General features: G+C 38.3%; 1 protein-coding gene, 1 long non-coding RNA gene and 2 pseudogenes across 2 annotated transcripts; 2 read left to right on the top strand and 2 right to left on the bottom strand.

Moving 5' to 3' along the window:
* The first annotated feature begins 34,630 nt into the window (after positions 1-34,630).
* Positions 34,631-35,545, top strand: LOC143664770 (vomeronasal type-1 receptor 4-like). The gene has a single exon (XM_077138160.1). It carries the CDS (start codon positions 34,631-34,633, stop codon positions 35,543-35,545), a length of 915 nt encoding a protein of 304 aa, XP_076994275.1.
* Positions 35,546-52,404: 16,859 nt separating this feature from the next.
* LOC143664403 (uncharacterized) lies at positions 52,405-103,345 on the top strand. The gene is made up of 4 exons (XR_013166408.1): positions 52,405-52,513; positions 73,620-73,816; positions 78,059-78,275; positions 103,151-103,345. It is a non-coding gene; the product is annotated as an uncharacterized LOC143664403 (long non-coding RNA).
* On the bottom strand, positions 89,074-90,031 carry LOC143664689 (olfactory receptor 2M4-like; annotated as a pseudogene).
* Positions 103,346-129,544: 26,199 nt separating the features above from the next.
* Positions 129,545-130,483, bottom strand: LOC143664769 (olfactory receptor 2V1-like; annotated as a pseudogene).
* Between the last annotated feature and the right edge of the window lie 13,696 nt (positions 130,484-144,179).

Below are 144,179 nucleotides of genomic sequence, written 5' to 3'. Positions count from 1 at the left end.
ATGCAAATTCTGAGTGTAAAAAGGCAATTTGTCCTATTAAAGCTGCTGGCGACAATCTTCAAGATTATATTAGAGCTTGTCAGGATATCGATTCGCCTTCTCACCAAATTTCTCTAACTCGCAGCAGCCATGAGACTTAATAATTTACAGCAGAGAAAAGGAAATTGTTATAAATGTGGCAAAAGCAGGCACTTTCAAAATGAGTGTAGGGTTCTCCCTGTTAAAATAAAAAGTTGCAGCAATAACCAGGGCCTAGTAAAAAAATGTCCTATTTGTCAAAAAGGGTTTCATTGGGCTAATGAATGTCATTCTAAACTCCATAAAAATGGGCAGCCAATTATGTCATGAAACAGAGCTGCAGCCTTAGCTCAGGACCCTCATGAGCAGCTCTCTAGCCATGCTAGTCAGCAACAGCCAGTGGCATGCATCCCAGTCACAGAACTAAAAGCAGCTACAAAGGGAAGTGCAGCAGTTGACTTGCCTTCAGCTGAAACAATCACTTTAACTCTGAATTGGGAGTGTCTTTAATTTCTACAGGAGTTTGTGGCCCTATTCCAGAAAACACGGTTCGGTTTATTATTGGAAGAAGTAGTCTTACATTACAAGGGCTGTTAATTAAAATTGGATTGATAGACAGTGACTATAAACAAGAAATTAAAGTTATGGCTCAATCAAATAAATCTTTTTCAAGTTATAATGGACAAAGAATAGCTCAATTACTTTTACTACCATACAATAAGCCTGATGCATTATCAATACAAAGGGAAGGAGGCTTTGGATACACTGGAAACAATATTGTTGACAAACTTTTATAGGAGATGACTGCCCTGAAATTACTGTTACTATTAATGGAAAAATATTTTTTAGGATTAGTAGATACCAGAGATGATGTCACCATTTTAGCTAAAAAAATTTTGACCACAATCTTGGTCTTTACAAAAGGTGCCGATTTTATTTACAGAAGTCAGCACTATAACTGATGTATATCAGAGTACAACTGAGTTCATTGTATTAGGCCTTGAGGGCCAGAAATGAAAACTTCAACCATATGTGGCCAAAGTGGGCATTAATTTATGGGGTAAGGACTTATTAAGTCAAGGGGGAGTATATGGACATATCCCTGCCATATCTGAAAAGGCAAAGCATGTGTTTTTCAAAATGAAATATCCTACACTAGGCAAGCTAATGATAGAAGGGAATTGGGTTATCCTTCAGCATCCTCAAATTCATCTTAGGGGCCATTGATACCTTTCAGAGCATGGCAATTCCTATCACTTGGAAAACTGGAAAACCTATATGCATAGATCAATGGCCCTTAAAAAAGAAAAGCTACATGCTCTGCAAGAATTAGTAAATGAACAATTAAAAGAAGGACATATTGAGCCTTCAATAAGTCCTTGGAATTCACCTGCATTTGTTATAAAGAAAAAATCTGGTAAATGGAGAATGCTTACTGATTTAAGAGCAGTAAACAAGGTAATGCAGCCAATGGGGGCTCTACAACCAGGAATCCCTCAACCAACTATGATACCCAAAGATTGGAAATTAATAACTACTGATTTAAAAGAATGTTTTTTCACTATTCCCTTACATCCAAAAGGTAGAGAAAAATTTGCATTCTTTGTCCCATCTACTAATAATCAAAGACCTATACAAAGGTTTCAAGGGTGTGTACTTCTGCAAGGGATTATGAATAGCCCTACTGTTTGTCAAATGTATGTTCATAAGCCATTAGGACAATTACACATTAAATTTCCAACAGCCCTTGTCATACATTACATGGTTGATATTTTATTAGCCCATGCATCCCAAACTACTTCAGATCAGGTCTTCAAAGAATTATTAGTTTTATTATCACAATATGGGCTTAAAATTGCCCCTGAAAAACTTCAGACTCAATATCCTTTCTTGTACTTAGGAATGAAAATTGAAGAACAAAAAATTATCCCTCAAAAAATACTAATACAAAAAGATTGCTTGCACACATTGAATGATTTTCAGAAACAACTAGGACATATTAATTGGGTTCGACCCTATCTGGGAGTCCCTAACTACATGTTATATAATTTATTTAGTACATTACAAGAAGATTTGGATTTATGCAGTCCTAGACAATTAAGTCTTGCAGCACTACAAGAATTACAATTAGTAGGAGATCGAGTCTCTACCGGCCAATTAACCAGAATACAGTTTAATGAACCAGTATGTTTACTGATTATTTTTACCTTATATTCACCAACTGGAATATTATAGCAAGATGGGATACTAGAATGGATTTTTTTTTACCTAATTATTCTCACAAAAGACTCAAAGCATACCTCGATAAAATAATTGAAACAATTCAAAAAGGAAGATGTTGTATGCATCAACTCATAAGGCAAGATCCTGCTTCCATAATATTAAACCTCTTAAAAACAGAAATTGAACTTTTATATATGGAAAATATGCAATGGCAAATTTGTTTAAGTGATTTTCAGGGAATTATAGATAATCATTATAAATTATTTCAATTCTTAAAATGTACTAAATGGATAATTCCAAAAATTATAAAATCGGAACCCATATCTAATGCATTAACATTTTTTACAGACAGTAGTAGTAATGATAAGGCTGCATATCATTCTTCTGACAAAACAGAAAGTTGGCAAACCTTGTATACATCTGCAAGAAAAACAGAGCTTACAGGTGTGGTTAAGGTATTATCCTTATACCAACATCCTATCAATATAGTCACTGATTCAGAATATGTTCAACAATCGTTTATATTTATCAAAACAGCTGTTATTATACTCCAGGAAGAATTATCTGACTTATTTCATCAATTACAGCAACATATACAGTCTCACTCTCATTCTCTATTCATTACTCACATTAGATCACATTCCAATTTTCCTTCACAAATGATGTAATAGATAAATTAGTCTCTCCTGTCCAAGAACCCTGGCACTGGCATAATTTAACTCATGTCAATAGCAAAGGGGAGGACCTATATTCCAAGAAAACACTTCTTTACCTCCATTATGAGGTGGCAGTCCTACTTCATCCTGATAGTCAAGGTCAATCACCCCAGACAATTATGTAATCCCCTTCTTGGCTTGTTGATCCAGTGGCATAAGTAGCCCAAAGTGGCCAGGTGGCAGTCTCAACTTCTAGTTCAGTGGAATCATTATTGTTTCTCCTGGAGGAAGCACTCCCCATTTTGGAACTAAAACTTGGAGACCAGCAGAGCTCAGGATCGCAAAGACAGGAAACAAAAATCTTCCTAGTGGGTCACTAGGTATAATAGTGAGCGGTACCACACCCATTCCACCCCTTGGTTCCTGGACCCATTGGTCCTGGCTATGGGAGAAACAGCATCATACAGTGTATGCTAATTCAGAGCATATACAGTTTCCTTGAGAACATTTACCCAGCCTTTCAAGATATTGCCACCTAGTTGGCACCATAATAGAGTTTTCAAAAGGCCATTCCACCGTTCTATCAATCCAGCTGCTTCTGGATGATGGGGAACATGGTAAGACCAGAGAATTCCATGAACATGTGGCCATTCCTGCACTTCATTTGCTGTGAAGTATGTTCCTTGATCCGAAGCAATGCTATGTGGAATACATGACGATGGATAAGGCATTCTGTAAGCCCATGGATGGCAGTTTGGGCAGGAGCATTGCTTGAAGGGAAAGCAAACCAATATCCACAGTATGTGTCTGTTCCAGTTAGAACAAATCACTGCACCTTCTGTGAAGGCAGTGATCTAATGTAATAAACGTGCCACCGTGTAGCTGGCTGGTCACCTCAGGGAATGGTGCCACATTAGGGGCTGAGTGTGGGTCTCTGCTGCTGGCAGATTGGGCACTCAGCAGTGGCTGTAGCCAGGTCAGCCTTGGTGAGTGGAAGTCCATGTTGCTGAGCCCATGCATAACCTCCATCCTTACCACCATGACCACTTTGTTCATGAGCCCCCTGGGCAAGGACAGGAGTTTCTGGGGAAAGAGGCTGACTGGTATCCACAGAACAGGTCATCTTACCCACTAGATTATTAAAACCTTCCTCTGCTGAAGTCACCTTCTGGTGTGCATTCACATGGGACACAAATATCTTCATGTTTTTAGCCCACTCAGAAAGGTCTATCCACATACTCCTTCCCGTTTGTCACCAATTTTCCACTTATCGTCTTTCCAAGTCCCTGACCATCTAGCCAAACCATTAGCAACAGCCCATGAGTCAGTATACAAATGCACCTCTGGCCAGTTTTCCTTCCAACCAAAATGAGCAACCAAATCACTGTTCGAAGTTCTGCCCACTGGGAGGATTTCCCCTCACCACTGTACTTCAAGGATACCCCAGAAAATGGTTGTAGTGCTGCAGTTGTCCACTTTCAGGTGGCACCTGCATATCATGGTGAACCATCTGTAAACCAGGCCCAAGTTTTCTCTTCCTCAGTCAATTCACTGTAAGGAACTCCAAGAGGCCATAGCTCTGGTCTGGGAGAGAGAACGTAATGTGGCAGGAGTGGAGACCATGGGCATTTGGGCCACTTCTTCATGTAACTTACTTGTGCCTTCAGGACCTGCTCTGGCTCTATCTCATATATACCATTTCTATTTTACAATAGAGTGCTACTGAGCATGCCCAGCTTTATGGTTTGGTAAGTCAGACAACACCCAGCTCATGATAGGCACCTCAGGTCTCATGGGAACTGGGTGGCCCATTGTTAAGGGTTCAATCTCTACCAAGGCCCAGTAGCAGGCCAAAAGCTGTTTCTCAAAAGGAGAGAAGTTATCTGCAGCAGATGGTAAGGCTTTGCTCCAAAATCCTAAGGATCTGCATTGTGATTCTTCTATAGCATCCTGCCAAAGGCTCCAGACAGAATCTCTATTTGTCACTGACACTTCCAGCACCATTGGATCTGCTAGATCATTATGGCCCAAGAGGCAAAGCAGCTTGTACAGTAGCCTGGACCTGTTGCAGAGCCTCCTCTTGTTCAGGTCCCCACTCAAAACTAGCAGCTTTTCTGGTCACTCGATAAATGGGCTGAGTAGCACACCCAAATGAGGAATATGTTGTCACCAAAATCCAAAAAGACCAACTAAGCATTGTGCCTCTTTTTTGGTCATAGGAGGGGCCAGATGCAGCAACTTTTCCTGCATCTTGGTAGGAGTATCTTGACATGCCCCACACCACTGGATGCTTAGAAATTTCACTGAGGTGGAAGGCCCCTGTATTTGTGTTGGATTTATCTCTCATCCTCTGACATGCAAATGCCTTGGCAGTAAATCTAGAGTAGTTGCTACTTCTTTCTCACTAGGTCTAATCAACATGATATCATCAATATAATGGACCAATGTGGTTTCTTGTGAGAGGGAGAAACGATTATGGTCTCTGCAGACAAGATTATGACATAGGGCTGGAGAGTTGATATACCCCTGAGGTAGGAGAGTAAAAGTATATTGCTGATCTTGCCAGCTGAAAGCAAACTGTTTCTGGTGGTCCTTACTAACAGCTATTGAGAAAAAAGCATTTGCCAGATCAATAACTGCACACCAGGTATGAGGGGATGTATTGATTTGCTCAAGCAATGATACCACATCTGGAACAGCAGCTGCAATTGGAGTTACCACCTGGTTGAGCTTATGACAATCCACTGTCATCCTCCAAGACCCATCTGTTTTCTGCACAGGCCAAATAGGAGAGTTGAATGGGGATGTGTTGGGAATCACCACCCGTGTATCCTTCCAGTCCTTAAGAGTGGCAGTAATCTTTGCAACCCCTTCAGGAATCTGGTATTGCTTCTGATTTACTATTTTGCTTGGTAGGGGCAGTTCTAGTGGCTTCTACTGCCCTTTCCCACTATAATAGCCCTCACTGCATTGAGTTAGGGAGCCAATGTGGGGATTCTGCCAGTTGCTCAGTATGTCTATACATACATTCTGGAACTGGGGAAATAACTACAGGATGGGGCTGGGGGCCCACTGGACCCACTGTGATCAAACCTTCATTGATCAACTGGCCTCCATAAGCCCACACTCTGACTGGTGGACCAGAGTGATGTTTTAGGTCCCTTGGAATTAATGTCACTTCTGAACCAGTGTCTAATAATCCCTGAAATATCTGATCATTTCCTTTTCCCCAGTGCACAGTTACCCTGGTAAAAGGCCTTTGATCTCCTTGGCTTGGAGGAAGATTAACAGCATAAATTTGTGGCAGTGTAACAGCTTTCTCCCCCAAAAGGACCTGGCCTCCCCTTCATTCAAGGGGCTCTGCAGCTGTAAACTGTTTCAAGTCTGGAAATTGATTAAGGGGCTGTGACTCTGTGTTTTTGTAATTCAGGTTAGACTTCTGTTCACTTGACCTAGAACTCTTGTTTACACAGTTTGAACAAGAATTTAGTAGACTGCCCTTCTAGTGTATTTCTAGGTACCCCAAGTCAATGCCACAAATCTCTGTGAGTCATATAATTTTGACGCCTGCTTTGAGTTTCTTGTCTATTATAATAGCCATGTCTACCCTGTCTTTGGCAATTAAGTGCTGCCACCTGGCTTCTGCCAACTCAGGATCCTGTCATCCCCATTGTGTTTAAGGATTCCAGCTCTGTGACAACAGTTCCTGCAGTAATATCTGACATACAGAGAAGTGAAATCACAGGGCTCTTTAGGGATGGTGGTGCTAGTCTTGCAAATTTATTTCTCACTGTTCTGGTAAAAGGTGTATCCTCCGGACATTCCTGGGATGTAAGAGCAGGCTTTGCATGATAAATCCCCTCTAACATTCCAATCTCTCTAAGCCTTTGGATCCCCTCATCTACATTATACCAGGGCAGTTCTGGCATTTCAACCTCAGGTAATGTTGGCCACCTTTTGATCTATGTTTCAACCAACCATCCAAACAAACTGTTAATACCTTTTCTAACTGCTCAAGCTATAACATTGAAGGCAGAATCTCTGCTTAGTGGGCTCATATCAATAAATTCAGCCTGATCCAGCCTTATATTCCTCCCACCATTATCCCACACCCTTAAAATTCATTGCCACGCGTATTCCCCCGACTTCTGTCTATATAAATTGGAAAACTCACACAGTTCTTTTGGAATATAACGTACCTCCTCATGCGTGATAATTTGTACCTCAGCTTTAGGGGCCTGTTGGGACTTTAGTCTAGTTATAGGTCTGGAAGAAATGAGGGGTGGTCGGGGTGGGTCATAAAAAGATTTAGAAATAGCTTCCAAGCCATTTGCTTCAGGGCATTCATTTGCAGTTTCATCTGGTGAAACAGGATTAATCATTCTAGGGCTAATCCCTTCAGGAGGAGGTTGGGTGGCCAACTCCTCAAGGCAGGCTGGAGGTGGCATGGTTATGTCCTCAGGGAAAACTTTAACAGGGTTGTCTAGGGAAGACTCAGCATGATCAAGGGTTTCAACCTCATCCCTGACATCATTACCAATCCAAATGTCACCATCCCATTTTTCAGGGTCCCACTCCTTTTCAATCAATGACCTCACTTTAACAGCAGACACCATGCAAGATTGAGATTTCAGTTTAAGTTGTAAAGTTCCTACTCTAATGATAAGATTCTGGCTCTGATTTTCAGAGACCTCAAGTCTATGGCTACAGGAAATAAGATTTTCCTTCAGAATACTCATAGAAATGTTTAAATCTGTCAAACGTTGCTTAAACTTCTTGTTTGAAGCCTTAAGCTCATCTCTTTCACTCCTCAATTTAGCCAGTGTATCTAACAACAACCAGCCAATGTCTCTATACCTCTTATTTCTACAAAACTCTGTAAAGGTGTCAAAAATATTATCCCCCAGAGCCTGGCTTGGTACAAGTGAAGCATTAGGAGAGTCTAATGGTGATATTTTGACTATCTCTTTTGCCAACTCACTCCATGGATTGGGAGTGTCATTCTGATTATGGGAATCAGAGTCCTTAGTGCCTTGGAGTCAAGTCAGAGTAGAAAATCATTCATAAAAACCCATTTTTAAGGTTCTGTTTCTTAAGAACCTCTCCTGGTATCAAGATGTATTGGTTAGGGTTCTCTAGAGAAACAGAATCAACAGGGAACACTCGCAAATATAAAATTTATAAAAGTGTCTCACATGATCATGGGAACGCAGAAACAAAAATCTGCAGGACAGGCTGTGAAGCCGAGGATTCCGATGGATTGTCTGGATGAACTCCATAGGAGAGGCTCACCAGCCGAAACAGAAATAGCCTGTTTCTTCTGAATCCTCCTTAAAAGGCTTCCCATGATTAGGTTAAGCATCACTCATTACAGAAGACACTCCCCTTTGGTTGATTACAAATGGAATCAGCTGTGGATGCAGCCAACATGATCATGATCTAATTCTATTAAATGTCATCATTGCAACAGACAGGCCAGCACTTGCCCAACTGGACAAACAGGTAACACAACTTGGCCAAGTTGACACATGAACCTGACCATGACACAGCCTCAATTTCTTTGCATTTTTCACCTTCAGGGACTTTGCCCTCCATTCCACATGATTCTCAGACAGCTGTCCACAGCTGGAATCTGACAACACCCATGATGTGCTCTGTTGTCTGACCCGAGGCTCATAATCCTCTAGCTCTTTTGCCCAGTCTCATTGCTCCTACTCTTTGTACACTCTTATACACACTTTCTTATTTTGTCAACTTCACCTCTCTATGAGTATTACCCATGTATTGATTTTACCTCTGTGTTCATAAAATAAGCAACAAATATATAGTCCAGGCCCTGTTTCTCTTTTTCATTATTTACTTCTCATTCCCTTCTCTGATAAGCTATTTGAAAATGTAGGCTGTGATAGCATGTTTTCATTTTACTTCTTCACGTTCAAGTCACATTTATTTTTTTCTGGATTATTCCACCAAAAGTTTTGAGTGCATATGTAGAACGGTATGATTTCTAAAAAAAACATTTTCATGCACTATGTATTGTTCCACCATACTTACAAAACACTTTTTATACATACATTTTGGGAATAATACTCAACAGTGTTCTTTACTCTAACAGCAGTGATTCAAGGAAATAAGACTTTCGTCAGAAAATTCTCAATGAACGGAGAACGAGTTCATGAAAGATTCTGCACCAGCAATTCCAGTGACACTAAAACAGATTGTGAGAATCATGAGGAAATTATTTCATTTAAATATCAGGCAAATTCGGGGTTCAGTGGTAGAATGCACAACTTCCATGCGTGAGACCTGTATTTGATTCCTGGACCATGCACCTAAATAAAATAAATATATATATATACATATTAGGCAAATTCAACAGGTAGTTAAAGCATTGATTTAGATCAGGTACAGGATCTTAGTGAATCTAAAGATTGACATCATGTAAAATAAAATGTAATAGTAATGGTTTTTAGTATGTGCATGCAATCTATTTTTATCACTAATTAATTAAAAAATTACTGTGGAAAAATACATATATTCCAAGCAATTTTTCCCATCTGTACCACTTTCATCTGTACATCTCAAAGGCATTAATTGCATTCTAAATTTTTACTCCCATTACTATCAACCATTACCAAACATTTGCACAAACCCACTCTCACTTATCAGTTAGTTAAGCAATCACTCTTCATCCCACCCCCTCTCCAGTCCCTGGTAACCTAAATTTATTTCTGTCCCTCTGAATTTGCTTATTCTAGGTATTTCATATAAGTAAAGCATTATATTTTCCCTTCTGTGTTTTGCTTATTTTACTCCCATGATTGCAGATTCCTTCATTTGCTAACACATATGAGAATTTCATGTTGTGGCTGAATAATTCATTGTATATTTAGACTATTTGTGTATCAATTATTCTATTAACATATACATTGATTTCTTCTACAACTTGGATATTATGAATAGTGCTGCTGGGAACATTTGTCTATAATATCTGTATGAGTCACTGTGTTCAATATTTGGGGTATATTCCTAGAAGTGGAATTACGAAGTCATGGTAATTCTGTATTAATATTTTGAAGAAGTGGCAAATTGTTTTCCAAAGCAGCTGCAATGTGTTACATTCTCAGCAATTGTGCATTAGGGTTGCTGATTTCTCCACCATCTCATAATCACTTGTTATTTTTCATTAAAAAATAATCATTTCAGGGCACATGAAGTGATAATTCTTTGTGGTCTTGATTTGCATACCCTTAATGGCTAATGATGTTTTGCTTTTCATGTTTTTAATGAACTTTTATGCATTTATCATATTTCCAGAAATATCTTTTCAAATCTTTTGACTATTTTCAAAATTTGGTTCTTTTTCTTTATGTTCCTGAATTACATGAGTCTCTCTATATTGTAGATATCAAACCCATATATATATTTATATAATTTGCAACAGACTTTTTTCCCATTCTGCGTGTTGCCTTTTAAAACTTTCTTAATGTCTTATGATGCACAAAATATTTTAATTTTTGTGTGTCCAACATCGCTATTTATACTTTTTTTGCTTGTGCTTTTCTGTTGTAACAAAAAATACATTGGTTACTACAATGTTCTGTAGATTATTCCATTTTTTTCTGAGGTTTATAATTGTAGCTTCTATATTTATTTCGTTTTAATGTTTGCATATGATGTAAAGTGTGGGCCCAATTTCATTCATTGTTATATTGATATCTAGTTACCACAGCACCATTTGTTAAAGATGCTCTTCTTTGCCCACTGAGTAGACATGGCACCTGTGTTAAAAATCAAAAGCCATACAAATAAGTTTTATTTATGAACTCTAAATTCAATTTTGTTTTCCTGTGTATGTAACCTTGTGTCAGAGCCATCTGTCTTGACTGCTACACCTTTTAATAAGTTTTAAAATCAGAAAGTGTGACTCCCCCAATTTTATTATTTTTCAAGATATTTTTTTGCAATTCATGGCCCTTACTTTTCCATAGAATTTTTTTTTACTTTACATGGGCAGGCACTGGGAATCGAACCTGGGTCCTCTGGCATGGCAGGCAAGCATTCTTGCCTGCTGAGCCACTGTGGCCCACCCCCCATAGAATTTTTTATTATTGAATTTTCCATTTTGCAAAATATTTGTTGTTATTTTTATTGAAGCTGTAAATAATTTTGACAAAATTGAGATCTTAACAATATTTAGTCTTCTTATCCATGACTATGCAATATCCTGCCATTTATTTAAGTTGTCTTAGATTTTTTAGTTTTCTATACATAAGTCCTTCAATTCCTGATTAAGTTTATTACTAGATGTTTGATACAAATTGCTATTACTGCAGAAAAATAGATTTCCTGAATGCCTCTCAAGATTTTTCATTAATAGTGTGTGGAAATACTACTAATTTTTGCATATTGGTTTTGTAACCTGCCATTTTCTTGTATTTGTTTATTTTGGTCTAGCAAATTTGTTGTGCATTTTTTCTAGGATTTTCTATATATAGGGTCATGTTATTTGTTAATAAGGACTGTTTTACTTCTCCTTTCTAGTTTAGATAACTTCTATTGTTTTTCTTGCCTAAATAATCTGACTAGAAATTGCAGTACCATATTAAATAGAAATGTTGACATTGGGCTTCTTTTTCATGTTTTTGATATCAGGAGGATTGTGTTCAGTCATTCACAATTAGGTATGTCAGTGGTGAGTTTTCATATATACCCCTCGACATGAAAAATATAGTTCTTCTATTCCTAATTTTCATATTTTTCTTATCAGGAAGGTGTACTGGTTTGTGTCAAGAAGATTTTCTGCATTGAAATGATAATCTGGTATTTCCCTGAACTTTATTAATGTGGTATATTATCTTAATCACTCTGTGAAACACTCTTGCACACATAGAATAAATCACTTTCTATCATGGTGTATAATTATTTTAATGTGCTGTTGTATTTAGTTTGTTACTGTTATGCTGAGGATTTTTGCATCTGTACTGATAATGGATATTAGTCTGTTATTTTCTTGTGGTATTCTTAGTTGCCTATGGATTACCATAATTCTGCCTTCATACAATGAGTTAAAAACTGTTCCATCCTCTTCAGTTTTTTTGAAAATGTTTGCAGAAGATTCTTGTTCATTCTTCCTGGAATGTTTCATAAAATTCACCAGTAAGAACATCTGGTCCTGGAATTTTCATTGTTGGGAGCTTTTTGTCTATTGGTTCAGTCTCATTATATTTTAAATGCTTTTTTTTTTCACATGGGCAGGCACTGGGAATCGAACCCAGGTCCTCAGGCACGGCAGGCAAGCATTCTTGCCTGCTGAGCCACTGTGGCCCACCCCTCATTTTATTTAATTGGTCTGCTGATATCTTCTATTTCTTCTTTAGTCAGTATAATTAGTTTTCATGTTTCTAGGATTTTCCCATTTCATGTAGTTTATCTAATGTATTGGTGTACAATTGTGCCCACTATACTTTTAAAATCACTCATTATTTCTGAAGGGTTGGCAGTAATGCCCCCCTTTCTTTTTTTATTTTAACTATTTATGTACTCTCCTTTTTTACTGTCATTCTAGAATAAGGTTTGTCTGTTTTATTGATCTTTTTCCAAAAAGCAACTTTTGCTTACACTGATTCTTTCTATTTGTTTTAATTCTCTATTACAATTATCTTCAGTATAATTATTCCTATTTCGTTCCTTATGCTCACTTTTAGTTTTTTCTTTTCCTTGAATCCTCAGTTGTGTTGTTTTTGAATTGAGAAATTTCTTTCATTATAATTTGAGAATTGAGAGCTACAAATTTACCTGTCAGTGCTATTATTGCTGCATCCATTTGTTTTAGTATTGTGTGCTTTAAGTTTCATTTGCTTCAAGATATTTTATCATTTCCCTGTGATTACTTCTTTGACCCATTGGTATTTTTAAGTATTTCTTCTTCATTTGCACATATTTGTGAATTTTTCAGTAGTTCCTCTGTCATTGATTTGTAGCTTTTATGGTCAGAAAAGCTATATTAGATATATTACAATATTTATAAGTGTATTGATACATTTTTCCTGATCTGACATATTGTCTATTGTGGATAATGACTACCTGCACTAGAGACGAAAGTGTATTCTGCTGCTTTTGAGTGTAGTGTCTTATATTTTTCTTTTAGGTCTAGTTGGTTTATGGTATAACTCAAGTGTACTATCTCCTTTTTTTACTTTCTTACAAGATTTTCTATCCATTATTCAAAGTGGTGTATGTAAGTACCTTACTATTACTCTAGAATGCTAAATACTCCTTTCAAATATGTCAATATCTGCTACATATATTTTGGGGCATTACTCTAGGTGCATGCATGTTTTCATGGTTGTTACGCTTTTTTGAATTGTCCTCATTGAGACAATGTGTCCTTCATTTTCTTTCACAACAGTTTTTGGCCAAAGTCTATTTTATCTGATTTTTCTAAAGTTTCTCAAGCTCTCTATTAGTTATTGTTTACATGGAAAGTTGTTTCCCATCTTTCAAATTTGTCTTTGAATTTAAGGTGAGTTTTTCGTGAGCAGCATATAAATTGGTCATACTTTATTATCCATTCTGCAAATCTCTGCCTTTGATGGGAAATTAGATGCATTTTCATCTAAAGAAATTAGGATTAATACAGGGATTTCTTCTGCTATTGTGTTATGTGATCTTCATAAATTATTCCCTCCCACCTCCACTTCTTCATAATGTCTACTTTCATATTTATTTGTTTTTGTAGTGTAATTGCTCATTTCCTTACATACAAATTTTTCAGATATTTTCTTTCTGGATACAATGGGCCTTAAATTTGACTTCCCATATCTATAGCAATCACATTGGATTTGATACCAACTTAACTTCAGTAGCATACACAAACTTTGCTCCTATATTCTTTTATCCCACCACCATTTTTATGTACTTGCTGCACATATTTTTATGCATATATGTCAAAACCATAGTGTTATCATTACGTTTAATGAATTTCCATTTTATAACCTATAAGAATTAAAAGGAGAGTTACATACCAAAAAATGCAATGCAACGGTGCCAGAATTTATAATTACCCTTATGTTTACCTTTATCAGACATCTTTACTTCTTTATGCTTCTTCAATCCACTGTACAATATACTGTCATTCAGTCTGAAGGACTGCCTTTTGTTTGCTTATTGGGCAGGTCTAGTGGGGATGTACTTCCTCCTCTTTTGTTTATCAAGGATCAGTTAATCTACTCCTCCCTTTTTAAAAACATGTTTTATTGTGAGATATAACATATATGCTGAAAACCAATAAAAATTCAAATGCAGTTTAACAAGTAGTTATTACTTGTTAATTTCATAGTACAATAAGTGTTTTAATTCCACTGTATCAGGTATTTCCTTCCAGCTGATTTAATACATGGAAAGAATAAGAAGAAATATCAACATTGTGATTTGGTAGTCCCAATAATTTGTTAAAATATGTCTTCTCTGTTACAATGCCTCCCTCTCATTTGATTCTTCTCACAGTCTTCAGGGTATTTGGGAAATGACCATTCTAACATCATGTTGAAAAGTGGTGCTGACATTTTGGGGTAAGGGAATGCAATTGTTTGATACTTTGGGGGACTGGTGCCTCTGGGTTTCAGGGCTTATCTGCCATAGGAATAATCTGGAAGTTTTAAGTTTCTGAAAAATATACATAGTGAGTCAAACTTTTATAGAGTCTCAGAGCCCTGGGTATTATTTAGGGTTTCCAGGAATACTGTTGGTTGGGGTTTGGCATAATGTGGCAATTTACCATATCTAGTGAAAGCTTACATAAGAGTAACCTCTAGAATACCCTGTGGATTCTGTTTGAACTCTTTTAGCTATTGGTAGCTTAATTTGTTATATTATGTTTTGGTCAGGAAGGCATTGTTGATACCACAATGACAGAACCAGGCTCATTCTGGGAGTCATGTCCCACTTGCCAGGGAGACTTATACTCCTGGAAATCATGTCAGATATCTAGGGGAGGGCAATAAATTCACCTGCCTAGTTGGCTTAGAGAGAGAGTGGCCATATCTAAGCAACAAAAGATATCTCTGGAAGTAATTCTTAAGCATAATTATAGGTAGGCTTTGCTTCCCCATTACAGAAATAAATTTCATTAGAGCAAGACTTAAGATCCAGGCCTTAGCCTATTACCTGGGGAGACCCTAATGTTTGGGAGAGTATCAGGAATTTCTCAGGTGAGGGAGGTTTAATAGTTCCATATTTTTTCTTCAGTCCCTCAAGTAACTTTCTCAATACTTTTATCTACCCAACACACTCTGGAATGTATGAGTGTATTACATTAAGCTATATGGAATTACAAGACTGCATTCCCAATTCTAGGCTCCATTTTTTTTTAGGTTGTTTAAATGAGCAGATGGGTTAAGTTAGATTATGTGCTACAGAAAATTTAAGCTTTGGACAAAATAAAAATCTCTTTCTTTGGTCACATATGCTGGGTAGAGTTTACAAAGGCAATGTAATCCTTTAACTTGAATTCTGATTTACCTTATTCCCAACCAGATCAGCTTCATTCTTATGTATAATTGAAGTTTGATCTCTTTTTCAGCCTCTTTAACAGCTGTTGCATGGAGTAATGCCAACTTTCAGAGCTGTAGAACTCTCAGAGTCTTAGATGTCACACAGTTACCCAGAGTTCCAGAGAAATACAAATTTATACACAGCACAGCATCTGAGAATTTAGAAATAAGACTTAAGGCTCAGGAATAAATGTGACAGCTATGAGAGCTCACAACCTAGGCCTTAATATTCTTATAAGTATTTTTTAAAGAGACCATCAATATTAGTCTTTTTCTTTCTGGCTTATTTTGCTAACATTGTCCTCTAGGTGAATTCACCTCATCGGATGCCTCATGACTTTGTTCCTTTCTGTGGTCACATCATATTCCACCATATGTATAAACCATACTTTGCCATTATGCTTCTTAGTCAATGTAACTTTGGCCACCTCTATCTGTTGAGTATCAAGAATAATACCGTCATAAACATCAGTGTGCAAATTTCTATTTGAGTCCTTTCCAATTATTACAAGTATAATCCCAGTAAAGGGATTGTCTAATTATACGGTGACCCTTTGTATTGCCTCTTACAGATCTGCTACATTGTCTCCAGAGGTGCTGCCACCTTCTGTTGCACTACCAACATTGATAGGTATACATATCTCTACATTTTCTCTAGCACTTAATATTTCTATTATTTACTTTGAATCTTCAGATTTTGTTGAGATACATTCACATAGTACATATTCTATCCAAAATAAGCAATCAATGTCTTACAGTATCTTCACTTAATTGTGCAATCATCACTCTTAATTTTTAGACAATTTTCATTGTTCCATGGAGAAAAGTAATAGATAGACACACCCATACCAAAGAAACAGCCCCAAACATCCTGTAACTCTTATATCCCCCAATTAGTTACATATATTTTTGTTGTAGTACTAGTGACGTACTCCTGTCAATATTAGTCCATATTAAAAGCACCCCTGTTAAATATAGTCCATAGTATGCAATAGTTTTTTCCATATACCACCCTATTAACTTTTGTTCAAATGTCAGAACTTTAAAGTAGTTCATGCAAGAGTTTATTTATATTTGTAGTGCTAATTGGCGAGATACCTGATTTTGAACAACCTTTTTCAACACCTTTCAATCATTTTTACCTTCAATATAGCACTATTATTTATTATCCCACGAATTTACTACCAGCATCTCTATCCATTCCCATATATTTAAATTCAGCCTCACTAACAAGTCTGTACACAATAGGTAACTATTGTCTCATCTCCAGTTTCTGTCTCTAGTCCCGTATACTCTACATTTTGAGAGTCTGAGTTTCCATATTCCAAGGGTCCATAATAGAGAAGTCATACTGTATCTATTCTTTTGTGTCTAGCTTATTTCACTCAGTATTATGTCCTAAACATTCATCTATATTTTCATATGCTTCAGGACCTCATTCTTTCTTACTACTGCATAATATTCCATCGTATGCATATACAACATACGTATGTACCACATTTTGTTTATCAACTTGCCTGTTGATGGACACTCATCTCTTGATGGACACTTAGGTTGATTCCATCTTTTGGCAATCATGAATAATATTGCTATGAGCAATGATCTATTTGGGTCATTGCTCTTCCAGATCTTCTGGATATATATACTGAGTAGTGGAACTGTCACATCATAGGGTAGCTGGATATTTAATTTTTTGAGGAGCTCCCAAACTGTCTTACAGAGTGACATTATCATCATCCATCCCCATCAGCAGTTGATAAGTGCCCCAATTTCTCCACAGCCTCTCCAACATTTGTAATTTTCTGTTTGTTTAATGGCAGCCATTCTTATAGATGTGAGATGATATCTCATTTTGGTTTTGATTTACATTTACCTAATAGCTACTGAAGATGAACATCTCAACATGTGCTTTTTAGTCATTTGTGTTTCATCTTTGGAAAAATGTCTGTTTATATCTTTTGCCCATTTTATAATTTGATTCTTTGTTCTTTTGTTGTTGAATTGTAGGATTTCTTTATATAAACTAGATACTAAACCCTCATCAGATATAGGCTTTCCAAATATTTTCTACCATTGATTTGGCTGCCTCTTCACCTTTTTAACAAAGTCCTTTGAGCCACAGAACCATTTGATTTTGAGGAGCTTCTCTTTATTTTTTTCTTTCATTGCTTTTACTTTGGGTGTAAGGTCTATAAAGCTACCTCCTATTACTACACTTGCAGATGTTCCCCTATATTTTCTTCTAGGAATTACATGGCACTGGCTCTTATATTTTGGTCTTTGATCCATTTTGAGTTATTTTTTTATATAAGGAGTGAGGTAAAGGTCTTTTTTCAGTGTTTTTGAAAGAGACTATTGAAGAGACTATTCTGTTCCACTTCAAGGATTCGGGGGCCTTGTCAAAAATCAATTGACCATAGATCTGAGAATGTATTTCTGAATTCTCAGTTCAATTCCATTGAGCAAAGAGTCGATCTTTCTGCCAGCACCATGCTGTTTTTACCACTGTGACTTTTTAAATAAGCTTTAAAGTCAGGAAGTATAAATTCTCCCACTTACTGCTGAGTCTTTCTGCCAACTCCCATCATTTCATGAACCTCTGCAGGGAAATTTTAACTTTAGTTACTATATGTTTCTGTCTTTTACTTCTCTTTCACTGTTTTTAGGAATTTATTTCTCTTTATTACAATTCTCAGTTTTTCATATTTCATTATAAGGACTATGATTTTTATAGTTCTTTGTCCATGTTTTCCTTCAGTTTCATGAGCATATTTAATATATATTTTTATTAGAGAAGTTGTGGGTTTACAGAACAATCACATATGAAATACAGGTGTCTCATACACCACTCCACCCTTACGACTTCCATTCATGTGGGAATCTTGTTACAATTGATGAAGCACTTTTTTATAATTCTATTATTTTTAACAATCTTTACATTTGTTAAAATTGATAAAAGACTATTAAGATAGTACTGTAACTATTGTCCATAATTTATGTAGGGGTATTTTCCCACATATTCCCAACCTATTATTTTTTATGCATGTCTTTTATTATTACTTATTTACCCAATCCCTGGATAAAAGGAATGTCAGTCACAAAGTTTTACAATCACATAGTTAGATGATAAAAGCTTTATAGTTATACAATCATTTTCTAAGATCAAGGCTGCTGGATTACAGTTCAACAGTTTCAGTTATTTCCTTCTGACTATTCCAATACAAGAGAAATTAAAAATAATTTATATTATGAGTTAGTAGTTATAACCATTTGTTAAATCCTAATTTCTCAGTTATACTTCCTCATTCTCATCTGATCCTTTTCTCAATCATCAGGGATATCTGGGCAATGACCATTTTAACTTTCAACTCTGCAATTAAACGTACTGCTCTACCCCCTACATGGGACATGATTCCCAGGGGTGTAAGTCTCCCTGGAAACTTGGAACATGACTCCCAGTGATGAGCCTGGCTATGGCATCACAGGTCTGAGAGCAACTTCTTGATCAAAAGGTGGTAAATAAGTGCCACAAAGTTAAGTTTCAGCATTTAAGAGATTTCAAATGGAGTTGAGAGATCATTCTGGGGGTTTCTCTTACGCAAACTTCAGCCAAATATTAAAAACCACCAAAGAATGCCCAGTCCTATCCAACCATTCTTGAAATTCTACAGCCTTAGAGAATGCCCGGGGCTCTAGGACACTATAAAAGTTGTTTTTAGTAAATTTATTTCTTCAGAAATTTAAGGCTTCCAGATTTTTCCTATGACAGAGAAATTCTAAAACCTAGAGGTACCAGTCACAGCAATAAAATCAACCAATTTCATTCCTCTATCCCAAAGAGTCAACACCCCTTCCCAGCATGAAGTTAATTTCTAAAAACATATATGTCTGGAATAACCAATGGCTGGTATTCCTCATTTATTGTTTCTCTCACTTCGTTTTCTTGCTTTGAATTGGCCATTTTCTTTTGAATCTTTTATGCCTTGTCATTTGTCTATGCTAACACCTGTTTAATATTTAAATGTGTTAACTGTTGGAGTCAGATTCTCCCTCTACCAGAGTTTTCTTGTTTTCTCCCCTTCCTATTGTGGAAAGATGAAATGTTTTATTTGTTTAGTGATTTTTTTTCAAATTATTTGTGTTATGTATCACACACAACATATGTATGTAATAAAGTCTTGATTCTTTAAGCTTGTATTTGGCTAGTTTTATGACAGAGGTTTATTTATATACCAGGAGCTAATAACAAAATTGGAAGAAAATACTTTTTGAAGTTCTGTGGATTGGCTCTGTGCTGCAGCTTCCATTATGCATTCTTCTAATGAAAAAAGGATAGGGTTAATGGGGCTACTGTAGATTGCAGTGGCAGAAAATTCCACACTTGGACATAATAGTCTAATACATAATGTGCTGGTTTGAAATGATGCATGTACACTAGAAAAGCCATATTTAATCCTAATCCCATTTTGTAAAGGCAATCATTTCTTCTAATCCCTACTCAGTATTGTGTGTTTGAAACTGTAATTAGATCATTTCCCAGGAGATGTGATTTAATCAAGAGTGGTTGTTAAACAGGATTAGGTAGACGTATATCTCCACCCATTTGGGTGGGTCTTGATTAATTTCTGAAGTCCTATAAAAGAGGAAGTATTTTGGAGAATGGAGATTCAGAGAGAGCACAGCAGAAAGACATAGCCATGAGAAGCAGAGTCCACCAGCCAGCAACCTTTGGAGATGAAGAAGGAAATTGCCTCCTGGGGAGCTTCATGAAACAGGAAGCCAGGAGAAGAAGCTAGCAAGTGATGCCGTGTTTGCCATGTGCTCTTCCAGATGAGAGAGAAACCTTGACCATGTTTACCATATGCCTTTCCAGATGAGAGAGAAACTCTGTGTTTACCATGTGCCCTTCCACTTGAGAGAGAAACCCTGAACTTCATCAGTCTTCTTGAACCAAGGTATCTTTCCCTGGATGCCTTAGATTGAACATTTCTATAGACTTGTTTTAATTGGGACATTTTCTCAGCCTTAGAACTATAAACTAGCAACTTGTTAAATTTCCTTTTTAAAAGCCATTCTGTTTCTGGTATATCACAATCCAGCAGCTAGCAAACTAGAACACACAGCTATCAGATCATTTGGAAAGCTACTAATTTATAAGGCCAGAACAAGAAATTGCTCTGCAACAGGTGCACCCAGCGTTGAAAATTGCTCATCTGTCTGTTAGGCCATAGACTATATCAGATTTTATCTGTTAGAGGTATCCATGGTAGACTGAATGCAGAATTCAGTCCCAAAGGAGAGTCACAGAGAACAACCTAGGTTCTAGATTAGGGCAATGCCATTTTTGTATGAAAATGGCAGCTGTTGGGAACACTGCTCTCAGAGTGTGTTCTCTATTAAGCTTCATCAGGGACTGCAAGCCTGGCTGTTGGGCTGCCGAGTGCTTAGGTGGTCATTTAGCACAATGAAACCAACTGGAAGTAACAGTCAAGCATCAGTCACTTGCTGCAACAGGTAAGCAGGAAGAAAAACTCCTGAAGCAACTGGTGTCAGCTCACAAATGCTCCTGTTTTCTCCTCCGCAGACTGATGTAGGGTGGGGTCAGATGAAAGGCAGGGCAGGTATGAGAGTTATTCCATTCCTAAGGAGCCCCAAAGGTAAGGATTCTGATTTGTTATGGACCTTTGGGGAGGGGAGCACATGGAATAGAGGGAGAAGGGATAGGAGTGGAAAAGTGCTAAGTTAAATTGTAGAAGAGTTAGCCAAACCCCTGGGATAGAGAGGTATCAAGGAAGGTTTTGTGGGAAAGCCTCTGCTGAGGGTCCTTCCATAGGAGACCTCTGAATGCAGGTGCCAGGCCTAGAATGGAAGACCTTTACTTACCTGAAACCAGGGGCCTTGCCACTCTAGAGGGGTGTCCCTGGTGACCTCTATCCCTGGCCTTCAATTATCTTGTATTTTTTCATAATATTGAGTTTTCTAACATGTGATTTCTAGAGAATACTTATCCACTCCTTTTACTGGTTCGTCTGAGAATAGCACTCGCTCCCTTTTTCCTTCTCAGCAACAGCATGTTGTTATAGTTATATTGCAACTATAGCAATGTATCTTAAATATTATGCCCAATTTTCTTATCCAGTTGTGAGAATTGGCCTCTGGAAGATACTCTTTGGCTTGAATGGTGTCTGAGAGATTTATCCCAGAAGGAACTTGATGCAATAAGAGTTTCTCCACTCCATAGTGTTACCATAAAATGTAAACATCTAAAACAGTCATAAGAGGATGTTAATGACAACATATACATTATTTGGGCTGGCAATACAAATGGAAAATAGTATTTAATTTCTGAAGCATTTAAGATTTAGGAAAGCCATATTCTTAGTTTTCTGTGGATTGATATTATACATATATTTTTTACCATGTGGTAAAAAAATCATAAATATTTGTTGATGACTTTTCTAAAGTTTTGATAACATTTATTACATGAATTTGTTTGTTTCTAACAACTTTTACTAACTTTAGAGAAAATCTAATATTGACTTCACAAAAAGTTTACATCAGTGATTAAATTCCCTGACCATTAAAGCACTAAATGAATTTAGTGATAGATAACCATCATAGACTACCAAAATGAAGTTTCATTTCTATATGCTCAGGACCAAACTATTTTCAGAGGATGGAGTGAATTATAAAAGGGGAAAAGGTAGTTGAATTAGTTGATTTGGTAGTTACAATTTCAGTAATCTCCAAACAAAGTAGAGGAAGTACTCATCAGATGAGCTAGAAAACAGTTTATCACCACAAGGATTCCTTGTGTTGCCTTTTGAAGTTTCATAATTATTATATAAATGGAAATATATAGTATTTTACCATTTAGAATCTGCTTTCAAAATTTAAGACATCCTGAATATTAAACCAAGTGGCTGCATATGACAACAGTTCATTTATTGTCATTGTTGAATTGTATTTCCATGGAATAAATTAGCCACAGTTTGTTTAACCCTTCATCTATTAACTATATCTTAAAGAGTTATTCTAGTTTGGGGCTATTTTGAATAAAGATAGATACATTTTTGACTACACATTTTAGTCTGAACATTAGTTAAATTTTTCTGGGATAAATGCCCAAAAGTGTATTTAGTGGATTGACTTTTAATTGCATCTTTAGTTTTCTAAACTAAACTGTAAAATAGTTTCCAGAATGACTGCATAATTTTACATGCCTACCAGCAAAATGTCCCATTTTTTCTGCATCCTTGTCAGTATTTGGTTTTACTGATTTTTGTTTAAATTGTAATTGCTGTTAATCTAGAAACTACTGATGTTGAATATACTTTTATGAGCTTGTTTGCCATCTGTTTTAGTTTCCCGGGCTGCTCAAGAAAATGCCATGAAATTCTTTGGCTAAAACAGTGAGAATTTATTCTATAACAGTTATGAGGCTGGGAAAATGTCCAAATCAAGACATCATCAAAGTGATACTATCTTCCAAAAGACTGTGGCTTTCTCAGGCTGGCTGCCAGGGATCCTAGGTTCTTTTGTCAAATCACAAGGCACATGGTGGCATCTCATGATCACTTCCTTCTTTTCTGGGTCCGTTTCAGCTTCTTTCTTCCTGTGGCTTCCACTCTCTTTTGTCTGAATTTCATTTTGTTGTAAAGAACTCCAGTAATACGATTAAGACTCATCCTGATTGAGGTGGGTCACAGCTTAACTGAAGTAACCTCATCAAAAAGTCCTACTTACAATGGGTTCACAAACACAGGAATGGATTAATTGCAAGAACAAGATTTTCTGGGATACAGACTGTTCCAAACCTTCATACCATCTCTTCAGTCAAATGTAGCTCAAGTCTTTCCCCCCTTTTCTAATTGTATTGTTATCTTTTTTAATGTGGAATTTAGAGATATCTTTACATGTTCAAAGTAATGTTGAGTACACAGTTTGCAAATACTTTTCCCACTCTATAACTTGTCTTTCCATCTTCTTAGGAGAATTCTTTTGAAGAGCAAAAGCTTGTAGATTTGATAGAGTAAAATTCAAATACCTTATTTAATGATTCATGCTAGATATGCTAAACTGTCTAAGAAATGTTTACCTGGCCTTATATTATGAAGATCTTATCATATGTTTTTATTTATGTTTTATATTTTTTAAATTTAATGCTCATTCTGTGATTCATTTTCAATTAATTTTACATAAAGTATAAAGTTTAAGCTGTGATGCTTTATTTTTTTGTTTTGTTTTGCCTATTGACGTCCAATTATTCCAGCACCATACATTTAAAAGGCTGTCCTTATTTCATTAAATTGTGATTTTGGTGATTGGTATCTTTTCTTTTTACCTGAGTCTTTGTGACTAGATGTTTTATCAATTTTCTTTGCTTTGGGTTTCTTTTACTCCTATTTTTAAAAATATCTTTATGAGGTTCTCAGTTTTTTTTTTAGTTTGAAAATTCCCTCTTCTTAATATAAATATTCATTGTTAAAAATTCCCTTCCCAACACTTTTTTATTGGCTTTCCTCACAGATTGTATGCTGTATTTTCATTTTCATTCAGGTTTACTTATTTTAAAATTTTCTTTGGGGCTTCTTCTTTGTCCTATGTACAACTTCAGTATGTGATTTAGTTTCTGAACATTTTTTTTTGTGTAATTGATAGCTAATTTGATTTCCTTATGCTCTAATATCATACTACATGTGATTCCAATTATTTTAAATATCTTGACATTAGTTTTATGGCAAAGGCTGTTATCTATCTTGACTAATAGAGCATGCCTACATGAAAAAGGTGAGTACTTTGATTTTGTTGGGTGTAGGGTTCTAGATTTGTCAATTAGACCCTGTCTGTTGATTGCATAGCTGAGTTTTTCTGTCATTAAAGGTTTTATATCTATTGGTTCTACACTTGATTAGAATGGGATATTGAAGACTCAAACTATAATTGCAGATGTATGTGTTTCTCCTTTTAGTCATACAAGCTGTTGCTTCATTAATTTTGAGGCTTTATTCTTTGGTATAAACATATTTAGAGTTGTTTTGTCTTCCCTGTGAATTGACCTTTTCACCATTGAATAATATCCCTCTTTTCTGCTAGAGTCTCAGGCTTCAGCACTGCCCCAGGCAAGGGTGGAATTAAGTTTATTTAAGAGGCAATATAAGGAGACAGGTGAAAGGAGTTAATACCTTAAGGATGTTATCTTCCCCATGAGAAAGGTGGAGCCCTGCTCAAGCGAACCTCTCCTTCAAGGAATTCAGGCCCCAGGAACTGGAAAACTGAAGCAACTAAAGCTATCATATTAACTCACATCTGTCTCAACTGTACTGGCAGGGAGAGAATCTGCTAAAGTTAAAGGCATGATATCACTTTAATGTTGATGGGAAGCCACAGGCAGATGAGTGCCACATTCTGGGCAGGATAGGAAAAGCACAGAATAATTATTCCAAGATTATCATCTGCTGAAGCCCCACCAATTGATAATAAAACCTAAGTCTAATTTTAATATAAAATCCAATGCTGTTTCTAAATAACTTAATTGTTTCCCAGAACAAATATCAGGAATATTTGCAGTCACATAAATACATGCAGCAACCATCAAGATGAAATTCACCTTATATAGCATCTAATTAAAAATTACCAGCATTCCAACAAAGAGGGTAACATGACCCATAATAACATAGTCAAAATCTCTTCTCAGGATAGAGCACTTCTTAAGACGTACATATCCCATCAGTGGATCCTTTACCTAGAGTTTCCTAAAAGTTATTCATGTGTACCTCAACTACACCTTAATTTCATTATAGTTTAATATTTATTCCACATATCGACTCAGTTTCTTAAAGTATTAGCTCAAATGCAAAATACTCTTTATGCCAATTTCATTTTTATATGACTGAAGTTTATATGATTACTATAGGTGGTGTCTGTGTGTTTAACCATGGTATTATATAGAGTTTCATCATTTGCTCATGTACCAAAATTGGGGAAATGCTGATTCATTAGACATAGTTGCTCCTTAAGTCTTTCCCTTCATCCATTGGGACACAGCAACAATGTCCTTTAGACATTTGTAAGACCTGAGGAATCTGACCAGGAGATACAGGTTTTTCAGAAGAATTGGATGAGGGAAATGTTGTGGATGTAAAGCTCCACCAGCCCTTTGGCAAATGAGAAGACATTTCTGCGGGTCTGGCCTCAATCATGGCTGGATAGTCAAGGGATAGTGCATGCTTCGATGGGATTCAGGTAAAGTCTGTATTTGGAGGCCAGAAGCCATCAGGGGGCACAAGACGCATATGTCTTCCTGGTCATGTGGCTTGCCTGATTTGACCTAGTAGTAATGGGGACAGACAGGAGATTATGGGTGATTCCCAAGTCGTGTTTCTAAATGCTCTACATGTGAATCAGGAAAGGGGTAAGCTTCAGTTGCTTTGAGGGATTCTGAGAGATATGGATGGAGACATGGAAGACTTCTTGTCTGGAGCTTTGGTAATAAGACTGTTGGCTCATCCATGTTTGCCTGGTTGCAACCTTGTAGGGTTTTAAGTTTATATCAAGTCCTGTGACTGTGTGTAAGAGTTGAGAACATGGGTCAGGATATACATTTTGGAGCCAGACTGAGGGAAATCCCAAGAACAAACATTAGACCTGATAACTATAAACTATGCAATGAGGGTAAGCTCTTTTCCAAAGTGCTTGGATGCTGGTTGGGATAGTCAGGGATATGTAGGTACTATTTTTTTTTATTTTGTCCATGAGGTTAGAAGAACAACAGTTCAGGAATTTGACACATAGTATCTGTGTAGCCTTAGAAAAGCTCATCAGCATCTTCATTGGGAATATTAGAAGCAAAGAAACATTTCTAAAATAGGATTTTATTGTTGATTTTACTTTTGTTATTGTTGCAGTTTATAGGTAATAATAAACCCATTTAAAAATAAATATAGAGAGTAAACATTAGGATTGTTTTAGATGATATCCGACATGTAAAATTAAATAATACGGTATTTTGCTAACCATTGACAAAATAAGACACCAAAGGAAGTGGAAACTTGAACCTCCCTGAACCAGAGGAATGCTGTGGGGTCCCCAAAGAATGGATTTGAACATGGAAACAGCTGTGGCTGTTTCTCAGTTGTCTCTACTCACTCAACTATGGCCTAGCTTAAGATCTCCTCACTTGCTTAATTCTCACAGTTAGAGGCAGTAAGAAGCCACCTCATTCTCAATGTAGTAGTTTATCTAGACTGTGTGTTTATATATTTTTGATATCTATATCTAGCCTGTGTGTTTATATATTTTTATATCTGGCTTATTATCATAATTCTTACAGCCTCCAAAACTGTCTTTTGTTTCCTAAAATGTGTTCTATGAAGGATCTAATATCCTAAAATCCCTTATAACTAATGGTCTGCACACCAAACCAATATCGACTCCCAATTTCTGGCCCTACATTCACCACTGAAATCCGCCTCTAATTTCTTCTGACTCATTAACTGTACTACTATTCCACCTATGAGGAATTGCAAATAATTCAGGTCCATTTGGCACATGAAAACAGAGAAAAGTGTTCTGGGAGGTGCTGAGTTAAGGACCTTATCCTCTAATGCTTGATTTCAAGTAAGAAAAAGAAGGGAAATTGTAAGCCAATGAAGCTGCAGAAGCCTCAAACCCCAGGTCTTCAACAAAACAGCAAGAGAAAGGAACAAAGATGAGAAAAGTCAAAGTTTGGAATGTTAAAGTGGATTTATCATGGAAGATCTGCTCACAAAACCCATGAATGTCCAGAGGCACACCTTCTACCAGAACTGTGAAAAACAAATTTGTGAGGATACCTCTGTAGTCCCTGAAGACCTTTGTAGTCACTCTTCTCTGTAGGTCAGATATTACTGTGAGAACTGCTGTCACTGAACTGGAATCCTTTAGCACAATAGGGAGCCCAAGTTGGCAGAAATCAGGTAGCAGCACTAATTGCCAAAGACAAGGTGGAAATGGCTACCAAAATGGACAGAAGACTTAAAGCAGAAGTGAAAATACTCTGACTCTTTGCAGAGACCTATGATGTTGACTAGTAGCTCATGGGATACCTAGAACTATAATAGTTGGACAATCTACTACATTCTTATTTGAGCTGTATAAGCAGAAGTGCTCTAGGTGAAGTGAACAAAAGTCTAACTCGAATTACAAAAATTGGAAGTCACAGTCTCTTAATCCATTCCCAGACTTGAGACAGTTTACAGACCCAGAGCACATTGAATGAGGGAAAGTCCAGGTCATTTTAGGGAAATATGCTGTTACACTGACACAAATTCAGCTGGTTAATCTTCCTAGCAGCCTTCCCTAAGAAGACCTGCAGACTTTTACCAGGGTGCTTGTGCATCGGGGCAAAGAAAATGATCAGATATTTGGGGGGTTGTTAGACACAGGTTTAGAAGTGACATTAATTCCAGGGGACAAAAACTTCGCTCTGGTTCACCAGTCAGAGTAGGGGCTTATAGTAGTCAGGTTATTGATGGAGTTTTAGCTCAGATCTATTTCACTACTATATCCTGCAGTTATTTCCCAAGTTCCAGAATGCATATCTGGAAAAGACATACTTAGCAACTGGCAGAATCTCCACATTGGCTGTCTGACTGATGGAGTGAGGGATAATATGGCAGGAAAGGCCAAGTGGAAACCACTAGAGCTGCTCTGCTTAGCACAATAGTAAATGAGAAACAGATTCCTGGAGCGATTGCAGAGATTACTGCCACTCTTAAGGACCTGGAGAATGCATGGGTGGTAATTCTCACCATACTACCCCATTCAACTCTCTTATTTAGCCTGTGCAGAAAACAAATGGGTCTTGGAAGATGACAGTAGACTATTGCAATCTCAACCAGGTGTTGACTACAATTTCAAATGTTTTTTCAGGTGTGATATCATTGCTTGAACAAATCAACACATCCCCTGCTATCTGGAATGTAGATATTTATCTGGCAAATGCATTTGTCTCAATAACTTTCAGTAAGGACCACCAGAAACAGTGTGCTTTCAGCTGACAAGGCCAGCAAAATACTTTCACTGTTCTATCTCAGCAATATATCAAGTCTCCATCCGTATGTCATAATTTTGCCCCCAGGGAACTTGATTGTTTCTCACTCCCACAAGACATCACAGTGCTCCATTATATTGATGGTATCATGTTGATTCAAACCAGTGAGCAGGAAGTAGCAACTACTCTAGACTTATTTATAAGGCATTTTCATGTCAGAGGATGGGACATATATCCAGAAAAAAAAAAAAGATGAAATTTCTAGCTCTACAGTGGTGTGGGGCATGTTCCCCTTCTAAGGGGAAGGATAAGCTGATTCACCTAGCCCTTCTTACAACCAAAAAAAAGATCCAATGCCTAGTTGGTCCTTTGGATTTTAGAGCAAAATACTCCCCATTTGGGTGTGCTTCTCTGACGCATTTACCAAGTGACCAGGAAAGCACCTAGTTTTGTGTGGGGACATGGCCAAATGAAGGTTCTGTGACAGGTCCAGGCTGATGTACAAACTGCTCTGCAATTTGGCTCATATGATCCAGCAGATCCAATGGTTCTTGAAGTGTTGGTTGCAGATTGAGACACTATCCAGGGCCTTTGGCAGCCTCCTGTATGAGAGTCATAATGTGGGCACTTAGATTTTAGAGTAAGGCCTTGCCATGCTCTACAGACAACAACTCTCCTTTTGAGAAACAACTTTTGGCCTGATAGTGGGCATTACTACAGAAAGAATGCCTTAATCATGGGACACCAAATTACCATGAGACTTGAGTTGCCTATCATGAGCCCAACCAAACCATAAAGTTGGATGTATGCAACAGCACTGCATCATAAAATGGAAATGGTATAGAGGAGTTAGGGCCAAAGCAGATCTTGAAAGTACAAGTAAGTTACATGAGGAAGTGGCCCAAATGTCCATGACCCTCACTCCTGCCACATTACCTTCTCTTTTACAGACTAGAGCTATGACTTCCTAGGGAGTTCTTCACAGTCAGTTAACTGAAGAAGAGAAAACTCAGGCCTGGTTTACAAATGGTTCTGCACAATATGATGTTACCACCTGAAGGTGGATAGCTGCAGCACTGTAGCCCCTTCCAGGATATCCATGAAGGATAGTGGCAAGGGTAAATCCTCCCATGGGGTGGAACTTTGAGCAGTGCATCTGCTTGGTCATTTTGCTTGGAAGGAGAACTTGCAGGAGGTGCATTTGTACGCTGACTTATGGGCTGTTGCTAATGGTTTGGCTGGACGGTTAGGGACTTAAAAGGAGTGTGATTGAAAGATTGGTGACAAAGAGGTCTGAGGAAGAGGTATGTGAATAGGCCTTTCTGAGTGGGCTAAAAACAAGAAGATATTTGTGTCCCATGTGAATACACAAGAAGGGTGGTTTCAGCAAAGGAAGGTTTTTATATATTGGATAAGAGGACCCTTTCTGTGGATACCAGTCAGTCCCTTTCCTCAGCAACTGCTGTCATTGCCCAATGGGCTCATGAAAAAGGTCATCATGGTGGTAGGGATGGGCTGAGCTGATGCATGGGCTCAGATACATAGACTTCCACTCACCAAGGCTGACCTGGCTACAAACCAGTGATGAGTGCCCAATCTGCCAGCAACAGAGACTCCCACTCAGCCCCCAATATGGCATCATTCTCTGAGGTGATCAGCCTGCTACATGGTGGCAGGTTGATTACATTGGATCACTTCTATCATGGAAGTGGCAGTGATTTGTTCTAACTAGAATAAACACATTCTCTGGATATGGGCTTGCCTTCCCTGCACAAAGTGCTTCTGACAGAACTACCATCCATGTACTTACGGAATGCCTTATCCTCCATCATGGTATTCTACATAGCATTGCTTCTCATCAAGGAAAGTATTTCATAGGAAATGAAGGGTGAGAATGGGCACATGGTCATGGAAATCTCTGGTATTACCATGTTCCCCATCATCCTGAAGTAATTGAATTGATAGAATGGTGGAAGGGCCTTTTGAAGACCCAATTATTCTGCCAACTAAGTGGCAATACATTGCAGGGCTGGGGCAATGTTCTCCAGGAGGCTGTATATGTTCTGCATCAGCATCCAATCTATGATGCTATTTCTCCCATAGCCAGGATTCATGTGTCCATGAATCAAGGGGTGGAAATGGGAGTGACACCACTCACTATTACCAGTAGTAATATACTAAGAACATTTTTGCTTCCTATCTTGGAAACCTTGATCTCTGTTGGTTTACAGGTTTTAGTTCTGGAAGGGGGAAGTCTTCTGCCAGGAGAAGCAATGATTCCATTGAACTGGAAGCTAAGACAGCCAGCCACATTATCACTGTGGGCTACTCATGTTGCTGGATCAACAGGCCAAGAAGGGGATCTCTTTGCTGACCAGAGTGATTAACCCAGACTAATAAGGGGAAATACAGTTGCAACCACACAATGGAAATAAAGAAGAGTTTTCCTGGAATACAGGAGATCATCTAGGGAGTCTCTTAGTACCACCCTGCCCTGTGATTAAAGTAAATAGGAAGTTGCAATAGCCCAATCCAGGCAGGATTACCAATGGTCCAGAAACTTCAGAAATGAAAGTTTAAGTGACCCGACCTGGCAAATAACCACGGTCAGCTGAGGTACTACTGAGAGAAAAGGAATGGGGAATGTGTATTGGAGGCAGGTAATGATAAATATGAACTATGACCATGTAACCAGTTACAGAAACAAGGACTCTAATGGTATGTAAATATTTTCCTTGGTTTGTAATGAGTATCTATGCATTTGTCCATAAAGCAAATATCTTTGTTTTTCTCTCTACTTTATCCCCTTCATCATATGACATAAGTTGCATTGTTTATTGTTCATGTTATAGTATCTAAGTTGTAGAGTATCAACTTTAAGAGTGAATCCTATCCAAGAAATTAAACCCTGTTCTGGAGAGATTTAATGCATTTTCTGTTGAACACAACTTAGTTGAGTGTTGTTGGCGAAAAAATGTGTCTGCTATTGTTTTCTTTTTAGAGATTTTATGTGGTTTATGGTGATGTGTATAGCTGCCAAGTTGCAAGGGGTTGAATGTGATGGTCAGGTTCATGTGTCAACTTTGCCAAGTGGTGGTCAGTCATCTGGTCAAGCAAGCAGTGGCCTATCTTTTTCTGTGAGGATATTTCATGGACTTATGAACACTTTGGTTGCAGCCGTAGTTGATTACATCTGCAGTAGTTTAAGGGGAGTGTCTTCTGCAAAGAGTGGCATTCAATTTAATCATCTTCATTAATCATTTTATGAAGAATTCAGAAAAGAGAATCTCTTTTGCCACTTCAGGCAGCAAGCCTCTCCTAGGGAGTTCATTGAAGACCTTCACTGGAGCTGCCAACTTGTGGCCAGCCCTACAGATTTTGGACTCCGATATCCCCATTGTTGCATGAGAAACTTTTATAAATCTCATATTTACAGATATCTCTTGTTGGTCCTGCTTCTGTAGAGAATCCTTACTAATGCAGTGTGTGTGTGTGTGTGTGTGTGTGTGTGTGTGTGTGATAGTCATAGTAGTAGTAGTGGTTGTTCACTATTATAGCTCTAACTCCTGACTTACAAACTGAGGGTATTGGATACTGCACTTGGATCAAATGTGTATTTGTTGTTAGGGAAAGACAAAGGATTGCTATGAACTTCTATTTTTTCTTATAATTACAGAAGCAAAGAAGATTCATTCCCGAAGAGCCAGCTAAAAATTAAGTGTTGATGACTGTGGTAATGATTCTGTGCTCTTGAATTGAGTGGGAGGCATGGATATTCCTTATCAGAATTACTCTTTTAAATTATTTTAAATTAACAACTCTCTAGCTCTTCCTTTTGTTCTCTTTAAACTTATTTTCCCTTTCTTGGTGTTCAATATTGGTAAAATGTAGTTTTCTACAAGATTACCATATCATCTAGACTTCTAAATCAACTGGCATTGAGATCTTGGCATCATATTCTTCCTTTTACTTAAATATTTTAAAAAATACTCCTCAGGTGCTTTTCCTGATTCCATCACTTTGTGACTCAGTTTTTCTGAAGATTTAGGGAACAGCTCAGTTTTGCTTGTAACACCTTCTTGGGGACAATGAGAATCCACTGAGTCACAGGTGCTTCACTACCAGTCATTTATGGGCCATTCCTGTTCCCTGTATGTGAGACCATTTCTGCCCCCAGAGTCATACAGAAGGAGGAAATTATCTCATGCACTCCCAGGGTCTCTTTGGAGATATTAACTAGAAACTTTGTAATTGGTTTTGGTAATTAGCAACTGAGCAAACACGTTTTTCCAAAATATCTTAAACTCCCCAGTGCTTACTGTCATAATCATTACTGACAAAATAACTGCAATTCTATCAAGGGGGTGAGGATGCAGAAACACAGATCTTTATCTGAGTGTTTGGCTGTCTCCCTTCCAACTCTCATGACATCGCACTGGGCTCACCATCCAGACAACAGAATGAAGTCTGGAGAGAATGTTCTATTTCAGTTTGAGAGGCATAGGGTGTAAAGGACATAGGCATATCAGGAATCTGAGTAAGTGATGTTATAATTTTTTTAATAAAATCATGGATTTTTCTGGGCTTTTAGCTGGTCAAGTGCCAAAGCCAAGCAAGAAGGAGGAATAATACCTAAGGCATAAGCTGAGCTGGTAAAGGAAGACTGGAGTCCTGGATCCTAACCACATTCCAAGGCCTCCTAAGGTGATTTAATGAAACCTTCACTGTTAATGATTGTTGATGTCTAATCCGAGTGATTAAGAAAGCTAAATTTAATTGCTTCAGGGCTAAAATCCTGAAACCAATAGATTTTCAGCATCCATTACAGGACTGTTACAGTGAGATATGTGCCTATATCATCTCCTTGCTAATAATAAAAAGCAGGTTGACTATACAAGAATCATCTAATCCTGTGCAGAAACAGTGCATTTGGATTCCACTTTCACAAATGAAATGCTTTCTCTAACTCTGGGAGGATGAAGTGATTAATGGAGACATTAATTGTTTCTCTCCTAAAACCATCCACGGTTTTCTTAATGTAGCAAAGAAAGCAGCACTTAAGGAAAAGATAACTTATGAGCTTCAGACCACAATGGTCAGAATTAAATGTATCTTGAGACCTATCTTCCGCTTTAAAATGATTCTAATATTAGAAAATTATTTTCAGTAGATTAAATCATAAGAATGTAGCCATACATAATTTATTTTGCTTGCCTAATATTTAAACATTTAATATATTTCAAAAATCTTACCTTATTGATAACAGTTTTATTTAAGTCAGGCATTATTATATAGATAAGTATAGGATCTGAAATTAGTAATAATTTATATCCTACCTTACACTATTTTATCATACACTAATGTTTCATGTACCATGAGTACAAGACGAGAGAGTACTATCATTCCTGATAGGTGTCATTTTACTTAAAAGCAAGTGCATTTCTGTTGATAAGCTAATATCAAAACATTCTTGCTTTCACTAAATCCATCTTTTCATGGAGCTGGCTCCCATAATATTATACTACAATCAGTGCATATATTTTTTATTAAGGTCGCTAAGTCTTTATTCATCATTCACATCAGTCTATGGAATACATATTTACACAAAACTGGTAACTTTTACAACAAAAATTATAGGATGAAATACCACTAAACTAAACTGAAAGGGAAAGAGATAAAAATCAACCTAATATAAATATAGATTATTTGAGGAAGATAGCTAACTAGCTTACTTAGTATAATACAGTAGTATATAGTATAATTCACTACCTTTGCAAACAGTCCAGCCAGGTTCCAGTACCCACTTTGTCCTGAGCAGGAGCAACTTTAGAGAAGCTACTTAACCTTCTGTGTTTATGTTCTCTCCTTTACAATGAAAGTGAGAGTTATGCCCATCACAGAAATATGTGAAAAAAGAAGTCACCACATGTCTTGACCTCATAGCAGAGATTCAAACAATATAAGTGCTCTTTAAAGCAACTATTGAAAACATTTTCACAGGGGACCAACTTTGAAAATTTCTAAGAGGAACTAATGATAAGTGCAGAATATTGGATTTCAGTTGACATCATAAATGTAGCCATCACCTCCTAATTCCATGCCGGTTTATCTGGCTCTGAAGACAAATAGTCATTGGGACTGACAGAATGGCCTCCAGAGATTTGACAATGGGCATTATTCACTTATCACAGACTCTATTTGGAATCCTGGGGAATTTCCTACTTCTATACCACTACAGCGTACTTTATTTTTCTGGCTGTCAGCCAAGAGCCACTGATTTGATTCTCAAGCACCTGCTGATAGCTAATTCTTTAGCTCTCCTCTGCAAAGGAGTCCCGCAGACAATGGCAGCATTTGGGTTGAAAGATTTCTTCAACGACTTTGCATGCAAACTTGTTTTCTATCTTCACAGAGTGGGCAGGGGTGTGTCCTTTGGCAGTACCTGCCTTTTGAATCTCATTCAGCTCATCATCATCAGCCCCAAGAATTCCAGGTGGGCAGAGCTTAAAACGAAATCCCCCAAGTCCATCAGCTCTTCTATTTTGGTCTGCTGGATTTTGCACATGTTGGTAAATATCATTGTCCCTTTATATTTGACTGGCCTAAGGTGGAATGTAAACATCACAGGGAACAAAGAATATGGATACTGTTCTTCTGTAGTTCATGATGAAATCACTACCTCACTGTATGTAGCATTGCTAGTCACACCCGATGTTTTGTGTTTGGGGCTCACAATCTGGGCCAGCAGCTCCATAGTTTTTATCCTGTACAGGCACAAGAAGCGGGTCCAACATCTTCATAGAACCAACATCACCCCAAAATGCTCTCCTGAGTCCAGAGCTACCCAGAGCATCCTCACCCTGATGAGCACTGTTGTATTCTTTTACACCCTCTCTTCAATCTTTCAAGTTTGTATTGTTCTTTTGAATAATCCCAGCTTGTTGATGGTGAACATCTCTGCCTTATGCAATACATGTTTCCCAGCTACCTGTCCCTTTATTCTCATGAGCCATGATTCTAGTTTATACAGACGCTGCTTTGTCTGCTTAAGGTATGCATGATCCTCTAATGTTATTAGAAATAAATAAGGTACTTTCTTTTTCACAAAATTCAGTTGATTATTCAGTGATTCCAAAAAAAACTGGTAAGCATATGATGAATGAATTACATTTAAAAAAAATAGTCAACTTGAGAAACTGGATCTGGTCAATTCTAAAGAATACACAGCAATATCAATTGTAACAAATAGTATATATGTATATTGTAAATAATGATGTAATTTAAGTTTTATTAATACTTTTAGTAGTTCAAATTCTATACAATAATACAGTGGTAGATACTGAAACAATCTGGAGGTAATGAGAAAGTCTTTAAATGCATTACTTTAAATGTGACCTATTAAATTTTTCCAGAAATCAACTAAGCCTGGAATTGTTGAAAATATTCCGTAAGAATGGCACAGCCTGTAAAACGACAGTTAAAATAACTGAAGAAAATAATGTCCCCAAGGAATGATGGTGAATCATGGGGCAAAGTTGGAGTACAAATTCAGTTTAAGTAAGTAGGTATACTGGGGTCAAGTTATAAAATCTGTATGTTGCATCCTTTGAGAAATGATAATCATTCAAAACGTGATTATGTGGAAAGTGATAACTATATCTAAAACATATACATGAATAGATGGCCAAATTAAAATGAATGGAACAATAGAGAGCACAAACACATATTTTGTTAGATATTTTAAAAATCACGAGTCAACTATTTCCAATCACAGTAATCATGAATTCTTGGATAAAAGTGCATGGACTTTGGAACCTGTAGAAAATTCACATTTCTGTATAATCTGAAGATACCAACGAGCCATGTAGACAGAAAGATATCTGGTAGGGCACTCTGTGTCTGTAAGCTGAGGCACTCAAGTGGAGCCATATATTAAACTGAGAGCACAGTAGGAATAGTCATTCGGAGGGGGGAGAATTATGAATCTGTTTTGTTTATGTAGAGATGGTGGCATATGGATTTCCATATGGAAAGGAGCAAAATAATTATTGCTCAGGTAGAGAAAATATTTTAATGTACTTATTTCTGCCTTTACATTGTAAAGCTAATACAACGTATTATAATTTGATAATTTGTGGAGGAAAATAATTAGCTTTCCTTAATAAATATGTACATATACTAAAACTTTTGTCACAAAAATATGGAATTATATTGTAGCTCACATGAGACACATGGAAATGTTTTTCACGTATTACATCACAAAGTACGATGCAGTAGATAATTAAACAGACTGACAGATACATAATATCTACATACATACATGCATACATAGACACACACATACACATATATTTATATATGTGTACATTTACATATGCATATATGTATTATAGATATGTTTCATGTGTATATACTTTACATAAAAATATTTGTATTCATATATGCATATGTGTGTATATATATGAATGTCTCACTGTGGTTACATCTTATATAATTATAGTGCAGTAATGATAAACAACATTATGCTAATAAATTTAAAATAAAAGTATAATATCTATAAAATATTGATTGCCAAACTGAATTAGGGCCAATTGGAACTTGTGAAAACATAACTACTTATTTGGAACCTCAACTAAAATGTCATAGGTTTGTAGAAAAGTTTTACAAATTTTCTAAATATAGCTTAATCTCCTCCTTTACAAACTATTTTATAAAACAGAAGAAAATAAGAGAATCTAGGAAAATTTTATAGTCATGAGTTTTTCATAACGTCACTTTGAAAAGAATATATCTTCTAATTACATTTCAAAATGAATAATTAATATGAATTTAAAAACTGGCTGTTTTGAGCTTATTCCAGCAATGTAGAATATCTAAATATGCTTATGTAATAAACCATAGTGAAAAATAAATGAGAAGATTATATTCATTGTGTTGTTTGAGAAAACCCCTTCCACCTTTCAACATATGTTTTATATTAAGAAATATACCTTCATCACTTGAGGATTAAAGGACACATTCTGATGTCCTGCAACCATCAAAACCTATACAGAGCTTCATATGATTGATAAGCAGTTAGAAGCTTTTCCATTAAAGTCAGGAGTAAGTCAAGAATTAATCCTCGAATGGCCCTTGAACTCAGGGACGTGGCAGAATTTCTGTCAATGGACGTGACGATGAATGTTAATGATGAAAAGAGCGAGAGGGCTCTCTGCACCTGAGGCTCGCATGGCTCTATGAGTTTGTTGTCCTCATTGGGCATTTTAGATTGTAAGACCCTGGCCTCCTCCTGAGCGTTCACGTCAGCCCCCAGGTGCCTCCAGATGCGCCAGTTAGAGAGCCAAGGTTTAAACAGGGAACCAGGTGAGCGCAGCGCGCAGCTCTGTCAGCACAGCCAGCAACACCTAAACAGTGCATCACTGCAGTCAGTGAGAATCTGCAGCCCTGGAGAAAGGCGATATAGTCCTGGGTCAGAATCCAGTGTAAAAACCACAGGAAGATGTCATGGGAAACACATGCACACACCTACCTCACAAGTAGTATGTATATCTTTAACCATAAAAATAATCCAATTTTGAAGGACATAATTATAAAATATTAGTAAAGGATGGTAAAAATGATTGATAAAAATATTCACAGATAGAAAGACAAAAGAGCATATACATAAAAATTCTGAATTGATCTATAATTTTAAAATATATATTTTTTAAACTCCACACAATTTTATGTGCATGGCATGCGTGTGTATGGAACTTTACAAGCTATCCGTGGACTATCAGTGCTTTAATGAGAGTGTGAATATTAGCAAACATATATGAGACTAGAAAAAAGGAAATGCTTTCCTTCATATATCAGCACTTTCTAAAATTAAAATAATTAAGTCCAGTGATGTTCGCATTGAGAATAGAAAAATAAACCAGTGCGACGAAATTCCGAGCTTAGAGCACAACCTGTGCAGATATAGATCATTCACCCCCACCCCATGAAGATACAGATATTTCTATTTTAAATTACTTTCAAATAGTTCAGGAAAAAAGGAAAAGAAAAATTTGAAATTATGAAATACCTAGAATAATGTCAAGCAAAAGACTATTCCCATCTGAATTTTCCTGAGATGAATTTTAATTTGAATGTGTAATTAAATTTATTATTTATTTCAGGAAATAAGAAATAGAAAAACAAACTAAAGTAGCGTATAGGAATTTATATCTGGAAAAAAAATTATTGTTCAAGTACAGCATAATCTGAGCCTCTAACTGTACATGCCAGGGCTGAGCCCACCAAGTTGTGAAACTGTCTGCTGGGAGATAATGTGAAATCGCACAAAGGCAGAGGCAGAGTTTGGCATTTAACATTCTAGTTTCTGTCTCCTACAAAGATAACCTCAGTCTTTCCTTATTCAAATGTGCTGTTCTAATTGCCTGATCCTCAGATATTTCTGAATCCAACTAGCCCCATACATTGACCCTCCACCAAGGCCCCAGCACCCAGGGGAGGATGTTTCTGGACCTAATTTCATGATATGGTTTGAGGTTATTCTCGTTTCTTAGACATAATAGATAAGTCGTCAAGCTGTGAACGGAAAGTTGGTCACAATGATCAAGTTTAATATGGGGCAGGGACATGAAATAGAACCTGAGTCATCTTCCTGAGAGCTGCCACAACTTCCTTCATTCAGAGAAGTAATTTCTGAAAATGGTAGAGGGTTGAAATGGAAGGGGGCAGTATACATTGTTATTAAGATTAAACTAAGATATGGGGAACAGATTCCAGCATTCTACATTCCCTTGGGAAGACAGCAGTCCATGGAGACAGGTGGCAGCGATTCATGGTGAAGAGATTCAGGAACACAGGCCTCACCACTCTGAAGCTAGAATCTGTCCATTCCCAAACTTCTAGTCCCAAAGTTGCCACTTTTTGACATAGGAAGCTACTGTTATCCTTTCTGGGGGGTTACTGGAGAAAATCTGTGAAATCACATATTTACGTTTAAGACAGCGAGAGAACAAGGGCATGGGCAATTGATTCTGATCCCAGATAGCATTTTTTAGTTAGATATTCTTATTTATACAAGACCAAGCTGTTTTTACAGACACTTTTGTGATATTATACTGCTGATGGCATTATTATAAAAAATAATTTATTTTTAAAATGGTATATCTAAATGGAAACAATTGAAAGCTCCCAGGATGGAGGTGGGTTCTCTCAGTCTTCTTCTATGTGTCCAAGCAACTTTTATAAGAAAGACAAGATCTCAATAAAAGTTGAACCTGACAAGTGCTTCCACAAAGCCTATGTTTGTGGGGTACCCTTCACCTATACCCCAAACCCAGTACAGTAAAAGATTCCACTCTCCATTACAAAAGGCAAAGATGGTTTCCATGCACTAGGATAATTTTCCTGAAACCTACAACCTGAAGATGGGTCCCTGGACCAGAGAAGTCCTGAAAGCTAGAGGGCTCAGCCTGTCCAGAACATCAGATAGTTCCATCTCCCTAGCCCATATTAGCAGACAGACCCTTCCCATATGGAAAATTTAGAATGGCCATAGCCCAAAAAACACCCCTAAAGAGAGGGATAGGAAGATCAAAGGTGATGGTGGAGTTATACAGAGAAGGCCGGGTTTAACAAATGAATGTGATTGCTGAATCATTACATTGATACTGCTTTTAGTCTCCAATATCTTAGAGCTGCTAGAAGCAAAAACTCTGAAATCTGCTCTACAACTAATTACAGTGCTGTACTTTGAAAATTTTATTGCCTTTTTGTATATATGTTATTTTTCATAAAAATTTTTTTTAAAAAGTCAATCATGAAGATAAAAAAAAATGTTTATTCCTTCTAGCCTCCTATATTCTGGAGCAGTTAGAAGAAAAAATCTGAGATGATGGTATGGTATATGGTAATCTATGACAAATTCTGGGATCTGTCCTGTAACTGCTTGTTGAAGAGTGCTTTGAAAACTATTGCTTTTTTTTCTTTGCTTTGTATATAGGTTATATTATACAATAAAAAAGCTATAAAGAAAGCAAAATATATTGGGAAAGAATAAATATCCTTGGTTATAAGGAATAAAGAACCTCTTATTACAAGATGTGTTTTAGTGAGATTTAATGAATCTATTAAATTTCACTAAATTGCTCCCTGAACCAAAAATGTCTCTCTGAGAAATCACTCCGAGGACAATATGAAGAATGGCTTTCTGGCTGAACACTAGAGGCACATGGCACATTCCCCAAGTCAGAAACAGGCGCTGGGCTGAGGAAGGTAAAAGTCACCCGCATCCTTCCCATCAGGTGAATGTCTTAGCTAGGATCACATGTATCCTGGGGGGAATGGAATGGAATCCCCCAAACACAGTTTCCTGTCCTTGAATCAATTTTCCTAGGAGGTTTCTTTCTTTCTGTGACTGTCCTGTCACCGACCAGACAACTTGCCCTACAAAGACAATCTTACAGCTCTGGGCATGGAACCATCACTATCCCTTGCCCTCACTGTCCGGTTGTGGGAAGCTTTAGTCACACACAGTTCTGTCCATCTATAGACTCTGCCTGAGCCAGGGACTGCATTTTTCAGGCTTTCCTGCCATACAGGAGGCCCTTGCCTAAGGGAAATTTTCTTCTCTAGGCCAATGACTCCCTTGTTCACCTGAGTCTGGGTCCCCCTACTGTGCATGAAGACACCTCCGGTGTAAGTAGATTTGGACTCTGTCAGACGCTGACACTCACATGGGTTTTACAAGAAACAGCTCAGGTCTTTGAGTTTTCATTTCCTGGCATGAAGCCACTGATATATTTGCTTTTACTTATCAGCACACCCTATTGCTTCTGTGGCAGGAAGTTGGTCATTTGCTTACCACTGTTTCTGTTAATTCTCTGCCCTGATCAGGATGACACTTCTGGTATGGGAGGTCCCCAATCCTGCATCCTTTTCTCTATGTGCTGTTGATTTGGGTACCCTAGTGTTCACTCTCTATTTGGATTAAATTCTTCTCCTGGATATTTGGATCATAAAGCCTCAAGGCTCTGTGGTTCAGCTGCTACCCACTGCTCCCCCAGCTACCACCCACTGCTCCACCCACTTTCTCCCTTGCAGAAAATTTGCAAGACCTTAGAAGCCATGATATGTGAAATCTCTTGTAGAACAACACCCACTGTCATTCCTGGGATCATTTCCATTCATTTATTAGTATTAAGCCCGGGCTGTGTTGTCCCTCATTTCCTCCAAAGCAGTTCCACTTTATCAACTTTTGACCACAATGCTTGGAGTAAATGTCTAAAATTCTCTGTTCTCCTTCCTAGAATGAGGGTCTCTGAGGCATGAGGAACATTATCAGATGCGGTCATTTCGAGATGTCCTTGCCTTCCTCACCACCAGAGGGAGGAGAGGGATAGTACTATCCAGGGGGATAAATCAGATGCTTGTGATCACCTATCTTCCTGAGATGCCAAAGAGATTCTTCCCAGGAAAAAGGCAACATTAGCCATGAAGTCAGTCTTAAAACATGAATGGTTCAGGAGAAATACACGTGGTAGAAAGGGACAGAATTGTGTTTTGCTTACTTTAAGCTACTCACACATTAAAGCACTTTTAAGGATGCATTTCACCTCAGTGACATTGACTTCTAGCATCCGTCCAGGGCCTATAGTGCAGGGAAGAATTCTTACAAGGCAAGGCAATGAGGTTCCTCACCCAACTGAGGAAGACAAATTTCAGGCTTACAAAGAAGAATAGATCTTCCTAGAGAGGGAAAACACAGTTTCAACTATCCCTGAGCTATGAAGAGCTGTACCAATTACCACCCTGAACAATCTGCATATCCTTGTGCATGAGTGCACCTTCTCGGCATTCTTTAGTTGCTGTTCATCTAGTTCTTCTTCGGTCCCTTGATAAACCATTCCCTGACTCCTTTCCTGAGTGACCAATAATATAATCTCTATCTTTCTGAGTCAGCCCCCAACCTGTCACTGATTAGGTTTGATAGTTTATCTAAGGCTATGCTAAAACCCCTACCCAACTACTTACCCAGCTGAAAGTTTGCAAAGTCTTCGCAGGGAAGGTTCTTGGGAAACCTCAATTTTCCTTAAATCCCTTCTGTTTTGACCCTTAAAAACAGACAGTCAAAGGAGTCCACGTTTGCATTTTGCATGAATTGTTCCTCATGATTTTCACTGAGACTGGGTCAGGGCCAAAGACTCTTGGATTCTTCTGAACTGGCCCAATTGGGCTTTAACTAATGATATTCTTATGCAATGCTATCATTTCTCAGGAGCCATTTGTGGATAGGAAAATTTTGAGAGCTGGTGTAAGGCACATAACCCCATGAGCCTGGACTGGCTGGGGTGAAATTGAGAGATAGAAAACTAAAGGCTTCCTAAAGTTTTTGACATTCAAAGACCTGTTGCAAGATTTCTTCCCATGTTTAGGGATCTAGAAGCTGATGAACACTGCATTTCTCCAGGTGTACTACAGTGCTCCAGAGGAGCTGGGGCACTTGAGTCTAAATTACTTCCAGAATCCAATTATCTTCACTTGCTTTGAAAATAATCCTTCAATTTTTTTTATTTATGCTGCTGAACCTGGAAATCCATTAAATTTATAAGAGAAGGAAGGTTTTTCAAAAAAACATTGTGTGAAGTTGGAGTGGGGCAACATTGGCAGATGTCTGCACCCAGGAGAGACTTAAATGTGGAGGCATTGTAGGGACAGAAAAGGCAAACTAAAAGAACTCTATGGAAATGAGCTTCCAGGGCCTATTTCTTTATTCTAACCAAGAAACATAGGGCTAGAATTAAAGAGAGTCTGCCAGTGTTAGAGTAGAGAACACCACTAGTGGAAAGTGAAAGGCAAGTGAGAGTGAGTCAATGTGACGAATTTAAATAGGGAGAATTTGATGTCTTCAGAAAGTATGAGGTGAGGGGTGTAAATGAAACCAGATATAGTGAGATTGGTTTGGGTAATAACTATTTACTATGAGTGTAAAATCTGGGGGTGGGAAAAGTTAAGTAGGAATATGAAATCTTATTTCAACACGGGCATTGGTGATAGTGAGTTGTGCTATGATGTTATAAATAAAAGGAAATTGAAGAAATCAAAGTAGACCTAAATAAGTGGAAAGACATTCTCTGTTCATGGATAGGATAGCTAAATATTATTCAGATGTCAATTCTACCTAAACTGATCTACAAATTCAATGCAATACCAATCAAAATTCCAACAACCTACTTTGCAGTTGGAAACATTAGTTATTATTTTAGTTTGCTAAAGCTGCCAAAAGGCAATATATCAGAAATGAATCGGCTTTTATAAAAGGATGGAAAAACTGGCAAACAAGAAGTCACAGCCCCTCATTCCTGAATTCACATTCCTCCATTCATCCATCACCTCAAGGCTTTCGTTCACATCCACTTCTCCAGTATCAATACCAGATGGCACCGGAACCATGGAATAGCATAGCCCAAGCAAGGGAAAGAGATACAAATGAGAAAAGAGGATATCAGTCACAGTTTCAGAAAAGAAAACAGGTCCTGTACTAACTAAGCTTTTCTTTCAGCAAGATCTCAAGAAGGTATATACAAGCTGTACATAATTGTAGGGCAGTTAGGAGTCAAAGAATTGTATATGATACTGAGCTGAATGGTCCTTTAGGAGTTGACGTTAGAAGTTCAAACATTGTGAGCCACAGGAATTAGGATGTAAGGTAAAATGAACTAAAACTATAATAGGGAGGCACACACATGTGCTTTATATTTGATTTATATCTGCCAAGTGCTTTCAAATGCAGAATCACCTTTGAGCCTCCCATCATCCCTGTGATGATGGTTCAGGTTTTATATGCTGCCTTATTGCTATGCTGTTAAGCTAAAGCTAGGTGTGGAAAATTCCAAATCCCCATTATGTTGAACCCCAATTTTCTTCTTCGTTCTGTTTTGATTGTTTCTGAGAACTAAGACAAAAACCCTCCACTCTTGTTGCACTTTGCCTTTCAGTTAAGTGGCTTCCTTCCAAGCTTTACTTTTCTTCAGGCATGCAGTCTTAGATTTGATTTAACCCTTTTCCTCCTGTACAGGACTGACTGGTGTCCCTGACCTAATCTAAACTGCCTCAACTCTCCCCTGAAAGAATTTAGCATGCTTATTCTTAAGGGAAGGCTGAGAGGTACTGGATCTGCTTCCAGCTAGTCAGGGTGGTAGTCCCTCCCTGCCAGGGTATAAAACTCATTTTCTATTCTATTAGAAGCTGAGAGGGGTTGATCCAGGTCTGGGACAGTGGTACATTCATGTGTGACCATTAGTTTAGATTGAAATGCTTGAAAATTGCAGGAGACAAATTTAACAAGAAGGTTAAACAAGCATTGGTCAAACATTGAGATCACAATTAGAGGTATAAGGTCACTAAGTAGTGAAAAGATCTAAGAGGTTAAGCTGACAAATGTCAGGTTTGCCCACCACTGTGATCCAGCATTTTCTGAGATATTTGGAGAAAGATTAAGATCATGAATGCTTTCTTGTGTTTTTTTCAGAGTGATTGACATAAAAGAAGCATTCTTCTTGCAGGAAGAGGCATGTTTCTCCTTGAGCTACAGCGAGCATGTCTAGAACTCACCTATTTTGGAGGGCTGCTGCAGCTAGAGATGAACATTTACATGAGCACATAAATGTTCTGTGAATTGAGCAATGTGGATGAAGCTGAGTTAATTGAACTGAGAGGTTGTGGCTAAAGTGATCACCGGCTATTATGCCTTCCACTTCCAGGCCTAATACCCAGTAAGAGGTATTAGGTTGAATATTGCTTATTTAGTGTGAGAGAAAGTGGAAAACAGAGACTTTTATAGGTTTACAGAAATTCAGGTAAGAGAGAGGGGACTGATGAAAGTCGGGTGCACAGACCATTCCACAAAAGGGAAGAATAGGTAAGTATTATTCCCACAGAGGGAGGAAACACCATCTTCAGGGCTGAGAGATATGCTGAAGGTCACTAGTCAACGGTCCATCCTTCCAGGATTTTTCTTCTATAGGTACAAAGTGGCCTGGAATGATGTTTATCCTGGGGGCGGTGAGTGGCTTTTTAAACAAGAGTTTCAGCCCTTCCAGAGGTTGGCTTTCACCGGCTTCTTTTTGATCAGGGTGCTCAGCTGATTCCTGGGAAGGTAGCTTCATTCTGGGCAGGTGGATCCAACTGTAAATTCTGCTGGCCTTGATTGCTGTTGGTGTAACAGGAACCACAGAATAAGTTTCCTTTGATTCTTGGCTCCACCTGAGAGCTTGGCCTGCTTTTTATTTTGCCAGGTGTTGATCAAGCCTGAATCTCGAGGTTTTACCTTAAGAGGAGGTAAATTTGACTCTGGGGGCAGGAAGAAAATGGGTCCCTAGGTTTTGTACAAGTTTTTGTGTGACTCTAGGGAATTGTTTTTTTGTTATATTGTTTTTCTTTGTTTTGTTTGTTTTTTTTAACTAAAGTTAATGAAAAGATGTAGCTCTTTTAAAAATGAGAAGACTTGATATCTCTATATAACCAAGAGCAGTGGAAAGTACAAGAAGCTGTTCTGATAAGCCACAGATTTCCTGTCTTTCACGCTGATTAATCAGTCAAGAAAACACATTTATGCCCTCTTTACTAAAAGGAGACCTATAATCCAAGGAAACGTTACTTTAAGGGGGAGAAAACTCAACTGACATTTACATAAATATTTATCAGTTGATACTAATGCTTTACAAGTTTTTTTAGACTCGCTAAATCTTACCGAACTCTCATCACAAGAAATAAATTTCCCTTTTCTGTGAACTTTCTGCAACGTTTTATATTTATTTAGGGTCTTGTCCAACATTTTTTCCTTCTTATTCTGTACACCTAGTCATATAGGAAAAAATTACTGTCTTTTTCTTTCTAATAAGAACTCACTTTTTGTATCTTTCACACTTAACTTATAAAAATACTTTTGGAAACAGGCTTCAAGCCAACATGCAATTACCATCAAAATTAAACTTATCAGAATAATGCTAAATACATAAAACATTTCGGCCAATGCATTTTGAAACAGAAATATATAATCCCTAGAAGAATCTATGGCATATGTGGGTGTTAAAATCTTCCCTAAAAAATACAGTGGTTTAATCCATGAAGTACTTTGCCTTTAGGATTTTGTTAAAAACATTTCAGGGTACAGTAGATTTATGCAGATGTCCACTATGACAGGATACTGAATGAGGGTGAAGCTGGCACACAAGTTGTGTATAACAGTCATTAAATGAGGGTGTTTGGAGGGATCCCCAGTGCTCTTGCCATTTGCCATGTTGTGGCTGCCCCTTTACCCACTCCTCTTTCATATCCTGGTCTGGGGTTACATCACAGGGGCTGGCACTGAGAGTGGGGCTTAGGTTCTCTGTGGTCATAAGGAGTACACCCTGGGGACAAGGACAAACCCAAGGTAAAGAACTTGTCAGACAAAGCTTGGAACCCCTGTTCAGCTAAAAAATTTACAAAAGACAATTATGTCCATGAGGGAGGTTTCACAAGTGAGACGGCAGACTGAAAAATCATCCACATACTGAGGAAGGGCACTAATTTCTAACTGTAGGGAGATGAGGTTCTGTGCTAGTGCTTTTCTAAGGAGACAAGGACTGTTTCTAAATCCTTGGGGCAGAGCTGTCCCAATGATCTGGGTGGGGATAGTGTCTCCCCTCCCCTTCCACTCACAGACGAATAGAAACTGTGAATCCGATGTAAAGGTATGTAGATTCCTTCCTAGAAGCGGAATGGAACACTTTGACTTAGAGATGACTTAGAAGAACACTACCAGGGAACTGAAGACTAGAAGAATGTCAACAACTTGGTGGGAGAAACGTGTGGTGAAGGCTGGAGACAAGATTCCCATCTACCGCTACTGTGGGATGGGCCCTTGTGGAGAAGAATCCGGAGTGAGACATTCAATACAGAATATGTGGCTCCTGTATCAAATAAAAATTAATGGTCTTACCTTCAATGTCAAGAGTCACCTTGGGCTTTTCAAGATTGATGCTCTTTGGTGTGGTCCAGGGAGCCACTGGCCATAGACCCCTTCAGCCCAGGTCAGGGGCAGTCAGTAGGACCCGTAGAGACGCCTCACTTTGCCTTGGGGGCTTGATGCACTCTCAGGCCAGTGTCCAGCATTCCAGCATCTTGGACAGGGTCCAGGGGGTTCTCTCATCCCCAGGGCTTCTTTCATCCTTGGAGGCATTTCTCCTCCAGTGTCCTGACTCCACACTGATGGCAGTTTCCAAGTGGCTTTTGCCCAAAGTAGCCCAATGGTGGCTGCTTACTGTTTATATTCAGAGTTATAATCCCTGCCTTATTCTGGTCTACCCTTGCCCCATCTCTCTGTTGTCCCATCCCAATTATTGAAGAAGAGTGGTATACCTTTTCATAGCTTCCATTAGTTTCCCCTGAAACAAAGAAGAATTCTGCTTATTTTCCTTTGTTATGCTCTGTGCAGTATTATGACTTTCATTAAGATCTCACTGTCCCCTTAAGGTAGTATACTTTATAAGCCCTGCTCATAGCCCTGTCCTGATAAGACCACTCTCCTTCCCCTTTAGGGAATATCAAAGCCAAGTGTGCTGTTTTGAGGCTATTGCTCTCCATACTACAACCTATCCTGGGGCCAAGGAGCATTACAATAAGAATTAGCTTTTTAATTTGGAGGTTGATAGGCCATTCTGCTGGGAGTGGGGGGCTATGAATCAGGATATCGGATGCCCTACCCATACTGCTGAAAGGAGAGACTGATAGGGACGTTCACTCACTGAGGCCCAGTGTCCCACGTACCCATGAACTGGGGGGCTTTCTGTAGACACCCTCTGCCCCCACCATCCTCATGGGAGAGAAAACCAGGGACTGAGAGATGGGTGGTCTGGGTGCACCTCGCTAACTCACAAACCAGACTCAGGGGCTTGTAAGCCAAAATTCTTACCCAGATGACTCCGAGCCAATCCTCTGTTCCTTTTTAGTCCTTGGAATAGGAGTTTAAGGAAATTCTTCGCTCATAACTTAATCTAAGAACCACCATAAAGAAAGAGTTTGGAGGGACGGGGGTCCCTTGTTGCTTGGACCTTTTGTGGACTAGGGAGAAGCATTTAGATGGTCAGTAGCTAACAAGGGGCTGCCTATGGGGGTGGCCTCTATGCCTCCTTCAAAGTAGGAGGTGTGAAAGAAGGTCCGTGGGAGAATGTCTTCTGGGGAGGGTTGTGAGAAAAGAAGGGAATCGGGCCAAAGACAAATTACCTCAGTGGTTATTTAGGGGTTAGGTGATGAACTTAGCTACTTTATAGGAGGTCTTTAGATTTAGAGTTCTCCAACATACCCAGCAGGGGATGTAGGACACAAAAGGAGAAAATTCAAGCAAGACTAGGAAGATGTGACAGGAAAGATAATCTGTTGGAATGGAAGGAGGGGAGAACTGAAAATATAGAAATCTTTAAGGCAGGCTGGGGGACCAGGAATCATAGTACCTAGACCCATCTTGAAATCCCCTTGAACAGACCTGAGAGAGGCTCCAGGGACATTCTGTGAAGCCTGTCCTTCAGAGCTGCAGTAAGGAACCAACACAGGCAAAAGGTTTGCAGAGGTAGAGACCTCATTTGGCTAAGGCCCAACTTTTCCTCCAAGAAGTAGGAAATGATTGAGGTTTAGGGTAAACAGAGGAGGTTGTCTAGTGTGGCCGAGGGGCCAATCGCAAAGAAGGTATGAGAGGAGTTCTTGAAGAATGGTAGCAGGGGAAAAGTGAGCAAACAAGAGGGAGTAGTGCCAGCTATGACTATCCCCAGCCAGCTGATAAGAAAGTAACATGAAAGAAGCTGATGAGGGAGGAAACTGAACAGTGACTAAGTCACAGAAGAAGACACTGGGAGTCAGGAGTAGGGAGGATTGGGTGAAGAGAAGGATGAGCAGTAAGGAAGAGAGCATAGAGTGAGCCAAACACTGATTATAAACAAAAGGCAATGATGATGAATATAACAGAGGCAAGAAAGAGAAAAGAATCAGCCAAGAAGACTGACAGGACTCAGTGTCCTGTTAAAATCTGCACTTACGGAGTGCAGATTTTAAGGGTAGGTGCAAACGGAAAATCCTGTCCTCCTGGCTGCTTAGCCAAAATCTTGTTAATGGAGCTCCGCTGACACCTGTCTCTGGTATTGGTGTGGATTTTAGTCAATTGAAAGAATTCAAAGATGAACAAAGCAGATAGCAGCAAACAGCAAATGTGTTGAGCTGTTAGTACAGTGGAGGTAGATCACCGCAGATATGCTCAAGGTAGAGATAGGCTGCAAGTAAGCTAGGTTGGGGTTTTAAATGCTGGCTTCTTGCTGTGGTGTTAAGCTAAAGCTACATGTGGAAAATTACAAATCCCCCTTCATGCTTGTTCTAGTTTGCTAGCTACCAGAATGCAGCCCACCAGAGATGAATTGGGTTTCCATTTCAAAAGAGGATTTATTTAGTTAACATAAAGTTCTTCAGAGGAAAGGCAGCTAACTTCAACTGAGGTTCTTTCTTATGTGGGAAGGCACAGGGCAATCTCTGCTGGCCTTCTCTCCAGGCCTCTGGTTCCAACAACTTTCTGCATTTCCAAAGGCCTGGGTTGAGCAAGTGCTGAGAGGAGCCATGCTGAGCTGCTCTGACTGTGCTATGTTGTGTTCTCTCATTTAAGCACCAGCCAATTAAACAAAACATCATTCATTGCAGGAGACACACCTCCTACCTGACTGCAGATGTAATCAGCAACAGATGAGGTTCACATGCCATTGTCTCAGGTCCACAGCATAGAACTGGGCACTCACCTGGCCAAGTTGACACCTGAATCTAACTAACATATGTCCACCCCTTGTCAGCTTGGCAACTGCATACATCACCTTAAACAATATTATAGTGCAAAAACAATTCTCTTCCAGCTGTGGACCTATGAATCTCAAAACAAATTATCTGCTGTCAATATGCAAAGGAGTATATTCACAGAATACAGGTTTTCATTTCCATAGGGAGAACTTGGAAGAAGCACAGGAGTCACAAGGCCCAAACCATTCTGAAAACCTGCAGGGTAAATACCACTGGATTTCAGAGTCTGAAAGTCATTTATCCTTCAGCTTTAGAAAGTAGCAGACCCACCCTTTCCACAGGCCTATGCAGTGGCCCACCTCTTTCCAATCAACCTCGGAGGACAATGAGGAGACCACCTTTTTCTCGGTTCTAACCTTTTCAAGGCAGCAGGGCCGTACCTTGGCTCTCTGCCATTTCTGGGGCACAAGCTCAACCCCTCCATGTGGTGGCAGCCAGGATCTCCCCAGTCCTCAAGGAGCATGCTGTACCTTTTCCAAGGCCTGAGGTGGCACAACTCTTCCATGGCAATGAGGTGGGAGACTCATCCTCTCCATGTATATGAGTGAGTACACTCTCCTGGCTGAAGTTTCTTGGCTTCAGATCTGAGCTTCTATGGTTCTCACTTTGCAAACTCCAATTTGTCCCTTTTGTGTCCCACTTTGTCTAGATTGGCAGTGGTTTCATTTACATCGACAGTCTCTTCAAGCACTCCAGGACTTCTCCATCATTCTCTTCACAGTTCCTCCAAATTGTTCCCCTTATCCATCCAAAAAACTGGCCCAACATGTCTGGTGTTTGCAAACTGCTGCAGCACCCCACTTCTCCAGTACCAAATCTGTTCTAGTTTGCTAGCTGCCTGAATGCAACACACCAGCGACGGATTGGCTTTCAATAAAAGGGGATCTATTTAGTTAGCATATAGCTCTTCAGAGGAAAGGCAGCTAACTTTCAACTGAGGTTCTTTCTTTTGTGGGAAGGCACAGGGCAATCTCTGCTGGCTTTCTCTCCAGGCTTCTGGGTTCCAACAATTTTCCCTGGGTTGATTCTTTTCTGCATCTCTGAAGGCCTGGGTTGAGCTGTGAGTGCTAAGCTGTGAGTGCTAAGCTGCAATATGCTGAGCTTCTTGGGCTGTGCTATGTTGAGCTCTCTCATTTAAGCAACAGCCAATTATACAAAACATCATTCATTGCAGCAGGCACACCTCCTAGCTGACTGCACATGTGATCAGCAACAGATGAGGTTCACATGCCATTGGCTCATATCCACAGCAACAGAACTAGGCACCTTCACCTGGCCAAATTGACACCTAAATCTAACCACCACAATGCTCAAACCCTCCTTTCTCCTCTTTCTGTTTGTTTCGACTGTTTAAGAGAACTAGGAAAAAAATCACTCAGGCTTGGTGTACTTTCCTCCTAATTAAGCAGTTTTCTCACTTGCCTTACTTTTCGTTAGTATGCAGTCTTACATTTGATTTAACCCTTTTGCACTCTTAAAGGACTGACTAGTGTCACTGGCCTCTGGTGACCTGTACTAATCTGCCTCACCAGCTTATGATTCCTTTCTGTTAAAGTCTCTCTGATATCTATATGTGATGTCTATAGACATTGTAGACATGGTGTCTCGTGAGGCGGGATTACTATTGAATAGTCAGTCACTTATATTTCAGTGTTCTTTCTTTGTCTTTCTTTTTCTTTTCATTGATTATGAAACACAAGACAAGACAAGTTTTGGGGCCCCAACTCTCACTATCCTCTGTATGGGTAAATTTCATATATTTTTCATGAATATTCTTACTTGTCGCATTGAATTACTCCTAAATATAGCAGCTGAAAAAAGAAACATCATTTTCTCACATAGTTTCTGAGCATCCAGAATATAGTTAGTTTAGCTTTCTGGTTGTGTCTCAGACTCTCTCATAAAGATGCAGGTAATATAGTGGCTATGTTCATATGAAGCTCAACTGTAGTTAAAGGTCCTAATTCAACCTCAGTCATGTGTTGTTGGCACACTATAATTCCCTACCTATGCTGCTTAGAGCTGATTATGACATCATAGCTCACTTCTCCCAGAGCAAGTAATGACAGGGGGAGAGAAAAAAAGTCAGTTTATTTATAACCTAACTCAGAAGTGACACACCATCATTTCTGCTGTATTTTTGGTCACTCCAGTATAATGTGCAGGTGACTACAAAAAGTGTAAATGTCATGAGTTATAGATCATTGGAGTTCATCTTGGAGGCTGGCCATAAACTACTGAAATTTGGTGGGAATTGATTCTGAAGTATAACTTAGCCTAAAATGAGTTATATAAAGTTTTTTAATTTCTTCCAAATTACATAATCTGAAATCACAGTGATCAATCATCAGAATAATTTTTACTAATTGTCATGGTTAAGGACAGGTGTCAACTTGGCCAAGTTGTGGTACCTGTTCATCTGATTGGGCAAGCGCTGGCCTGTCTGTTGCAATGAGGACATTTCATAGGATTAGGTCATGATCACGTCAGCTACATCCACAGCTGATTCCATTTGTAATCAGACAAAGGGGAGTGTCTTCTGCAATTAGTGATGCTAAATGCAATCATGGGAAGCCTTTTAAGGAGGACTCAGAGGAGACAGGTTCCATTCCTGCTTTGGCTGGTGAGCCTCTCCTGTGGAGTTCATCCAGGCCATCCATTGGAGTCATCGGCTTCACATCCTGCCCTGTGGATTTTGGACTTTGCGTTCCTACGGTCACGTGAGACACTTTCATAAATTTTATACTTGCAAGTGTTCCCTGTTGATTCTGTTTCTCTAGAGAACCCTAACTAATACATCTTGGCACCAGGAGTGGGGTCTTAAGGAACAGAATCTTAAAAATGGGTTTTTATGAATGGTTTTCTACTCTGACTGGACTCAGAGACACTAAGGACTCTGATTCCTGTAATCAGAATGACACTCCCAATCCATGGAGTGAGTTGGCAAAGGAGATAGTCAAAATATCATCATTCGATTCTCCTAATGCTTCGCTTGTACGAAGCCAGACTCTGGGGGATAATGTTTTTGACACCTTAACAGAGTTTTGTAGAAATAAGAGTTATAGAGATGTTGGTTGGTTGTTGTTAGATACACTGTCTACATTAAAGGGTGAAAGGGATGGGCTTAAGACTTCAAACGAGAAGCTTAAGCACCGTCTGAAAGATGTAGAGGTTTCTATGAGTATCCTGAAGGAAAATCTTATTTCCTGTAGCCGTAGACTTGAGATCTCTGAAAATCAGACTCAGAATTTATTGTTAGAGTAGCAAATTTACAACGTAAATTCTTGTTGGAGCTGTATAAACAAAAGAGTTCTAGGTCAAGGGAACAGAAGTCTAACCTGAATTACAAAAACACAGAGTCACGGCCCCTTAATCAATTTCTAGACTTGAAACAGTTTACAGACCCTGAGCCCGTTGAATGAAAGGGAGGCCAGGTCCCTATGGGAGAGAAACCTGTTACACTGCCACAAATTTATACTGTTAATCTTCCTCTAAGTCTTCCCCAAGGAGACCGACGGCCTATTACCAGGGTAACTGTGCATTGGGGAAAAGGAAATGATCAGATATTTCGGGGATTATTAGACACTGGTTCAGAAGTGACATTAATTCCAGGGGACCCAAAACATCACTCTGGACCACCAGTCAGAGTGGGGGCTTATGGAGGCCAGGTGATCAATGGAGTTTTAGCTCAGGTCCATCTCACAGTGGGTCCGGTGGGCCCCTGGACCCATCCTGTAGTTATTTCCCCAGTTTCGGAATGTATAATTGGCATAGACATACTGAGCAACTGGCAGAATCCCCACGTTTGTTCTCTAACTCGTGCAGTGAGGGCTATTATGGTGGGAAAGGCCAAGTGGAAGCCACTAGAACTGCCCCTACCAAGCAAAATAGTAAATCAGAAGCAATACCGTATTCCTGGAGGGATTGCAGAGATTACTGCCACTCTTAAGGACTTGAAAGATGCAGGGGTGGTGATTCCCACCACATCCCTGTTCAACTCTCCTATTTGGCCTGTGCAGAAAACAGATGGGTCCTGGAGAATGACAGTGGATTATTGTAAACTCAACCAGGTGGTAACTCCAATTGCAGCTGCTGTTCCAGATGTAGTATCATTGCTTGAGCAAATCAATACATCCCCTGGTACCTGGTATGCAGCTATTGATCTGGTAAATGCTTTTTTTTCAATAGCTATTAGTAAGGACCACCAGAAACAGTTTGCATTCAGCTGGCAAGGTCACCAATATACTTTCACTGTCCTACCTCAGGGGTATATCAACTCTCAAGCCCTATGTCATAATCTTGTTCGCAGAGACCTTAATCATTTCTGCCTCCCACAAGACATCACACTGGTCCATTATATTGATGATATCATATTGATTGGACCTAGTAAGCAAGAAGTAGCAACTACTCTAGATTTACTGGTAAGGCATTTGCGTGTCAGAGGATGGGAGATAAATCCAACAAAAATACAGGGGCCTTCCACCTCAGTAACATTTCTAGGTGTCCAGTGGTGTGGGGCATGTCGAGATATCCCTTCTAAGGTGAAGGATAAATTGCTGCATCTGGCCCCTCCCACAACCAAAAAAGAGGCACAACGCCTAGTTGGTCTTTTTGGATTTTGGCAACGACATATTCCTCATTTGGGTGTGCTACTCCGGCCCATTTATCGAGTGAACAGAAAAGCTGCTAATTTTGAGTGGGGACCTGAACAAGAGGAGGCTCTGCGACAGGTCCAGGCTGCTGTGCAAGCTGCTCTGCCACTTGGGCCATATGATCCAGCAGATCCAATGGTGCTGAAAGTGTCAGTTGCAAATAGAGATGCTGTCTGGAGCCTTTGGCAGGCTCCTATAGGAGAATCACAATGCAGATCCTTAGGATTTTGGAGCAAAGCCTTACCATCTGCTGCAGATAACTACTCTCCTTTTGAGAAACAGCTTTTGGCCTGCTACTGGGCCTTAGTAGAGACTGAACGCTTAACCATGGGCCACCAAGTTACCATGAGACCTGAGTTGCCTATCATGAGTTGGGTGTTGTCTGACCCACCAAGCCATAAAGTTGGGCATGCACAGCAGCACTCTATTGTAAAATGGAAATGGTATATATAAGATAAAGCCAGAGCAGGTCCTGAAGGCACAAGTAAGTTACATGAAGAAGTGGCACAAATGCCCATGGTTTCCACTCCTGCTGCCGCATTACCTTCACTTTCCCAGACCAGAGCTATGGCCTCTTGGGGAGTTTCTTACATTGAATTGACTGAGGAAGAGAAAACTCGGGCCTGGTTTACAGATGGTTCAGCACGATATGCAGGTACCACCCGAAGGTGGACAGCTGCAGCATTACAACCCCTTTCTGGGATGTCCTTGAAGGACAGTGGTGAGGGGAAATCCTCCCAGTGGGCAGAACTTCGAACAGTGATCTTGGTTGCTCATTTTGGTTGGAAGGAAAACTGGCCAGAGGTGCGTTTGTATACTGACGTATGGGCGGTTGCTAATGGTTTGGCTGGATGGTCAGGGACTTGGAAAGACCATAATTGGAAAATTGGTGACAAAGAGATCTGGGGAAGGAGTATGTGGATAGACCTTTCTGAGTGGGCTAAAAACATGAAGATATTTGTGTCCCATGTGAATGCACACCAGAGGGTGACTTCAGCAGAGGAAGATTTTAATAATCAAGTGGATAAGATGACCCGTTCTGTGGATACCAGTCAGCCTCTTTCCCCAGCAACTCCTGTTATTGCCCAATGGACTCATGAGCAAAGTGGTCATGGTGGTAGGGATGGAGGTTATGCATGGGCTCAGCAACATGGACTTCCACTCACCAAGGCTGACCTGGCTACAGCCACTGCTGAGTGCCCAATCTGCCAGCAGCAGAGACCCACACTCAGCCCCCGATATGGCACCATTCCCCGAGGTGACCAGCCAGCTACATGGTGGCAGGTTGATTACATTGGACCACTCCCTTCATGGAAGGGGCAGCGATTTGTTCTAACTGGAATAGACACATACTCTGGATATGGGTTTGCTTTCCCTGCATGCAATGCTTCTGCCAAAACTACCATCCGTGGACTTACAGAATGCTTTATCCATCATCATGGTATTCCACATAGCATTGCTTCGGATCAAGGAACACACTTCACAGCAAATGAAGTGTGGGAATGGGCACATGTTCATGGAATTCTCTGGTCTTACCATGTTCCCCATCATCCAGAAGCAGCTGGATTGATAGAACGGTGGAATGGCCTTTTGAAAACTCAATTATGGTGCCAACTAGGTGGTAAAAACTTGAAAGGCTGGGGTAATATTCTCCAGGAAGCTGTGTATGCTCTGAATCAGTGTCCACTGTATGGTGCTGTTTCTCCCATAGCCAGGATCCATGGGTCCAGGAACCAAGGGGTGGAAATGGGTGTGGTGCCACTCACTATTACCCCTAGTGATCCACTAGGAAAATTTTTGCTTCCTGTCCCTGCTACCCTGAGTTCTGCTGGTCTACAGGTTTTAGTTCCAAAATGGGGTGTGCTTCCTCCAGGAGAAACAACAATGATACCACTGAACTGAAAGTTAAGATTGCTACCTGGTCACTTTGGGCTACTTATGCCTCTGGATCAACACACCAAGAAGGGGATTACATTATTGTCTGGGGTAATTGACCCTGACTATCAGAAGGAAGTAGGACTGCAACTACATAATGGAGGTAAAGAAGAGTTTTCTTGGAATATAGGAGATCCCCTGGGGCGTCTATTAGTACTACCATGCCCTGTGATTAAAATCAATGGAAAACTGCAATAACACAATCCAGGCAGGACTACTAATGGCTCTGAAACTTCAGAAATGAAGGTTTGGGTCACCCCACCAGGCAAAGAACCACGGCCAGCTGAAGTGCTTGCTGAGGGGAAAGGGAACATGGAATGGGTAGTGGAAGAAGGTAGTGATAAATATGAACTTCGACCATGTGATCAGTTACAGAAATGAGGACTGTAATGCTGTTTTGTTAATGTTATACTATTTAAGTTGTAAGATATCAAGTTTAAGAATGAATGTTGCCCAAGGATTTGCACGCTATTCTGGAGAGATTTAATGTGTTTCCAGTTATATGCAGGACAGTTGAGTATTGTCAGGTAAAAGAAAAAAATGTGTGCTTATTTGTTTTCATTTGGAAATTAAGTATGGTCTAAGGTGAGATATATATATGTGCCAAGTTGACAAGGGGTGGACTGTCATGGTTAGGGACAGGTGTCAACTTGGCCAAGTTGTGGTACCTGTTCATCTGATTGGGCAAGCGCTGGCCTGTCTGTTACAATGAGGACATTTCTTAGGATTTGGTCATGATCATGTCAGCTACATCCACAGCTGATTCCATTTGTAATCAGACAAAGGGGAGTGTCTTCTGCAATTAGTGATGCTAAATGCAATCATGGGAAGCCTTTTAAGGAGGACTCAGAGGAGACAGGCTCCATTCCTGCTTTGGCTGGTGAGCCTCTCCTGTGGAGTTCATCCAGGCCCTCCATTGGAGTCATTGGCTTCACAGCCTGCCCTGTGGATTTTGGAGTCTGCGTTCCTACGGTCACGTGAGACACTTTCATAAATTTTATATTTGCAAGTGTTCCCTGTTGATTCTGTTTCTCTAGAGAACCCTAACTAATACACTAATATTTTAGAAAATTAACTTGATTAGAATATTTTTCAAAATTACTAAAAATCAAAAATTGAAAACCACCCGACTTGCAAAAAGCATTGATTTTCATGATCACTGCTTTGCAGAACTCCAACTTGTGTGATATAGCGGCTGTTTTCCATCATTACAGTAAATCATTTTTGAATTTTTTGGAAACAATGTCAAAAAAGCTGTTCAAGTGGGTATTAATTATTCCAGAATCTTAAATTTTTTAGCTGCTATAACAAACACCAATAGATGGCTTAACAACTGGAATTTATTGGCTCACAGTTTGGAAGACTAGGAGACCAAATCAAGGCATAGACGTGGCTTGTTTTCTTCCCGAAGTCTGTAGCACCGAGGTGCTGACTTGTGTATCTGCCTCCTTTCACTTGGTAATCTTTCTTCTTCTGTCTGCTCTTCTAGTTTCTGTTGATTTCTGGCTTTTCTTTGTGGCCTTCTTTGTCAAACCATTGCCTAAATTTCTTCTCTTCATGAGGGACTCCAAAATTACAGATTAAGGTCTGCCCTGATTCAGTTGTGACAAAGTGTTAGAATAACATCTTCGGGAGATCCTATTTACACGTTAATTCACACCCAAAGGAAGGTGGGATAAAATTAGGAATATGTCTTTCATTTGGGTACAAAATTCAATCTATCCAAATCAATTCATTTTTCATTTAGAGACACATTGTTTAATCCAATGTACTCAGAAAGTATTAATAAGAAAAAAATATTAATTGAACCAATTTTTGTCAATTATTATTTTTGATCATTTTTTTTCATTTTATCGTGTTTTAAGTACATTTTTGATAAAAATCCCAGTGTTGCGTATGTAGCTCATTCAGTTAATGAACATCTTTACAACACTATCTAATTAGTAAAGCTAATAGTCATTGTCAAATCAGTTAGCCCAATTACACTTCATTTTGTCAGAAGAAATCTGACTTTACTTTTCAATTTAGATACATGTTTTCTTCCTGTCCCTGGGAGGGGCACTTTCAACTTCTGAATTTTAATTCTTTGAGGGAAACTATGAGACCGGTAGCTGGCCTGGATGAAGGAAGTACAGCTGCCTTTGATATTTCTCATCAAAGTTCTTTGCTTTCCTTTCACAGGATTCCTACATTCAGTGGTAATGTGTGTGTGTGAGCACACATGTGCTTATGATGAGATGAGATGATATTAGTTGAGATGATGTCTTCACTGCTTAACATCATGACAGCTCACTTGCTATTGCTGAATTCAAAATATCCTAATATGGCCCCAAACTGCCCTCTTTCTAATCCTACTCTTTTCCCTTAACATGAAATCCTATAGCATTCAAAGAAGAATTGAGTAAAGTTGCATTGACTGATGCTAATGTTTCACAGCATCCCTATTTTTTGGCAGAAAGGGTTAGCAATGAGGTATTTCCCTCTGGACCAGTGGTCATGGTCCTTCACAGGCAAATCCCAGGTATGTGCTATCAGGTGAGGTTGTGGAAAACTAATGGAACTCAGTGTGTCACTGAGTGTCTCCATTGCTAAAGAGGGTGATCTCATCACACTCCTGCCTCTCAACAATGTTTTAAAAGCTTAAATCAATTCCTCCTTAAAAATGGCACTATTTTTAAGACTTGGTTGATGAGAAACTGTGGAATGGTGCATTTAATAGCTAATTATTGTTATGAAAATAAAAAGTCACCCTTGCTCTTGGTGCTTGCTGAATTTCTGTCACTTGTGAAAGCCAATGATTTTCCTTCCCTTTAATCCCTTTTGGTTTATGCAAACAAGTAGATTATTTTATATTGTGGGGTTCATGGAAAAACTTAGAGGAAAGGCTCAGGGCTTTGAAATTTATAACCCACCTGAGGCCAGCTGAACATGTTCCTGGTCTTCTCTTCTACAGAGTTTTCCCATGTGAGTACAAGTAATTTAAAAACAAAGTAATTTGAAACAAAGATATAAGGAACAGAATAAAAAAAAATCTCACATTCTTCACTTTAGATATTGAAATGTTGAATCTTATTATCTCTCTCCTAAAAACTGCTAATAACTGTCTCTCACTTTACATTCATTACCACTTCCCTATTTCCACCCTGAACTTCACCAGCAATCTCTTTGTCAGTATTCCTTGACTTCTCACAAACTCTTGATACTTCTGTGAAAGTGAGTCCTCTGGTTTCTGGTAATATCAGCTATGCCAGTTTGAAGCTATTATGTACCCAGAAAAGCCATGTCCTTTAATATTCATTCAACATTGCTGAGAGGAATCTTTCTTGTTGTTTCAGTTGATACATGACTCACCCATTTGTGAGTGGTAACTTTTGATTAGATGGTTTTCATGGTGATGTGTCTCTACCCATGCAAGGTGGGGTTGCTTACTGGAGTCCTTTAAGAGGGAGGCATTTTGGAAAAAGCTTTAGAGCCACCATAACCAACAGAGGCCATGCAGCCAGAGACCTTTGGAGCAGAAGGAAAATATTCCCAGGGAAGCCTTATGAAATGAGGAGAGAAAGTTAGCAGACATCTCCATGTGTCCTCTCAGCTGAGAAAGAAACCTCGATTTTCATTGGCTCTTTCTTTGGAGTTAGAGTATCTTTCCCTTGACACCTTAATTTTGACATTCTCATGGCCTTAGAACTGTAAACTTGCAACTTAATAAATTCCCTTTTTAAAAGTCATTCTGTTTCTGGTATATTGCATTCTGGAAGCTTCAACAAACTAAACCTCAGTGAATACCACCCTGATCAGGTATTCATAACTATTCAATGCTTTCCCATGGCACACAGGATAAATGAAATATCCCTGGCCTGGCTTGCAAAGCCCAGCCAACTTTATGCTCTCCTCTATCTGCCACCAATTCCCCATTGGCTTTTACCACCAATGAAGATGAGCAATTTGTGTTGTCCCTACAGTGTCACGTTCTCTCCCAGTTTTGTATCTTTGCATAGATGGTTCCTCCTGCCTGGAAAGTCTTTCTCCACCCTACTACCTCATCTCCATTTTATGCCTGTACATCCTCCCTACCCACCAACATATTCTTCAAGTCCCTATTCAAGGATTTTGTCCCCTGTGAATTCTCTCCTCACTCCCAGTCAGGAATGGGTGATTCTGTGTCTCCAATAGGACTCAAGCTCCTTAGGAGCAGATTTCTGTTCTGTAGCCCTGTGTCTAGGAAATAGGCAGCACCCAAAAAGTCTTATGTGAAAGAACTTTTGATGGGAATGATAAGCAGAGATGTACATCCTACTGAATTGTATAACCCTTTATATCATGAGCCTGGAAGAAATAGAAGCCTTTCCAAGACACCCTTCTGGAGCAATGATACTGAATTGAGACCTAGAATACTCCCGAGTAATCAGCTGTAATATGGCTGATTTTGCAGATGAAGAAACAGAGGCCTAGAGTGGGTAAATGATGTACTCAAATTCAGGGGCTAATAATCAATAGACTAAAGACTGGGAACTAAGTCATCTGATCTTGAGTGCAAGCTGGGATTATTTACCCCAAGTTAATGTCAGTGAGTTAAACCAAAATAGAGATTGTTCATTGTAGAAAAAGGTTGTAGGGTGAATTCTATCAGGTTTTTAGTTGTTTGGCCTTTGATCAGCTGGGGACCTCAGTATTCTCATCTAGACAATAGGAAAAATAATGTCTATCTTTAAAAATTGTTCCAGGAATTAGAAATGGCTAATTTAAAGTGCTTTAAAGTACATGGATTACAGTAAGCATTCAAAATTAATTATTTTTATCATACTGTATCTTACTGAAGAAAACACTTAACATAATGAAAATATAAATCAAACCACATCTTTGAATTGTTGTTTATTTTTATTGTTTTGCCAGAATCATGGAGATGAAACTTTTATTCTCATGTGATTAATATAATGAATCAAAATATTCCATTAATTATTATATGGACAGGACACTATTAATAAACGACCCTATTGTGACTAATGTAGATGTTTTATATATGGTGATATGACATTTAAAAACCCCATATTAACTAATTGATATCATAGCTGAAAATTAAAGAAAACCTTGAGTTCCAACAAACAGATAAAATGTTTGTATTTCACCTTTTCACCCTCATCATCCATCTAGGAATATGCACTGAACTCTCCAAAAATTTTGTTCTCAGTATATATATGAGATCGCTCTTCAATTTTGCTAGCCTTTGACTTAGAGTCTCTGTGGTAGTCAGAATTTGAAGATGACCAATGTGTTAGTCTGTGTTATCTAGAGAAATAGAGCCAACAGAAGATATCTGTAAATAGTAGATTTATAAAAGTGTCATATGCAACCATGGGAATGGAAGAGTCCATAATCCATAGGGCAGGCTGTGAAGCTGGAAGCCCCAATGAAGGGTCTGGACAAACTCAACTGGAGAGGCTTGCTGGCTGAAGACACAGTGAAGGAGAACCTCTTATTCCTTAAAAGCCTTCAGTATTGTGGGAGACATGCCTTAGTTGATTACAGATGTAATCAGCCACAGATGCAATCAAATAACTCATTTAATACACCAGCCTTCTTGTTTATGAACCAGCCATGAAATACCCTTGCACCAATGGTCAGGCCAGTACTTGCCTGCTCAGGTAACTGGGTATAATCACTTGGGCAAGTTGACACCAGGACCTCACCATCACAATCCAACTTCTGTCAACTTTGAAGCTATACACGTCACCTTGAAACACACTTAATTCCCAAATAGAGTACAATAACAGACATATAGTTCACCAAAAAATATTACTTTGTTCTGCATACAGTCAGAAATAAACTACATGCACTCCAGAATAAGGTGCAAGTCCTTACTACCAGTCATTCTTAAACTTCATATACTATGACTTAAATATTATAGCATGGGACGGGCCACGGTGGCTCAGCAGGTAAGAATGCTTGCCTGCCAAGCCCAAGGACCCGGGTTCGATTCCTGGTGCCTGCCCATGTGAAAAAATAAAAATAAAAAAAATATTATAGCATGTACCACACAACTTACATCATATGATAAGAGCAAAACAAGATATCTGCTTATGTACAAATGCCAATCTATTCATAACAAAGCAAGGAGGAAATATTTACACAATCACAGTTCATTCTGAGACTGATCATGTCATCATAGTTCATATTTATCACTACCTTCTTTTACTACCGATTCTGTGTTCCCTTTACCCTCAGCACTTCAGGTGGCTGTGGTTCTTTGCCAGGTGGGGTGAGCCAAACCCTCATTCCTGAAGTTTCCAGTGTTCCTTACTGACAGCTATTGAGAAAAATGCATTTGCCAGATCAATAGCTGCATTCCAGGTACCAGATGCTGTGTCGATTTGTTCAGACAATGATACTACACCTAGAATGGCAGCTACAATTGGGGTCACCACCTGATTAAATTTATGATAATCCCCAGTCATCCTCCAAGTCCCATCTGTTTTCTGCACAGGCCAAATAGAAGAGTTGAATGGGGATATGGTGGGAACCATCACATTTGCATCCTTCAAGTCCTTATGAGCGACGCGAATCTCTGCAATCCCTCCAGGAATCCAGTATTGTTTCTGATTCACTATTTTGCTAGGTATGGGCAGTTCTAGTGGCTTCCATTTGGCCCTTCCTACCATAATAGCCCTCACTCCATAAGTCTGAAAACTAATGTGGAAATTCTGTTAGTTGCTGAGTATGTCAATTCCAATTATGAAATTTGAAACTGGGGAAATGATCACAGAATGGATTAAGGGGCCCAATGGACCCAGTGTGAGATGGACCTAAGCTAAAACTCTATTGATCACCTGACCACCATAAGACTACTCTGACTGTGCTCAGAGTTATGTTTTGGGTCTCCTGGAATTAAGGGTCACTTCTGAGCAAGAGTCTATTAATCCCTGAAATATGTGCTGATTTTCTTTTCCCCAGCACACAGTCACCCTGGAAAAAGGACATATGTCTCCTTGGGGAAGGCTGGGAGAAAGTATAAATTTGGGGCAGAGTAAAAGGGTCCTTCCCCAAGTGTACCTGGCCCTCCCCTCATTCATGGGGCTTTTAGTCTGTAAAGTGTCTCAAATCTGGTAAATGATTAATTCCCCATTTTTGTAATTCAAGTTAAACTTCTGTTCCCTTGACCTAGAAATTTTCTGCTTATACAGCTCACATAAGGATTTAGTAGACCACCATCTATTTGAACTCTAGGTACCCCATGATCTACTAGCCAATGCCACAAGTCTCTGCAAGTCAGATTATTTTGACTGCTGCTTTGAGTCTGCTGTCCATTATGGTGGCCACGTCCACCTTGTCTATGGTGATTAACTGTCACCACATGACTTCTGCCAATTCGGGATCTGATCATCCCCATTGTGTTTAAGGATTCCAGCTCAGTGTCTACAGTTCTCACAGTAACATCTGGCCTTAAGGGTGACTACAGAGCTCTTCAATGATGATGAAGCTGGCCTCATGAATTTATTTCTCAAGGTTCTGGTGAAAGATGTGTCCTCTGGACATTCCTGGGCTGGGGTGTGTGGGCAGGTCTTCCATGATAAACCCACTCTAACATTCCAATCTCTCTAAGCCTCTGGATTCCCTCATCTACATTATACTAGAAAGGTTCTGTCATTTCAACCTTTGGTAATGTCCACGTTTCAGCCAACCATCCAAACAAACCATAAATACCCTTTCTAACACCTTGAGCTACAACATTGAATGCAGAATCTTTGATTAGTGGGCCCATATTAATAAATTCAGCTCAATCTAAATTTATATTCCTTCCACCATTATCCCACACCCTTAATATCCATTACCACATATATTCCTTTGATTTCTGTCTATATATTGGAAAGCTCATACATTTCTTTTGGAGTATAGCACACCTCCTGAAGGGTCACAATTTGTACCTCAATTTTCAGGGCTTCTTGGGACTTTAGTCTAAGTATAGGTCTTGAAGAGGAGTGGTGGGGGTGATGCATGAAAAAGAACAGAAGTGTCTTTCAAGCCAATATTCCATTGCAGTTTCATCTGTTGAGATAGAATTAATTGCTCAAGAGAGGAATGAATGCTGTTTCTTCAGGGGTGGTGGTTACATGGCTAGCAGATACTAAAGGGTTAATCTAGTTAGGTGGAGTTTAGATGGCAGACTCCTCTGGGCAGACTGGAGCCTGGGCCACTGTTTCCTCAGTGCAGTCTTTTACAGGTCTATCCAATAAAGGCACAGTAGATTTCAGGTATTCCATTTCCCATCACCGTCATTATCAAGTTGTATCTCTCCATCCCATGTTTCAGTTTCCCATTCTTTTTCAATCAAAGTGGTTACTTTAAGAGCATACACCTTGCAAGATTGAGATTTTAGTCTAAGTTGAAAATCAACTTCTCACTAATGAGGCTCTGTGTTTGGTTTTCAGAGATCTCAAGTCTGTGATCACAGGAAGTAAGATTTTTCTTTCTGGAAAAACATGGAGATTTTTACACTAATCATATAGCACTAAAGTTGCAAATTTGATGCCTTTAATTCAGCCCTTTCCTTCATCACTGTATACAGCATATCTAACAATAATCAGGCAGTATCACTATACTTCCTGAGTCCACAAAACTTCATAAAGGTGTCAAAGATGGTTTCACCCAAATCCTTGCTTAGTGTAAGTGTATAATTAGTAGAATCTAATGGTGATATTTTGATCATCTCTTTTGCAAACTTATCCCATGGACTGTCAGTGCCATCATGATTATTGGAAACAGGGTCATTAGTGTCTCTAAATCTAGTCAGAATAGATAACCAATTGTAAACCCCCCCCTTTTTTTTTTGCATAGACGGGCACCAGGAATCGAACCCGGGTCTCCCGTATGGCAGGCAAGAGTTCTGCCACTGAGCCACTACTAAACTGCCCCCACTTTTTTTTATAATAATGCAGAAGTTGACTGCTCTAAGCCTATGAAAATGTCCAGATTAATTCACCAAAAGAAGATTACCTTCACTCAAGAAAGGCCAATGTGTCTGGAACAGCTGTGTCAACTGGGAAGCCACACGGCTGGAATCTGTTGATCCCTTGCTCCTAGGCTCTGTTACTTTCAGCCTGTTACTATGGGGGTCCCTCACTTTGATTTTCTGGGGCTGGCCTTCATCCCTTGGCTTCCATTGGCTCTCTCCAGGTTCTGACTTACTTAACATCTTAAGGTGATGTCTTTTGGGCTTCAAGCATCTCCAAGCATCCATGTCCCTGTTCTCTGAAGCAACTGTTCTCCAAGCATCTACATCTGCTCTCTCTTGTAGGCTCTGAGGCTTCTGTCATTTCTGCCTCTATCCAAAATGTGTTCTCTTTTAAAAGATTCCAATAAGCTAATCAACACCTACCTGGAAGGAGTGGAATCACATCTCTGTCTAATCAAAAGGTCATACCCACAATTGGGCATGCCACATCACCATGAAAATAATCTAATCAAAAGTTTGCCAAGCTGCAGTACTGAATCAGGATTAAAAGAAATGATTGCTCCCAAAGATTGTATCAGGATTGAAACACGGCCTTTCTAGGGTATATGATACTTTCAAACCAGCAAATCCTACCTTCTGGACCCTAAAAAGGTGTGTGTAAAAACCCATTTTTAAGGTTCTGTTTCTCAAGACCCACTCCTGATACCAATCTGTACTAATCACGGTTTCCTAGAGAAACAGAATCAACAGAATAAATCATCCAGTAGCAGCTGGGTTTATAGAATGGTGAAATGACCTTTAGAAGACCCAATTACAATGCCAAAATGTGGCAATACCTTGTACAGCTGGAGTAATGTTTTCCAGGAGGCTGTGTATGCTCTGCCTCAGCATCCACTCTATGGTAATATTTCTCTCATAGCCAAGATTCACAAGTCCAGGAATCAAGGGGTGGAAATGTGAGTGGCACCACCCACCATAACCCCTAGTGATCTCCTAGGAAAGTTTTTCATCCTCTCCCTGAAACCTTAACTCTGATGGTCTGAAGGTCTTAGTTCCAAATGGATGAATCACGTAATGATTCCATTGAACTGGAAGTTAAGACTGCCACCTGGCCTCTTTGGGCCACAGTAACAGGCTCAAAAGGAGATTACTGTTCTGTCTGGAGTGATTTATCCTGACTATCAAAGAGAAATGATTCCAATTGCACAAAGGAGGTAAAAAAAAAAAAAAGAGTTTTCCTGAAATGCAGATCTCCTAGGGCATTTCTTAGTACTACCGTGTCCTCCAATTAAAGTCAATGGAAAGCTGCAATAACCCAATCCAGACAGGACTTTCAATGGCCTAGAATTTCAGGAATGAAGGTTTGGTTCACCCCCCCTGACAAAAATCCACAGCCACCTGAAGTACTTGTTGAAGGTAAAGGGAACATGAAAGAGGTAGTAGGAGAGTATAGTGATAAATATGAACTACAACCACATGACCAGTTACAGAAATAAGGACAGTAATTATATGAATATTTCTTCCCTGCTTTGTTATTAATATATTTGCCTTTTCACATAAGCAAATATCTTATTTTCCTCTTCTCATATGACATAGTTATATTGTTCATGTTATTGTACTGAAGTCATGGGATATGAAATTTAAGAGTGAATGTTACCTAAGGACTTGCACCCTATTCTGGAGAGATGTAATGCCTTTCCAGTTATACCCAGTTGTCTAATCAGGCAAGCTCTGACCTGACCATTGCTCAAAGGATATTTCCTGGCTGGTTGCTAAACCAGAAGGCTGGCATATTACATCATCAGTCAATTGATTGCATATGTAGCTGATTATGTCTAGGATGCAAGCCTCTCACTGACAAAATAACCCAATCAGTTGAAGTCTTTTAAGGAAAAGGAATTTGTCACTGCTTCTTCAGCCAGTGATGTTTTCCTGGTTTGAAGCTATTATGTACCCCAGAAAAGCCATGTTCTTTCATCTTAATTCAATATTGCTGGGTGGAATCATTTTTATTGTTTCTATGGAGAGATGGCCCACTCAATTATGGGTAGTAACTTTTGATTAGATGGTTTCCATGGAGATGTGTATCTATCCATTCAAGTTGGGGTTGCTTACTGGAGCCCTTTAAGAGGGAACCATTTTGGAAAAAAAGCTTTAGATCCATAGGAAATGACACAGCCAACAGAAACTTAATAGCAGAGTTGACACAGACACATGGAGAACAGAGAAACGAATGTTTGGAGATGTTTGAAGCCTAGCAGATGTTACCATGTGCCTTCCCAGCTGAGAGAGGTGTCCTCAACACAAAGATCTCTGCGAACACCAGCCACATAACTTCCAAAATGGCAGAGCTGTTCCAGACAGCATCAGCCTTTGTTGAGTAAAAGTAACCTCTTGTTGGTGCCTTAATTTGGATATTTTCATGGGCTTTGAACCATAAACTTCTAACTTATTAAATTCCCCTTTTAAAAAACCATCCCAGTTCTCATATATTGCACTCTCACCACTTGCAAACTAACACAGAGCCTCTCCTGTGGAATTCCTCCAGATACTTCATTGGAGCTGCCAGCTTCATAGCCTGCCTTGTGGATTTTGGACTCTTCCATTCCCACAGTTGTGTGAGATATCTTTATAGATCTCATATTTACAGATGTCTCCTGTTGATTCTGTTTCCCTAGAGAACACTGACTAATACACACACTCTTGTTTTGAGTGGATGTGAATAACAATCAGGGAAATTTGCTCAGTGGATATATAAGTATGGGAAATGCTGGGTTAGAAATTAATTAGTTTTAAGAAGCAGGATCTCTCAGATTGTTCAATATGTTAATGTGCACATCAAAAGGGGAAATTAGACATTTGTTTTACCCACTCCCTGCTAAGATCTATGTTCTGAAAGCCATCCACTGAAAACCTAATTCCCCTTGCAAGAGAAGTAGAAACACTACAGCAAAATATTTTCAGATTTCTGATGCTTTACCTTCCTAATGCCTCAAATCTGAATGGTTTCACATACACAGTGTTGGAGTACATGTTCAAAAACATCCAAAAAACTGAATACATTTTTTTCTCAGAATTTACAGGATTTCCTCTTACCTGTGTATATGAATGGGCCAAGTTAAAAAATCACTCAATTACCAAAATAATAAGCATTTCAGTTGAGGTTCACCCACCCATATTATTATTATCTTTCAATTTCTTACTCAAAATTCTTATTTGCATTCAATTTTCTTTGCTTCAGCTTAATTCAGACAATGGTGGCACTATGAGGTAAGAGTTGCAAAACCAACATTTTAGAGGAGTATGCATGGAATATTTTGTAAGTATTTCCTTAAAAAAAGATGTTGAATGCAAACATAGGACAGAAGGACAGAAAACAGTGCAGCAGGGAGAGAACTCTGAGCAGACTGACTGGACCAGTCATATCAGTTGATGTAACCTGAGGGTCGTGAGTGACAGTCTAGGCTATTCACAAGCAGTCTTGGCTGTTTCCAGAATGAGCCATATAATCCCCCTTAGGTGGGCCTTCACTCCATTTGTACAGAGAGCCATGACTCTAGGAATGACTCTAGGTACAGAATCCCAAAGCGGCACCCATGCAGGGATTCTAGACCATGGCAATTGTTGCTCATGAGAAATCACATATCCTTATGGAGCCATGGATGCATCAAGTTTGGTAACCACACCACCAGAGATAGATCACGGTTTGCACATTAACTGAAAGTTACAGCTGTAATCCATGTGGAAATATTCATGTTATAGCAAATAATGAAGTCCAGAGATGATGTAAGTGGAACTCTTGGTTTCTTTGGAACACCATTGCAGGTGGATAATTCATAGGGAATAACAATAATGAATAGTCATTCATTCAAACTCTCTTGCCCCATGTATGGATTCAATCAATAAACCCTCTAAATTTCAGATATAGGTTCATTTTAGTGAGGCATTTAAATGGAAAGTTCAGTGATCTCACTGTGTGTCTTCTCCCTCACCAACCTTCAGATCACGCCAATAGACTAAGAAATGGGGCAAGGAAATGGATCTCCTCCTGCATATTTCACTATCCTGGGCCTCTTCTTGGACACCCAGCATAATTGCATGCTCATTTCCATTGCCCCCTTGATTCTTTTGATGGCTATCACAGGAAACTCCACTCTGGCCCTGCTGTTTTGGAGTGATACCTGCTTCCACATTCCCACGTAATTCCTGTTCAGTCACCTCTCACTCATGGACTAGGCACTTATCTCCACCACTATCCTCAAATGGCCACTGACATCTACTCAGGACTCAGAGGCATTGCTCATATTGGCTGTGGTGTCCAAATATTTCTTAATGCTAGGAGTGGCTGAGTGTGTTTTCCTAACACTCATGGCCTTTGATCACTACTTGGTCATCTGTAGCTCCTTCACATACCAGACCTTCATTAGCACCAGAGTCTGTTTGCAAAGAGCTTCTGGATTATGGCCTGGAGGTGTTCTCCTTTCCCTAATGTACACATTTTATGTCATGCATTTCTCTACGTGTGGCTTCAGGAAAATTCACCATTTCTACTGTGAGGTCATGACTCTTCTTGTGAGGACTCCTCACTTGTGTGGACAACTCAACCTATGAGATGGTGGTCTTGGCATCAGGCCTTTTTCCTTCTCATCCCATATGTACTCATCTTTACCTCCTACATCCTCATTGTCCTTGCTGACTTCCGCATGATCTATCTTGAAGGCAAGAACAAAACTCTGGCCACCCGCTTTTCCCACCTTTGTTTGGTATTCCTTTACCTTTGTCAAGCCCTGACTATCTACATGACCCCAGGTTCCCTTCTCCCCCCAGACATGTGTCAGTATCTCTTTGTTTTGTCATTGTTATTGTTGTTGTTGTTTTGGCATAGGCAGGCTCCGGGAATCAAACCAGGTCTCTGACATGGCAGGTAAGAATTCCGCTTCTGAGCCACCATTGCACCACCCAACTCTTTGTTTTTGATGCTGTCATCACTGCCATGCTAAACCCCTCATCTACAGGCTGAGAAACAAGGAAGGTGCTGGCTGCTTTGAGGAAGGTTCTGGGGATGGAGCTGATGTTTAAACAGGAAAAGAGACAGCTTTTAAAATTGAGTATAGTAATAATAGATATTACTATGTAAGCAACTTCCTTCCTTAGATGGACCCATTTAATCCTCACAATGATCCATGTGGTAGGTAATATCTCAATTTTACAAATGTAAAAACTGAGGCCAATCATCACACAAACAGCAAGTGTGGATCTAAGTTATAACAATGCCAACTTACTCCCTAATTAATCCACTGTAAATATTCTATATTCTTTTTCCAAAAACTGACAAGTCGTAGGTGAAAATTTGCCTTACTCCTTTAAATTTCACCTTATCACCAACAGGAGGTGATAAAATTCTTGTGTTTCAGTGTCTAATAATGCTAACTGGGTATATTTGGGAAAAATACATGCTTTACTAGATATTCACGGGTAAAGCCCTTGTAAGTCTTTTTAAAGCAAGCCTGATCAATACACTTATACCAGAGATTCTCTAAAAAATCCATAGTCCTTGTCCCCACACTAGATCTATTGAATCAGAACTTCCAGAGAAAAGTACAGGGAGACTGTTTTTTATTAGAGAATTGATGAGTTTACAAACCAATCAGACATATAATGCAGGATTCTTGTACAATACCCCACCAACAACACCTTAGATTGATGGGGAACATTTGTTATTATTGATGATAGCACTTTAGGAAAATGCACAATTTTTAATAGTAGTAACATTTGTTAAAATTAATAAATGATTATTAAAATAATCCTATCATCCATTATTTACAATATATATATTATCCCCATATATCACCCTATTATTATCACCTTGTATAATTATCATACATTTGCTAAAATTCATGAAAGAACATCCTCTATATTCCATTGTCTACAAAAGTGTCCACTGTGCTGTACAGTTTTATGCTTTATCTTCCTGTATACATATATATTAGAGTTTCCTTTTTTAATCACATTTACCTATGTAGTTCAGTGCTGTTGTTTACCCTCACAATAGTGTGTTGCTGCCATCATGATCTATTTTGGAACTTTTACCACCAGCCTAAATAGGAAATCTTTTTATGCATGTTAAGGATCACTTCCATTCTGTAGCCCCTGTATCTATTGGTAACCTATCTTCTAGATTCTAACCCTATGAGTTTTTTTTTTAATTATTTCATAACAGTGAAATTATAAATATGTTTCCTTTCATGTCTGGCTTATTTCACTCAACACAGTATTTTCAATGTTCATCCACATTTTTGCATGCATAAGAACTTTATTCTTTTTCACAGCTGAATAATACTCCATAGTATGTATATGCCACATTTCCATTATTCATTCATTAGTTGATGGACATTGATTCCATCTTTTGGCAATTGTGAATAATGCAGTTATGAACATCAGTGTGCAAATATCTGTCCAATCCCTGCTTTGGGTTATTCTGGGTATATATCTAGTGGCAGGATTATCAGGTGATAGAGAAATTTTGTACTTAGCTTCCTGAGGAACCGCCAAACTGTGTTCCATAGTGCTGCACCATTTTATATTCCCACTACCAATGAATGAGTGTTCCTATTTCTCCACATTGTCTCCAACATTCACTGTTTCCTGTTTTGTTTTGTTTTAATTCTGGGTACTTTAGTAGGTGTGAAATAATATATCATTATGATTTTGAGTTGCACTCCCCTAATGGCTTGTTATGTTGAACATCTTTTCATATGCTTTTTAGCCATTTCCAATTCCACTTGGGAAAAATGTCTATTCAAGTCTTTTGCCCATTTCTAAATTAGATTGTTTATATTTTACTGTTATCTTTTGCCCATTTCTAAATTAGATTTATATTTTTACTGTTAAATTATAGGATTTCTTTCTGTATTATGGATAGTAAACACTTTTAGGTATGTGGTTTCAAAATGTGTTCTCCTATTGAGTATGTTGTTATTTCACTTTCTTAACAAAGTCCTTTGACGCACAAAACATTTTGATTTTGAGGAGGTGCCATTTATCTATTTTTTTCTTCCATTGCTTGTATTCTGTGTGTAAAATCCAAGAAGACATTGTCCAACACAAGATCCTGAAGACGCATTTTCTTCTTGGAGTTTTATATCTTCCGGTTCTTTTATTTAGGGTCTTTGAACAATGTTGAGTTAATTTCTGTTTATGATCTGGGATGGGGTCCTCATTCATTTTTTGCATATGGATATCCAGTTCTCCCAACACCATTTGTTGAAAAGACAATTTTTTTTCCCAATTGAGTGCACTTGGCAGTCTTCTGAAAATCTATTGACCATACAAAGGAGGTTCTATTTCTGAACTCTCAATTATATTCCTTTGGTCAGTATATCACCAAAACCAACACAGATAAAGCTGTATAAAGATGTAAAGTCAAAATGACCAGTTAAGGAAAATGCACAATCAATGGCTTGATGTTACATATACTTACAATGTAGATGTACTGTAGACTGCAAATTAGTGTTAATACTGTCAACTAATCAGAGACTTAAGGAAATCACCAGACCTAAAATATACCTTATGTTTTAAGTCTCTCAGTTTCAGTTTAGTTATAGAACATTTGTGATAGCATTATTGTGAGGACTTCCTGAATTTAAAGATTAAAGTTTAAGGTATGCTGGTATACTGTCACCATATGATAGATACTTCTGTTGTTGTTATTATTTGCTCTTTTCTCCTAAATGACAGATCCTTGGAATTCAGAGATGCATAACATTTCCAGTCACGAGAAGGTCACAGCAGGAGTGGTTCATACAGAAAAGTACCATGGAGCTCAAGAGTGAGGATGGTGAGAAGCCCAGAGTGTGAGGGGTGACATAAAACATGCTGGGTGTTGGATATGCCTCCTGGAGAGGAGGATGCCTGATCTGAATCTTGGAAGTCAGGTAAGAATTAGGCAAAGAAGGTGAGGGTGGGAGATTGCTATTCCAGGCAGAGGGGCAAGTGCAAAAGCCCTGTGGCATGCAGCAACCTGGCATGTCTGGCATTAGGTCAGCAAGACAGAGTGACAGGTGCTGAGAGGTGAAATTTGGCCCAAAATAGAACTGATGACTGCAGTCATGCCCTTCTGTGATAGTGACTTCCCTCCTCTCTGGTACCAATTCTTTCCCCTTCATGTTTAACCCTTCCTAGGGAATATTTAGTGCAAACCAAACACATGGCTATGGTGAATAACCCATCCAGAGGTGAATAATCCACGGTTTCAAGCAGCTCACATTGTAATTGGCCAGTTGAGCATGCTGGTTATTTCCGCAGTGTTGAAGAGCAATAGTGGTGGTGTTTGTAGGACTGACTGACAATGAAAAAGGTCACGTATCTTGAACTGGGGTTTTTCGTCAGACTTCCTGGAGCAGCAGGTCTTCAAAATGATTAAAGCTAGTCTTAGGAAGAAGGAGGGAGAGGTGTGGAAGCCACAGGGAGCAGGTCAACCCAGGTCCTAGAAATGGAAAGTCCCAGCAGGACTTCGAGCACCAAGCTATTACAGGGGGTTGTGCCCTGTGGGGCAGGGCCCCAGGATCACAGCTGCTGCCAATCTTGTCCAGACCAGAGGACAAGTATGTGCACAAGGGTCTGCAGGCCAATTCATTATTATTATTATTGTTAGTAGTAGTAGTAGTACTATTATTATCATTATTTTGCTGAGTAAAATTCAGTTCTGGTCTGGAGATGCAGGTTGATAAAAATTTGGAGATTTCACTGAGCCAGGTCACTCCCACAAGTCCCAGCATCTCTAACTTTTATGGTGCCCTGTATTTACTTCTTATTATATTTGGAATCACAGACCACAGAATAATCAAGGCAGAAACATGTTCATTTTTAGCAGCATCTGGCCAGCATTTTAGGTTGCCCTCCGACATCAGCAAAATCCTCAGTGCTCAGAGCAACAGTGACAGGCAGAGGGAAATGGTGAGTCCCTCCATCTTTCAAAGAAGAACCCCCAGAAGGGCTCCCATTCAGCTAGTACCTCAGTTTATTGGAGAAACCATCATCCATATCATGTGCCAATACTCTTGTCTCACCCTGGGTACAGCTGCTTCTGGCCAAGGGTGAGCTGATGAATTAAGGGAGGTAGTAATTGTTCCTGAAGGAGTAAGTCCTGCTGAAATCTATGCCAGCTTCATCTTGCTAAACTCCAGGCATGCCATTCTCTTATTTGAAAATCTTTCCAGCCTATGCTCCCAGCTCACTGAAAAGCTCTAAACCCTTCAGCACTGGGCCACTTTCTGATCTTGCACAGCATTGGCAAATTTTTGTACCACACTGCCCTCAGCAAATGGACCCTGATACACTGTGCTCAAATATGGTTGGATAAAGCTCTGTAATAAAGTCAAACCCCAAACCCTTAGCTCTGAATAATTAGATGTCATGGGGTAATCTTGGAGAAAGAACCCTTTTAAGAAGGGGTGAGGGAACCAAGGTGGCAGGAAAGTTGTCATGGTTTTCTCTTTAATATCTCAGATTTTTAGAAAAAGATGGAAATATTTTAGAGAAATATGGAAATATAATTTCAAACACCTCATTTATTAGGGCTTAAAGATTCTTTGAGCAAGAGTTGCCAAAATTTCTGGAGTTGTGCAGGTAGATGACATCTGGAGGAAGGTGATTGCACTATCTGATGTGCTGAATTGAAACAAAATTTAATAGAGTATATTGATATAATCTCCTTATATTGATAAAGAATAATGCAGATATTAGCTTTTTTTTGGGGAGGGGGATGCATGGTCTGAGAATTAAACCTGGGTCTCCTACATGAAAGGTGAGCATTCTACCACTGAACAACCCATGTACCCTAGCTTATTTTTTGAGTGCTTACAAATCATCAAGTCCTGTGCTAGGTGTATTTATTATATGGCTTACCTCATTTAGTCCTTGAACTAGACGTGACAGCCAGGCATTTGGGGAGTGGTTATGTGCATGGGCTTGAGACAGACTATATAGGTTCAAATCCTAGTCCTGCAATTAGGAGTAGTAGGTCATTGGGGAAGCATTTAAATCATGTAATTCTTAATGTTTTCCAATGGGGTTGCTTGTGAAGAATAAATAAACAGTTAAGTGTCAAACATTCAGAACCACACTGCATGTGGGATAAGAGTCCAGTTTTATTAGCTATTATTACTTTTGTTATTTCTACTTGCACGTGAGGGAACTGAATCTTACAAAAGTCCAGCACTTTCATCAAAATGCTTTTGGACAGTGAACAAAAAACCCAGTGATGGCCCATTCCTCTCTTACTTGGTTCCTAAGCACCAGTCATGAGGCCCTTGACCAGGGTCATTGTGCTAGTTTTGCCCTTTGCCTGATTTATAGGAGACCCAAATAGCACAGTGACTGGCAACTTCTCCTTCTCTGTGTCCTAGCTCAGAGACTTCCTAAGAAAGACCTTCCCTGGTCATCTCATCTAGACCAAGTGCATTTCTTGATCAAAGAACTCCAACTATTTCCTTCATAAAGCATACCACAGCAGTTTTAATAATTTATTTCTTTCCTTATTTGCTATTATAGAAAATAATCTTCCCAAAAAAGTAATCTTTCTGAAGATGGTGCCCAAGCTTCTCTTTCTCATTGTGGTGTCCTCATATCCAGTCAATGTCGACCTCTACAAGGCACTCCATAAACATTCACTTGCATACATCTAATGAAGAGTCCAGGGGAATGGGAAGTGTTCTAGATCCCTTGCTCAAAATGTTCTCATTATAAATCCTCATAGTATTATAATCATGTTGACCCTACCTACTTTTCCCCTGACTTATCTTTTCTAAGAGGCACTTGAAGTGTATTTACCCTGCAGAGTGATTGCCCAGTGACACACCAAAACAGAGTTTGGTAGGACAGTGGAGTGAGCAGGGCTCACAAGAATCCAAATAAGACAATCAGAGAGAATACATGGGGTAGGGGAAATGAAAGTACTAAAGGGAAATATGCTTTATGTAAAGAAAGAAGAATCAGATATAATGAGAATGTGAACAGTCCAATAAATTTGGTTAAAAGTGCTATCTTCTTAGCTACATAAACTAGACATTTGAGCTTTATTTTTTTGCTATTTTTGCTATACCTAGTTGGTTATTGTGAATTAAGGCAAAACTATGCCTTGTCATTTGTTACTTGCCAGACCCGTCTTTCCAAACCACTGTTTGTTAGACCAACACAGTATTTAATAAAATTCCATCACATTACAAGAGTAGCCTGGCCTCTACTACATCTACTTGTCTGGCAACCAAACTAGAATTCTCAAGGGTTCTGACATCTACAAAATCCCAGCAAATATCTGGGTGCCTTGTGCAGTGTCTATGCACAATCATACCTTTTGCTTAAAATGAAAAATGGGCCATATTAATGATGGTATGATCCACAGCAACCCTGGTTTATATGTCTCCGTTGGTAACATAGAGACATAAAATCTGTTGCAATGCTTAATCTATGGTAGCCATGCAATAATCACTGAATATGTAAACAAATTAATGAACATGAAATATTTCTTTAATTCTAGACCATTGGCCTCCTTTGAAGGTCCATAGTAATCAACTAGAGAATAGAGAGAAAGAAGAGGTGAGGTGTTTATCTTATAAAAATTCATTCATTTACATACTCTCACAATTTTAGCCAAGTAAATAAGACCCAGACATGGGAAAGGACAATGAGACTGCAACCATTGGTTTCATTCTCCTGGACCTCTTCTCTGACTCTAAGAATCCTGAAATTCTCATCTCCATACTCCTGACTTGTGTGATTCCTGTCATTGGGAACACCTCCTGGATCTTCCTCCTCTCTCTGTACCCCACCTCCACACCCCATGTATGTCCTGCTCAGTCAATGTCACTCACAGATTTGACTTTAACTTTCTCTACTTCCATAAAGATGGCCACCAACTTCTTCTCAGGGGAGAGAAACATTTCACGAATTGGCTGTGGGACACAGATGTTCTACTTGACAGTAGGAATAGCAGAAAGTGTTCTCCTCACACTCATTGCCTTTGACCACTATGTGGTCACCTGCAACCCAGATGAGATACTTGGTTCTTATGAGCCCCAGGTCTATCTGGTAATGGTTATCACATCCTGGATGGGGAGTTCTCTTATTTCCTTACCCCATACTATCTGTATGATGCATTTCTCTACCTGTGGCTCCAGGGTGATTCACCAGTTCTTCTGTAAAGTCATGGTGTTCTTAAAGCTCTCCCCTGAGGATGCATAGATTTATGAAGAAATGGTGTTGGTTACAGAGACAATAATGATACTCATCACATTTGACCTCATCTTGGCTTCCTACGCCCTCATTTTCTTCACTGTCGAAATCCAAATGCAGGAGGAAAAAGTCCCGGCGACCTGCTCTTCCCACCTGACTGTGGTAAGTTTCTGTTTTGGTCCAGCTATGATTATCTATGCAACCCTAGAATCCTCTCTCCCTCTGGAACTAGAGAAACATCTCCTTGTATTTGACACCATAATTACCCTTCTGCTGAATTGCCTTATCTATAGCATCCAAAACAAGTATGTAGTGAAAGCTCTAAAGATGGCCTTGTGCTAATCACCCATGTCAAAATAATGTGAGAGCATTTTTCAGCTGACAAATACAAATATCCTTATACCAAAAGGCAAGTCTATATACTGAGAAACCTACCTAAGTTTTGCTGTTGGTTTCCATTGAATTATGTGCTGTGTTGACCATGTGTATTTCCATTATACTTACTTAATCCAGTTTCTCTATTTGAAAGTTAAATTCACTTTAGTTTTTATCCCATGCCTTCTATCATGAATCAAATCCTGCTATGAGCACTTTATGTTGTAAGAATACCCCAACCCATAGAGGAAGGAAAAATTTCCAGAATTATTTCTGGAGTTGGGAGGTAAGAGGAGTCAAATGCTCCTAAAGTATGATAAAATTTGGAGGGGGTGTCCTAAAGAAGGAGTTGATGGCCCTAAGCATAATGAACAGAGAAATGATTATGAAATGACCAGTTTTGCTTGGAAATAATATACACCACACCCAGAATCTTCGCGTTACATCTGTATGTACTTTTGTACTGTATGTATTATTTCACCTTCATTTATAAGTGTGTAAATTTATTTGTTGATGTTTTTGTTGTCATTCTACCTCTACTAGACTGGTAACATCTTTGAGGGCAGGGAGTTAGTCTGATTGGTTGATCCTTCCCAAGAATCTAGGGAAATATCTGGATTATTCTAAGAGGTCAACGATTTTGGTGGCTAAATGAACATTGAATAAGTGCCCACTTGTTTTATGGGTCATTTTACTGAGTTTCTCAATCTAGTGATAGCCTCTGAACTGGTGCTGACCTTAGGAGCATATCCATAACTGCCTCTGTAGGCCTGGTGTCTCAACAATTTTGCTATCACACTGATCCAGTTTTAGTGACCTTGATCAGTCATGGAGAATGTTGATATCAACTCTAAACTGTGCACAGCAGGGCCATAATGCTGTTACTCTCAATAGAATGTTTATATTTTGAAAGGCATGATAGCTTCAAACTTAGATGAATACATTCGTTCTTTTCACTTTAATAGTGTAGTTGCATAAAAAAGTTTCTAAATAAAAATTTTGAAAACTAGCCTGTTATTTTTGGCCTGAAACCAAATGGCAAATGTGGTTTTAAAAAGAAAGTATTGGTAAACTTTTTTAAAAATGAGCTAGTTAGAATTTAATCCCCAGTGTGCATGCTTAAGGCAATGATTAATAATTTGAATGAAACTTTTAGCCTCCTGACTGAGAAATAAATAGAATCTTAATTAGTACATTGAATTATTTCACTTTTGAAAAGATTTGCTGGTGAATTCAGCATGATAGAACATTAAACATAAAATACAATCAAATTTTTTCTACTTGGCAATATTCTGAGGGGTAGTTTCAGGACACATCCCTACATAATCTGGTCTTGTGAAACTTAAGTTTTGAGTCAGTATGTCATTGATTAATACAATGACGTTTGGTAACAGAGTTGACTGTTTGCCCAACTTTGCTAAGTAGCTCCTACATTAATTAATACCAGAAGGTTCATGTGATTTATTTCAACATTTTCCCATTGAAAACCTAACATGTGGCCATTCAAGATGCTGAGACAAGTAAACATTTTTTAAAACATGCCCAGCCTCCACAAGATTAGTGGAAAGACCCCACACTTTAAGGCTGGATGATTTTAGCCCCAACTGACTAGTTCGAAATGGAATTTGTTCATCATGGGGGAGCACTTACCTAGTAGTTTCCACCTACAGCCAAAACTCTTCGGGTCTTTTCTGTGGTGCTCTTTCTAAGAAGAACAATAGCCCAGACATTCCACATGTTACATTCCACATGTATCAGAAATGATAAATTCAGAGAATGGCACGGCAGTCACAGTTATTCTGCAGCCAGGCTCAATCAATCCCTGCCTAAAATCCCTAGACAAATGGAACCCATAATAATGCAGACACCAGGCTCAGAGACCATAATCTTATGCCTGGAGCTGGAGCTTGTCTGATTCATCTACTAAGGTTCTTAGCAAATTCACATAGTTGAATAGATGGAAATTTGGTTGCATTTTCCTATTTACTGATATGTACTATGTCAACACAAAACTCAGCATTCCTATAATTTGTCTTCATCATGGGAAGGACAATAGTCAGCTGGCACCTGAACATGATGAAAGCCATTCCAGGGACTTATTAAGGTTTTAAAATCTCTTAGGAAATGTTTTAGGGAAATATATCTTTAGGATTTCAATAGGTCATCAGATAGACATGAGCTTTCAGGTTGGATTAAGAGCTCTAAAACAGTGGCCTCTACCATTTCAGGATGAGACACCATGGAGGAGATGAAAGGTTATGCACCTTTCTCCTTTTCTTCCTTTCCAAATATGCATTCATATAAATGCAGAGTTTTGCCCCAAAATTCAGGAATTTTAAATTCAGGAATTTTGTCCAAATCCAGAGATTAATTCCTGGGCTCCAGTTTGAGAATTCTTTTGTTTAGAAACTCCAACCATCTGTTTATCCCATGCTTCTATGAAGTACCAGCACAATTTCCCATATATTAGTTAATCTGACTTCCTGTACTCTCTCTCATCTGCAAGTGAAACAAAAATTTACTCTTTGTTCTCAACAACTTCCTTGGGATCTAGTGATAGGCTCAAAATTGCTGAATAAGTAGAGAAAAAGTACTGATTCCTTTTCTACATAGAGAAAGGATGAAGGGAAGGCCTCATATTCAAAAGTGGAAAAGTCATGCAAAAGGACCCATCTTCCTGTAACACTTCACTCTCCCTGTCAAAAATATTGCTGAATAAATTGAATTGTATTTTTGGTTTTATGACTCAAAAATCACAACATCTTTCTTACAGTAAAACTAGAATGACTTGTCCTGGGTTTCTAAAGACTTCCTTGGTTTCAGCACCAAAAATCTTGTGCCCTGGAAACCATCAGTCTCAGGTATACTGGGATAGTTGGCAACCCTCACAAAACAACACTTACTTAACATGTGCAATTTGATGATCTTTGACACAAGTATATACCCATAGAGCCAACACCACAATCAGCATAATAAGTATATCTACCAATGAGTTGCTTTTTCACCTTGGTCAAAAATGAGCTGAGCATACTTGTGTGAGTTTTTATTTCTGGATCCTGCTTTGTTCCACTGACATTGGTGTCTCTCATTTTGCCAATACAACAGTGTCATCTTTTTTCTCAATGCTTTTTTAATTAAGATATAGTCATCCAAAGCGTGCAATCAGTGGTTCACAGTATCATCATAAATCTGTGTATTCATCATTACAATAAATTTTTTAATATTTTCATTATTCAAAAAAATCATCATTACAGTAATTTTTTAAATATTTTCATTATTCAAAAAAATGAAAAAGAATAAAAATAAAGTAGAAAAGAAGATGCCAAACATCCCATATCCCTATATTGTTTATTTATTTATTTTTCCCCTTTCATTTTGTACTCATCTGTGCATACACTGGATAAAGAGAGTGTTAGTCACAAGGTTTTCACACTCACATGTTCACACCATAAAATATCTACAGTTATTCAATCATCTTTGAGAATTAAGGCTATTAGAAAACAGTTCAAAAGTTTCAGATGATTCACTCCAGCTACTCTAATACAAAAAAAAGCTAAAGAGAAATATTGATACACTGCATAAGAATAACCTCCATGAAAACCTCATGACGCTATTTGAAATCTTTCAGCCACTACAATTTTACTTTGCTTCATTTCTCTTTCACCTTTTGGTCAAGAAAGCTTTCCCATTCTCACAATGTCAGAGCCAGGCTCATCCTGGTAAGTCAAGTCCCCCACTGCCAGGGAGATGTGCATGGCTAGGAGACATGCCCATGAAAGGGAAGGGCAGCGAGTTCACCTGTGGAGGTGGCCTAGAGAGAGAGGCCACAAGTAAGCCACAAAATTGATTCCCTGGGGTGACTTAGGCATACTCTTACACAAGTTTAGCTTCCCCTTTGCAGAGGTAAGTTTCATAAGGGCAAACTCCCAGGATTAGGGCCTGTCCCATCAAATTGGTAGTCCACTATGCTTGAGAGATTATCAGGTCGCACCCAGATAGGGAACTGCAATATTTATTCCTTTTTCCCCAGTACCTCAGGAAAATTTGCAAGTAGCTTTTAATTTTCTGACAAGCTTACTCTCGGATGTTTTGGGGCATCACACCAACATGGACAAACCAACAAGTTCTCACTACTATTCACAATTCAATGTTGTTATGTTGTTTGAATAAAGCTGGCCATAAAAGTTAAGTTAGATAGTGTGCTACTGAAAATATATATTTTGTACCAAATAAACATCCTTTCTGTTGGCCTAACACAGAAGTTGAAGTCTTAAAATACAATTAATATCATCCTTTGTCCTTGAGTCCGATTTACCTTAAGCCTACCCAGATCACCTTCATTCATAGCTCTAGTTGAAACAGATCACTTTTTCAGTATTTTAAACAGTTGCTATGTTGTGTAATGCTGACTTTCACAGCTGCAGAATCCTAGTTCTGAGTCTCAGGTATCATACAAATACTCAAAATTCCATGGAATTGTGAGGACATGTACAAAGAGCTCAGCATCTCAGAATTTAGAAGTAACATTAAAATGCTGGAATAAATGTGACTTCTCTAAGAGCTTGCAATCTATGAAATCTTGCAATAGGCCTTCACCTGATAACCTATGCTATCAAATTCAATTTTCAGAGTTTGCACATTATAGTTAGTTGATATTAGTGAGGCATTATAATATATGTGCAATAGTTTATTCAAGCTGTGGAACCATAATATACCAGAAATGAAGCAGCTTGCAAAAAGGGAATTTATTAAACTAGAAGTTTGCAATTATAAGGCTATAAAAATGTCCAAACTAAGGCATCCAGGAAAAGATACCTGAAGAAAGGCCGATGGGTCCCGAACACCTCTGCCAGCTGGAAAGGCACATGACTGGCATCTGCTGGGGTCCTTGTTTTAGGTTCAAACCCTTTCCCAGGGGAGTTTTCTTTCTTCATCTCCAAATGCCTGTGTCTTGTGTTGGCTCTGCTGGCTCTTTACAAAACGGGTTCCTCTTAAAGGACTCCAGTAAGCAATCCCTCCTTGAATGGGTGGAGACACATCTCCAAGAAAACCACTTAATCAAAAGGTTCCACCCACAATTAGGTGGCTAATATCTCCATGGGAACAACTTAATCAAAATGATCCCACCCAATCATATTGTCCAGAATTAAAGAACATGGATTTTGGGGGTTGCCGAACAGCTTCAAAACAGCACATTTCATCCTCTGGACCCCAGAAAAGCATGTTCTTTCCATATACAAAATACATTCATTCCATTACAATATCAGAAACCTTAAACCATTTCAGTAACAATATAAATACAGAGTACAATGCTAGAAACAGTATGAAATCTCTTCAAAGCCAGCTACAGGCATGGTCTGCGCTAAGGAGGAATCCTTCTCTTTATCTCATCATGTAAAACTCAGAACAACATATCTGCTACCAATATGCGAAGAAGGGACAGTCATAGGATTAATGTTTCCATTTCCATAGGGAGAAATTGGACAAAACACAGCGGTCACTGGACCCAAACTATTCCAATAACCTGCAAGGCAAACGCCATTGGATTTCAAAACCTGAGAGTCATTTATTCTCTGGGCTTTAGAAAATGGCAGTCACACTCTTTCCAAGGGCTGACATAGGGACCTTGCTCTTTGCAAATGCTGGGTTGAGGGTTGCAAGGCTGGGGTATGTTGGGAGGATAACCTTCACCTCTGCTTCACTCTCTGCAAACATTGGGGTAACACCCGGATCTCTGCCACCTCTGGGACATATATTCAACCCCTCCAGAAAAATGGGGTGGCAGCCAGGCTTCCTTTAACCCCTGATTTATGCGCTCCACACTCTCTGAGGCCTTGTGTGTCACAACTTTTCCTAAGCAGTGAAGCAGAAGGCTCACTCTCTGCATCTGGGGCAAACTCACCCTCTCCAAGTATGTGGATGGCTCTGCTCACCTGACTTGAGATTTCCTGACTCCAGACCTTAGCTACTATGGTTCTGTCTCTGAAGTCAATTTTCCCTTCAATTAATCCCTTTTCTTTCCATTTTAATCAACAATTTCCAGGGGTCCATTCATATGGATCTCACAAAAAAATATGTTGACTCTTCATGCAGTACACAAGAATCAAAGTCATCTGACAACAGGACTTTCCACAGACCCTTCCTTGATAGCTCCGTCTCCAATCCTTGCTTGTCCTGTCATGGCTGGGTGCTTCCATGTTTGGTTTAATCTTTACATGGGGCCCTAGTCACTGGACTCCCACTTTCTGGGAGCCTAGAATTTTCCAGGTTATCGATTTCTGTTTTCTTTGTACCCAAGAGTTCCATTCTCAACTTATCTCATCCCTCTCATATTTTCTATAAGTTTCAAGGAACAGCCAGGCTGCATTTTTCAGATTTAGTTTGGGAATTTTCTCAGCTGAGTATACTAGGTTGTCACTTTTAAATTCTAACTTCCATCCAACAGAATTACACAAGTTTGCAAGATGATTTGCCACTTATAAACAGTGTATTTTTAGAAATAAAAATGGACAGTTGTTTTATATTAACAAACCGTAGCAGAGCTTTTGTTCTATTTCACTTTTACACATTTACCAGTTATATTAATTAACATATAATATAGCATAATATAACATAATGTAATATGATATATAAATAACATGATATAATGTAATATGTATATTTGACCTGCCTTTCTTTTAAAGTTTTTCTTTTTCAAAGATGGAGCTTTGAGTTATAGCTGACTGCATACACTTTTAGAGAAGTTTTATAGCGAAGCAGTGTAACTGATAATCTGTCTGCTTCTATGATCTGTAGCTTTTTAAAAATCATTAAAGCTATGACTGACAGCATCATACCATTGCATAAACTAAGGTTTCTGAATTTTGCCTTTAAGAGGGTTTTTCTCTTTTTTATTCTTTTTAATTTCATTCTCATTCACTATTACAATTAAGAGATAGAGAATATACGTTGAACAGGTAGACAGACACAAACAGAAACTTAGTTATACAAGAAACAGAAACACAGAAATACTTTTGAGAGGGACAACTAAAAATTTTTTGGAGAACAATTTTAACTGTAATAGTAACATTTACATTTTAAATCATTTTGAAGCCAGATTATGTTACAGAAAGAAACACATTCCTTATACACTCATAACTAAAATCTTTCTAATTTTTAATATAGCTTAAAGGTCTCCTTTTTAAAGAATGTCCATAATCAGTAACCAATTAGGAACATTTGACCAGTTCAGATTCAGGAATGTAACAACTAATAATTTCAATTGGACATTGAACATATTATATTTAAGTAACACTCTAATTAATAACCAGACAGAACACACCAATGAACAAACAGGCATTAAACACTTAGATGTCACTAGGAGACGTGAATAGGACACAGTAAGATACTGGAACTCTTTCATAAATTAGGTGGGGTTAGTAGAGTAGAATCCAAGATGCAGTTCAACTTGAAAAAGTTTAGAAAGGAAAAAGGGAACATGGCAGTGCTTCAGGCTCAGCTAGGAAGGACTGTTACGGAAGAGGAGGAGGAGGAGAAGGGTGAGAGGAGGCCTGAGATTCTGGGGTGGACTCCGGAGATGGCAAGGGAGGAGGGGAAGGGAAAGTGTTATCTTCTGGCTGTGTCTTACCTGCAGCTGCAGCTCAGCTGGGAGGGGCTGCACAGGAAGTAGGGAGAGGAGTCAAGGGAAGTTTTTGGCAGGATTAAAGGAAGAGTTGGGGGGAGCGAGGAGAAGGATTTAGTAAATGGAATGAGTTTGGAAGAGAGGGAGGGGGCTCCTGCCCAAGCTAAAGAAGGTCCCTAAGGTGCTGAGGGGGCATAAGGAGAGGGGAGGGCACAGGGCCAGCAGGGACAAAGTCATTAGAGGACTCCTAGAGGACGTTTCTACAGAGGATTTTTCTGATTTGCTGGGAATAGGAGGTGAGAGGAGGGTGTTCACAGAGGAGAAAAACTTGATAGGGGTACAAGATTAGCAGAAGAATCATGGTTATGGAGGGAAATGAAGACCTGAATGTGAGGGACCTCAGACCGCTTCTTATCGTGCTGTGTAAAGTCCTCAAGACCCTGGAGAACCTGAGTGTCATGTACCATGTTTAGACCACTGGCTGTTATTGTTTAGTTTATATTGTGGCCAAAATGATGTGGAGTAAAAAATGAGTTTTGTTTTTTTTTTTTTAATCAATGTCACCCCCAAGATACAGAGTTTTAAGATTATGGAGGAGATACCCCAAAGGGGTTCTAGAGAACAGAATGAGCACTGCCCATGGGGTAACAGGGGACCCCATGTTCCTCCTCCTCAACTGAAGGAAAACAGGTGACCAATCTCAGGACCAGGTGTCCACAGAGCTAGGGGTCAAGGCTAGGAGGCAATTCACTGCTGCCAGAGAGGATCACAGACCTAGTGCTAGGATTTTCAGAAATGGAATGGCTAGGGGACAGTTCCCCTTCAGAAATAGAATGGCTCGGGGACAGTTCCCCTTCAGAAATGGAATGGCTAGAAGACAGTTTCCCTTCAGAAATGGAATGGCTAGGGGGTGGTTCCCCCTCAGAAAAAGAATGACTAGGGGACAGTTCCCCTTCAGAAATGGAATGGCCATTGGACAGTTCCCCACTGAACAGGCCTCCAGAGAGTTCCCAAGGTTCACCCAGTCATGGCATAAGTGTCCAATATTGCTTTCTTGACCTTATGTGTCTTCTTTTGCTGTGACTATGAAATCCTTATAGTAGAAAGAAAATGAAGTCATTCTAGGGGTGACTCCTTTTCACATGACTGTAATGCCAATTATCCTAGAAGAGGATTTATGTCACTCTCTTTGGGTCCTATTCAAGGTGTAACAATTGAACACTGTGTTTACATGATAACTGTGATGATGTTTTAATGAAGAAGCATTGGCTATGTTGTGAGATATGCTGAATTAAATCTCTGAGGATTAGGCCATAAGATTTATAGAGTAAACAAGTTTTCCCAAGTTATTTTTATGCATGGAAGGATTTTTGTTCTAATTTATTTTTAATAAAGTAGTAAATTTTAAAATTAATACATTTAGTGTCTCTCTGCAGAACACAAAATCTGTCTCCTATTCATTGAGATCTCTTTTTCTTACAAATGGAAAATAACCAGGCATTCAAATAGGAGGCTAGAAACATTTTCCTTCACATAAATGAATGGAGAACAGAAAACACACACTTGAGTAAGTAAACCAGAAGGGTCATGTAGAGTAGGATGAGAAGAAAGATTTACCATTTGAGTTACTCTGTAATATGGACACTAGTGAATGCCAAGTTAAGACATTTGGAACTGATCTATCCTTAGCATAAGAAGGTAAGGTCGAATGCATAACTGAGATCTCGCAAGTTGTGCTGAGGATGTTAATATTAATTTATATGTATTGTTTTTCTCATGGGAATTTCTTATTTCTTGATTCTGTTCCAAACTTTGACTGTTTTGTCTCCAAAATTCTGCAGTTTCTATTTATGTATACAGCAGAGTAAAATCATAGGCAGATTATTGAATGCAATTTAATAAATGCTTTAAATCTATCAGATATTAAAATTGAAATAATTAATCAAATGCATATATAGTTGGGAATATGGGATAGATGTACAAGTGTATTTTATCTTGTGCTATAAATGCTAGCATACACAAATATATGCTCAGTTTACTTCCATAGTTTTTCCAGGTTTGAGTCTTACACTACCCTAAGAACTTGGTTCTGTTCTAGTGAGTCTTGAGTTAAACATTTAGATACAGAAAATAGCAGATCAAGTTTCTGTTCTCAAATAATATAATATGAGCACAACTGAAATCACTTAAGTTCAATAAATGGCATTGAGATAGTAAATGAAAAAAAAATCTATAGAATATTTGGAGCTGACTAAGACTCAAGCCTTTCTGCCCAAAGAGATTATGAATTGCTCTGGATGCAAATCTGTGAAAAAACAATAATCCAAGACAGAACAAAAAACGCCCTAAGCCAGAGGCAAAGGAAATCTAGTAGAAGCAATAGATGAAGAAACTTGAAAAACTAGGGAAAAGTCTGGAGATAGCTTTATGGAAGACTAGCATTTTAGTAGATGCACACTGACAGCAGAGATATTTCTGAGCCAAAGAGCAAAAATAGTAACTTATGACATCATCTGAAATGTTCGGGCTGAATAAGTCAGAAAGGCTGCATGACCCACTGTATTGAAGACGAGTGTCAGATACAGTGATAAAGAGGCAGATTGGGACTATGTTATTCAGCAGGGTATCTCAAAACATGTAAAGGTTGTTAAAATACATATTCTCAGGCCTCTTTCCTAAAGAGATTAATTCATGATATATAGGGTGGTACCCAAGAATCTGGATTTTAAACTTATGATCTGTAAATTTGGGTAATACTGTCAAATAGAAATTTCTGCATGGACATCAAGTGGCTGATTATCTGTCACCCTCTTTCCCCATTGAATCAAAGTTCACCTTATTAGAAAGTTGTAAAGAAAGCAGTAACACCATTTCTGTATTGTGGTAGAAAAATTGATGCCCAGATTTCAGTGTTTCATAATAGCACTAACAACTAGTGGGAGAACAATACAGAATCTGGGTATTTTAAGGCAAAGCAGCATCTCCTAACTGTTTAAACTTCAGCCATTTCCCCAGAATTTTCTTCAAAGCAGACAGCACCTCCTTGCTCCTTAGGCTATAGATTAGGGGGTTCAGCATGGGAGTGATAATAGAATTAAACACAAAGAGATACTGGCCCATCTCTGGGGGGAGAGAGGACGCTGGGTTCATGTAGATAATCATGGCTGGACCAAAGTAGAGGCTCACCACACAAAGGTGGGAAGAGCAGGCGGCCAGAGCTTTGTTCTTGCCCTCAGGGGATTTCATGTGAAGGACAGCATGGAAGATGAGGGTGTAGGAGGTCAGGATGAGTCCAAAAGGAATGAGAAGGAAAACAATGCCTGACATCAACACCACCTTCTCATAGGTGGAGGTGTTCTCACAAGAGAGCTTCAGAAGAGCCATGAATTCACAGAAGAAATGGTGAATTTTTCTGGAGCCACATGTAGAGAAATGCATGGCATACGTTGTGTGCATTAGGGCGATGAGAACACCCCCAGTCCATGACCCAGCAGCCATTTGCACACAGAATCTGGGGGTCATGATGATCTGGTATCTGAGGGGGCTACAGATGGCCAAGTAGCGGTCAAAGGTCATGAGTGTCAGGAGAACACACTCAGCCACTCTTAGCATCAAGCAAAGAAAGGTTTGGTCCACAGGCAATGCGAGAGATGCCTCTGTGTCCTGAGAAGAAGTTGGTGACCATCTTGGGGACAGTAGTGGAGATAAGGGTCAGGTCCATGAGTGAGAGCTGGCTGAGCAGGAAGTACATGGGGGTGTGTAAGTGGACATCACTCCAGATCAGCATGGCCAGGATAGAGTTTCCAGTGGCCACCAAGAGAATCAGGAGGACAATGACAACAAGTAATGCAGGATGCCGGGAGTCAGAGAAGAGGCCCAGGAGAATGAAGTATGTGGTAGTGGATCCATTTCCTTGTCCCATGTCTTAGTCTACTCACATGGTCTGGAGGATCATTGGAGAAAAACACAGTGTGGTTTCCTCCATTATCACTGACTTGAACTCATTAGTTTGAAACTTTAATATATACTGAGAATATCCAAATACATTCCAATTCATATGGAATGTGAGATTCATGGTTTAGTATCTATTGTTATTTAACAATAGTATTTAACAATCAATCTGGAAGCATAATCAACAGAAATGAATAATATCAGTTTTGGTCACCATTAAACTGCACTGATTTGAAAAATGTTGCTATCATTTCTTCCGAATTACCAGTGTAAATTTTAGTCACTGAAAATCTCACACATTCTGCAGGTGCAACATCCAGAGATCCTCCAGACTTGTGTCCACATAGACATGTTTACTAATGCATAATCACTGATGGAACCTAAAATTGTTGCCTATTTCTTGCTTCTACATTCATCATCTACATCTAGTTTGATCCTTAGGTGACTCACAGATTACTAAGAGGGTGATATGATCAGCCACAGGTGGGAGATTTTTTTGACTATTGACACTGGTCAAGAATGTCCTGAAAGAAATTTGAGCTGGGTTTTGTGCTTTACCTGATACATCCGTGTAGACAGATTGGAGGTATAATAGACTTTGGAGATTTCAGTATTGGTTTTTGAGAAATTAGACAAGTTGCTATTGTTTCTGTAAAAGTTGCTTGTTTTTTCTTTATTTCTCTCTGTTTCATGTTACTTTCTCCAATGCAAGAAATAATCCTGGATTTTTCAAATCCTTCTATAATATTCAGTTACATCTCATGAAACATTTGACTCTGTTCTTCTGTTATTGTCATTTTCTGTCCTCTCATTATGGATTAGTTTTAAACAAGCAAAAACTAGGTTAAAAGAGTCATAGTTAGAGCAGGGTTTTGATGTAAAATCAGAAGGAATGATATCACCTAACTTCAGTGGGAATTTCTCTTTCTCTCATTTTTCTTTGTTATCATATCTTTTAAAAAATAAGCCTCACTATCATTTTTTTTACTAACAAGAAAATTGTACATACCAGAAATAGAAAATCACCATGTAAATAGAGAAAGAGGTCCTTAAATTTTCTGGATATTTTATTAACATGATGTCACATTTATATAAAATTGTGTTCATACCATCTTCAGGTATATCAGAGATGCATTATTAGAGATTCTGATGCATTGCTTGGCAGAATATTATCATCCCATGTGGTTTACAGTACAATTTTTAGTCAATATGAAAATCTGATGATATTGGAAAGGAATAATGGAAGAAATTTAGTCAGATAGGAATATTCCAGAAGGCATTCTGCAAAGTAGTTTGTAAAATGAATTTATGAAATATTACTTACTTACCTCACCCTCTGGACATAATTATTAACATGGAAAATTTTTCTATTAAAAATAAATTTCTCCAACATTTTAACTCAGAATCTGTAACAGTTTTACATTGATCTTGTTTTCTCCATCACATTCATTAACATTCTCTGATCTCTTATCCTTTATGCAGCATTATTATTTGAGTTTAACTTAAGACTTTCTATAATTTACAATATGTGGTTGAAAGTGTTCATTTTATTCTAGAAATTCTAAGTAAAATATTTTTTCTTTTCATATAATTTTATTTGATTGTATAATTATGTTCCTGCTAATTGACATGGAGCTGGATCATACTGGAGGAGAAAACGTGTTCTTCTAAAAAAAAAGCTCTGTATTGAGAGAATAATGACAAACAAGGAACATAATGAGCATCTTTGCAATTTATTTCCTTTGGTTAGTGTAAAAATATAAGATTCACTTTGTCTTTAAAATATAAATGAATAAAATCTATTATAATTACCTTGCTTTTGAAATAAATAGAAGTACAACAATCATTTAAGAAATAAAAATGAATTATTTAATATCCTATGGCTGCTGATTAATGTGGAAAGAAGAGTAAGTGGGATAAATGAAAGTGTTTCCTAGGGCTGCTGTAACAAAGCATTATAAACTAGGTGGCTTAAAACAACAGAAATTTATTGTCTCACAGTTCTGGAGGCTAGATGTCTGAAATAACGATATCAATGGAGCCATGTTTCCTCCAAAACCTGCAGGTAAGAGCCCCTCCTTGCCTCTTCCTGGCTTCCGGTGTTTCTTGAAACTCTAGGCATTCCTTGACTTGCACATCTGTCATTTCAATCTTTGCTTCTTTCTCTTTACAGGAGGCCCTCTCCTCTTTGCCTGTGTGTCTCTTCTCCCCATCTTAAAAGGACACCAGTCATACTAGATTAAAGGCCACCTACTCTACTAAGACCTCATCTTACCTTTTCTAACTCCATCTCCAAAGCCCCTGTATCCAAATAAGGTCACATTCTGAGGTACTGGGGGTTGAGAATTCTACATATCTTTTGGGGTACACAGTTCAACCCTTAACAGAAGGGTAAGAGGGAAATCATTTGGAAAGAGAAGAGAGAATATCAAGCAAAGAGGCATGAGAGAAGTGTTATTTCTTTCCACTCTCTTGAATGCTATTTCTTTAGAGAAATTGCTTTACCATTCCATCTAAAGCATACCACAGGCTGGCTTTATCTACTCTCCTCTTCTTTATATTCTTTTGTACTCCTCATTATTACCTGAAATCACATAAAACATTTATTTGCATGTTTGTTTGTTTATTGTCTTTCTCACTGATCAAAATATAGGTTCCTTGAGGGCAATGAATTAGTTCAGCATTGAATCTTCCCTGGGCCGATATAGAACAGGCTTTCCATCAGCACTTACGGAACAACTGAATGGAAAGGTAGATGGAAAGAAGGAAATAGGAGGGCAAAAATCTTTTATGTATTTGAAGAGAATGAGAGAAATGGGAACAGAGACCAGCAGGTTCTAAGCTGAGTGTTGTGTTACGGAAACTGCTTTGAACATATGCATCTTCCTCTTATTTGGATGTTTGGTTCCCAATAAACACTTCACCTGCTGGCACAGCCCAACCAAAATTTCAAGGGAACCTGATAGCCCCTGCTTCCACCCTTCAACCCCCATGCACTATAAAAATCCATTTCTAAAAATCTAAGATGCTGTATGGTTACATTTTGTAACTTGGCGGCCTAGAGCTGATCAGTGTAATATCAACATAAATGGTATGTGTTTAAATAAACACAATCAATGTGATTATTAAATATAATCTGCCCCTGCAATCTGAATTCTGTTGCACCTTCTAAACTCTCTATGATGTTCTATTAGAGATCTGGGAGCTTGTTTCTAAAGCACATGGAAGATGTAACTGACCATAGAATATTGCAAATTGTTGCATACTCTCATGACACTGCACACAAACCTAGGAACAATGATCCCTTATGTGTCCATGCTTGTCACCTCCTGGGGATTCTGCATTCTTCTATATCTTCAATTTTATTCTGATACTCAGTGAGGCATTAGGCACTTTATTTGGAGAATGAATTTTTACAGTCAGGAATCTTGGTGGAATTAACACTGCAGTCTCACCTCAAACCCAGGGGGAATGTGATAGCTTCAAGAAACAGAGTTTAAATGCAGGACTGTTGGTTAGGAGAAATGCCATGGGTTCTGCAGGGATTGTGTCAGCTCAGTTGGGGTAATAAGCTCAGGTTTCAGAGAGCAGAGCTGAAATTCACCAGGGAAAAAGTCACTGCTCAGCCCTTGGTTTACCAGTGTGGTAGGGTGAATTATGTACCACAACAAACAAATGTTCTTAACTTAATCTACATCATGAAGGGTGTGAACCCACGTAAGCAGAACCTTTTGAACAAATTATTTTAAATGAATGTAACAATCAAGTGAGGGTGAGTCTTAATCCGTGTTACTGGAGAAGAAGTGAGAAGCCAGGAGTCCATGCTCCCAGCCCCTGCCCCTGCTCCCAAACCTTGACAAAACTCAGTCTCCCTTCCATGCTCCCACTTGCAAGGCCATCCTCCAGCAACTTATCATTCTCCCAGCCCCTGACCATTCTCCCAGCCCCTGACCATTCTCCCAGCCTCTGACCATTCTCCCAGCCCCTGACCATTCTCCCAGCCCCTGACCATTCTCCCAGCCCCTGACCATTCTCCCAGCCCCTGACCGTTCTCCCAGCCCCTGACCATTCTCCCAGCCCCTGACCGTTCTCCCAGCCCCTGACCATTCTCCCAGCCCCTGACCATTCTCCCAGCCCCTGACCATTCTCCCAGCCCCTGACCATTCTCCCATGCCTCTGGCCATGCTTCTTACTCAGGACTGGATAAGTAAGAGTCTTCTTTCCCAGTGAGAAAATTCAATGTATTGAAAAATTGGTCATTTGGGCTCACTGGAAACACAAAAATCAAATTAGATTTATTGCTTGTTTGCATTTTATGTGCCAGCACGCTTGTGGACCCTTTCTTGCAGCTCCTCCTCTCTGCTATTCACAATCAGGTTTAAGGTTTATGTTCCTTCTGGGCAGCCACATCAGAACCCCTCAGGACTGGGGCCATATCTTTACACTTTTCAGTATCCAGCTTGGGGGAGAATCAGGGAAATTCCAGTTAATTTACATGCAATGAAATGAGAGTGGATTTGTAGAAAGCAGTTTCATGGTTTCTGTTAGTTACAACACCAAAATGGCCGATCTTTTCTTCCGTGTAGACACTGACAGAGAGGCTCTGCCCATGAGGCGGGAAAGCAGGAGCAGCCTTCCTCTGTAAGATGCATTTTGCAGGTGGATTTTTATGCAGGAAGAGGCTTCCTTACTGCTTGCAGGGTAACATTGGGTCTCAGTTCCACTTCCTGATACTATGATATCTACTTTTAAATGAACCCAAGTGCTCAAAACATGCAAGAGAAACAAAATGTAATTTTATTATTTTTATGTATACAGTCCAATTGATGAGGAACTGAATTAAATACTTAAAATCTGGAAGCTTTTTGGATGTATCCTTTTATTTGCTTTGTTCAACCACTTAGTCTCATCAAACCTCATACATTCTTATGGGTAATATTCTCATTTGGGTTAGGAGACTAAATTGAGTTTGTTACAGTTATGTAAATTTTAAGGTTCTATATGCATGATAAGTATAGAGGACATTCTAAATATCACAATGTTTCAATTAGTAAGAATTGCCAGGACCAATATTTGTGGCCAGTTGTGTATTTTCTCCGTTTATAGTGTTTATGATAATTAAAGAAGGTACACATGCTTAAAACAGCTGCTGCATGTAAAAACAATACACAATGCCATTAATTTGGTTTATTACACCATGAGTGATGTGTCTATTTATTTATTACAAAATGCAATTGTTAAAATATAGGCAATCATATAAGCTCTAACATGTTTCTGGAGACTGCTGTGAAACAGTGTATTAGGCCATAACTGTGTTTCTTCATTTCCCACGTTTGCTTTACCTTATGACTATAAAATGGTGCTATGTTAATTCATTTGGGTGTTTCCAGGTATCTAGCACTGTGTAGGAAACAGGTGAATAAATCATGGTATTCTTTAATCTGTAATGTCATAAAGAGGTTAAGAGGTTAGTTAAGAAATGGAATTACGCATGTATAAATCTGACATTCTGTACCCATATTAACTAATGTTATTCTATTGATTCCAATTTGTCAATTAACAATACGAATAAATGTAACATAATAATTTAGTTATTTTGACTAAATAAACACAAAATGTGTACATGTCTGTATAATACTAGTACAGAACTCCATATCACCAAGTTTGTTCAGAGTTTCAACATAAGGCAAAGCTTAAATTCCATGTCTCCAACAAAAGAGGTGAAAAAGGACACACTTTTTAAACTTTATGCATACATTTACTGCATTTCGAAGTCTACATAAGTAGAAATTATTTTCTTTTATGGTAAAAGAAATGAGTAATTTCCCTCAAAGGTTTCCTGGATTCCACCTTGTTGCCTTTGCACAAAAATCCTGCCAGCCACATCCAACTATAAAACGAATCTCAAATATCTTAGACAAGCATGTACCTACTGGGAGAATTTCATGCAATTGAAGTGTTTTATCAAGCCCTTGAGAGTTCCGTGGTATCTGCTCTGGAGTTAGCAGAGACTCAACCAGCAGGTTTGCGTGACTGATCTTTCTATTTAGCTGCTTGAACCTCTTCAGAGTCTTGACTCTGGGCCCTCAGTCTTTACTGTGCTCTGGAAACACATGGAATTCATGTTAAAGTGCCCATTTCAGGCCCTACTCTCAGAGGTCTGGATGATTAGGTCCAGAACACACCCCAGAATCATGCATTTGCAGGGAGAACCCACATTTTTCTGATGCTGGTGATGAGTGCCCGTGAGAAAGATGGCTCAGGCCCAAGCTGTGGGTCCCACTAAGCAGTAGTGACATCTGTGGGTCCTCATACATTCCTCTCTTAGCTGCACAAGTACAGGCATTAATTGGATTTCAAGCTTTCTCTTAATTGTATTGACTGGTACCTTTTAAGAATGTAGAACTCTGAACCTGTGACTGGTTAGAATAAATTCATTTGTTCAAACTGTGCCATTTGTTCAAGTTAATGAGTTGGCCTATACCTGATGGAATAATGTTACACAACCAGATGTACATACATCATGGAAGCCCAGGTTGCAAAAATGATTTGCATTTTCAAATTTCAAATTAAGATTATCTGTTGTTCTGAATAAATACTGCTCCTCATAGTTAAATAAATTTTAGCCATAGAAATGAACTGAGAGATCTGAGCTTGCAGGAACCAGTGGACAAGAAAGCTGCAGACCCTCCCAAGAAACAGATGGCAGAAATTGTGAGAGTCAAGCAGGAGCACTTTGAGTGTCTGGAACTGCTTGAGTGTCCATGCAGGTGGGGGCTCCGAGGAGAAGGAAGAGGACGCAGAGCTGGTGGCCAAGGCTGAGGCCCTGGTTGCAGGGTGGGAGCTTGATTTCTTTTGCCTGTTTCTTTGCTCGGCCTTCTGTGTTGGCCACTCCAAGGATTTCACTAGACTTCTTAGAGTGCAAGGCTTTCATGGATTGTCCAGTCTAGCAGCTCATCAATGAAGAAATCTATAAATAGGTAAGTTTCAATAAGAATTGCAGCAGGAACTACTACTGATACACAGTGTGAAAGTGATGAATGAAATGTGTCCTTGGATTCAGCCCTGGTGATTTCTGCCTCAACTGAAAAAGCACATAACTAAGTTCACGAAGAAATACAGAATTTAACTCAAATCCATGCTATAGATCATTATAAGAAAAAAAGTAAAATGTTTAAAAATTAATAAGGCATTTAAGAAATATATAGTGACCCAAATTACACAATGCTTTAAAAATAAATCATTTTATGATAATCTCTCAGAAAGATATATTCCACTCTATTTTTCAAGGCTTCTATTATACCTACATATTGGAGAAAATCAAGAGATGCAAATTATATGGTAAAAAAAACCTCTTCAACCTTTCTAATGAAGGCAGCAGCAAATGTAGTGGAAAATAAAAGAATAAAAACAATAATTTCTTCATGATACTGAAATGAAACTGCATCAAATTTGCATATATGAGAATGTGTTCAGGATGGTTAGAGGTAGTCAAATCCTCTGACAGGATAGAGAACAGTGATGTCTCACAAGACCTTCTTCTTATCTAAGTTAGAGATGGAAACCCCATTAAGGATTTGATAGGAAAAAGGAAAGAGAAAAGAGTGGCAACTCTTCAAAGTGGAAGAAAGAAAGAAGAAAACAGAAGAGGAGCCACTGAAAGCAAGCGTATATGTATTTTAAACAATTAGCAGTAACTTCTGAAGCAAAGTGATCTAGAAAAAAAGTAGTCATGACTTTGAGAAGAAGACAAGAATCTGTGATTTGGTGCATGAAACTATGGAGAGAGAAACCGGCCTAAAATACCAAATTCAAAATATTACAAATTCAACAAACAAGTTTCATGTTAAGATAGATGGAGGACTATAAAGATACTGTGTTGGTTTGAAAAGAAATCTGCCCCCTAGAAAAACCATGTTTTAATCAAAATCCCATTTCATAAAGGTAGAATAATCCCTCTTCAAAAGAGAAAACATTTTGGAGAATGAACGATTCAGAGAGAGCAGAGAAGAACGACATAGCCATGAGAGCAGACAGCCCACAAGCCAGTGACCTTTGGAGATGGAGAAAGAAAATGCCTCCCATGGAGCTTCATAAAACAGGAAGCCAGGAGAGAAAGTGGCAGATGATGCCTTGCTCACCATGTACCCTTCCAGCCAAGAGAGAAACTGTGACTGTGTTCACCATGTGCCTTTCCAGATAAGAAAGAAACCCTGAATATCATCGGCCTTCTTGAACCAAGGGACCTTCCCTGAATGCCTTTGATTGGACATTTCTATAGACTTGTTTTAATTGAACATTTTCTCAGCCTTAGACCAGCAAACTAGCAACTTATTAAATTCCCTTTTTCAAAAGCCATTCTGATTCTGGTATATTGCATTCCAGCAGCTAGCAAACTAGAACAAACACTAAAACCAATTTCTCAGACCATAAAGATTGTATTTGTAAAATCTTGATTAAAGAAGGGCAGTTAAATATTTTGTTCACTGCATTTGTTTTAATTTTGCTTGTCTTTGATGTATTTTAATAATTTAGTTTAAAATATTATAGTATGAGTAAAACAGCATCATTTAATTCATTTGAAGATTTGTCCTATAAGAGTAACATTATATGCCATGAATTTATTCTTTAGAATCTTTTTACTTTGATAAAATAAAATTGTTAAACCCTGCTGCATTCAATACCCCCAACCCCAAGTCTTGCTCCAACTGAAAAAGAATAAAAACCTGACAGAAAAAGGTATTTACATTAACATACACTGATGCTGCAGGCTGACCTCGTCCCTGCAACACACACATAAAAATGAAGTTGCCCCATAATTGAATAATAATAGGCTTTTTACATATAAGATAATGACTTGATTTACGGTTTTAACATTGAAAAACAGTTTACCAATAGATTGTTAATAAAATAACAAATATGTTAGGTCATTATCAGATGGTCTAGTTTGCTAGTTGCCTGAATGCAATATAACAGAAATGGGATGGCTTTTAAAAAGGGGAATTTAATAAGTGGCAAATTTACAGTTCTAAGGTTGAGAAAATGTCCCAATTAAAGAAAGTCTGTAAAAACATCCAATTTAAGAAATCCAGGGAAAATACCTTGGTTCAAGAAAGCCGATGACATTCAACATTTCTCTCAGCTAGAAGGGAATATAGTGAACATGCAGCATCTACTGGCTTCCTTGTAGCTCTACAAAAGGGGTTCACTCCAAAATGTTTCCTCTTTTATAGGATTCCAGTAAGAAACCCCACTTTCAATGGGTAGAGACACACGTCCATGGAGATAATCTAATTAAAAGTTACCACCCATAGGGCGGGCCACGGTGGCTCAGCAGGCAAGAATGCTTGCCTGCCATGCCAGAGGACCCACGTTTGATTCCCAGTGCCTGCCCATGTACAAAAAAAAAGGAAAAAAAAGTTACCACCCACAATTGGGGGGGTCATATCTCCATGGGAACAATCAAAAAGCTCCCACCCAGCAATAATGAATGAGGATTAAAGGGCTTTTATGGGGTCCACTATAAATTCAAACCAGCACACCAGACATGACATATTTAAGTTTTAATAAAAAGGGAAAAAAATTAAAGATAGTAATACTCATAGGATAAAATTTATACTATTAACATGAATAGCATCATGTTTCACTTATTTTACTAGAATAAAAATCAAAAGAAAAAAGCACTAGACTGTAAAGCACAATGAAACCTCTTCTGTATGATACTCTATAGTTATTTGAATAATTATAAATATGTTCCTTTATGAATCATAACAAACAAATAAACATCATTAATGGAAGGTGTTAATAATAGGATGGTACGTGGGAACTTTGTATTTTGTATATTTTATGCATATGTCTGTAAGCATACAAATTCTCTAACAAAAAACTAGCAATAAAGCATAAATAAGTAATAAAAGAACATAACCCCTGGGGTATGTAACAGCTTCAAATTGCCACAATATATTTTTATGTTCATGGAGAAAGCCCCATGTGTCCACATTGTGAATTTGAATGAAGGGGACATGAATAATAGGAGTAAGTTGTGGATTTGTGATGTTTCCAGTCTTTCCTTATACCATGTAGTGTTGCATCCTCAGTGTAGATTTCCAAAAGTGGAGCTGTGGTATTAAATGTCCAGCAAATGTAACTGTCCAAATATTGCCAAATCCCCTCCATAAGAATTTTACTATTTTGCACTCCCCTCAGCAAGTTGTAAAAGGGTCTGTTTCCCCATAGCTTCACTAATGACATATATAGTCCAATGTCTGGATTTTTACCAGTCTTGTAGGCGAGGCATGATTTTATAATGTATTAGTTAGGGTTCTCTAGGGAAAAAGAATCAACAGGAAACACTCGCAAATATAAAATTTATATTAGGTGTCCCTTGTAACCACTGGAATGCAGAGTCCAAAATCCACAGGGCAGGCAGTGAAGCCAACGATTCTGATGGAGAGTCTGGATGAACTCCACAGGAGAAGCTCACTGGCCGAAGCAGGAAGAGAGCCTGTCTTTTCTGAATCCTCCTTAAAAGGCTTCCAGCATTGAGATTAATCATCACTCACTGTAGAAGACACACCCCTTGGCTGATTGCAAATGGAATCAGCTGTGGATACAGCTGACATGATCATGATTTAATTCTATGAAATGTCTTCATTGCAACAGACAGACCAGCACTTGCCCAACCAGACAAACAGGTACCACCACTTGGCCAAGTTGACACATGAAACTGACCCTGACAATCCACCCCTTGTCAACTTGGCAGCTATACATATCACTTTAAACCATACTTTATTTCTAAATAAAAAACAATAAAACACACATTTTTTCTTTCACCTAACAATACTCAACTGTCCTGAAAATAACTGGAAACACATTAAATCTCTCCAGAATAGGGTGTAAATTCTTGGGCAATATAGATTCTTAAACTTGATATCTTACAACTTAAATAGTATAACATGAACAAAACAGCATTACAGTCCTCGTTTCTGTAACTGATCACGTGATTGAAGTTCATATTTATCACTACCTTCTTCCACTACCCATTCCATGTTCCCTTTACCCTCAGCAAGCACTTCAGCTGGCCATGGTTCTTTGCTTGGTGGGGTGACTCAAACCTTCATTCCTGAAGTTTCAGAGCCATTTGTAGTCCTGTCTGGATTGGGTTGATGCAGATTTTAATCACAGGGCATGGTAGTACTAAAAAATGCCCTAGGGGGTCTCCTACATTCCAAGAAAACTCTTCTTTACCTCCATTGTGTAGCTGCAGTCCTATTTCCTACTGATAGTCAGGGTCAATCACCCCAGACAATAATGTAATCCCCTTCTTGACTTCTTGATCCAATGGCATAAGTAGACCAAATTGAACAGGTGGCAGTCTTAGATTCAAGTTCAATGAATCATGCTGTTTCTCCTGGTGGAAGCACTCTCCCTTATGGAATGAAAACCTGTTGACAGGCAGAGTGCAGGGTCACAGGGACAGGAAAAAAATTTTTTCCTATTGGATCACTAGGGGTAATAGTGAGTGGTACCACACCCATTTCCACCCCTTAGTTCCTGGACCATGAACCCTGGTTATGGGAGAAACAGCACCATACAGCGGATGCTGATTCAGAGCATATACAGCTTCCTGGAGAACATTACCCCTTCAAGATATTTCCATCTAGCTGGCATCATAATTGAGTTTTCCAAAGGTGATTCCACCATTCTATCAATCCAGTTGCTTCTGGATGATGGGAACATGGTAAGACCGGAGAATTCCATGAGCATGGGCCCATTCTTGCACTTGCACTTCACTTGCTGTGAAGTGTGTTCCTTGATCAGAAGCAATGCTGTGTGGCATACCATGATGATGGATAAGGCATTCTGTGAGCCCACAGATGGTAGTTTTGGCAGAAGCATTGCGTGAAAGGAAAGCAAACCCATATCCAGAGAATGTGTCTATTTCAGTGGGAACAAATCCCTGCCCTTTCCATGAAGGGAGTGGTCCAATGTAATCAACCTGCTACCCTGTAGCTGACTGGTCACCTCGGGGAATAGTGCCATATTGGGTTCTGAGTGTGGAACTCTGCTGCTGGCAGATTGGGCACTCAGCAGTGGTTGTAGCCAGGTCAGCCTTGATGAGTGGAAGTCCATGTTGCTGAGCCCATGTGTAACCTCCATCCCTACCACCATGACCACTTTGTTCATGAGCCCCCTGGGCAAGGACAGGAGTTGTTGGGGAAAGAGGCTGACTGGTATCCACAGAACGGGTCATCTTATCCACCTGATTATTAAAACCTTCCTCTGCTGAAGTCACCCTCTGATGTGCATTCATATCGGACACAAATAAGTTCATATTTTTAGCCTACTCAGAAAGGTCTATCTACATACTTCTTCCCCAGACCTCTTTGTCACCAATTTTCCAATTATGGTCTTTCCAAGTCCGTGACCATCCAGCCAAACCATTAGCAACAGCCCATGAGTCAGTGTACAACCGCACCTCTAGCCAGTTTTTCTTCCAAGCAAATTGAACAACCAGGTGCACTGCTCGAAGTTCTGCCCACTGGCAGGATTTCCCCTCACCACTGTCCTTCAAGACATCCAGAAAGGGATTGTAATGCTGCAGTTGTCCACTTTTGGGTGGTACCTGCATATCAGGCTGAACTATCTGTAAACTAGGCCAGACTTTTCACTTCCTCAGTCAATTCATGTAAGGAATTCCCCCAAGAGGCTACATCTCTGGTCTGGGAAAGAGAAGATAATGTGGCAGGAGTGGAGACCATGAGCATTTGGACCACTTCTTCATGTAACTTACTTGTGCCTTCAGGATCTGCTCTGGCCCTATCTCGTATATACCATTTCTCGTATATACCATACAAGAGTGCTGCTGCACACACTCAACTTTATGGCTTGGTGTGCTAAACGATACCCAGCTCATGATAGGCAACTCAGGTCTCATGGTAAATTGGTGGCCCATGGTTAAGTGTTCAGGCTCTACTAAGGCCCAGTAATAGGCCAAAAGCTGTTTCTCAAAAGGAGAGTAGTTATCTGCAGTGGATAGTAAGGTTTTCCTCCAAAATCCTAAAGGGACTGCATTATGATTCTCTTATAGGGGCCTGCCAAAGACACCAAACAGCGTCTCTATTTGCCATTGACATTTCCAGCACCATTGGATCTCCTGGATCATACAACTCCATGTGGCAGAGCAGCTTGGACAGCAGCCTGGACTTGTTGCAGAGCCTCCTCTTATTCAGGTCCCCACTCAAACTTAGCAGCTTTTCTGGTCACTCAATAAATGGGCCTGAGTAGCATGCCCAAATGAGGACTATGTTGTCACCAAAATCCAAAGAGACCAACTAGGCATTGTGCCTCTTTTTTTTGTCATAGGAGGGACCGGATGCAGCAACTTATCCTTCACCTTAGAAAGGATATCTCAATATGCTCCACCCTACTGGACACCTAGAAATTTCACTGAAGTAGAAGGCACCTGTATTTTTGTTGGATTTATCTCCCATCTTCTGACATGCAAATGCCTTACCACTAAGTCCAGAGTAGTTGCTACTTCTTGCTCATTAGGTCCAATCAACATGATATCAACAATATAATGAACCAGTATGATGTCTTGTGGGAGGGAGAAATGATCAAGCTCCCTGTGGACAAGATTTTGACATAGGGCTGGAGAGTTGATATACCCCTGAGGTAGAACAGTGAAAATATATTGCTGACCTTGCCAGCTGAAAACAAGCTGTTTCTGGTGGTCCTTACTAACAGCTATTGAGAAAAAAGCATTTGTGAGATTAATAACTGCATACCAGGTACCAGAGGATGTATTGATTTGCTCAAGCAATGATATCACATCTGGAACAGCAGCTGCAATTAGAGTTGCCACTGGTTGAGCTTACAAAAACCCACCGTCATCCTCCAAGACCCATCTGTTTTCTGCACAAGCCAAATAGGAGAGTTGAATGGAAATATGGTGGGAATCACTACCCCTGTATACTTCAAGTTCTTAAGACTGGCAGTAATCTCGGCAATCCCTCCAGGAATCTGGTATTGCTTCTGATTTGCTATGCTGCTTGTTAGGGGCAGTTCTAGTGGCTTCCACCTGGTCATTCCCACCATAATAGTCCTCACTTATGAGTTGGAGAGCAATCTGGGGATTCTGCCAGTTGCTCAGTATGTCTATTCCATTTATACATTCTGGAACTGGGGAAATAATGACAGAATGGGTATGGGGCCAACTGGACCCACTGTGAGATGGACCTGAGCTAAAACCCCACTGATTGCTTGGCCTCCATAAGCCCCCACTCTGACTGGTGGACCAGAGTGATGTTTTGAGCCCCCTGGAATTAATCACTTCTGAACCAGTGTCTAATAATCCTCCAAATATCTGATCATTTCCTTTTCCCCAATGCACAGTTACCCCAATCTTTGGTGATTAAGTGCTGCCACCTGGCTTCTGTCAACTTGGGATCCTATCATCTCCATTGTGTTTAAGATTTCCAGCTCAGTGACAGCAGTGCCTACAGTAATATCTGACCTACAGAGAAATTCAACTACAGAAAGCTTCAGGGATGATGGCACTAGTCTCACAAATTTATTTCTCGCTGTTCTGGTAAAAGGTGCATCCTCCAGACATTCCTGGGGTGTAAAAGCAGGCTTTGCATGATAAATCGACTCTAAAATTCCAATCTCTCTAAGCTTCTGGATGCCCTGATCTACATCAGACTAGGGCAGTTCTGGCATTTCAACTTCAGGTAATGTCAGCCACCTTTTGATCCATGTTTCAACCAACCGTCCAAACACTGTTAACACCTTTTCTAACCACTCGAGCTATAACATGGAATGCAGAATCTCTGCTTAGTGTGCCTATATCAGTACATTCAGCCTTATCCAGCCTTATATTCCTCCAATCATTATTCCACACACTTAAAATCCATTGCCACACATATTCCCCTGATTTCTGTCTATATAAATTGGAAAACTCACACAGTTCTTTCGGAGTATAATGTACCTCCTCATGTGTGATACTCTGTATGTCACCTTTAGGGGCCTGTTGGGACTTTAGTCTAGTTATAGGTCTGGAAAAAATGAGGGGTGGTAGGGGTGAGTCATGAAAAGAATTAGAAGTATCTTCAGAAACAGCTTTTATATTAATTAAAGAATAAAAAGAAATTAACACAACATTTAGAAATCATTCCATTCTACATATGCAATCAGTAATTCTTAACATCATCACATAGATGCATGATCATCATTTCTTAGTACATTTGTATCGATTAGGAAAAGAACTAGCAATACAACAGAAAAAGATATAGAATGTTAATATAGAGAAAAAATAAAGATAATAATAATAGTAAAAAAAAAGAAAAGGAAAAAGAAAAAAAAAGACAAACAAACAAACAGACAGACAAAAAAGAAACCTATAGCTCAGATGCAGCTTCATTCAGTGTTTTAACATGATTACTTTACAATTAGGTATTATTGTGCTGTCCATTTTTGAGTTTTTGTATCTAGTCCTGTTGCACAGTCTGTATCCCTTCAGCTCCAATTACCCATTTTCTTACCCTGTTTCTAACTCCTGCTGGACTCTGTTACCAATGACATATTCCAAGTTTATTCTCTAATGTCAGTTCACATCAGTGGGACCATACAGTATTTGTCTTTTAGTTTTTAGCTAGACTCACTCAGCATAATGTTCTCTAGGTCCATCCATGTTATTACATGCTTCATAAGTTTATCCTGCCTTAAAGCTGCATAATATTCCATCGTATGTATATACCACAGTTTGTTTAGCCACGCGTCTGTTGATGGACATTTTGGCTGTTTCCATCTCTTTGCAATTATAAATAACGCTGCTATAAACATTGGTGTGCAAATGTCCATTTGTGTTTTTGCCCTTAAGTCCTTTGAGTAGATACCTAGCAATGGTATTGCTGGGTTGTATGGCAATTCTATATTCAGCTTTTTGAGGAACCACCAAACTGCCTTCCACAGTGGTTGCATTGTTTGACATTCCCACCAACAGTGGATAAGTGTGCCTCTTTCTCCACATCCTCTCCAGCACTTGTCATTTTCTGTTTTGTTGATAATGGCCATTCTGGTGGGTGTGAGATGATATCTCATTGTGGTTTAGATTTGCATTTCTCTAATGGCCAGGGACATTGAGCATGTCTTCATGTGCCTTTTGGCCATTTGTATTTCCTCTTCTGAGAGGTGTCTGTTCAAGTCTTTTTCCCATTATGTAATTGGGTTGGCTGTCTTTTTGTTGATGAGTTGGACAATCTCTTTATAAATTCTGGATACTAGACCTTTATCTGATATGTCATTTCCAAATATTGTCTCCCATTGTGTAGGCTGTCTTTCTACTTTCTTGATGAAGTTCTTTGATGCACAAAAGTGTTTAATTTTGAGGAGCTCCCATTTATTTATTTCCTTCTTCAGTGCTCTTGCTTTAGGTTTAAGGTCCATAAAACCGCCTCCAGTTGTAAGATCCATAAGATATCTCCTTACATTTTTCTCTAACGGTTTTATCATCTTAGACCTAATGTTTAGATCTTTGATCCATTTTTAGTTAACTTTTGTATAGGGTGTGAGATATGGGTCTTCTTTCATTCTTTTGCATATGGATATCCAGTTCCCTAGGCACCATTTATTGAAGAGACTGTTCTGTCCCAGGTGAGATGGCTTGACTGCCTTATCAAAGATCAAATGTCCATAGATGAGAGGGTCTATATCTGAGCACTCTATTTGATTCCATTGGTTGATATATCTATCTTTATGCCAATACCATGCTGTTTTGACCACTGTGGCTTCATAATATGCCTTAAAGTCTGGCAGCGTGAGACCTCCAGCTTCGTTTTTTTTCCTCAAGATGTTTTTACCAATTCGGGGCACCCTGCCCTTCCAGACAAATTTGCTTATTGGTTTTTCTATTTCTGAAAAATAAGTTGTTGGGATTTTGGTTGGTATTGCATTGAATCTGTAAATCAATTTAGGTAGGATTGATATCTTAACTATATTTAGTCTTCCAATCCATGAACACAGTATGACCTTCCATCTATTTAGGTCTTCTGTGATTTCTTTTAACAGTTTTTTGTAGTTTTCTTTATATAGGTTTTTTGTCTCTTTAGTTAAATTTATTCCTAGGTATTTTATTCTTTTAGTTACAATTGTAAATGGGATTCGTTTCTTGATTTCCCCTCAGCTTGTTCATTACTAGTGTATAGAAATACTACAGATTTTTGAATGTTGATCTTGTAACCTGCTACTTTGCTGTACTCATTTATTAGCTCTAGTAGTTTTGTTGTGGATTTTTCCGGGTTTTCGACGTATAGAATCATATCATCTGCAAGCAGTAATAGTTTTACTTCTTCCTTTCCAATTTTGATGCCTTGTATTTCTTTTTCTTGTCTAATTGCTCTGGCTAGAACCTCCAACACAATGTTGAATAATAGTGGTGATAATGGACATCCTTGTTTTGTTCCTGATCTTAGGGGGAAAGTTTTCAATTTTTCCCCATTGAGGATGATATTAGCTGTGGGTTTTTCATATATTCCCTCTGTCATTTCAAGGAAATTCCCTTGTATTCCTATCTTTTGAAGTGTTTTCAATATGAAAGGATGTTGAATCTTGTCAAATGCCTTCTCTGCATCAATTGAGATGATCATGTGATTTTTCTGCTTTGATTTGTTGATATGGTGTATTACATTAATTGATTTTCTTATGTTGAACCATCCTTGCATACCTGGGATGAATCCTACTTGGTCATGATGTATAATTCTTTTAATGTGTTGTTGGATACGATTTGCTAGAATTTTATTGAGGATTTTTGCATCTATATTCATTAGAGAGATTGGTCTGTAGTTTTCTTTTTTTGTAATATCTTTGCCTGGTTTTGGTATGAGGGTGATGTTGGCTTCATAGAATGAATTAGGTACTTTTCCCTCCGCTTCGATTTTTTTGAAGAGTTTGAGGAGAGTTGGTACTAATTCTTTCTGGAATGTTTGATAGAATTCACATGTGAAGCCGTCTGGTCCTGGACTTTTCTTTTCAGGAAGCTTTTGAATGACTGATTCAATTTCTTTACTTGTGATTGGTTTGTTGAGGTCATCTATGTCTTCTTGAGTCAAAGTTGGTTGTTCATGTCTTTCCAGGAACCCATCCATTTCATCTAAATTTTTGTATTTATTAGCGTAAAGTTGTTCATAGTATCCTGTTATTACCTCCTTTATTTTTGTGAGGTCAGTAGTTATGTCTCTTCCATTTCTGATCTTATTTATTTACATCCTCCTCTTCTTCTTTTTGTCAATCTTGCTAAGGGCCCATCAATCTTATTGATTTTCTCATAAAACTAACTTCTGGTCTTATTGATTTTCTCTATTGTTTTCAATTTCATTTATTTCTGCTCTGATCTTTGCTATTTCTTTCCTTTTGCTTGCTTTGGGATTAGTTTGCTGTTCTTTCTCCAGTTCTTCCAAGTGGACAGTTAATTCCTGCATTTTTGCCTTTTCTTCTTTTCTGATATAGGCCTTTAGGGCAATAAATTTCCCTCTTAGCACTGCCTTTGCTGCGTCCCATAGGTTTTGATATGTTGTGTTTTCATTTTCATTCGCCTTGAGGTATTTAATAATTTCTCTTGCAGTTTCTTCTTTGACCCACTCGGTGTTTAAGAGTGTGTTGTTGAGCCTCCACGTATTTGTGAATTTTCTGGCACTCCGCCTATTATTTATTTCCAACTTCATTCCCTTATGATCCGAGAAAGTGTTGTGTATGATTTCAATCTTTTAAAATTTGTTAAGACTTGCTTTGTGACCCAGCATATGGTCTATCTTTGAGAATGATCCATGAGCACTTGAGAAAAAGCTGTATCCTGCTATTGTGGGATGTAATGTCCTGTAAATGTCTGTTAAGTCTAGCTCATTTGTAGTAATATTCAGATTCTCTATTTCTTTATTGATCCTCTGTCTAGATGTTCTGTCCATTGATGAGAGTAGTGAATTGAATTCTCCAACTATTATGGTATATGTGTCTATTTCCCTTTTCAGTGTTTGCAGTGTATTCCTCATGTATTTGGGGGCATTCCAGTTTGGTGCGTAAATATTTATGATTGTTATGTCTTCTTGTTTAATTGTTTCTTTTATTAGTAGATAGTGTCCTTCTTTGTCTCTTTTAACTGTTTTACATTTGAAGTCTAATTTGTTGGTATTTGTATAGCTACTCCTGCTCTTTTCTGGTTGTTATTTGCATGAAATATCTTTTCCCAACCTTTCACTTTCAACCTATGTTTATCTTTGGGTCTAAGATGTGTTTCCTGTAGACAGCATATAGAAGGATCCTGTTTTTTAATCTATTCTGGCAGTCTATGTCTTTTGATTGGGGAATTCAGTCCATTAACATTTAATGTTATTACTGTTTGGATATTATTTTCCTCTAACATTTTGTCTTTTATATTATGTACATCATATCTGATTTTCCTTCTTTCTACACTCTTCTCCATACCTCTCTCTTCTGTCTTTTCGTATCTGACTCTAGTGCTCCCTTTAGTATTTCTTGCAGAGCTGGTCTCTTGGTCACAAATTCTCTCAGTGACTTTTTGTCTGAGAATGTTTTAATTTCTCCCTCATTTTTGAAGAACAATTTTGCTGGATATAGAAGTCTTGGTTGGCAGTTTTTCTCTTTTAGTAATTTAAACATATCATCCCACTGTCTTCTAGCTTCCATGGTTTCTGCTGAGAAATCTACACACAGTCTTATTGGGTTTCCCTTGTATGTGATGGATTGTTTTTCTCTTGCTGCTTTCAAGATCCTCTCTTTCTCTTTGACCTCTGACATTCTAACTAATAAGTGTCTTGGAGAACGCCTATTTGGATCTATTCTCTTTGGGGTGTGCTGCACTTCTTGGATCTGTAATTTTAGGTCTTTCATAAGAGTTGGGAAATTTTCAGTGGTAATTTCTTCCATTAGTTTTTTCCCCTCCTTTTCCCTTCTCTTCTCCTTCTGGGACACCCACAACAAGTGTATTTGTGCGCTTTATATTGTCCTTCAGTTCCCTGATCCCCTGCTCAAGTTTTTCCATTCTTTTCCCTATAGTTTCTGTTTCTTTTTGGAATTCAGATGTTCCATCCTACAAATCACTAATTCTATCTTCTGTCTCTTTAAATCTATCATTGTAGCTATCCATTGTTTTTTCCATCTTTTCTACTTTGTCCTTCACTTCCATAAGTTCTGTGATTTGTTTTTTCAGTTTTTCTATTTCTTCTTTTTGTTCAGAAAATGTCTTCTTCATGTCCTCCCTCAATTTATTGATTTCATTTTTGAAGAGGTTTTCCATTTCTGTTCGTATATTCAGCATTAGTTGTCTCAGCTCCTGTATCTCATTTGAACTATTGATTTGTTCCTTTGACTGGGCCATATTTTCAATTTTCTGAGCGTGATCCGTTATCTTCTGCTGGTGTCTGGGCATTTAATCAGATTTCCCTGGGTGTTGGACCCAACAGGTTGAAAGATTTTTCTGTGAAATCTCTGGGTTCTGTTTTTCTTATCTGGCCCAGTAGGTGGCGCTCGTGGCACTCGTTTGTCTGCGGGTCCCACCAGTAAAAGGTGCTGTGGGTCCTTTAACTTTGGAAAACTCTCATCATGGGGGAGGTTCACCAGCCGAAGCGGCTTGGAGGAGTGCCAATCCGAATCTCTCAGCCGGCCTGGGGATCTGAACGCCGGGAGGGTCACCGGCCGCCGCAGCCTGGGAGAGTGCCCGTCCAAATCTCCCAGCCGGGCCTGGGGCGCCAAGCGTGGCAGGAGGGCACCAGCTGCCACAACCCGGGGGACTGCACCATTCCCAGCCTGACCGGGAAGCCATGTGTTTGGAAGGGACCCCGGTCACCATTCTCCATGGCCTGGGGATCTCCAATCCAATTCTCCCAGCTGGTCCGGGGGGCTGCGCGTCAGGGGGCACCAGCCGCCGTGGCTTGAGGGGACCGCCTGTCCAATTCTCCCAGCTGGCCCGGGAAGGAGGGAGGGATGGACTCCAACCGCCTGCTGCCCTGGCCTGGGGAAGCCCACGCCCCTTGGCGATCTCACCGGAGCAGTTTCTCCCATCCAGTCAGCCATTCCAGAATGGGGTACGCTGTCTTCTTGATCTCTGTCGTGGCTCCAGGAGCTGTTCTGTATCATTTCTACTCCCCTAGTAGCTGTTCTGGAGGAGGAACTAAGACCCGTGCGGCTTACTAAGCCGCCATCTTCTCCGGTAATCTCTTCAGAACCATTTGTTTCAGGGCATTCATTTCCAGTTTCATTCAGTGAAACAGGATTAATCACTCTAAGGCTAATCCCTTCAGGAGGAGGTTGGGTGGTCAACTCCTCAAAGTAAGCTGGAGGTGGGGCAGTTATGTCCTCAGGGAAGAGTATTACAGGGTTATCTAGAGAAGAGTCAGCATGACCTAGGGTTTCAACCTCACCCCCAACATCATTATCAATCCATATGTCACCATCCCCTTTTTCAGGGGCCCACTCCTTTCCAATCAATGCCCTCACTTTAATGGCAGACACCATGCAAGATTGAGATTTCATTTTATATTGTAAAGTTGCTACTCTAACAATAAGATTCTGAGTCTGATTTTCAGAGATCTCAAGTCTATGGCTACAAGAAACAAGATTTTCCTTCAGGACACTCATAGAAACTTCTATATCTTTCAGATGGCACTTACGCTTCTCGTTTGAAGACTTAAGCCCATCCCTTTCACTCCTTAATGTAGCCAGTGTATCTAACAACAACCAGTCAACATCTTTATACCTGTTATTTCCACAAAACTCTGTAAAGGTGTCAAAAACATTATCCCCCAGAACCTTCATACAAGCGAAGCAGTAGGAGAATCGAATGGTGATACTTTGACTACCTCTTTTGCCAACTCACTCCATGGACTGGGAGTGTCATTCTGATTATGGAATGTCCTTAGTGCCTTTGAGTCCAGTCAGAGTAGGAAACCATTCAGAGAAACCCATTTTTAAGATTCTGTTTCTTAAGAACCACTCCTGGTACCAAGTTGTATTATTTAGGGTTCTCTAGAGAAACAGAAACAACAGGGAACACTCACAAATATAAAATTTATATTAAGTGTCCCATGTAACCATGGGGATACAGAGTCCAAAATCTGCAGGGCAGGTTTTGAAGCTGACAATTCTGATGGAGGGTCTGGATGAACTCCAAAGGAGAGGCTCACTGGTCGAAGCGGGATAAGAACCTCTTCTGAATCTTCCTTTAAAGGTTTCCAGTGATTAGAGTACTCATCACTCATTGAAGAAGACACTCCCCTTGGCTGATTACAAATGCAATCACCTGTGGATGCAGCTGACAAGATCATGATTTAATTCTATGAGTTGCCCTCATCACAACAGACAGGTCAGCACTTGCCTAACCAGACAAACAGTTTCCACCACTTGGCCAAGTTGACACATGAACCTGACCATGACATACAGTATTATTTCTCATTTCTCTTATGAACAGGTTAAATGTGGTTTCATGTTAAGAGCCATTTGTTTTCCCATATCTGTGAACTGTCTTTAAAGTTTTCACCATATTTCCCATAGGGTTGTGATCTTTGTATTCTCATTTTTAAAGGTCTTTAAATGTCTGAACCATTAATTCTTTGTCTAAGATATTAGTTGTAAATATTTATTTCTAAGGTTTTTCTTTGTCATTTGACTTTGCTTGGGTGATGTTTTGCTTTTACAATGCAAAGTTATTAAAATAATTCCTACATAGCACATTTATCAATTTTTTTTGCATGGTCAGGCACCGGGAAACATTTATCGATTTTCTATCTTAGTTCTTTGTAATAACAGATGAGGTGAATTATGTTGTGTTGAGTTCCATTAGTTTTCCTCCTATTCCATAGGGGAATCAGTGACCCCACTCAGCAACCCTTGTGGGCAGTGCTTGCTTCCCTGTATAGTTTATGAATCCTGGATATTTGGAAGGTTTTAGCCAGGTGTGTGTGAGTACATGTGATGAATGTCATGTCCACATGACATTTCTTTTCCATTCTCTGGAGTTTCTCCTCTGTCATGAGAATGTTAGCTTTTTAGTCTGGGTCCCATAATGAGAAAACTCGTGGGGTGGAACCACCACTGAGCCCAACTTGTGAACTAACCAAGAAATGAACGTTTTTAGTTTTAAGCTAATGAGAAGTTGGAGCTGTTTGTTGCTGTAATAAATCTGATAGAAATTGTTTTAAAATCCTTATTCAAAAAGACATTTACTCGTAGCTTTCTTCTGGCATTGGTATGGCTCTATTTTTCACTTTGAAAACTATTATAATAAATGCAATTTTATCTTTTCCTTATCACATTTCCTTTCCATTTGTCCCAATAACATTTATTAAAAGACATCTTTCCCCATTGCTTTCAGACATCACCTTTATTTTGGACTACTTCTCCATATTTGCATCTATGTCTGTATATTCTATCTTTGTTTGCTATGTTATACTATTCATGTGTCAATATCTCACCCATTTAATCAAAAAATGTTTTGATATTTGACATGTCAAGACCCACCTTCCCCCTTCTAGCCTTTCCCCACTGGATTTCTTGCCTAATCTTGCCTGTTCTTATTTTTCAATTTTTGCTTTTTTTTTAACTATCATAATCTTCAAATCAATTTGCTCACCTCCATCTTCATTCTGGTCCCAACCATCCCAACACACAACCAAAAAAGAATGTCTGATCCAGGTTTGTTTTCGCTTGAATCATATTACATTTATAAATTTAAGAAAAACTGCTATATTTATAATAATGGGTCTTCATATTATATACACATTTGTTTCATTCTTCTTTGTGAATTCAGGAGGGCTTTATAATTTTCCTCAAAGAGGTTTAGGGGTTTGAATAAGTTTTAGTTGTATATATAGGCACTTTATTTTAGCTGTAGGAAATGGAATCTTCTTTTCCATTATGTATTCTAATTGGTGATTATCTACATGTGTAGAGGCTATCCCTGCAAATTAATTTTATATTTGCTCATTTATTAAATTGTTCATTCTCAGCAATTGTTTTTCCATTCATTCTCTCCTCCCTGACTCCTGAATTCAAAATCATGCTCTCTGAAAATAGCAATAATTTTGATTTTTTTCTTTCCAATTCTTATATCTCTAACAGGTTTTTTTTTTCAACTGCTTTGGCTATTATCTTCCTCTCAATGTTAAATAGTAATGCAGTGTTGTTTTATTTTTGCCTTTTTCTGACATTATCATGGAACATTCTGGCTTCTGCACTAAGGTGCAAGTTGTATTTTGTTAAGGAGTTGCTTCTCAATTCCACTTTTATTCAGTATTTTCAGAATACATGGTTCTAAGTTTAATCAAATTACTTTTGTTTGACCACAAAGATGATGACATATTTTTATCACCTTTAACTGATTCAGACAGTGACTTATGTTAATAGACTTCATAATACTGGACCACCATTGCTTTCAATTTATCCCTAATACCTACCAAACTACCTATCTACCTATCAACTTACCTACCTACCTTCCTTCCTCCCTACCAACTTACCTACTTCCTCCCTACCAACTAACCTACCTACCTACCTACTCCCTACCAACTTACCTAGTGTTGTTGGATTCTATGCTGTTCTAGTTAGGATTTTGTCATGTACATGCTTAAGTAAATTTGGTTTATTGTTTGTTTTTTATGTGTGTGTGTTATCTTTCTCAGGCTTAAAATCAATTTTGTATTTATTTCATTAAGCTTTTCATCCCTTGAAATAATCTGAAATAGCTCAAATTGTATTGGAATGATCTTATTTTTAAATGTCTGCTAGAATTCCCTTCCTTTCATCTATGGTGCCTTTTTGTAGGGTAATTTTTACACCTTTGCCTATTTCTTGTGTGTATTTAAACCCATTAGTGACTCTATTGGCTGACTCCCTTTTTCTAGAGATTCATCAACATAATTCATGGTTTTAAATGTTTAACAGTTTATATATTTTCTGTTTTTCAGTGAATTTTTTTACCTGTCATTTCTCACACACCTCCATTTTTTTTATTGTTGTCTATTTTGCTGGTTTTTCAGTACAACTTGGGTTTTGTTAATTCTACTGTTTTTTGAATATCTAAGTGTAATCAGCTTTGTTAATTTCTTCCTTCAGGTTTTTCTCAATTTATTTCAATGTTATTTTAACCAATCTTTGAATCAGATGCTTAGTTCACTTAACTTTATTTGTACACGTTTATTGAATTAAGCAGTTACTCTAAGAATTTTTCCTTACGCACAGTATTGGTTTATTTATGCCCATTTATTAAGTACATATAGCATTTTTATTTTGGTAACTTTCTAAAAACTCTGGTACTTTATAATCAATTTTATTGAGGTATAATTTATGTACAATAAAAGATACCCAGCAATCACTGAACATTTTCTGGAAAGGGATGGATAGTTAATACATAGCTGTGTTCCAGTGAAACTTTATTTACAAAACCAGATGAAGGTTCTCATTTGCAAGTCTGAAATAAATGACTTCCATAATTCCAGAAAGTGTGTTCTTGTGAGTTGTTGGTCAATCACTTCTGCTCATGGCCTGAGACAACCACTGATCTCTTCCTGACATTTTAAGTTAATTTTGGCTGTTCTAAAAGCTGATATAAATGGAGTGGCACAAAACATGCTCTTTTCTGCCTAGCCTTGCTCACTCAACATGGTATTTTGGATATCCACACATTTTGTAGTGTTAGCAGTTACTTATTCTTATAATTACATTTTATTATTACTCCTGCTTTATTAAAGTTTATTTTTAATTAGAAATATAAACATAGAAATTACAGTTTTACAGAAAACATGTATAACATACAGTTTTTCCATGAAACCCCTTTTATGATTAACACTGCATTAGTTGGTACATTTGTTACAATTGATGAAAGAATATTATAATTGTAATATTAACTATAATCCATATTTTATATTAGGATTTATTTTTCCAATATGCCATCCTATTATTAACATGTTGTATTAATGTGATGTAGTGCTATAATTCATGAAAGAACATTTGTATCATTGTACTATTACCTATAGCACATCATGTACAATAGAGTTCACTAAACTGTACTGCCCTATGTTTTATTTTTCAATTTTTATTTTACTATCATATGTACTCCCTGAAATTTCCCCTTTTAAATACATTCATATATATGATACAGTGCAACTAATTATATTCATAATGCTGTGCTAACATTACTGCCATTCATTTCCAAAACTTTACAGTCTACTTCAATAAAAACTCTGTAAAAATTAAGCATTAATTCCTATTTGATACCCAAACCCAGCATCTGGTAAACAATACATTAATTCTATGTCTACGAATTTGCTTATTATAATTAGATTACATCAGTGAGATCATATAATATTTGTCCTTTTATGTCAGGTTTATTTCACTCAACAAAACATCTTCAAGGTTCAGGACATCATTCCTTTTTACAGCTGCATAATATACACATATATATTATGTATATATATGTGTATATATATATTACATTTTAAATAATAATTATGAATACATATATATATCACATTTTGTTTATCCTTTCTTCAATTAATTGATATTTGAGTTGCTTGCACTTTTCGGCAGTTGTGAATAATATCACTGTGAACATCATTGTGCAAATATCTATTTGAATCTTTACTTTTCATTTCCTCTGGCTAAATATCTAGTAGCAGGATTGCTAGGTCACATCGTAATTCTATATTTAGCTTCCTGATGAAACGTCTCTTTGCCACAATGGCTGCACAAATTTTACATTCCCAACAACAATGAATAAATGTTTCTATTTCTCCATATCCTCACTGATGCTCGTAGTTTCTGTTATTTATTTATTTATTTATTTTTTATGTGCATGGTCCAGAAATTGAACCTGGGTCTCCCGCACAGAAAGTGAGCATTCTCCCATGGAACCACCCATGCACCCTGTCATTTTTAGTTTTAATCATAGGTATTCTAGTGGATCTCAGATGATTTATCATTGTGGTTTTGTTTTACCGTTCCCTAATAGTTAATGATGTTGAAAATCGTTTATTGTGCTTGTAAGCCATATGTTATCATTCTTTGGAGAACTGTCTATTCGAATATTTTGCTTGCTTTTTAATTTAATTGTTTGTCATTTTGCTGTTGAGTTGTAGGATTTTTTTATATAGTCTGGATTAAATCCTTATTGGATTGTGGCTTCTAAATATTTTCTCACATTCAGTAGGCTTCCTTTGCACCTTTTGACAAAGTCCTTTGAAGCACAAAAGTATTCTATTTTTTCTATTTCTATTTTTTATTTTGTTGCTAGTGCTTTGGATGTAAAGCTTAAGAAGTTAAGAAGCCACCTCCTATTACAAAATCTTGAAGATGCCTCCTTACATTTTCATTTAGGACTTGTATGGTCCTGGCTTTTATTTTCAGGTATTTGATCCACTTTGGGTTAATTTATATATATGTTATGAGAGATAGTGCTTCTCTTTCATTCTTTTGCTTAAAAATATCAGTTCTCCTGGCAACATTTGCTGAAATCTCTATTCTTTCCCAATTTAGTGGACTTGGCAGCCTTGACAAAAATCAGTTGGCCATAGACATGAGGGTCTATTTCTCATATCCGCCCTGGGTCTTTGTGGGTTTGGGCCCCTGTTACTGGTTATGCATGCAAAGTTGTGTATAGACTGCATTTGCAGTGGAAAGGACCCAGACTAAACTCCCAGCTCAATTCCATTGTTCATGTGCATTTAGAGCTACACATTTCCCTGTCAACACCATCTTCCCTGTATTCCATAAATTTTATATATTGTGCTCTCGTTTTCATTTGTTTCCTGATATGTACTGATTCTTCTTGCAGTTCCTTCTTTGATCCACTGATTATGTAAAAATATGCTGGTTGGCCTCTATATATTTGTAAATTTTACACTTCTCCAGCTGTTAATGATTCCTAACATCATTCCATGATGGTCAGAAAAAGTGCTTTGTATAATTTCAATCTTTCTAATTTATTGAAACTTGTTTTGGGACTCTATTGTGGTCTTCCTTGGCATGTATATTTATGTCTTCCATAAGAATTGATAATCTTTTTTTTCCATTATTTCCTCATATGTTCTCTCTGATCCTTCCCTTCTCCTCTCCTTCTAGGACACCCATCATGCAAATGTTTTCATGGTTCATTCTGTCCTGCAGATTCCTGAGGTTCTGCTCATTATTAGTTTTCCAACCTCCACCTGTTCGTCTGAGTGTATAATTTTGATTGTCCTGTCCTGTAGTTCACTGATTCTTTCCTCCCCCTGTTGTATGCCTCTAGTATATAGTCATTCTCCATTGTTGTGCCTTTCATCTCCATAATTTCTAATATGTTTCCTTGTAAACTTTTAAAATCCTTTTTATTTGCACACGTTTTCTTGATATTCTTTACCTCCATGATTTTCTTTCAACTCATTGTGCTGATTTAAGAGATTCTTAATCTTTTTTGATTAGTTGTTCCAAGTTATGTCTTCTTTGAGCTTTTCATTTCTCCCTTGGTTAAACCATATCTTCCTTTTTCTTAGTGTGGTTTGCAATTTTTTGCTGATATGTGGGCATCTAATTATTTTGATGTGCAATCTATGAATGTCAGTTTCTTCCTCTTGTCCAGAATTTAATCTTTGTTTGGCTTTGTGATAACCTTTTCTATGATGCTTGGTAAAGCATATCCTGAACTTTTAGAGTAGCCCTTGTTTGCTCTAAACAATCGTTGCCCTGAACATAAGGTACAATTTTTAAGGTTGTACACTTTATGCAATTGTATCACTTCCAGTGGAAAGTTTTTATTTTTTCTTTCTCCCTAAATCTTGCTCTGTTCTGTATTTTTGCATTTGCAAAATCTTCTCCCCAAATCAAATAGTTTGTTTAATTCTCTTCCTCATTCTTTGCTTTTTTTTCCATACTGTTCAGTTCTAGGATCCATCCTAAATTGTCTTAGCAGATAAATCCCCCCCAATTCATTCTGTTAGGCTTCTTAACCTCCAATTTCTTCTCTGCTAGGTTATCCCATCCCAGATACCCAGACACAATCTAGAAAGGTATATTTTGTGTTTAGGTTGTCCAGAAAACAGAAACTGGATTGTGTGAGTGAACTTTTTGCATACACATGTACTGCAGTCTCTTATGCACTCTCTTTTCCTCCCAGAAGGCCTTTTTGCATGTAACACTCTGCATGTTGTGCTCCATCCTGAGCCTTTGCAGACTTGGGTCCCTGCGACTGCGATTGCATGGGGTTGTGCCTCACTGCTTCGGGGTCTCCTCTGTGGTGAGAGGGACCCACACTGTGCAGGGCCAAGTGAGTGGGAGGAGTCCAGCCTGGGGTCTAGGAAGAAAATCTCCTAACTGATTTTATAGATTATTTCTCTTTTTCTTTGATTCAGTGTCGGTGTTCCTTTTATAAGTTGAATCTGAGAGGTCACTTTTCCTGGGGATATCTTAGGTTGCAAGGTTAATGACATCACCTTTTTTATATACTCAGTAGTGAGGTAATTGCTAAAATATTTTGCCCCCTTTTGTTTGGGTTACCTGTCTTCTTATAATCAATTTGTAAGAGTATTTTATATTCATGTTGGGTATGTATGCCTTTAGTTTTGTTTTTGTTTTTGTTTTTTTATAATGTCTCTCTGACTTTGTTCCGTAGCTGTGGCAAGCTGTTAGTATGTATCTTTATACCATCAGAATGAATGAGATATATCTGTATAAATTATTGATTCACTTGAGCCTACCTCACTAATTCAGAGCTGAAAACTCTGGCAGCTTATCTAATAGAATGATATAACTAGCAGACTGAAGTTACCTACCACAGCAACAATTGCCTGCTGGGGGGTCAAATGCCCTTTTACCTTTATACCTGAACACCTGCAAATTGAGCTGTATCCCATTCAGAATTTTAAGAACAGGACCATTGTTGCGGGAAGTAGAGTTTGTTTCTTGAATAAAATTATTCCACTTCTAGTTCTGAATGAAATGCAAGACTTTTATTACTCAAGGGATATTAAGGCTGACTACTTTTTTAGAAAAAAAATTTGCTGTAACTTTACCTGTAATTTAGTCCTGAATGGGTGCAAATAGACTGCACATTGTATGGAGCAAGAAGAAGAAAATAGGGATTTGTTACAGCCATGCAAGGGCTGTGTAACCATTATATTTCCGAGGGAAGTCTTATCAGAGTTGCAAGTTATAAGGGGGAACATTTTTGTTACAGCCTTAGTATCAAACACCTGTTTTGAAATTTTAGTTTAGAATGACATTGGAAAAGAATGGGTTTGGGGTTTGTTTTATTTTTTTCATCTAAAACTATGAATGATGAAACACCTGTCTCCTGAAAGTTTTCACATAGGCTGTCATTGACTTAGACAGTGGCCCCATACAGAAAATTAAGAAATTATTATAATAACCCTTTCATGAGATTGAATGCTAGGCTTGGACCTAGTCAGATTATTTTGATTTATTTCATTTTTTTAAGGAAATTAGATTCATAGCTTTACCTACCTTTTCCAATTAAAAATGCATCCTATACAATACTATTCTCATAAGAGTCTGCTTTAACCTTTGCCAACGCTGAGAACAAGATGTATATTTTGAGTCAGACACGATAGAAACATATGTCAGCTAATGAGGCTCCAGTTCCCACAGGATGGGGATGAATGGATCATATATTGTTTGGAGAAACTCGTCCTTCAAGTTGGTCACCCACTCCTTAGTCAGCAAGCTCAGTAGTTGTCATAGAAATGTTCATTTTTACAGTGTTATAGTTGATCACTGACATGGAACCAGACTAGGTAATCACACATCTTAGCCATATTCTGGTTCTGAGATCCAATCTAGTCAATTAGCACATTTTCTATTAAAAACTTAAGTTTTAATACATATTCATTAGCTAGCAGTTGCCATAATTGAGTAGCTACTCAATTATGTCCATCCCCCAACCTCATTTTCACTTCCTTCAGAGCCCTAGTAGAAATGTATCCAAGAATATTTATGAGCCCTACCTCAAACAAAAGTCATGGCCCCTACCTCAAACAGGCTGTTAGAGGTTGCTCCAGACTTTAATACCTAATTTTTCTTACTACTTTTTTTTTTTTTTTTTTTACAAACAAACAAACAAAAAAACTATATTTCAGGTGCAGCTTCATTCAGTGTTCCAACATAGTTACATTACACTTAGGTATTATTGCACTGTCCATTTTTAAGTTTTTGTATCTAGTCCTGTTGCACAGTCTGTATCCCTTCAGCTCCAATTACCCATTACCTTACCCTGTTTCTAACTCCTGCTGGTCTCTGTTACCAATGATATATTCCAAGCTGATTCTCGAATGTCGGTTCACATCAGTGGGACCATACAGTATTTGTCCTTTAGTTTTTGGCTAGACTCACTCAGCATAATGTTCTCTAGGTCCATCCATGTTATTACATGCTTCATAAGTTTAGTCTGTCTTAACGCTGCATAATATTCCATCGTAGGTATACGCCACAGTTTGTTTAGCCACTCGTCTGTTGATGGACATTTTGGCTGTTTCCATCTCTTTGCAATTGTAGACAATTCTGCTATAAACACTGGTGTGCAAATGTCCGTCTGTGTCTTTGCCCTTAAGTCCTTTGAGTAGATACCTAGCAGTGGTATTGCTGGGTCGTAATCCATTCTGCCATTCTATGTCTTTTGATTGGGAAATTCAGTCCATTAACTTCTGGTGTTATTACTGTTTGGATAATATTTTCCTCTAACATTTTGCCTTTTGTATTATATATATCATATCTGATTTTCCTTCTTTCTACACTTTACTCCATACCTCTCTCTTCTGTCTTTTCGTATCTGACTCTAGTGCTCCCTTTAGTATTTCTTGCAGAGCTGGTCTCTTGGTCACAAATTCTCTCAGTGACTTTTTGTCTATAAATGTTTTAATTTCTCCTTCATTTTTGAAGGACAATTTTGCTGGATATAGGAGTCTTGGTTGGCAGTATTTCTCTTTTAGTAATTTAAATATATCATCCCACTGTCTTCTAGCTTCCATGGTACCTGCTGAGAAATCTACACATAGTCTTATTGGGTTTCCCTTGTATGTGATGGATTGTTTTTCTCTTGCTGCTTTCAAGATCCTCTCTTTCTCTTTGATCTCTGACATTCTAACTAGTAAGTGTCTTGGAGAACACCTATTTGGGTCTAATCTCTTTGGGGTGCGCTGCACTTCTTGGATCTGCAAATTTAGGTCTTTCATAAGAGTTGGGAAATTTTCAGTGATAATTTCTTCCATTAGTTTTTCTCCTCCTTTTCCCTTCTCTTCTCCTTCTGGGACACCCACAACACGTATATTTGTGCGCTTCATATTGTCATTCAGTTCCCTGATCCCCTGCTCAAGTTTTTCCATTCTTTTCCCTATAGTTTCTGTTTCTTTTTGGAATTCAGATGTTCCATCCTCCAGTTCACTAATTGTAGCTTCTGTCTCTTTAGATCTACCATTGTAGGTATCCATTGTTTTTTCCATTTTTTCTTCTTTGTCCTTCACTCCCATAAGTTCTGTGATTTGTTTTTTCAGATTTTCTATTTCTTCTTTTTGTTCAGCCCATGTCTTCTTCATGTCCTCCCTCAATTTATTGATTTGGTTTTTGAAGAGTTTTTCCATTTCTGTTCGTATATTCAGCATTAGTTGTCTCAGCTCCTGTATCTCATTTGAATTATTGGTTTGTTCCTTTGACTGGGCCATATCTTCAATTTTCCGAGCGTCATCCATTATTTTCTGCTGTTGTCTGGGCATTTGATCAGATTTCCCTGGGTGTGGGACCCGGCTGGTTTAAAGGTTTTTCTGTGAAATCTTTGGGCTCTGTTTTTCTTTTCCTGCCCAGTAGGTGGCGCTTGTGCCGCTCGTCTGTCTGTGGGTCCCACCAGTAAAAAGTGCTGTGGCTCCTTTAACTTGCCAATCCGAATCTCGCAGTCGGCCCGGGAAACCGCGCGTGGGGGGGGGTCGCCGGCCACCGCGGCTTGGGGGAGTGCCGGTCCAAATTGCCCAGCTGGCCCGAGACACCCAGCGTGGCGGGAGGGCCCCGCTATCCAACGTTCCCAGTCAGACCGGGGAGCCACGTGCATGGAGGGGACCCTAGTCGCCAGCCGCTGGGCCGGAAAACGCGCGCCCCTCGGGTATCTCACCGCTGCGGATTCTCCCTGCCTGTTCAGCCGTTCCAGAATGGGGTACATTGTCTTTTTGGTCTCTGTCGAGGCTCCAGGAGCTGTTTTGTATTGTTTCTGTTTCTTTAGTTGCTTTTCTGGAGGAGGAACTAAGACCCGCGCGTCTTACTAAGCCGCCATCTTGTATGCCTTTAGTTTTATATATATATATATTTATCTATAATGATATGTACCCAGTTTTTGACATGGCTTTGCATGGACTGAATAAGGTTCTCTTGAGGTAGAAGTGTTTCATTTCGAAAGCTTTTTAATTTTTTTTTCTTTTATAAGTTGTGCTTTCTGTTTTCTGCTAAGCTTACTCCAAAATTGTGAAAGCTTTCTTTTATGTTTTATTTTAGGATGTTTGTGGTTTAGCTTTTTATGTTTATGTCTATGCTTCATTTATAGTTGATTTCAGTTCTGATGTGAGGTATAGATGGAGGTTTACTTTTTTTCAAGTAAACATAAAATTTTTGGAAAAGATGTTCCTTTCTCCATAGAATTACTTTGACACCTTTGCCAAAACTCAAATGGCTAATATGTGGGACTATTTTTTTGTGTTCATTTTTGTGTTTCCTTTATTTAAATGTCCATCTCTGTGCCAAACTTACATCATAAATCAGGTAGTATAAGTTCCATCTACTTTTTCATTCTAAAATTGTTCTGTCTATTTTGTATCTTTGTTTTTCCCTCATTTCATTTGCTTGTGCATTTTCACAAAATGCTTCTTGAGATTCAATGTGGTAGAATTAAGGACTAAGCAATTTTGAATTTTCCAACACATGTACAGTGATATAATTTTCCAGTATAACAGACCTTGCACATGTATAGTTAAAATCACACAAATATTCTGTGTTATTATTGTAAGTAACATTTAAAATTATGTTTCTAGTTGTCCATTGCCTTTATGTAGAAATACAATTATTTTTATATACTGATTTTGTATCATATTGAACTTGATAAATTCACTGATTGACGGCCATATGATTAATTATTTGCACACCTTTGTATTTTCTACATATGTAATCATGATGTCTACAAATACAGAGTGTATTGCTTTTTCATTTCCAATCCAGTTACTTTCACTTCTTTTCTGTTGCCTGATTACAGTGGTTAGGACCTCTACGACATTGCTGAACAAGTGGCAAGAGTGAAATTGTATGATCTGAAAAGAAAGGCATTCAGTATTCCACCGTTAATTCATAGCTAGATGTTTTAAATAGATGCCCTGAGAAAGTCTTCTATTCCTTCTTTGCTAACTTTTTTTAAAGCCATGAATGAGTCTTAAATTTGGTCAAAGTTTTTTCAACACATAGATGATCCAATATAAGGTTTCTCTTTTTAAGTCTGTTGATATGATTAATTAAATGTATTAATTTTTCAGTGTTAAGCCTACTTTGCATTAATGAAATAAACCACCTTGGTCATGATGTATTATCTTTTTGTATATTGCTGTGTTTCATTTGTTAATATTTTGTTAAAATTTTCCCATCTATGTTCATAAGGAATATTTGTCTGTAGTTCTTTTATCATTTTTGTAATATCTTTGTCCTGCTGTTGATAGTAGATGTCCTGATACCACGATAGTAGAACATGTTGGGAAGTGGTCTCCCATCCTCTTTTTTGAGTTTGTGTAAGATTGCAGTTATTTCCTCATCATATGGTTGCTTGAAATCTCAAGCTAATCCTCATCGGTCTGTCGCTTTCTCAGTTTAAATATTGTCAATTTAATTTTGTAGTAAATATAGATTTATCATATTTCCTATTTATTTTGTGCATTTTTGTAACTTTTGTCTTTCAAGGAATTTGTCCAGTTCATCTAATTCAAGGATTAGCAAACTATGATCAGCAAAAAAAAAATCCAGCCTACTTTGTTTTCATGTCATCCTTAAGCTAAGAATGTTTTTTAGATTTTTCAAGGGAAATTTCTCTCTCTCTCACTATGGGATATACCCATCTATCCTTTTTCTTTCTTTTTTCTTTTTCTATTTTTCTTTGTAATCTATCTGTCATATGTCATCTATCTATCACTACCATCTTTCTATGATAGACTTTATATATGACAATTCATGTAACCCACAAAGACTAAAATATTTACTATCTGTTCTTCTAAAAGAAACACTCTGACAACTATGATCTAAATTGTCATATTTATTGTCATAAAGCTGTTCATAAGATTTACTTTCATTTTCTTTAATTCTTGTTATTGTTCTCTCTCTTTCATTGTTCCAATTAGAAGTTTTTAATTTTTATTAAATTTTCCTAAGAATTAGCTTTTGTTTTCCTCATTCTCTGCCACTTCATTGATTTCTGCTATGATCAGTAGTTTTTTCTTTCCATTTAGTTTTGGTTTAAATACTCTTATTTTTCTCTAATTCAAAGTCACTATTTCCTCCTTAAGCAATACTGTAGTTTCAACTCACAAATTATGATTCAGGTAGACATGTTTTCTAATTTTACTTGTAATTTCTTCTTTGAGCCACAGGCCATTTAGGAGTGTTTTATTTAACTTTAAAATACTTGAAAGATTTTTCCAATATAGCACTGTTACTGATTTTTCAATTTGATTCCCTTGAGGTCTTATACTATAGCATTATTTCAGTTCTTTCACATTTGAGACTTGTATCACTCAGCATACAGTCTGCATTAGCAAGTGTACCTTGTACAGTTAAAAAATAACTATCAACTAGGTCAAGGTGATTGATAAGGTTGCTCAAGATTTTTATGGCCTCACTGATTTTCTGAGTACTCCTAAGAATGACAAGAAGAAGAATATAAATTTGTCTTTTTCTTCTTTCCTTTATTTCAGTTTTTTGTTCATATATTTTGAAATTTAAGCTGAATGTATACACATTTAGGATTATGATCTCTTTCATGAATATCATCATTGTACATCATTTATACCATTGTAAAATTCCCTCTTTATCTCTGAGAATATTCCTTGTCATCTTTATCCCGATCATGATGCAATTTCTTGAGTTATTGTATGCTTAAAAGAAGGCATTATGCCAGAGCTTCTCCTAGGATTTCTTGATTGCCTGAAGTTCTTATCTAGTAAGCTCATAAAATCAGAAAGTTCTCATGGAAAAGGATTCACTGAGTTCAGCTGGAAACCTAATTCAAGAAATGGAATGCCAACATCTTTAGTTTTCAAAGCTGTGAGTGAATTGCTGTTATTGAAAACAAAAAGCATGCAAAGAGGAAGGTGATGAAAACTTTTGCTAAAAAAATCAAGGGTAGGATCAAGTTATTTAAATAAAGTGGACTCATTGTTTATATCATATGTAACTTTGAAACTCTACAATTATGATCTGGGGTATCTCAACGTATGAAAAATTCATGGTAGAGTTCCTGCTTTTAGTAGACACAAGCATGTTTGTAATGAAGTGGAATGAAATTGAGAAAGCAAAAGTTAATTTTTCAGCGTCTTAGTGTGGCAAAACATTAAAAATTGTCATTGATAGAGACAACATATTTGATGTTTTATTTGGAAAATTATTGATGAACAAGGTGTCTGGAAAGAAGTCAAAGGACAGTATTTGTAAGAATATATGTGCTAAATTATTTCAGTTTCAATTGCAAAATAAGTGAAGAAAAATATACTCTATTTATCAGAATTTATTCTGAATGTATCATGTTCTTCTGAGAAGATCATTCGAAGATATGAAAAATTTCAAATTCATTAATTATGACATGCAGTCTTGAAAGACTGAAATTCTATGAAAGATAAAGATAATAAGACCACATTAAGGTAGTAAATCTTCAGAAAATGTCAATATCATGGTATTACAGACAGATATAGCTAATAAACTGACTAAAAATGTCATATGAACAATGAATATTGATTTTGCTTATATGTTTCTTTTTTAAGTTCAGGTTTTCAATATAAAGAAGCATTTCCATTTTGCTTGAATTTATGTTAATACATTATTATTTCTAGAGAGTTTTTAATTTTGAAAATATTTTTATATAGAACAGTAGTATATGTTTTACAATATAAAAATAAGATTCTTGTCAATAAATAAATATTTCAGAAATTTTATTTTAGTTTTTTAGTGCATTGTTTATTCTCAAATATGTCCAAATTTGAATGAAAATGTTTGTGATCACTGCACATGTATAGGTCTGGATTTCAGTGGTCTGGAAGAGTTTTTCAGTTACCTGTTGCCCTATGCCTGTTTCCTTCGATGTCCCTTTCTCATTTGGATCTTCTTAACTTCCTAGAATAATGAAGTGGTCATTTACTGGCATTTCCTTTCAGAAAAGTTTAATTCTCCTACATCCTATCACTACATTGCAAGTATGATTTATTCACTTACACAATTTTCTGCTTACAATTTATTAATCTGTTTTTATATCATAACTATCTACAGAAGAGATTTGAGTTGTCTGACAACAAAAGATATGTACACAGTAGAATTGGTATGGTAGAAAAATAAAATTAAAATCAAGAAAATGGAATACAGAATCAAGAAAGATTTCATAAGATTGGAATCATGATTCTTCAGAAAGACTACATAATACATTTTATAATTTAATGCTTTCCCCTTGAAGGGATTTATTCATTTTATGAAAAGATGTTCCTCCAAAAATAGTGGATAACTAACACATGATCCAGTCCAAAGTCCAAGGACAGTGCCTTCCCTAGGACTCACCTGGATAACTTTTTGCTGAGACCTTCACAGGCTTAAAATGTCCACAGAATTTCATATAAAATATAACTCTATTGAAACTATCAAACTTAACATGCTTATAGACACATGTTTAAGACTGAAACTCTTCATTCATCTTTCCTGCTTTCTTTTCTGGTGGCATCTCCTAAATCCATTCTTATCTTTTGACTCTTTGTAGGGAGCAATATTGTGGTTCAATAAAGTGGGTACAAATTTAATACCCCTCCCTTACTCTACTTATTGGTTCAGATGGCTAAGAGATAATTTCCATCCTCAATAAAGTTGTATGCTGACACAGCTTAGGAGGGGTTTCCAGGGATCCACCTTGTACCAGATTCCCTAAACATAAGCTATTCCTGCAGAAATTCTGAAGTGGCTGTTTTTAATATGGTCACCAAGGTTGAAACTTGAGGTCAAGACCTAAACTTTTCCAAATCTTAAGCTTTTGTTTCTCTATAAAATTTTCCAATTGACAGCTTTTGTGACATTTAAGGAGGAAGATGTTAGCCCTTTTGAGTGTCTCCTTTTTAGTGAAAAACTGATTTCATTTTATGTTATTTCACAGTCATTTAAAAAAGACTCATTTTTAATTAGGCCTTCCTGTATCTATATAAAAATATTCATTTTGAACTTACATCAACATTTTGAAAACATCTATAATGTACCCTGCCTAAAATGTTATTCTATGTTATAAATATTTTAAATCATTCATATTTTTTCTCATAAATATTGTCTTCATTTATTAGTTTATTTACTCTTTCTTGTGTACTCAAACATGTTAAATAATGGAATATTCAAAACATAGAGAAAAGTTTGTTCATTCTCTTTTGAAAATTTTCAACATTAGTATTTGTCAACCATGTTAAACCATCCTTCATTATTAAAAAATTCAAGAAACTTGAAGCTTTGTAAATAGTTTTGGGGAGCCAAGTCTAGACAGATAACTAAGGTAATAAAGAGATCAATGGCCCCCATACTTTGGTACACATGAGAGTCACTGGGTGGTGCTGGTCAGATTTTTGAGCTCCACGTCCACAGAGTCAGATTCTGACTCTGAATAAACTATATGAGCACAGAACTGGTATGTTTACCAAACACTGCACATGACTCTAATGCAAGTGATCAGAGAGCCAGTCATTGGAATCACTGACATAGACTGAAATCTTTGCAATTTATGGGATTAAAATACTTACAACAGCCCTCTTAGGTAGAATAAAATAACAGTGGAAAACTTACTAACAATTTTCATCATCCCTATTCATTTAAATAATGGGCTTTTCTAGAGCACCTCCATTGTGCTAGCTGATGTCCTGCCCACTAACAGTACAAACACTGTCTCTTCTCTCATGGAACCAATCTAAATAATGTTAAATGTTACACTTTACGTAATGATCATTGAAAGATGTTAAGACAGATGGGTGTAGTTCCTGCCTTTGAACAGCTGATCCTCCATGAGAATTTGAATAAAATTCAAGGATTTGTAGAGCAAGTATGTTTAAACAGTTTTCCTACACATAAAAGAAAAAGGCAACTCAGACTAATGACTTGAACTTCCCCTTGTCCCACAGATAGTTTAGTAACTGATAAAAAGTCCCTTCGCTGGTGGACCTTTGTCTTGTGTAACTGACTGTGAGAATTCTGCCCTCTACTTGGATGACTGACACCTTCTCATCAACCTTTTCAGTGCACCTAGGACCTACTTGTTCCTGAGACTATAGGCAACAGGGTTCAGGAGAGGGGTGAGGACAGTTCCAAACAGAAACAGACCCTGATTCAGCTTTGGAGTCTTGGCAGAGCCAGGTCTCATGTAGATGCACATACCTGGACCAAAGTAGAGACCAACCACACAGAGGTGAGAGGAGCAGGTGGCCATAGCTTTGTTCCTGCCCTCTAGAGAGTTCATTCAGAGGACAGCAAGGAAGATGATAGCATAGGAGGACATGATGAGTGATAAGGGCAGCAGGAGAACAAGGATGCTTGTCACCACCACTGCCTTCTCATAGGCTGAAATATACTCACAGACAATCCTAAGGACAGCCATGACTTCACAGAAGAAGTGAGGGATCTCTCTGGGGCTGCAGATCTTGAAATGCAAGGTGAAAGCAGTGTGGCCCAGAGAAGTAATGGCCCCTCCAGCCCAAGACACAGCTGCCATCTGCAAGCAAACTCTAGGACTCATGATGACCTGGTAAGGGAGGGGGCAACAGATGGCAACACAGCGATCAATGCACATGAGAGTTATGAGGATGCATTCTGCAATGGCCACAGTCAGGGAGAAGAAAATCTGAGTTCCACAAGCTGGGAATGAGATGCTCTGACATCCTGAGAAGAAGTTGGCTGCCATCTTGGGGACGATGCTGGAGGTTAGAGTTAAATCCATTAAGGAGAGCTGACTGAGCAGGAAGTACATGGAAGTGTGGAGCTGGGCATCCAACCAGATAAGGAGGAGCAGGAGCATGTTTCCAGTGCAGGCAGCCATGAAGATGAGGAGGATGGTGGAAACCATGGCTGTGACATGTCTGAACTCAGGGAAGAAGCCAAGGAGGGTGAAATCTGTGAGACTTGTCTCATTCCCTCTACCCATGGCTTCCTGTGATGACAACAGAAAGGAAACTGATTTGTCAAAATATCATAGATGTGAAGTAGTTTGTTATTAAATTTTGTTTAAGAACAACATTATAACAACTTGAAAATATTAAAAATATTCACTTATGACCCACTTAATTAATTCTTAGTTTTGGATATGTTCATTGACAATCCTTGTCCATTCACTAATGCACTATAAAAAACACAATGTATATACATTGCATTTATTTTGCAGTGTGAGGTATTTTCATATATTGCCACAAGATTTTAATAGTTACAACATTTTTTGAAACTGTAAGATTTGCCATTGGTTTGTTTTAACAATTCATAATCTCCAATTACATATATTCCAGTTTATCAGTGATTTAGAAAATGATGTCATTTCTGTTTCCATGCAGCTAGTTATTTTCATCTTTTCTATGATTTGCTTGGTAAAATTTTGAGCAACAATTGATACATATTTCCAGATCAGATATTACAGACTCTACTCGACCATCAAAAAACATTGCCCATTTAATTTACAGAAGGATTTTTCTATTATTTTATTAATTTTAAAATTTTTCTGTTGCATCTGTTCTGCTGGCTGGCGGTATCACAACTTAAGGAAAACTTGATCATTATGGCTGGGCATTGTTATTCACTATATTTCAGTTTTTAATTTAATTGGGCCTAAGTTCTATCCAGAAAAAATATTCATTCTTTTCACACGGTCTATAGAAAATTCAGATTAATTATCAATAAGGGATTCTCTTTCTACGTCGTCTCTGTTGAAAAATTCATACTATGCTTAAGCACTGATTAACACTGGTTACAGTAGTTATGTGCATGTCAGTTACAGAAAAAAACTTTAGAGATCATTTTTCCCAGGCTTACTTACTTTTTACTTTCTTAGGCTTTCTTAGCTGTGTATAATCTTCTTCTCTAATACCTGTACAATCCTTTAAATCTTGTATAGTTTATAAAAAGAAGGAACGGGCCCTCTTGCTGATATGAAGCTGATATTTATTTGTTACAAAAACTTGACAAGAAGAATACAAGAAAAGGTAACTGTGAGCAAATCATGCTCATGAAAATAAATTCCAAAAGACAGTGAAAGAGAGAAAGATCCAAATTGACTCTAACATTTGTAAAACACACCACAATTACTTCCATTTATTACAAGGCAAGATTGACATTATAATATTTATAAACTTGGCTCACCATATTAAAACAGATTAAAGAGAAAATTAGACACACTTTCCATTGGATAAAAAATGATTTGATAAAATTTATCACTTTTTCATGAGTTTAAAACACTCCTTGTGAACTATTAATAGACTAGACTACTCCAATATCTTGATAGTCTATGACACTTGCCTATTCAGCATCTCAATGAAAATATAATTTCTAAATTGTCAGATTGGTCTGCCTTTTTCTGAAATGTGTGTGTATACGTGAGTGTAGAACACTAACCATAAGATCCAATTTTACTTTTTAATTATGGGAAGATTTGAAAGACCCTGTCTGTCTTCCATCCTCATCCTTCTTCTACCACACAATCACAAACAAAACTAAAATGTAAGGTCACTGCTTACTTTCCTAACTCTTGTGCAATTTGGTTTTAATACATTGCTTCTATTCAGACATGAGATTTTAAATCTATTCATCAAACGTGGTGATCAGTTTTGACCTGGGAAATTGTAATAAGTAAAAACATCTGTCTGTTCTTCCTCTGTACAGCCACTAAATACTCCACGGTGTTCCCAAATAACTAGACGTCTGTTGGCTGGCACTGCTAGAAAGATGTCTATCACTGCAAATCTGGCTTTGATTTGATCAAGCTAACTTGATTTACTTCAAACCAGGTGATTACATACTAACCAGGATTTATCATGCAGCATTGAGTACATGATTGATTTGATAGTTTACCTGATTTTAGATGTAGTGATAAATTTAAGATTACAATAATTGTAGTGATAAAAATGGCCAATGTGTTTCTTATTCTCTAGTGACTTAAAATTAGTCTTGATACATGCCAGTCAGTGGATTTTCTGTCCATGCATAGAAGTGGTTAGAAACTGAGACTTCAGAATGGTTAGAACTTTGAAAACTTATCTACCTTTCAGAGAAAAAAAAGCATTTCTCTGCAATTTAAGCACCAAGTACACAGCATTGCAACTATGCTTCATTTATAGTTCAAGTGCCACTTCCTGATGGAAGGGTCTTTGATATCCCCAGATTTGCTTAGTTTCCATTATGGAAAACTCTCATTCTGAACTCAACTCAAGACAGCATGGTTTAAAAATTAAACTATATTATAGTATCCATAATTACATGTATTATCAATTGTCTCACCTCTTAAACTATAAGATTCACCATGGAATACCCTGCAGGCCCCATTCCACTTTTTCTCTCCAGGACCTGGCAGGAAACCTAACAGTTTTCCTTCAAATGGGCCAAATACACAAATCTGCTCCTAAATAAAATGTATCCCTTCAATCTCTGGGTTTAGTGACTAGAGATTTTTGCCACACACACAAAAATACATTTTTCTACCCAAATATGTTACTTTATTTTGCCTTACTGTCCCTTATTGCTTCAAAGGACATTCCAGCTTTTTCTCATTGGAATGTATCAAAGGAGGTTCAGCTTATGACTATTTGAGAAATGATACACAGAGTGCATGTAAATTTTGTCTGTTCACACTGCTAATTATCAGTTTTTCTACTCCTGGTCAATTATCTGTTTACCACCCATGTTTGAATCACTTAAATGCTATTACAATTGAGTATAGATCTGGCCTTATGAAAGGATTTTTCACAAACCAGAAAAATTGGATTACTTTCCTATCAAGGGGCTTACCTTATAATTTCGGTCCAGCCTTTACAATTTCTTACAAACAGTAGAATGTTTGAAATTCCTTAGGTCCATTAAACCTGACTATACAGTTAAAAAGAAGTAAATGAGTTTTGTAGAAAATTACAGAAGATAAAACTGGACTTGATAAAAGCCAAACCCTACTCTCCCCTTGGCCCGGTGGGCTGTGAGGGGGACTTGGGTACCTTGATGCTCACACCATGGAGTTCAAGGCCAAGTGGTGGGTCAGTCCCATCATGCCACTGCTTCATGACTCAACCATGCCAGGTCCTCATTAGAGCACTGGAGCTCCCTTGTGCAGTGTCCTAAAGGAATCTTCTCCCCTGGATATAATTAATATTAGATTTTCAAAACTAGCTACTACCAGCTACATATTCTAAATTATTATTATATGCACTTTTTTGTCAGTGCCACTATCATTACCCCAGAGGTCTAACATAAACTCTTCATTGATTTTCCTATCATTAGTCTCACAAATCTTTAAATAACATTAAGTTTTTTCCTTCCAACATGTCTTATTGCTCCCTCCATTTCAATTTCTAGGACCTAACTTCTGGTGCTTGGCTCCCTCCATGTTCTGACTTGCTTAACATCTCATGGTAACATCTGCTGGGCTCCAAGCATCTCCAAACATCTGTGCCTCTAAGCTCCAAGCTTTGGCATCTGTTTTAGCTCTACTCTGAAGTTTCTGTTGGCTCTGTTGTTTCTGTCAGCTTGGAGGCTTCTGTTATTTTTGGCTCTCTCCAAAATAGTTCCTCTCTTAAAGGATCCCAATAAAGTAATCAAGGCCCACCTGGAAAGGGAGAATCATCTCTCCATCTAATCAAAAGGCCACACCCACAATTGGGCATGCCACATATCCTTGGAGATAATCTAATTAAATGTTTCTAACCTATAGTTTTCTATCAGGATTAAAGAAATGGCTGCCCTCACAAGATTCAGTAAGGATTAAAACATGGCTTTTGGGGGGTAGATTCAAGACAGCACACCAAGAGATGGGATCTCTCAGCCGCTGTGAAGTGCGGCATGTTTATGTCTCCTCTTCCCAGGCCTTTGACCTCGGTGGGTTGAAACAGTGGCTGCCCTCAGAGCCAGGACCCAATGATCCAAAGTTGCTGATCAAAAGCCATGATCAGTGATCAGCAGCAGTAACCATCCCTGATCTTGGGGAAGAGGATATTTACATCCCTTTCTGTCACTAGGGAGTGATTGAGGGGCTGCCCCCATGGCTGTCTCTCATGAGAGTGGAGGTGGGTAAGCCTCTGAGATTTGAGAGGTTCTTTGTTAGTTTATCATAACTTAGCCCATTTTCAATGACAGAGGTGGCATAATACCTAATGCTGATAGAGATGACTGGAGGATGTGAGCGTATGCATTGGTGGTGGAATTTTAATTTACATAGCATTCTTAACAAGGACATAATATTATATTTTCTAACTGTGCTAGCCCATCACCAACAGATATACCATGGTCAAGAACTATTTGTGAATTTAGAAAATAAATAAAAGCATCTAGCTAAAATTTTAAAATAAATATATGCTGTGAGTCAGCAATTTAACTCCATTACCTCTTCCCTCAAAAGGCATTTTATGGCAACAATGTTTTTAACAGAGAAAAATTGGAAATAAGACGAATGCCCTTTAAAAGAAAAATGATTGATATCCACAGAAATTTTATTGCCACAAGAAATATCCCTACACCATTTAAAATAAACACCCAGTAGAGCCCTCAGTGGGCAAGATTTCCATGAGTTTTATTGAGTTAGAAAATAAATATAATATTTATAATGTCATCCATTTTTTCACAGCAAAATAGACAAAAAAAAGTGCACAATTAATTGTGCTGAGATAATTTCATAGAGGCAATCAATGGTTATTGGCATAAGAATATCCAGAATTGAAAATCTTCTCTGCAGAAAAATCCACGTACATCATCAATTTATGCTCCACTAAACTGTAATATCACAATTCTAGTTCAGCAAATGTGCAAAAAAGTGCCACATTATGACTGAGAACCAGAGAAGGTCAGCAAATTTAGACCCCGAGGACTGTATATGTTTATATTCTCAGATATAAATCACAAAATACTTGAATATGTGCAATGCTAAAGCTAGAAAAGTGGGTAACCCATACCCTCCATAGCTACCACTTCCATGTATGCCAAGCAAGTACCTGGTAATGAGCCTGGGACTTCTGTTAGTCACAAGGACAGCAATCAAGAAGAACTGGACAAAGTCAGAGAAGATGCATGACAAGCTGGAATGCACTGGAATCTTTCTGTGTCTGTTGCTGCAGGAAGAACCTATGAGAAGAAGGGAATAATCTCAATCAGTCTTCTAAATCTTGTGTAAATTACTCATTTAATCCCCTAAATCTGTATACAAAGCATCTATGATTCCCATGAAGATATACCACTCATATTTCCTGCATTGGAGAAGGTAATTAAACATAGTCCCATCTCTAATTCCATCATGCATTCTTCAGAGGCCATGCTTTTGTGACAGACATGCAACTACTGAATGTGGCAGGTATATTAAGGTAGGCCTGTTTCATAGGTATACTTCTATGACACTCAGTACTCTTTGACAATTGAATTTGGCTCTGAAATCCCCATTGACCTGGCCAAAAAATTCCAAGTACTTCGCTGCATTCTGAGATACTGTCAACCCTCCTCCCCATTTTCATTAACTGGTGATTCCCCTCACCTCTTCCAGAGCCCTCCCATTTTCCCCTTACACGAACTTCCCCAAATAAATCTTATGCATATATACTCCCATCTTCACATCTGCTTCTTCGAAAACTTGAATTATAAAACAAATGTTATGTCTGAAATAGCAAGTTATGACTGGGAATCTGGTACTAGCTCACTCATCAGCCAGTGGATGAAAAGGACACCAGATGATGGGCAGGTGGGATGCAGATAATCCTTATGATAATGTACTTTCCTAATTGTCAATGTTTTCATTAGTGGTGCCTGGGAGAATGTTCCAACAGAAAGGAAACACCATGCACTTGTAATGATTCAGATTCATGAATTATATGGGGAGACCAATGTTTATATAGAACAACAGAATATTCATCTGGTTTCTGCTAAGTTGTACTGATGTGCTGCATAAGGATAATAAGAGACAGGGGGTTGTTGATAAGTTGTTAATGGATAACAGCAAAACAGCAGGTCTCTTTGATAACTTACAAAGTGTTTATCTCCTCTAATGGAAGAGGAAAATGGCTATATTATGTAAAGCAAGACCCCAGCAAATGATCATTTTCTAGGGGAGGATGCTGAATACACTTCTTTCATGAGGACAACTAGGGAAGCATTGGTGACAGAGGCACCAACACCACGCAGAAGTTCATGGTGGCCTCCTCTGCACAAAAGAGCAGATGGTAGGAGATGTGGACTCAGAGTTAATCTCTTTAATATCCAAGAGGATGCCAGATCCTTAAAGAAGCCAGAAGACAGCATTTGGCTTCAGGAGCCAGAGGGTGTAACCACCCTAATAATCATCAAGGGCAAAGAAACAGCCAAGAGGACTTGATCCGTACACAGTTGTGGAAATAGTTAATGCAGCTTGACACCCTAGGAGCAAAACAGGCTTGATGCTAATCACTGAACAGCTACAATCACAAAAGGGCAAATGGAGGAGGTGAAACTAGAATTGTTGCCACTAAGGAAAGGCATTATCCCTTGCTCTGTTATCAGACATGAAGCAAATTTTAGATCCAGAACAGACTGCTTGTAGAAGCACAAGCAGTCTTAGGATTAAGGATCCTGCAGCAGTATAGCAAGCACATACTGTGGTCACCTCCCTAGACCTTCCCCAAATGAACATTTCGCCCTGTCCTGGGGTAACTGCTCTGGTGAAAGAGGGATAGCCAAACATTTCAAGGAATAATAAAGTCAGGGCTTGAGATGACACTGATATCCAGATCGTGTTATCCTGTTAGAGTGAGGACTTAGAGAAGTGAAGGCTGACTAAAGTTAAACTTAATGCAGGCCACTGTGCCCACACAGTGTTCAATTTCCCTGTTCCCTAGCATGTGGACTGACTTCCAAACTGGATCCTTATGCTGTGCTGTATGGACTCTCATAGTGGAAAAGGCCAAGTGGAAACATCTGGAACTATTCCCCTGGGACAAGACAAATAAACAAAACCAATATTGCATCTGAGGATGGGAAGAGATTATTGACACTAAGAATGACCTCAGGATGGAGGACTTGTAGTTCCTGTCATATGTCCATTTATTTTGCCAGTTTAGATCTTACAGAAATTGGATGTGTCCTTGAAATTGATTGTAGGGCATCTAAGTCTTAACCAACTAGCAGCTGTTTCCACAGCTTCTGTACCAAGCATGGCCTTCACTGCCATAGCAGATAAACAAAGCCTCTGCTTCGTGGTATGTGGCCATCAACTGTGCATTTGTATTCCTTTTCATTCTGATTAAAATCATCATCATAAACACTTTGTTTTCATGTGAGAAAGACAATAATGTTCACTTGCATTTTTATCTAAGGGCTATGTTAATTCACTTACGCTTTTTCATTATACAGACTTAAGAAAGGTATATGGCTTGGACACCCCCACAGAATGTTACACAAAACCACAGCATGGATTCCATCATGCTGATAGGGAAGGATGAAAAACAGGTTGCTATTATGCATGAGGTTTATAAGATGCTTCCACTCTAAAAAGTAGGAGACAAACCTAATGAAGGTTCAGTAATGGTTTTATGATTCTAGTTGTCAGGGAATGTTGGAATAACCCCTCTAAAGAAGAAGATAAGTTGCTTTATCAAGTATCTTCTGCCACGAAAAGGTAAGCACAGGGCCTGAGAGGCACTTGTGGGTTGTAAAGGCATCAAGTGCAGGGTTAAGATTAGGTTGCCTCTTCAGGTGGTGCTCAGGGAAGAAAAACCTCTACTGCAGATACAGACCCTGAGAACCATCCCTGCCTCTTGGGCTATGTGATCCAACAGACTCTGTTATGTTGGAGGTGTTGGTAGTGAAGAAAGAGCTGATATGGCAAGCTCCAGAGGAAACATCACAGTACAGGACCCTACATTTCTGGAACAAGGCTGTGCCACCAGGCATGTTACTGGGGACCTAAGAATAGGGAATACTTGACTTTGGATCACTAAATTATTTTGCATCTGGAGATTCTCATTATGATCTGGCTCTTTTCAGACGTGTAAACTGAAGTAGTCCACCAGCAGCCCCACATTAAATGCAAATGATGTATCTGGGATTAAGCAGGAGCAGAACCTGAGAGTATAAGCAAACTAAACCAGCAGGTGACCCAGGTCAAGGACAAAGAATAAAGTTGTTTTTCTTTTGTGCATCCTATGAGACCCACAGTTTTAATAACTGAATATTATATCTGTAGTGGGGAGAACTTTTTAAAAATGTATATGTAGCCACAAGAGTCATAATAATTTATTAAAATGAAAATATTCATGTATATAAAACTGAACATGGAATTTTTATTACCTGTGAAAGAGCAAATCAGCTGTGGAGTGTTCCTAAGATTTCATCCATAGGTGGGGAGAATGACATGGCAGAAGGAAGAAGGAATAACAGGACAATCACATGGTTCTCTGATTGCACCCAGTGAGGTCTTCTTCAGTGAAACAGTGATAGAGCGCTCATCATTTCCTTTTAAGTTAGGTTATGATATTTGGTATGATTGTTTTGAGAATTTTAGTAACTCATTATAGAAACCCAATACACAATAAGATAATAGTTGTACTGAAGGTCAGTTCTCTTACAACATCTAATAGATATTCAAAAAATATACAGCAAACAGTTTGACATTCCTCTCTCTTTAACATTTATATTTAAGAAATTGAAGAATAACCTGATTAATTTTTTATCTAATTTAATAATTCCTCAATTGTACTTACAAGAAAAGTAAAGAAACTTCTCTTGGAGGTCTGTAAAATCATGTTTCGAAAGTTTAATTTACGTAGAATGACAAATCATCTTGTTTTCCTGAAACCATGTGTCATGGTCAGGTTCATGTGTCAACTTGGCCAAATGGTTGTACCTGTTTGTCTGGTTGGGAAGTTCTGGCCTGTCTGTTGCCATGAGGACATTTCATAGAATTATATCATGGTCACATCAGCTGCATACACAGCTGATTCCATTTGTAATCAGCTAAGGTGAGTGTCTTCTACAATGAGTGATGCTTAATCAAATCACTGGAAGCCTTTTAAGGAGGATTCAGAAAAGACAGGCTCTCTTCCTGCTTCTGCCGGTGAGCTTCTCCTGTGGAGTTTGTCCACACTCTCCATCGGATCATCCGCTTTACAGCCCACCCTACAGATTTTGGACTCTATGTTCCCACAGTTACATGAGACACTTTTATAAATTTTATATTTACAAATATTGCCTGTTGATTCTGTTTCTCTAGAGAACCCTAACTAATACACCATGCAACATGCCTGGTCTCCAACTTTTTCTTTTGGGCACCAGCATGACATTGTTCACTGCTGGGAGCTATTCCTTAGGTACCAAGAGACAACACATCTCCCCACAAGCTTCCTGAGAGCTGCCACCACCTCCTTGTTCCTTACTGAAGGAGAGGGGGTTCAATACAGGTGTGAGGATGCTGATGAAAACAGAGAGAGCCTGGTCTGGACTATGAGATGAAGTGAAGGTCAGGTATATAAATATGTGTGGTCCAAAAAAAAAGACTCACCACAGTTAAATGAGAAGAGCATGGAGCCAGAGCTTTTTCCTGCCCTTAACAGAGTTCATATGGAGGAACGTGAGGAAGATGCAAGCATAGGAAGCTGTAATGAGACTAAAAGGCACAACAAACAATACAATGCCTGTCACCACCACCACTAGCTCATCACTGAAGTGTCTTCACAGGAGAGCTTAATGAGAACCGGGACCTCCCAGAAGAAGTGGTGGATCTCCCTTGATCCACAGATGGGAAATGCATACGGTATACTGTAAGTATAAATGAACTTATGGAGCTTCCAATCCTGTACCCAGGAACCACATGCAGCCATAAACTGGGCTTGATGGTGGGATAACGCAGTGGGTTGCAGACAGCCACATAGCAGTCATAAGCCATGAGGGTCAAGATGAGGCACTCTGACATTCCCAACATCAGGAAGAAGAAACCATAATATGGCCCTTTCCCCTGTGAAAAAATTAGAGGCAATCTTTGGGATAATGATGGCAGTTAATTTCCTGTCAGTTAGAGTAGTTGACTGAGGAGAATGTATATGAGTGTGGAGTTGGGAGTCTTCCCAAATCAATTAAATCAGAATTATGCTTCCTGGGAAGGCAAGGATGTAGACAAACCTGATCATGAAGTTGAGGGTGATGGAGTGCTGAAACTCTGAAAAGAGCCCCTCAAGGATGAAATCAGTTTTTGGGGACTCATTCCCAATGACCATGTCCCTAACACAAAAAAACACAGTGGGGCAGGAGAGAAATCAAAATGATTAGAATTATATTTGGCATTCTGTACATATTATATATCCTTTTTTTAAATTTTTTGTTATTAGAGAAGGTGTAGGTTTGGAACTATCATACATAAAGTACGGGATTCCCATATAACACAATATTATTAAAAACTTCCACTGTTGTGGTACATTCGTTAAAATCGACTAAATCATATTTTTAAGTTGCATTATTTACTATGGTCCATGCTTTAAATTAGGGTTCACTGTTTGTGCTCTGCTATTCCATGGATTTTTTGAAATTGTATTCTGTACCATACGTACATCCTAAAATTTCCCTTTTTAGTGACATTAAGGTATAATTTTAGTGCTGTTAATTACTTTCAACAATACTGTTGTAAATCAAAATTTGATATTTATTTCCAATTCTGAATTTCCTGATATCATTCCCCATCATCCCACCATAGACCATTTATCATATGGTGGTGAACAATTGTCTAAAACTCTATTAAAAAGGGAAAATTGAGAAGTATGATCAATTCTAATGTTTTGTAGGTCTCATTGGGTTCCCTTTTCCTTCCTTCTTCCCTTCTTTTGCTGTTTCTTATTTTTATTTCAGAATCTTGTGAAAAGTATGGGCCCATTTTACAGAAATATGCATGTAATATTTAATATATCCATTACTCATAGCCATGGACCTGGGCTATTAACTCTTGTATACTTGGGCAAAAAAGAAAGGAAAAATTAAGTCATTAAATGTAATTTTAAAACTGCAATAAATAATTTAGCAAACTTTTCGTGAAATAGTCTGTGGATTTATTTTTTTGTTTTGGGATAATTCCCATGATGCCATAAATACAGTATTAGAAAATGCCAGACATATAATTTCTCTGCTTTGAAATCATCAATATTATCTATTATAGACCAAATGAAACACATACTTTAGCCTAGAATTCTAGCTTCTCCATGGTTTGGATCCAGCCTGCCTTCAGAAATTTTTATTCTGTAATCCAAAGTGGTTTGCATATTGGAATTCATTTATGCCTCACAACTACCACATGAGGTTGTTTTACTAACCTACCTATTTTTTTTTCTTTTATTAATTAAAACAAATTAACTAACACAACATTTAGAAATCATTCCATTCTACATATGCAATCAGTAATTCTTAATATCATCACATAGATGTATGATCATCATTTCTTAGTACATATGCATCGATTTAGAAAAAGAAATAGCAAGACAACAGAAAAAGAAATAAAATGATAATATAGAGAAAAAATAAAAATAAAAATAAAAAATACAAAAATATATAAGAAAAAAAAAAAAACTATAGCTCCGATGCAGCTTCATTCAGTGTTTTAACATAATTACATTACAATTAGGTAGTATTGTGCTGACCATTTTTTTTTTTTTTTTTAGAAATCATACCATTCTACATATGCAATCAGTAATTCTTAACATCATCACATAGATGCATGATCATCGTTTCTTAGTACATTTGCATCGGTTTAGAAGAACTAGCAACACAACCGAAAAAGATATAGAATGTTAATATAGAGAAAAAAAATAAAAGTAATAATAGTAACAACAAAACAAAACAAAACAAAACAAAACAAAAACCTATAGCTCGAATGCAGCTTCATTCAGTGTTTTAACATGATTACTCTACAATTAGGTATTATTGTGCTGTCCATTTTTGAGTTTTTTTATTTAGTCCTATTGCACAGTCTGTATCTCATCAGCTCCAATTACCCATTATCTTACCCTGTTTCTAACTCCTGCTGAACTCTGTTACCAATGACATATTCCAAGTTTATTCTCGAGTGTTGATTCACATCATTGGGACCATACAGTATTTGTCTTTTAGTTTTTGGCTAGACTCACTCAGCATAATGTTCTCTAGGTCCATCCATGTTATTACATGCTTCATAAGTTTATCCTGCCTTAAAGCTGCATAATATTCCATCGTATGTATATACCACAGTTTGTTTAGCCACACGTCTGTTGATGGACATTTTGGCTGTTTCCATCTCTTTGCAATTGTAAATAACACTGCTATAAACATTGGTGTGCAAATGTCCGTTTGAGTTTTTGCCCTTAATTCCTTTGAGTAGATTCCCAGCAATGGTATTGCTGGGTCGTAATGCAATTCTATATTCAGCTTTTTGAGGAACCGCCAAACTGCCTTCCACAGTGGTTGCACCATTTGACATTCCCACCAACAGTGGATAAGTGTGCCTCTTTCTCCACATCCTCTCCAGCACTTGTCATTTTCTGTTTTGTTGATAATGGCCATTCTGGTGGGTGTGAGATGATATCTCATTGTGGTTTTGATTTGCATTTCTCTAATGGTCAGGGACATTGAGCATCTCTTCATGTGCCTTTTGGCCATTTGTATTTCCTCCTCTGAGAGGTGTCTATTCAAGTCTTTTTCCCATTTTGTAATTGGGTTGGCTGTCTTTTTGTTGTTGAGTTGAACAATCTCATTATAAATTCTGGATACTAGGCCTTTATCTGATATGTCGTTTCCAAATATTGATTCCCATTCTGTAGGCTGTCTTTCTACTTTCTTGATGAAGTTCTTTGATGCACAAAAGTGTTTAATTTTGAGGAGTTCCCATTTATTTATTTCCTTGTTCAGTGCTCTTGCTTTAGGTTTAAGGTCCATAAAACTGTCTCCAATTGTAAGATTCATAAGATATCTCCCTACATTTTCCTCTAACTGTTTTATGGTCTTAGACCTAATGTTTAGATCTTTGATCCATTTTGAATTAACTTTTGTATAGGGTGTGAGATATGGGTCTTCTTTCATTCTTTTGCATATGGATATCCAGTTCTCTAGGCACCATTTATTGAAGAGACTGTTCTGTCCCAGGTGAGTTGGCTTGACTGCCTTATCAAAGATCAAATGTCCATAGATGAGAGGGTCTATACCTGAGCACTCTATTCAATTCCATTGGTCGATATATCTATCTTTATGCCAATACCATGCTGTTTTGACCACTGTGGCTTCATAATATGCCTTAAAGTCAGGCAGTGCAAGACCTCCAGCTTCGTTTTTTTTCCTCAAGATTTTTTTAGCAATTCGGGGCACCCTGCCCTTCCAGATAAATTTGCTTATTGGTTTTTCTATTTCTGAAAAATAAGTCATTGGGATTTTGATTGGTATTGCATTGAATCTGTAAATCAATTTAGGTAGGATTGACATCTTAACTATATTTAGTCTTCCAATCCATGAACATGGTATGCCCTTCCATCTATTTAGGTCTTCTGTGATTTCCTTTAGCAGTTTTTTGTAGTTTTCTTTATATAGGTTTTTTGTCTCTTTAGTTAAATTTATTCCTAGGTATTTTATTCTTTTAGTTACAATTGTAAATGGGATTTGTTTCTTGATTTCCCCCTCCGCTTGTTCATTGCTAG

This window comes from Tamandua tetradactyla, chromosome 20 (genome assembly GCF_023851605.1).
Source record: "Tamandua tetradactyla isolate mTamTet1 chromosome 20, mTamTet1.pri, whole genome shotgun sequence".
NCBI classification, from domain to species: domain Eukaryota; kingdom Metazoa; phylum Chordata; class Mammalia; order Pilosa; family Myrmecophagidae; genus Tamandua; species Tamandua tetradactyla.
Note: the sequence above shows the minus strand (reverse complement) of the source record. Positions and strands in the feature narration are given on the sequence as shown.

Bases quoted from the DNA above. Each gene is read 5' to 3' on its own strand.
- LOC143664770 (XM_077138160.1), top strand. From the start codon at position 34,631: ATGGCCTCCAGAGATTTGACAATGGGCATTATTCACTTATCACAGACT.